Here is a 144179-nt window from a genome sequence, read left to right as displayed (position 1 = left end):
ATATTGCATTCCTCTTGTGCTACTGATCCTAGTGTAAAGTAGTGTTATGGAAAAGAAAATGCAGCTAGCATTACAATGCATGAATTACAAGGATCAAAAATACTTTTCAAAATCAATCATACATTATATTTTACAAGTAAGGCTGAATTTTCAGATGCCTCAAATATGTAAATTCAAGCTTGCTTGTTGTACACCTTATTTATGTTGCTTTAGAATTAGTATTCTGAAAGCATATACCATAAAGTAGTTACCATAGCAATAGGCCTGTATAAACAGAGCACCTAAGAGTTGTGCTTGAAACATGGATGTAGTCCTTTTGACATTACTTAATATTCATGCTTAAATGATTTGTTGGGCAGAGACCAAAATTAAAGTCCTTTAAAAATTTATCTCAGAATTTTGTTGAATGTAGCCTAGAAGGTAAAAACTGCTTTGGCCCCAGTGCCTAGAAAAAAAATTTAAACAAAGATATATATTATAAATATGAATTAGTGAAGTTAGAAAGTTTCATGAATTCAGATGCAAGGACTGCTATTCGGAGTAGAATTGTCATATTCATGTTTAGCGTAGTCCAGTCTGAAAATAACTAACATGTATGTTTTCACATAACTCTGATCTCATTATCTGTTTCTCATGTACTTTCTCTTACTATCTGTCCTTCAGAAAAAGAGTGAAAAACAAGAATGAAATGAGAAATGAGAAAAATGCGAATGAAAATAAGATGAGAATAATCTCCTTATTTTCTAGGTCTCCTATTTTGTATTAAAATCCTTGAGAATATATTTTTCTTACCATATCAAATCTCTCTACAGCAAATCCATTAGGCTCCACATTTCAGTGAAGATTTTCAGCACAGGATCGTGGGAGGAGTTAGCTCTGGCCAAGGACTTTGCTTCTGTATTTCTCAGATACCTGAAATGTTGTGAATGGTATTTCAGTTCAGGTAATTTATTTTAGTGAAAGATTGTGGCTTTCCTTTCATGGCAGAATACCATAAAAAATAAATTGTAACCAGATCCAGGTATTTTTGTAATTGGTCTTTTCTTTTCTTGTTTGGAATGAAATAAAGTTTCTTTATTTCTATGTTATATTGTTCAGGACTAGATCACTAAAAATAATTTGAATCTTGCTACTGTGATACTTGCAACTGACTCTGGTCTTTTTGTCCTTCAGAAGAAATTTGGAACTCTTCTGTACTTGATCCCAGTTATGGAAATACCTTTTCTTCCTACTGTGTTGTAAATAAGTGTTGACAAAAGATGTTGAAAAATATCTCTATGTCAGTCATTAATATTTGAAATATTGAAAATTATAATAAGAAATTTATTTTTGCTTTCTTTGTGGTCCTTTGAAATGTAAAGCACATCAAAGACATTTTCTTGCACTATTAGAGGTAACTTTTCACTTTGATTTTTCCAGTCAAAAATGGTTTCAGCGTATCCTGGATCTCTTGTGAACCAGTAGTAGTACAAAAAATATGGAATATTTAGCAATGTGTTGGGTTCAGATAGGAAGAAAAATATCTGCAGTTGTCTTCATGTGACTAGATTAGATAGCAGAGACCAAAACCCCCAATGACAACTGAGAACAGAATCAGTGCAACGAAATTAAGACCTATGAGAATCTGCTCACATACTTGGAGCTAACAAGCAAACTTGTCACCCACCAAACAGTGAGTAAGTAGAGGTTGTACCACTTCTGCAGGCCTTAGCCTTCACAAAGAAGCTAAACGTGTGGTTACTTTGAGTGGTAGATTCAGCAGAGCTCCTAGGTTGACCAAGCTAACTTGTCTCCCAAGATTCTTCTTGGTGAAAACAGAAAAATATGTTTCTCCAGAAAACCAGACCTCTTAGACCCTTCCTCTGAGTCCCTGTCAGGAGAAAACTCTAAACTTTCTTCAGTTCTCCATATACAAGTTCCTAACATCATCAGAGTTCCTCTCAAAATACAATCTTTTCATGTACTTCTGTTGCTCCTTTGTCAGGCTTGTCAGCCCACTGGGAACGTCCTGGAAATCCTAGGCCACCTCAGACAACACCAAATGCATTTAGTTTTGTGGGAAACTAAATAAACGCTTCTTTAATTTCACTGACAACAGGAAGTTTAGGAAGACACTCTGATCTACATAGATGTTACAGATACCTGCCCCAGGGCTCACTGGATTTAACTTCATTCAATTTCCTGATGCTCCTTCTGTACAAAGAGAAGATCTGAGCAATGTTTATAATGGAAACTGCAATCCAAAGTGTAAGTGTAGCATTTATTGAATTAAAATAGCCCAGGTACTGACGGAGTGAGGGCAAAGACACTTAAGAAGCACACCAGCCACTGAGAACGTGGAGTCTCAGCAAACTCAATCCATTATATTGATGCCATGACTGCTGTTTTCTTTCCTGTTAGTACCTATCCAAATAATCACCTTGGATATCTCTACCATGCTGAAGATTTCTTCTCCAGCTGCAGTAGAAATACATAACTAATAATGCTTTAACACAGGCATTTTACACCATCATAAATGATTAGAAGTAATCTATGAGACATCTCATTGATGTGCAGAATACTTTCCTGAGTTAGAATCTTGGTTAATAAGTAAATACTGATGTTGGTCAAACCAGTATCCATTCTGCATAGTGTGATCTCCAAATGCCATAGAATACTAGCATGGTAGAGGAAAGAAATGGAATTGGTTCTCATGAAGACAAAGAGGAATGAAGATCCTCTGAGGGTTTCTGAACTCCTGTACCAAAACCGCTACTACTTTAATCAGAAGAAGTTTTAATACTCATGTAAATGGAATGAACATTTCTTTCTGGCAGATAACTGAAAAACTCTTTGGTGGATAAATATAGGGATAATGCCATTACTGGAGTTTTCTACCCTGCAGAAAGGAAACATTTATCCCCTGTTAGTACTAGTCCTCCTAGAAATGTACAAATCAAAGCTGGTTTTCATTGATCAGATTTCTACATTTCCATCAATATTACTGTATTTTTCTTTTCTAGGCTGTGGCATTTTTATAAAGCTAATCAAATATCCAATATTACTAGGAGCCATTTAAAGTGAATGCCAGAACTACTAAGGAGTAATTTGAGAATTAGATCTATTTTTGTTAGTTGAAATGATCTTGACTTGCTCATATTGTATTGTACCTGATGCTTAGTAATATGATAGTACTGATACAAATAGCAAAATATCCGGTTTGAAGTTCTTAAATATCTGTTTAAAGTGGTGAGCCGTCCAAGCACATTAAAATTCCATTTTCCCCCATACAAGTGTTTGCTGCAGATGACCCCCACTGATCTTAAATATATTTCTGTATCTGTAACTGAATAGAGGTTTTCCGTACAGCATGTTCTAATGGTACTCTGGCCTTTAGCCAACAAGGCACTGAATAAGGCTATTTTTAAAATACAGAAACTGGGAACAGCTGCAGCAATCAAATTTGATAAAAACAGAGAGGAACTTTGCTTTTTTTTTTTTTTTAAATGGTTTGTCCAAGTTTAGACTCCTTTCATAGAACGGCTTTTGTTCTGTTGGATGAAGGGGGTATAAGAGTAACACAGTGAAATCCTTTTGAACAAATAACTTTTAAAAGAATACAGATTAAAATAATAGAGGGCTTTTTGGTGCAGCAGCATGTTCAATGCAATTGTACCTCAAACTATTAGAAGAATAAATCCATTAAAAAAGAATACATTTTATCTGCCAAGTTTTGCCATAAAAGGCTTATACATAATGCTCTCCCAAACTGGAAGATAAAATCTCTTGTTTCAAATTTTGAACATCTAAACATTGGTATTTAGCAGTAGTTTCTAGGTGGAAGTGATTTAATTTGACTACTCAGGGGTGGATTGGTTTTGGTTGTTGGGATCCTTTTTTTTTTTTTTTTCTTCTTTTACCATAAATCAAAATGTTCCTATGAAGAACTCTCCTATCCTTCCCCATGCTGAGCTGGAAAAAAAAAAAAGTTCACTTAAGGAAAAGTTTTACAAAGGCCTTCTGTGCATATAAATGTTTCATTAAATATTTAATTATAAGGCCTGATTCTTCCTTGTTTGTCCTCCCTTTTTGTGGGGGAAAACTTGTCTTTCTATGATTAGTGAGTGTCAGAAGATGACTATGTACCCAGAAAAAATCCATTACACAGTGGTAGACTGAATTGTATCTGTTACATGATTCCATCTGAGGATAGAGTCTCTCTGATAGACTGATGCAAGGCACAAGATACTGGCTGAAATTCAGGTTACACTGAAATCAGTAAGAGTTATGCCACTGAATTCAGAAGAGATAGGATTTTATTTATTGTATTCCTTTTAAGTGTCAAAGCTAGCACCTTTGCATTCTTACTCCAACAGAGCTATTTAGTGCATCATCAGTTGTGATGGTGGAGCAAAAATATACTGAATTTCTCACATAATATGAATGTATAACATATATGTGTATGTCCACAGAGGTATATAATGTGTGTGCACTTTTGTGTGTGTTTATGTATATAAAATATCTGTTTAACTTAATATCATCATATCTGAGTATCTCTTCAGGGTGAGAATTACAGCAGTGATATACTTTCCTTCAGGCTGAAAGGCAGGCTTAGCTTGTTGGGGCTTTTTTGTTTCAAAAACAGGAAAACAAAATATGAAGAAAAGAATAATGACTAGAGAATCAATACTGGCATGAAATAGATGTATGGATCCACCTGAAATTTTTAATGTTTACAAGCAAACTCAGCAATGCAAAATACTCAAAACTGAGTCAAATACTATAGATATAGGACTTGATGTATATCCTTGAAGTCAACATTAAGAGGGAAAACAGACTTTTGAAAACAGAAGGTTTAAATTCAGGATTTACTGATTTATTTCCTGTCTCTGCCACAAACTTCACATGTGATCTTGACCAGGTCAGTTCTGCAAACTCATATGCTTAACTTTATGTGGTAGAAATAATATTATTACTCTTGTGGATCTACACACAATATATACAGCTGAATATGAGAACAAATATTTTGCAGGACCTAAACATATATGTGTACAATTTTCACTTTGTAAAATAGACATAATAATATTATTTCCCCCCCCAATTCTTTGTCTGTTTTATTTGTCTATAAATTCTTGGGTAGGAGAACTGATTTTGTATATGTCTGTGAATCAGTAACAAAACAGAGCTTGACATCATCTGGACCATGTACAACACTGATATAAACAATTATAAATGTTGAGGCATATGTTACTTCAGGTAGCTTCTCTAAAGGAAAACATAACAAACCCCAGGATGTACATATTGCACATGATTTACTGACGCCATTAAACACGTTTTTAGTATTTTTTGCAACAGTAGTCCCTATCCTTGCATATGGAAGCAACCCCACATTCCTGCATAAGGGGTGACTGGAGATTTAATACATGCTGTGTTCTAAGAAGATACTGAAGCATTCATGAGGTGCAGAGCATTGAGCTTGGGAGTTTTTCAAGGATCCTTTGGCATCATCCCAGCTTTCAAATTCTTGTCCAATATTTTAGCAGGAACCAAAAAATTTCCAGCGTGATGATTACTAGGGTTTGATTACATTTATTAAGATATGGAGCCCCTTCTCTTTAAGACAAACTGCTGCCAGAGACAGATTTACCACTGACCAACAGTGTTTTTATGCAAATGTGCCTGAGTGAGTGCAGTAACCCCAAGTTATAATAGAGTCATTCAATCTCTTGCCAGGACAGCAATATTTATATATTGCAAAGATAAATTGGACATCAAAACCAGTTCCATTACAGGGAAAGTTCTCTATGTAAATCAGTATTTCTAATCACACCATGCTTCTTCCCACCCCCAGCCCCATTTTGCCTTCCTTGCTTTATCTTCATAGATGAATTCCAAATGTGTTTTTCTCCTGTGTGTTCACTTTGAATATTGAAGCATTCAGCTAATGCCAAACTAATGGATAATGTAAACTCCTCACTATGAAACTTTAAAGTCTCCAGGTGTGTTTCTTAACGCCTCAGGGAAGGGCTATACAAGGCTCATATTCACATACAGTGTTTTGTCTGCCACTTGTGCAAGTTTCTGTTTGAACTTCTCTTTCTCCTGATGCCTGATGGGAAGAAATGGGCAGTCAGCTCCCTGGTGACTTTATCTAACCATCAGGAATGAGTGCAAGGGGTCAGATGCCCCTCTGCATGCTAGTCACCGTCTGCTGACAGCAGTACTCCCCTGGGAGAGCTGGCTTTGTTTACTGACAGGGCTAATATGAGGAGACACGTGAAGTACTTTGGTTTGTGGAAAAGGGCAGGAGAGGCATGGTGCTGTGAAAACATTCCCACACACTCTAATGGCTCATTCACATAGAAAACAAGCGAGAGCCTTCAGCTCTTTCACAGAGCTCAAAGTAGAACAAACAGAGTGAGGAACCCCAAGGCACCAGTCAAAAAAACACTTTCCTAATAGACTAATACCGAGATGCTCTTGGTGATAGCTTACCTATCAGACTTCAGCTCTCATTTAGGTAACTAAATGACTTGGCTAGAATGAAAAACTGTTTGGTATCTGGCAGTTGATTTTATTCACTGTTAGGTGCAAAATTCTTCTTGAAAATCTAACCTTCAGTCTCCTAAACCCAAACTTTCTAAAATTAGTTATAGTAGGTGAAGTGTGAACTGGAGAATTTCATCAATACAATCACCAATTATTTCCCTTTAGAATGAAATTTGTAGGATGCAGAAGAAATGCAACATTCCTAAAAGGAGATATGTTTTTTTGCTTTACAGTTGTTAGAGACACATGAGTGTGTAACTTTAGAATATAATTTGAGGATTGAAAAGAGTGGCTTTCTCAATTAGATCTCAAACACAGTAGGGATACATGTCATGGAAAAGTCCACATTATAAGCTGTGTTAAGTGATGAATGATTATTAGTGAACAGCAGCATTCATTGATCTCCTCTAAAATTTATAAGATGTATAAACATCAACAAGAACAATGATTCTAGATCAATCCACAAGTTCGTGTAGCTCAGTATCTGACTTCTAACAACAACCTGTATTAGAAATAAGGCATAAAAAAGGAAACTTGCAGTGATTTTTCTCTTAAGATATCCTACTGAATATATATAATATTTGATTTAAGCAATGTCAAAGTCTAGTATGGCATGATGGCATAACAAAGTATTATGTAAAACAGGATTTCTTGCTTATCTAGAAGTGCTATGAAGTTCCTTGGTTCTTGCATTTTGCAAAATACTGAATTACAGTACAACACTTATGATTTTCTCATCTTTCCTCCATTCATCTCCTTACCTCCTAAAGGCTACTAGTCTAATTTATTTTCATACAGAAGTTGTTCCATAATTGTTACCATGTTTTTTGATCTGTTGTTTCCGGTTATTTTATCTCCTCCTCTTCACTGCTGAATGGACTATAACTACTCTATACCTTATGAATATACCAATTGTAATATTTGATGATCATAAATTGAGCATTGTGCTGATATTTTCATAGAACTAGCCCCACTAACTCCACAGTGTTAATTCCTACATGACAGTTTCAATTGTAGTTCATCGAAATAAACATATACAGACATATATACAGGAACCCACACACCATATTTATTTCCAAAAGTTATACATATGTATATAACAGTTCTACATATCTGTAGTTAGCTCTGTTTCCCCTCATGGGCATGAAGTTAAATATATTGAACTTTCTGCCTTCATACAGCTCTGTTACTCAGTACTGTAAAATTCTTAACTTTTTTTATAATTGGCTTTTGTCTTTCCATTGTTGAATCCTCAGTAATGCGCTACTTCTATTTCCAGATTATTTAGTGTTATATGTTGAGCAGTACAGAGGCCAGCACAGATCTTTTTGAGAAATCAGTTATAAACTTCCACCAGAATGAAGAACGACTTCCCTTTTCCTATCTTTTCATTTAATAGAAGATCAGATCTCCTTTAATAGAGCTTAGTCTCTTTCGGAGTCTTTGGTGAAGACCTTTAAGAACAAATGTCATTCATTCATTGATGTTTGACCCTTTATATTCAACCAGTGTACCTATGCCTATAGCCATGTAACATCATTGAAGAGTGGGACTAAAATAGACATACTCCCTTTTCCAGTTTTGTTCACTCTGAGTTCTTATCAAAGTCAATATATCTCAAGGATTTGTTTAAATGGATATACTACTGAAAAGCACGAGGTCAAATATATTAGCAAGGGCAGGGGTGTGAACTAAGGCGGTCAATAATTTCATGTTATATTTGCTTTAGCTTTTACTGCTTCTGAAGGAAAGTTATGTCTAATTTAAGCTCGATTCTAAAAATATTCATATTTTGCCTAAAATAACTCCACTTTGGGAATGTACCACTGCAAATGTGAAGTTTTTGAAAATGGTTCACTTTTTGTGGTAGATGAGAGTATTGTTCAGTTCCATCTTCCAATGTTTAATATACCACATTTTTTGAGAAGTGTGGTATAGATCAAAGAGCAGGATTTGGCCCTTAGTTACCTGCTGTTACTGGCACTAATCTCACAGCTATTGAAAAATGATGCATCAAATTTATATCGCTGCAAATGTCACTATTCTGAATCTTGCACATGTTGCCTGAGCTGTCAGAAATAAAAATCTGTTCTTAATTATTCTCCCATTTAAAAAATAATAATTTTCTAATAACCCAATGAATAGGAATTTGATGTTTTCTTTGGCTGGAAACATTTTAATGATTTAGTACATCTATAAAGTTCTGTGCACTTTTATAGTATAGTAGCTTTTGAAAATGAGTAGGACTTTCCCATTTAAAATCCCTGTGGCTATCAAGAAAAGCAGAATTTGTTCAAATCTCAGTTAAGTTTAAAAGTGAGTAAAGTAAAGAAAACATTTCAAGAAAAAAATATTTCAGTAGAAAGCCAGATATACAAATTTGGGTTATGTGTGTTACAGGGATGCAAAGTATAAAAATGTATAATTAGAATTGTGTATTTTAACCTTTTGTCTATCCTATTTTTCCCTTAATAGGAAAAATAGTGTTCGTTTTTTTCTTCACCAATTTTATATGGAACTGTGATGAGAAAATGAAAATAGCAGAGAATATTAAGGAAGTATAAGAACAAAAGTGAAGGCTTTGGATAGTACCAGATTTTCTAGTTGGAAGCAAAATAATCCAGACCATAAATCCTATTTGTTTTTAATACTTTTCCCCCCATCACAGTACTTTGTTCAGTTAGTTACCATCATTGAAAGCCCGAAGAAGTGAACAGAAAAGACTCTCATTGAAATTTTGGAATAGCCTCATAGATATGATTGTTACCCTGCAATTCTACCTTCATTAAAGGTGGAAGAATTTAAAATATACAGAGTAAAGTGCTCTCCTTCTTTTTTTTTTTTTTTCAGTGTGTTGATAGACTAACATTTTAGGTCCTTGCTGTGCTTGACAGAATAATGAACCTTTTGGAAACACGAACATTAACAGCAGATTCACAAAGCGCACATATTACACGGCTGAAAAAAGAAACATTTCTTTTTCTTGTCCATTTAGTCTTGGCAACATGTTTTTACACAGAAGCATATAAAACATTTCATAAAAAACACTATAGTTGATTCTGGATAATATTTCATTACCTTGTTTGATTGCCTCTCAAACCAGACTACTGTATTTCTGGTTAAGGTTCTGTTTGTACCTGAAACTCTAGAAAAAATTTGTCCTTGCTCTTTGAAGTCAAGCAAACTAATATTTATTTTGCCATATATATTTTTTATTTAAATAGTTTTTGAACTTTAATGCCAAAGTTCTATGTAGTCAAAAAACAGTGTGAAACAAAAATATATAATAGAGTGCAAAAAGCACTACAGAGTTCAGGAAGGCTATGCTCATAGTTACTGATAGAAGGTGTTTTTCTCCCTTTTTGCATGGCATCTGAGCGGTAATTAAGACAACAATCAAATGAAAAAAATAATAAGCAATCTCATAATAATAATGCATACACACAAAGGCTGAATTACAGCTGTACACATCATCTGGACTGTGCTTTATATAAGAAAATTCAAGAAGGTCTGGCATTTTCTTTAGAGATTTTAAGTATCTGTTGAAAGAATGAAGAGCACAAATTTCTGAACTGCAAGCATGTCATTCTGTGTGGCTCAGGTAAATCAAATGAAGGAACCTCTCCTATTTTCTCATATAATGAGATTATTTGTTCAGTATTTATGTATTAAAATAAACCATGGATAAAATTATTGTATTTTAGAATAATTTTGGTCAAGATATTTTTGAATGGTGTTACAGCAGGCCCAGTTGTGTCCATCTTTAAAGCTGCAATCACTTCTTAGAAATACTCATGTTTGCCTATTCTGTTCTCCGCATTTTTTATTATCAGTTTATCTTCTGACAGCTCTTGCTAGTCAAGATGATTGCTGTCAAAATGCTTTCTAGAAAAAATGTGGTTTTTTCAACTTTTTGCAGATCTGAGTGACCAGCTTATGGAAGTGGTTGGTCTGGAAGGAGCCATGGAGATGGGACAGATATACACCGGTCTGAAAAGTGCTGGAAGACGGCTTGCCCAGTGCTCATCTGTTGTCATCAGGTATTATTAAATCTGTCAGTATGTGTGAGCTGGTGATGGTGGACTATGCTAAATTCATTGTGTCTTATCATTTCTGAGCTAAAAGTGGCCAGAACATTCACAACAAGGACTGGAAAAGAGAGAAGTGGTTAATTCTTTCTCAGTGAAGAATTCTTCAGGATGAATTTTCCAAAATTTATTAAAATCATAAAGTCTAAAATTATAAGCCTCAAATGAGCATAAAACAGAAGAGTAATAATAAAAACTTTAAGAAAATAAGTAGAATTTTCCAAAGGACATTTTATTGAGACTCTCCTCAAGGACTGAGTGATGTTGACTTAAAAAGTACTCTCTCATATGGATGCAGGAGAGGAATAAGATCACAGGGCTATTCCAACCTTCTCTAGACACCAAGATGTGGATTCTTATAATCCCACATCAGCAGGACCACAACTGCAAAAGATTCAAGCCCTTCCAGAACCATAAAGTGAGAGTTCATTAAACATTCTTCCCTTCCTCTATTTATGGCCATAAATGACAGTGGATAAATCCATGAGCTGTTCATTGTTTTCATGTAACGTCCAAATCAGAATTTCCACTGACCAACATGAGGGATCAGTTGACTAACTTTTCCATTATTAAGTTTATCCACTCCATGTTATTTCTAATAGTCTTGAATGCAAACTATTATAATGCAGAAATTCAGAGAGGGAAAACTAAAACAAAACAAAACTAGGGAGAGAATATCTCTGTATCTTTATGTTAAAATCAGCACCCCTCTACTATCAGTTTGAATTTATAGCATGGTATAGACTGAATATAGTACAAGCCTCATTCCCTGTGTGTTCTAACTCAGAGACAGACACAACGTAAAAACATCTTTTATAGTTCTAATAAATGGTGATGATAGACCTAAAATTTATATGTTTCCTTTATAGTATTATAATATACAGAATGATATATAGTCTAAATTATAAAAAACAGTAGAAATTTCTCCGTCTTTACAGTTAATAAGGTTTATTACTGAAGTTCTTGTGTAATTCACTCTTTATTTCCCAAATTAGACTTTTCTCTCTCGAAAGAGTAGCGTCTTACTAGTAACATGTGTGAATGTTTGCTATATTTTTGCTTTGTGTGTTGAAAATCAGATTAAGCCTACTAAGTTAACTACATTACCTTTGTATGCACCTTGGGTCATACTAGAAATTACATAGCAGTTTAGGAGTAAATTCAGGATTATATCTGTACACCACCACATATATGTCTATTTAATAAATACATTTATCAATTTTGTCGAGTTTCTTTTTCTTATATTATGAAATTTGTCCCTTTAGAACCAGCAAGTCTCTGCCTATGCAGATAGATGGGGAACCTTGGATGCAAACTCCTTGCACGGTAACTGAAACTGATTTTATTACTCGTTCTTCTTTTTCAATGATAAAAGGAATTTTGTATTATTATTATTTAAAAGACAACCATTTTCATCAGCATTAACTCAATTTACTTAAAGAAAACCTTCACACACTGTTTTTATATACTTCAATAATCTCTGCATTTTCAATTTATCATTCTGGTTTTAACCACAGATTGGAATGGAATAAAAAGGCATTTGTATCAGAAGTTTGGAAAATACTTGAAGGGTGCAGTCTCAGCATCTTTTTATCTAATTTCATAATTTATTTATGATGATGCATCAGATTTAGAGTCTCTATTGCTGAGGAAATTTCAACGTCTGTTTTGATGCTAAAATGTATAAAGTAACTACTTATTCTTAAAAATTTAGAAATATTATCTATTGTATTTTTTAGAGTTCATATCAAGAAGGTTTTATTTAAATCTGAAATGTTAACTGTGCTGATTAAATTATACAATAGGACTATTATTTTTTAAGTCCTTACAGTTTAAAGGCAAAGTAAAGAAAATTAATTGGTTTCTTGTTTCAGTGCCCACACATACGAAGTGAGGGCAGGTAAGCACCCATCTGGATCAGTTGGGGTAAGATAGGATAGGATAAGAGCTTGCTCAGAGAATGTTCTTTGAGTAACTGTTTACAGACAACACAAGAAAAGTGGTATCTTTAAGAACTCTCCATTTTCATCTCTCTTCTGTAAATTATAGAGGCTAACCAAGCATTTGGAGAAGATGTTGAAGAAATCCAAGCTCTTTACTGTTGTTTGTAATCTTAATAACATGTTTTAATATACATTCCTACTAATTTTATTTCCCTAAAGAAGACATATTTTAAGTAGATCAATTGCTATAGGTTTATAGCTTGTCCATATGAGAAAACAGTAATGTGAAGAGGAAGAAATCCCACTACAGATGGGAGTAATTCTCCAGAAAAAGGATACTGGATCACTTTCATGAGCATTATGTCTGTAGTAGAATTAAAAGCTACACATAAGAGTAAAGGCAGCACCTTCAGTAAGATGTTAACAGGCATGCAGCTAATAATATATGGGTTAGAATGACAGAAGAGGGTCATGATAGTTCATATTTACCAGATACACTGTAGTGAACAGCTGAACAGCATGAAGAATGCCTGAACTCTCATTTTCCGTGGAAGTGCTCAGATTCTGCAATATTAGGAGAACCACAAGAACACATAGTGTGTGAAGGCAGAACAGTGGGGATTTTATTGCAGGAAACCTTTTAGAGTTAAGAGATATCATTATCTTTACCTCGTCAGTGATGGCTCAGTGCAGAGCAACAGTACTGAATCAAGCAGTTACATGTTCAAGAAAAAGACATGTAATTTTTCAGTTGCCAGATTTTAGAAGAGAACCTATGGAGGGATGCTGGCAATAACATGTGCTTTTTTTTGTCTTGATTGCTTGCTCTGTGCAAAATCCCTGCTATCTGATTGATAATGCTAGCAGAAGGTGCCTGTGTGACTGAGGACAACTGGAAAAAGAGATAGTTCTTTCATTTCAATTACTGACCCAAGGAAACAGTAAATTATTAGTGGTAATTACGGCTGTCCAGTTGAAGTACTGTTTTAAAGGGGACAGAAATGGCATATACTTTTCTGTGGAATTCATTCTTTTTGCTATACCATTGTTAAGAGTATATACTTTTCATTGTGTAGGAAAACCATGCTGTTAAATGTACTCAGTTCCTCTGAGAAGAAAATATATGAACTATTTGGCTATACCAATGCACCTCTATAAATTTAAATATAGAAATATTATGTTATATTGTTAATTTTTTGGGATTTTTTTTTCTCTGCTTAGGAGGTAAATTATTTATTGCAATTGCTCCTTGCATTACTGTCCATGTACCACACTCTGTTTTCTACATTTTCAAAAGGAAAAAACATGTATGGTCCAACCTCTTCCCTTATCCATAATTCTAACTACAGTACTTTTTCTCAAAGTTCTCTGCAAGATAGCTGGGAATTACTCTGGAGACAATGAGAAAGGTCGACATTAGCTTTCTCTCAATCAAAGCTTAAGATTTGATTTCTAAGCTTGTGCTTCACGAGGGCCTTTGTTTGGAAGCCAAAGTGTACTTGATCACATAAATACCAGGGTGATATCTGTGATGTGTAGTACAAAAAGAAACCCCATAAAATCAAAACAAGTCCTTACATGTAGCCAACTACATAGTCACTTATTTGAACCAGCTAGAGCTCAAAATTCAGGAAAAAAAAAAAAAAGGAGGCGAATACAAGAATAATGGGGTTTGTCTTCCTAGAGAAAAAACTGCAGTGTTCTCCCAAAATTTCTGAGGGAGAGAACTCTGCACCTTGTTCAGTTGCACCAATCATGTGCATCAGTGAGACACAGCAGCTGAGCCTCACTCATTTTTTTCTCTGATCATCTTATTAACTTCAGAGTCATCTAAGTTCAGTAGTTTTAGGGACTGACCTATTTTACAGAAATTAAGTGAGAAAGAAATTCATGCAATCAGCAGATATTGAATCAACCCTTGTCCAGGTTGCAAGTGCTTAAGCTCAGGAGTCCTTTTCTGGTTGGTTTCAGGTTTTGATATAAATGAGAGTATTTTACAAATGACTTTTCAAGAAATCAAGTTCAACTGATCAAAATTGTCCTCCTTTCCCATAATGCCTATTAAGGTAAACAAGTTTTGAATCAAATCCGTATTATGCATGGGATGCAGCCTGCACATGCAGGCTTGGAAATGTACTTGCTGTTGAGGGAATCAACAGTTTATCTTTACTGCTTCTCCATTCTGACTGGAAAAAAAGTTTCATACAAATAGCACGAGTTGCTGACAGCTGTCCCTTCTCATGCATACACAGACCGTGCTCCCCCAAAATGACAGTGTGAGCTCTAAGAAAATAATGTGGGATGTGATAGATAATGCAGTGATTCCCCAGAGCTGTGATCTGTGGGTTTTTATCTTCCTGTGATCAATTTCAGTACTAAAGAAATTGTTGTATGCTTCTTTTAACATCTTTTATGATCTTCTATTGCTCATGCACCTAGCACCTCATCTACATGAGAACAAGAAGGCATCCTTGTAGATTCTGCACATACTTAAAAATGTGAATGCCTTCATCTAAAAATTTGTCATCCAATATTATTCAGTATGTTGAACACATGCATACTGCAGTGTCTAACAAAGTCACTCTGCTCTGGTATAATAAGACGCAGCATCTGAGCATCAAATTGTATTATTTTCACTGAGTTTTTTTATAGAGGAGTCTTTGGGAGAAGGAAAGATGATAATGCTAATGTTATGTTAAACATCTCCTCTGATTAGCTGAAGAAGAAATTCTATCAGAGCTCTCCCAGACAAATATAGACACATGAAAGATATCTATGGTTTTACCTGATCTCCAAATAGGTCATTAATAGTAATGAAACTTCAAAGACTCTCAAGTTAATTCAATAAACTTCAGGCTTTTGCCATCAGGCTTTTTTTAAGAAAAGTAATCTTTCAATTTAGCTACATAAATTATTAGCATTGTTTTGAAAAAATCCATAAGAATGTTCCATCTTAATTTGAAATAACTGTGATTTCAGTTCTTTCATCTATTCCTAACTTGCTTGGCATAGTATCTGAAAGAGTGTCAAGCTGCTAGAAACACAAGACTAAAAGTAGAAGATGGAAATATCTATAGAAGATGCGAGAATGTTGCCTAAATTAAGAAATGAAAATGAAAATCCATAGTCAGAAGTCACCTAATGGATTGCCAAAAATATAGTTTCATAGACACGTCTGAAACACATAATATTTTTAGAATTGTTTACTGACAGAAGAATTTGTAGTAAGTCATCTAAGAATGAAACCCAGAATTATTATTTCAAAATATTATCATTTAAATGCACCTTAAAACTAAGTTTGGAATGAATGGATTCTCTCTGGTTTTTCCTTTAGTCCCTAGAGATGTGATGAACCAGAGCCCAGAGATCCTACTGTACCATAGTTAAATCCAGAAAGAAACAAGAACTAAAACCAAAATTAACTAAACCAAGCTTTTATTAATAATCACTATATACCAGAGCTCTGTGAGAAAACTAAAAGAAAGTCACAGATTTGCTTTTATGTAGACCCATTGGCTCCAGCACCCTATAAATCACATGAAGAAGCTGCAACTGTATTCTAGACTCTATCTGTAAAGTATCTTCTTTCCATGCCTCTGCCTGTATTAGTATTTTCTTATCAATTGTTTATAAAAAGAGTTTAAACTTCTGTGCCTGCTGCTTTAGAGCAAAGAGGAGCTGGGTCCTAGATATGGTGGCTGATTTCAGTAGCATGTTAGCCAATTACTACATAGTTAACCCATAAATGGAAGTCAGTCCCTAGAAAAGGGTTTTGGTGTTGCAGTAAAACGCTGTATTTTTCTCCCCTTTGAGCAGCATTTGTGCATACATTTCTGCTTCAATTTTTTGAAGGCCAAATTGAATTTTTGAGTTTCTAACATCTTATTTTGCACCTGGGCATTATTTTTTCTGGTCACAGGTACACTGCACTTTAATTAGTTTTGTTTACCTATGCATATTTTTTTCTTAATTTCACGACAGTCGTTTTTTGTAATTGACAAAGCAATTTACTGCATGTGTGCTTTCTGCACCCCAGACAAACATTAGAACATCTAATGCACCTTTCTTTCCAGTTCAGATTGTTAAGAAAAGAATTAGTTGTGACTAATTGCCAATTAATTTGCAGTGGTTTTAGGGAGGAGGGGTGAAAAACAATTGCACCTACTAATTAAATTTTAAAATATTCCAAAGTGTCATCTCTAGGTATCTGTGGAATACATAATTTCCATTTTAGTTCTGCACTGGATCTGTAACAACCCTGAGCTGACAGCTCTATTAATTTAAAACCTCAGTGATACCTATTAGTACAAAACATGAAAAAAATGCCATTAATCATTTATTTTAATTTTGCAGCTCTGTCATTTTCTCAGTATGTTTAAAAATTATGATGACACCATAATGTTTTCCAATCTACCTGTATGAAGGGGAAACGGATCACACTACTTAGGAGAGAGACTAGAGTATATTATTAGAGCTTAATTAATGCCAAACTGATTAGATTTGATTGCACTTTGCACAATAATATTGTTTAGAAATTTATTTATGATGTGTTGCATAACGCTATATTTAAAACAACTAGTCTAGATCTGAGAGATTTTGTCCAAAATGTCACATAATGCAAGTCACAGGGTAATATTGTTCAGCACTGCCTACATTCTGTGGGTCTTATTCACATTGTGATGCTGCATACAACTCTTGAAGGAAGATAAAACTATTTGATACTTCTGTGATATAGAGGTGTTGCATCCCTCCATTTCCTGTATGGAGAGCAGCATTTAGGCATCTTTTTATGGGAAAACCCTCATAACCTCAAAACAACCAACATTTAAACCCTTCAGATAACATGGAAAAAAGTGGCCATAAGCTAAAAGATCCAACTGGATAAGTTTTAATTCTGACAGTTTTTTCCCCTCTGTCCTTAAAATACAGTAATATGTTCCTTAACATTAATTGAAATATTATAACTGATTATCTCTGTTTCCAGCTTTCTACTGTCAGTTAGGACAGTACTTTACTTCCTGTATTTATAGCACAATGTTCTCTGAAATAGTAAATATTTAGAAATTCTGTGAAGTCAGGAGCATGAAGGTAACCAGCACATATTGTTGAAAAAAGAACATGAAAGCAAAACTGACTGACCTAAAAAATATTGTTATCACACTAAAATTATTGATGCTCACTGCATTTCATTAAGTGGATGCATTGTATTAATGTGGCTTCAAGGCATATTTTGAAACTCTGACCTGCTCCTGAAACAAATAGATGCCTGGTTTATGCATTTATAAATATCTTTAGTATCAAAATTTCAGGCTTCTCCTTTATTAGAAAATTTTCTATTGAGAAAAAAAAGGAGAAATTATCACCTTTCTTTTGAGAATTATGCTTTTTTAATTAGATCTGATGTTCCTTCCCATGAATACGTCATTGGACACACTTTGTAATATTGGAAAGGTGATTTCAAAATTAGAAATGCAAAATTTTTCTGCTAAACATATTTACTAAGTATACCATGGGCCAAAATTTTGGCTTCAATTAATGCATGAGAGGTTTGTCATTGGCTTCAACAGTTTGAGTTTAGCCTAAAAAATTGTACATCAGGTTCCCAAGAAAAATCTATGATATCTTAGCAATTCATGTTGCTACTTACATACATGGAATTTTGTTATTTCCTGATTTTGCCTGTTTTTAAATATAAAATTGTAACAAATAACTTTTTTTTCTCTCCAGCAGCACTCCAGGCACTCCCCTTAATTTATGTTCAAAATGTCCTCCATGTTATATTCAAGGTATTATATATTGTCAATAAAATTGAGTAAGTGATCTCAAAAACTATTTTCAAGAATTCCATAGTAATTTGTATGAGTATGTTTGTCAGGATATCATCAGTTCCTAAAAATATATTAGGCTAGCTAGGATTTTTTGCTTTCTCCATTTTTGTCTGAGCAATTTCTCGTTTGTGTGTGGGATTCACAGAGTAAATCTAGGAAAAATGAGAAATAATTTAAAAAATCATACTTAAAGCTTTTATAACTGCGTTTCTACTAAAAAAGACCTGAAGTTGCTTGCTGAATGAAAGAGAAACTGAATGGTAAAAGTTAGTCTTTAGACTCTCCATGTGCACGCACACAGAATCTATATACAGCTGTAAGCAGGAACTTTTAGCTTAACAAAGTCTACATTTCTCATACGTAAAGCTTTCTCTCTCTCTCTCTTTTTTGTCCTTTCATAGAGCACTTTCAATGTTCAGTCCTACATTGACCTACAACATTATTTCTCTGTTTGAGATCCTCAGTGCTTCCTCCTACCTCAAAGTGTGTACCGTCGCTTGTCACCCAAACTCAAAGCTCCAGCTCTGGCAGTGCTGCCAGTATAACAGCAGCAGAAGTGAGAGTCCAGGGCAGACATGCAGTGTCTGAGAGTCTTAAGAAAGACAAAATTAGCCTGCTTCAGGCAAAATAGTGCAATGTTTTGTAAACATACTGATCTCTTTTTAACAGCCAAAGATAAGACTTTTTAAATTTTTTTTCTTTTTACAGTAGGAAAGTAAGGAATTGATGGTTATCATTGTTAACCAATGCAATAGTAACAGACACTACCATGCAGAAGTAAAAAAAATATACTTTCAGTTAACACATTATTTTTTTGTTTTCAGAATGTAAAATATATTTTGTGCCAATTTAGCAGTTAAAAATATGTCTTGGAGAAATGCATATAGGACTCATCCCCATGCACGTGAGTGGTTAATCATGTTCAGGCATCTTAGCTGATCTCAGCTGATAGGAAGCAACATACTGAAGAGGTCATGGTCTCTGAAACAGATGGCTCAAGCCAAAAAAGAACATTACAAATGATAAACATTTACTGAATATGTAATTGGATTCATCCTAAGCAGCACTGAACAGCCCCAACCCAACATTCAATCTGGATGGGGTCTCAGGATTACCTCAGATCTTCATACAAAAGCCATCTTTTGAGCTATCCTCTTTTATTAATTTTAAAATGGAATTACTATGACTTATCTCTGAAGCTCTGAGGGCATTCCTACTGCCACATCATGGCCAAATCTTGCAATAAGCTAAACCCTTATGACTCAAAAAATTCACTCCCACCAGCTGCAGCTTACTTCGTGTATTGATCCTCAGGATCAGGTTGATGTCATCACTGTTCTGAGCCCCAAAATATGTCTTATGAAGCATGTGAAAGTTACAAAAATTCTTGAGGCAATTTTCCAGTACCAGATCATCAGCTGGTACTATGTGACATCAATGGAATAGTGCCCATTTACCCCAACTACAGATTTGGCTCCCAAAGTGGTGCCTGAAGCAGAATTTCTTGTGAGAAAATATGTTGGTGCCAGTCTTTGAAAGCAAGAGTTATTATCCATATGAAATTGTTCTAGGTTGCCAAAAAAAACCCCATATGCTAAATTTGATACTAATGAACAGTGTTGACAAAAAGAGGTCACGCGTAAAATTTGAGACTGATGAACTAAGGTGGCATGGAAATGAGCATTTGGAGAGTAAAGCAAAGGCTCTAATAGAGTTAAACCAAGCCACTCACTCTATTGAGATTTTATGTTTCTGTCTCCTTATACTGAAAAGTAAATTTCCACCCCAAGAAATGTCCTGATCTATATTTTAATGAGCCTTTCCACGTGACATACATTTTTTGTTTCATTACTATTAGTGAATGACAAGTGAAGGATATTCATTTTAACTTGAAAATGTCAGGTATGTACTTTAAGAGATATATTTTTCCAGTTTTTAATGAGGTGGTGTTTCTTTTTGAAAGAAATACCCATCTCTGATGTGGGTACTATGGAGGTGACAACTGATATTTAATAAGTGATGGTTCTTGTATTAGTCGTAGTTCACTAAAGAAAATGTCTCGGATTGCTTTTGAAAAACTCTTAACGTCACTAGCCCAAAGGCAAGATGTGACCTTTTTATTACATAATGAGAATCATTTATTATCTTACAATGTATCTTAAAGTCACAGACAAAATGCCACTTTGATAATTGCTTTCAATTAGCTTTGAGCATAGCATACATTCATAAAATGTCTTCTCTAATTTAGACTTGAATTAGAGAAAATTGCAGACATAATCTACTTCAGGGTTGTCTCATTTAAGGTGATTCGTAGTTTTATATCAAAGAAATCAAAACGGGTGGCTTTAGAGCAGTATTACAAAGTGTTTTAAATAGTCTTTTCAATATTTGAGTCCATTCTATTAACAATTAATTAACAATTTAGAATGCTAGTTCATCTTTTTTGACCTTTTTTGTGTATTAACTTTGTACTTTCATTCATAATGGTTATTTTGAAATTAAGCAGTTTCCTGTGGTAAAAGAGTACACACTGATGAGATATATAAATAAAGCATATGAAGACATGGCTTATATCTTAATAATAGACAACAGCTTGGTCTTCCAGCATATGTGTTCTTTTCAACTTTTAAATTCTTCCTCAACACCAAGCAATAAACTCCACACTCAAAAAGTAAAATTACATATTGGCATGGATTTTATTGCATACAATTTTTAGTGTGCATTGTGTGTGTAACTTAAATTATTTGTGGAAACAATGATTACACATAGATTGGTTTACTGCATATGTAACATCTTTCATAAAGAAACACAGGTATTTTCCTTTTATCTTAGGTAAAATGGAGAAGGTTTGGAAGTCACGTGTAAAGATAATTCAGGCATCTCAGATACTTGGCATTTAAGTAGCCCAAGGGATAATTCTCGGTTTTTTCTTTCTCCCCCCAGATAAAAATTACTCACAAGAACCAAGCCCCCATGTTGATGGGACCTCCTCCAAAAACTGGTCTTTTCTCTTCGATCATCAAAAGAACAAGGAACCACAGCAAGGAATAAGCCTATGTAGTTTAGTTTTCAGAAAAACAATTAGCTTTGTTGGGCTTTGGAATATTTATGCTGGAAATCTTTCGAGAATTTTAGAATATCTTCTACTTGCAAAATCTTGGATTTTGGTTTAACTGTTTCTGTAACTGAGCTAATGTAAAGCTATGCTACTAGAAAAAATGTTGTCACAGTTTTGTAGGCATTTTGCATGATGAAAGCAGATGTTTACATAAAGTGATGCATATTTTTTGTTGCATGCATTACCATTTACTAATCTATGGGCTAATTCTGCCATGGAATATGGGAAAAGAATGTCATGGGCAATTTGATTTTCTCTCTTTTCCATTTCAACTTTTTCTACTACAGTGATCACATGCCATAGGTTCCATAGTATCTTTTGAATCAAAGATCTTCACATCAGTAGCTAATTTGACTTGTTTCAGAGTAAAGTTTACTACAGGTCTCATTAACCTGTATTTTTAGTTTACCATTTCTTTCTACCCTGAGAATATTTTTATTCAACTGAGTATTGAAATCTTGGATCTTATTCTGATAACTCCTATGTATATGAGTAACTGTACCTGCTGAAAAGAACTAACAATATGTACAGTATTCAAATTATCATTATTACTCTTGTGTAAATTTTTTGTTAAGATTGGAAGCCAATGCAAGTTTTAGCAAAAATTATAATGCTAAGGAAATCATACTGAGTGAAGATAATAATACTTGTAAAACTAGCCATCAGTATTGTTTGTTGAAACACTAGAATTATTTTCATGAACAATACATCTCTGTAATATGTCACACTTTAAATCATTCTGCATATTGACCAATAGCATAGTGCAAATGCACACAAATAACCAAAGCTCATGCCTAATTAAAGTGCATTTCCCACCAAAGATTTAGTGAAGGATGCTTCAGAGAAATGGGTTAATGCATAATTAATCAAACTCACTGGAGTAGACTCACTTCTGCAAATTTACAGTTCTTTTGATTACATTGACAATGTCCAGACAAATGTTGGGGTAGGAAAAAACATTAAATTAATCGCAAGTAAATACTCACTTTTCATTTGTTTCATAAGTTAATAGACATAGTCACATACTCTAAATATTGAGACATCAACATGAACTCTAAGTATCAGAAAATTAAATTTATATCCAATTTTTTGCAATAATTCTTTATAAATTTATGCCATCCATAATTTACTCATCACCTAATTTAATCTCTTAAGGAAAAAATAAACTGCTATCTATTCCCCATTTGTAGTCTGCTGTCTGGAATCAAAACATTTCTTGTCATAAATTCTGGGGAGGCAGTTCTCAGGTTTTAACTTTCTTAGCCCTTTTAGAGACTTCCTAACAGCTTAGAAATCATAGTACAGGGATTTGTCTGAGGTTTGCACAGCACTGTCTAACGTTGAAGGGAAGTCCAAGAATGGCAACTTTTTTCAGTCCTGCATATAAACAGTCTCAATCAAAACTTTTTATGAAGTCTTAACATTGTTTTCTGTTCAGAGTGAGCTGCTTCTCAGCTCTGCATGTCTTAAGTTTTCCGAGATTTCCTCAAAAAACAAGGAAAAAACAAAACTTTGCTTGAAATGCATGATTTTCCATTTTTATCCAGACATAAAAATGTTAATGGTTTATTAAATCTATTTTTCTATTGATTCATTCATCCATTTGAAAAGTAATACTTCATCATGCTGTAGTGCACGGTACTGTGCATGTATTTAAATAAAGTTGCTATCATTTGTTCCTCAGTATAAGAATTCAACAGAGTCGTACTTAAAATAATAGACACTGAAATAAAAGTCAATATATAGTTGGTAAGGATTATGTCTTTGAAATATAAAGTCTGTGTTCTGTAAACGTTAGGAGGTAAATACCAATTACTGTTATGTTCAGCATTAGGTAGAAAAATATGAAGGTGATTATTTGCTAAAATTAAGATCTTGTAATTCACCCTTCTTAGGTCCAGTGGTGTTGACAATTTCAGTCACTATAGGAGTAAACTCGTATTTTTCCTGTGCATTGCAAACACACACACACACACAAAGAGAAGCATTTGATGCACTTAACTATGAACGTACATAAGTACAGAGCAAAAGTTATTTGCAGGAAGAAGGAATTTGCTGACATAATGTTACATAAAGTGTACATTGGTTTTATGAAATTATGGTTACAGGTGATAAATATTTTCACATGACATAGGTTTTTCTACCAATGCTCTCAACTTTTTGTGGCAAAAATGTGTTTAACAATAATATATAATGTACTCTCTATAATTATCTCATGAACATTGTAACTCTGAAAACAAATAAAATTATACATAAGATATTATTTAATAATGTGTCCAATTTTAAATGTGCCAGTCTGTGATAGCAAGTTGCTCACAACACACTTTTTCATGTAAAGAGGGATAGATGAGTTCATGTAATCACAATTACATACCATTCTGATTAAACATATAAAAGGTAAATCAGATATGTTGTTCAGTACATATCAAATTCTCACTCCTTGTTTTATGTTCTGTCGTCGGTAGTATAACTGTTAATAGTTATGTCACTGACTGAAAGATAATTAGAGCCAACAAACCCAAAAAAAATCGTACCGGAGAATTATTAAAATTTGGTACGAGTCTAACTTCCATAACTACCACAACTCTTTTAGAATCTGGTGTATTTTGTATTATACTTTTCTTTTACCAACTAAAGATGAAAGAGAACTTCAGAGCAGGATCTTTTTTTTTTTTTTTTCACTTCAATATGCACAGAGCTAACATCATGAAATTATTCATTGGTATAAGAAATGAAGCAAAGAATGTATGCATATATCTTCATGCAGCTGAAATAGAAGCATTGTTCTTACATGGACTGAAGAGCAGTATCTGTAAACCTTCTACTTTTTGCACTGAAGCGTTCTTTAAAGCTTCATTAATGATATTTGCAATGTAAATGGCAATTACAAATATGTAGGAATTAAATGTGACACTTCATCTCCCTGCTAGAGCATGTCAATTGGGCTGTGTGCTTAGGAAAGAACATGACATGTCAGGAAAAAACTTTAGCTTCTGAAATTGGTCAGTCAGTCTCTCTCACTTCACATGAGTTCCTGTTAAAAAGAGGTGGAAACAGTATTTCTTGCAGAGGCAAACAGAGAATTATTGTTTCCAATACTTGTAAGATGTTTGTATACACATCATCAAGATTACTTAAAGCTAGGGGGTGAGACCTCATGATTTAGGCTTATTGGTGGGCCTAATAATATGTGTATGTGCATGCTAGATCAGGTAATGTGCTGATAAGCTCAGGACTTTGAAGAGCTAGAAAGCCCTTAGTTTCTGAAACAGAAGTAGACCTCCTATTGCTCACTCTTATCAACTTTGTAGTGTTGCATGTACATCACAACAATGATTAGCTAATATCCAAAATCATTTAAGGCAAATAAAGTTACAGACTATACCATATTTCAGAATGTGAGAAGTAAAATAGTCAATTATGGTAGGAAAGGAAGAAAAGACCTTTTTTATTTTTTTTAATCTATAAGTTAATATTTATTTGATGAGATTACATGTGTTCAGTGACTACTAGTGATTTAGGGTACTAGTGATATTCTGTGAGTTACTGCCTTCAACCCCAAATGGCTTTTGGGGCATCTAATTCTGAAGTGTACCATAGCAAGACCAAGACCTTCTGGGAAGCAGACATTTCAGGGAAGCGTTGCCCCTCATCTCTCTGGAGGAGTGACTAGGGAGAATGGCTACAAAACTGGGGAAAAAAAATTAGGAAGAATTATCTTTAGACAAGGAAGCATGAGAAGAGCAGAGATCTCTGCAAAGGAATGACAAAATATGCTCAAAGTAAGATATGGTGGGGTGGATCGCTCCAAGGCAGTTCACAAAAATGGTCCTGTGGGACCTGGGAGGCCAGATGAAGGCACTCAGGACTAATGAGCAGTGATGAGCTAGGGAAGAGGGCAAATTAGATTTATCTAGAGACCCCTTCCATTTAAGACTGAAGGAGATAAGTAGTGCTTCTTTGTTTTGTGGGGAGAACGACTGAGATAAGTTGGACACAACTGAGCCCTTCACTTGAAGTGAGAAGGACTTGCAAGAAAAAGAGGGCTGAAGGACAGTCAAAGCAAGGTAAAGGACTTGTCAGAGCTTTATTTATTTATGCGAACTTACATACTCTTAAAAAAAAAAAAAAAAAAAAAAAAAAAAAAAAAAAAAAAAAAAAAAAAAAAAAAAAAAAAAAAAAAAAAAAAAAAAAAAAGGAAAAAAAAAAAGGAGACAATAAAGCCTGAAAAGAAAAAAAATTTAGAAAACTGAGGTGGGCCAGAGAAGCACTGATCAATCTTTTATGCAAGAGTGGTGAAGAATGTGTCAGCCTCTTGTCAGCTAATTGCTGTTTGTCTGCAGCTCCATCAGAAAGCATTCTGCTATTTCTCCTCTGTCCATAAGGAAGGAAACTTCTTGTGGTCCTGGTGAGGTGAGTAAAAGCCTTATTGTAGCACTGGCTGGAAAATGAATAAAACATGGGCAATATCTGGAAGTTGTTAATGAGATACAAAGTAATAGGTTAAAATCTGTGGCACATAAGGCTCTGAGGGGGTGCTGTGCAGCAATATGTGATGTGAAAATTGTCCTCTGGTCTGTCAGGGTTTACTGGTGTCTGCCCAACCTGGGTTTGTGCCATGGGGAGCCTGCTGGGTCTTGTTCCCCATTTTTGCTCAGACTATGGATTTTCAGTTGATTTTGAAATAAAGAGGTTTGACCTTTCTGTTCTGAGCTGTGTGTGCATGGAGCCTTCCCTTATCCATTAAGGTTCTCTTAATTTTACAAATACCTCTGAAGAAAAGAAACTTCTCTATGACTATTGACTTCTATTATGTGAAACTGCCTGACAGCCTGAAACTATAAATAGGCAACGATACGTTCTAGCCTCTAGAATCTGGGTATGGTGATATTTCAGAGGCTGCTTTCTTTCCTTTCTGATTCATGATTCAAAGAGACTCCATGAGAAGCACCTCAGGGCTCTCTTTAAATATGACTCATACAAAAAGTGATAATCATCAGGCTTTGTTATTTATAGAAAGGTGGTAGCTGTGTTGATGGTAAAGCAGCAGCTTCATAGTGAGGTACCCAAATTCTAATAAACATGAAAAATCATTTGCTGGGTCTAACTGAGTGAGAAGGAAAGATTTTGGAGTTTTCAGGTCAATTTGTATTCTAATGTTGATAATGACTGAAAATACTTGCCTGCTGATTACCCTATTTGAAATAAACTTGTTTGATTGGTTGTGTTTTACCTAGGGTCAAATTCACATGCTGTGAAGGAACGCAGCAATTCGCATTAAGTAGGTTTTTTTTCGGACAGGAAAGTGAACATTTCTTACTCTTTTGGTGAAAATCATATTTATGGGCCAACTTGTGCCTGCCAATAAGAAAATACAAACTGTCCATCTTCAAGGCTGTCAGTCCGTTTTCATTAAGTATACAAAAAATAACTGAAACAAACAAACCACATAATAATAATTCTTTTTAAAACTATTTGTGTCTGCAGAAGGAGAGTGGTGATTTGTATGTCCCTCACTGAGACAAAGGAACTTTGCAACATGAGCTTCAGCACTATAATTTCTGCCCAGTCGTGAGGTTGACTGTTGCAGAGGGTGTGGTGTAGGGTTTAGAGTCTGATGATTTGTTGTTTAGTTGGGGGTTTTTAGTGAGTTCTAAACATCTTTTTTTATCCTAGAATGATAAGAACTAGAACTTTGATTCAGATAGATATAAAATATGTTTATGGTATACACATAAGTCAGCAAGCAAACGCAGGAAGATCTATTCCATCTAAGCTGTACTTTACTTCCATATGCTTCAATTCAGTCTTATTACTAAAGGAAAATAATAAGAACTTGTAATTTAGGTATCTTGGGAGAATTTTGGGGGAAATAGGTGTCCTGTGGTTTTTCTCCTTGGTAGTATGACCTTGGAATGACAATATATACATATAAATTAAGGAACTTCAACCTCATTTACATCAATCACTGTTTTCTGTGGCTATATTATGAAAAGTGATTTTTTTTTTTTTTGAACCAGCTAAATCTCTCTTTTAATGATCAATATAATTAATTTACAAGAAGTTTGAAATAAGTGGTCTAGCTGACTGATCTACAAACTCAAGGCTTGGATTGAGATGCAAATTCAGGCCTTTATACTCTGTCAGTAATACTAGTCAAAAATTCCTTAGCCTCTGTTCTATCAAAATATACAAAATTGTGGGGAGGAACTTGCTTTCCTTAATCAATTTTTTCAAATTAGATTCAACTGGATTCTCGTTTAAGATCAAAATCAGACTGATTTTTTTAAATGCCAAAATATTTTGTGCTTGAACGTTAAAAGAAAAAGTAAAGTTTTAATTTGTTTCATTCATTAATTCTGTTTCATTAATGTAGTGATTAACATTGTGGAATAACTGACTTCTCACTTTAAAAAGCAAAAAATGAAAAAGAAAGATGCATTATTCATTCAATATGAACATAATTCAATATGAACATAATTCTTATTTCCTTTAGAAAAATTTTTAAATTCTTGAATTTGTTCAAGATCCTGAAATGGAACTTTCAACTTTTGTGCTGTTACAGTTGACACAAGACTAAAAGCTTGCACATCAAATTCTAGTATTTAGGTAAAATCTCTGCATTTTTATTATTTCAACAGGTGCACAACTATGAGTTATCTTCAAGAGTTGACTTTGATTCATAGTTCCTCCTTTTTCAGATTATTTTGTTAGTACAAGTCCACTTTGTCACTGAACAAAAAGAGAAGTAACAGAAAAATGTTTAAAAAATTTATTTCATATAGCCTAAAAGTTTACTAAATATCTTGATAGTTCTCTCAAAAAACAGCAGTGGACTCTGATTTTCACTAAAAATAGAGTGGGCAGATAGTTAAAGAATGGAAATTCCGTTTTTAAGTTATTCTGATTATTATAAAATAAGCAAATAACGAGAATATTTTAGACTCGGGATTGTAAAATAAGTTATTGACAAGGCAGATATAATGCTTGTGTTTCTTCTAACTTACACTGTAACTCAAAAATAAGCATCTGATTACATTGATAAGGCATTTGTGCATCACTGTAAATTTCAAATGTGTCTTTAATGTGTCTAATATGTCTCTCAATCTTTTGGGTAAATTATCAGCTAATACTGTGTGATAACTAATCTGTGAACACTTGTCATCTCACCATTACCCAAAATATGTATACTATCTGAAGGCTTCCTATCCTCTTTGTGATCATTGTATATTTATCACTAAGTATCGTTAGAATGTCTCACTCCGATTGATAGTACACTAAAATCCTTGCTGTGACAATCATCAGTCTTATTTTTATGATCTTGAGACAAGAGGTGAGTGGACTCACATCAGGTTAATGGGCCTTTAAGAAAATGTTACGTTTTTTTGGTGCAAGATAAGGTTCCCTTCTTCTGCTGGGAATCCTGTCACTTTATAAGATATAACAGCTTTCTCTGCCAAAGAGTTGAGATATTAGTCTGTGTGAAATGATCTATAGTTTTTCCTTGGCTTGCCTGCTGAATCTTGGACAAAAAAATAGATATGGCAGATGCCAATTGTTCCCTTTTGATACGTGTGTAGAAATATGTGCTACCACAAGAGCTTGTAAAAGCATTCAAATACAACCAGAACAGTTATGCTGACAACTAAGAACAGAGCTGAATTCCTGGAGTCAGACTCACATAGGCATAATCTGAAGGGTTCAGAAAAGGGTTAAACTTTCTTTACTTGTTTCTAGGGTGACTTCTGTCTAAAAATGTAAAAGTAGGTATTAAATGCGTCTGTAACTTGCCACTGCTAACACTCCTATGTCTGTGCAATATTTGTGCTATTTTCTTATCTGAGATATACTGCGAATGGTAATTTTTAACTATTTCTACTACGTACTTCCTCCACAAAACACAGTGCAAATAGCCTAACATATAAAAACAGATTTTAATAAGGGCAATAAAAAAAATGTTTTAGGGAACCCAAGATACCTTGTGGTTCAACATCACAGGACAGAAAAGGTATTTGCAAGAAAAAAGTTGCGTAGTGCCAATCTGTCTCTTCTCAGTAAAAGTTTGAAAGAGAGGACTTCCGGACAAATTACAATGTCATTTATTGTTTTAATCAAACTTGTTCATAAATAAATTTGGAGAGTTGCTATGATATGAGCCTCATCAGAATATGCAGCCGCAACTGCATAAGGGAGAACTGAGAATATTTTGGTAGATCTGGTTTCCCTTACGTTCAGAACTTCTCCTGTAAATTTTCCTTGATTAGAAGCAGGCTGCTTACAAGGTACAGAAACACAGAAGCAGTCACTATTTGTTTAACTACTTGGTTACTTTAAGGTGTTAAAACATTTTTTCCCTTTTTTGTAATCACAGCTCTGCAATGACTACTGTGAATATTTTTTGGCAAGAATAATCAGTATTTAAGATGACTTGTATAGGAGATGGCAGCATACAATATAGATAATTTGCATGTCATGCTATTTCTGCTACAGTAATGGAGATCCCCTTGAGAGCATTTAAAGTCCTAACGTAGAATGTGATACTAAGTCATAGCTTTGGAGATTATGATTAAAATGTAATCTCCTTGTTTGAGACAGTTTAAAGTGAATGATGTGGATGTGAAATCCCAACTCCTACTGAAATCATTGGTTTGCCATTGCAGCCACAGAGCCTGGGTTTTATCTCTGGTGTCTTGTGGTAGGGCTTAGAACATCTTTCCTGCCCCAGTTAAAATGTCTCCAGAGAAGTTCAGGTAAGAGATTGAGACATTTAGTGCATTCACACCTCTGTAAAAACCTATTGAATGGTTGCAACTGCAAAGTTTCCCCACACTACTATCCTGGAAACCAGGTCACTAGGTGTCTTCCCTTCAACAGAGTACTCAGGTTTTCCTCCTTCTCACTGTTCTATGTCCTTAGCAGGTCTGTATTTCTGTCTTCAAAAACATTGGCTTCAACATTTTTTTCATCTATGCAGTTCTATTAGTTGGTGGTTAGGTATTAGGCTTAGAAATGGAAATTTGAAATATCTCAGGTCAAGGAAGAAATCAAAGACTCCAGTTTTCTGGCAAGCACTGTAAGTGCTATAACCAGTGTTATAAGTGAGCCCTGCTCAGTCAAGGACTCCACCCTCTGAATCTCAAAGGCATGAGAATTTTCAAACCCTGACTATAAGAAGTTTACACAACACATATATTTTGCATTTTTCAATTCACGTGTAAATTTTATGGATTCTGTGTGGAACTGTGCTTCTTTAACTATTCAGGGCCCTAAAAATCTATCATTAGTATCTGAATCACCCTGCTGGGGTAATGTAACACCAAACTTGAGTATGAATAAACAGTTGCTTTGAACCTAGATTTTAGGACTTTAACAGACTATTGACTTTGTAACAAATGCTGTGCTGTTGCCTTAAGAGGCCCTGACACAGTACTGCAAAACCATGTCTATGTACAGCATAACACAACCCACTCCTAATTATTTCTGCCTAAAGCAGCTACTGCTGTTGGATTTCTTGTCTTTTATGCTTAAAACAGCAGTGACGCAGTAATGAGTCAGGCCTTTGCCAGTGCTTAAATATCCAGTGCTAAGTGCTATATAAAAACATTTAAATTTTTTTCTAAAGCTGGTATGTGTGTAAATCTTGATTAGGATGTCAAAGGTATAAGGTATGCCAGTGATGTACAAAGTGTACATCTTCAGTCTCCTGTGTTCACATATAGTTTTTTGTTCACATTTTTGTCTACTATCTGTAATAGTACACATCTGACTGCTGTTTTATTATTTTTGGTACCCATTGCACACCTTCAAGCTTGTACTGTCCTAATGTATGAAGCCAGTCTCATAGCTCATTTTGTTTCAGTGTTTTTAGATTGCTAATCAACAGTTAGCATACAGCACATATTAAAACACAAAACCAAAACAGATTTTGTGGCACTTTTTCTTCATAACTTAAAAAAAAAAAAACAAAACCAAAAAAACAAAAAACAAACAAACAAACAAAAAAAAAACTACGAGTCTCATTCCTTAGAAAAATGTTGCATGTAGAATAACAAAAATATTTCAAGTTAACTCATAGTGTCATTCAGATATTCCCATGCATGCCATTTAGGCTGGACTGCTATGTAGCAATTCTCGGACTTCTGGCTCATCACTGTTGTATCTTTACCTTCAGTCATAAAATAATAACTTAATGCTCCTCAATCTCTGAAGTTTTTCTTTGTTTTCGCATCACTTTGTTTTTCATCTGCTAGTTTGCTGCCTTTGCTTTGTTCGTACACTTCTAATTAAAGTACTTGTTATATTTATCTCAGTCACAACCCTTGTAAATTTTCTTTGTTATTCAGATCTCTTCAGAGTTCACCTCAAAAGGATTCCTGGTCTGTTAGTTCCCAATCTTATCTTCTCTCAGAAACCATTCTTAAAATGTTTTTTCCTCTGACACCCTGCCCCCACCCCCCTTCCCTTCCAGTTATCTTAGGCACAGGTTCTTTGTCTTTACTTGAGGCCTTTAGTGGCTTATGTCTACCTTAACAAAAGGTATTTTTATATCTATGCCTAAAATCATTTTGAGAGCTCTCATTGTGTAAAATCTGTTTGATACAAAGGCAAATGCTTATTTGTGTGATCTGTATCCAGTCAAACCATGACAACATTCAGTAGTTTTAGATTTTAAAGCAAATATTTGGGGGCCTTAGCATATTTTATATCTGACTAATATTCCTCTTGAAATGTCTACAAAGCTACTCCATTATCTTCTTTCATATCCTTCTTTCAGCTGTTTACAAAAAGACAGTGTTGTAGCTATCAACACAGAAATCAGACCCTGTTTTCTTTCATATGCCCTCATAACTGTATTTAACAGTTTTTAAATTACAAGTTTTCTTTTAGGGATGAGGGGAGGGGAACTCTATGTTCTGTGGTGTTAGAGCATCTAGCACAATAGGAGTTCTGATCTACAACTACATCATTTAAATGTTAAGCCAACAGAGATGTATCTATGTAATTTTATGTTGGCAGATGGATTTATAGCCCACTGATGATTACATAGCATGTCCCATCTGTACATGATCTGCAGGGAACATGAACCTAGCTAGACTATTTACTCTGTCACAGTTTTAGCTTACTGTTCTGAAACTTTTTTCATTCACTTCCTCTTCTACTGGTCAAAACAACAACTGTGAGATATGGAGATTTCACTTCTTACTGTATTCTCCCCACTGGTAGAAGAAACTGTAAGACCTTTGTCCCACAGGGGCTCTGTGGATGTGCTTCTTTAAAATCCCCCTGCCTGCAAAAAAAGGAAGAAAAAAGGGTTTGGGGGGAGTGGGTGGGTGGACCCATACATGCAGTCCCAGATCCAGCAACCTTGGAGGCATCCTTCCTTTCTATCCTCTGTACCTCAGGGAAGCTGGCCTTGTGAAATTCTTTTAACAATTAATTGATTTCCCAGTGACCTGATCCAGGATCAGAAAGAAAGATGTAAAAAATCTACAAGGTGCTACAGCAGAGAAGGATCACACACTCCTCTTTATCAATGTGCTTTATTTGCTTTATCCACTATCTACCTTCTGTGACTTGTTTGGTTTTCATTCCTCCAGTGAGAAGCTGCGTTGCTAAAGCTCATTCCATAACTTCAGTGGAGGAAGTTCAAGAATAAAGAAGTGTATGTAATAAAAATGAAGAGAAATAACAAAATGTGGAGTTTGTCATAACTTCAGTAAGCTACTTCAGTTTTGTTGCCCCCATCTGTTATTTCCCATTGGTGTTTGTCAGTTCAAGGATAAAAGAGAGAAAGTAAGATTACTTAGAGTCAGGGGAAATTAATGTGTTATTTGCAACAGAGCTGAAGTGGAGTGCATTCTATAGAAGGTAGCTTTAATTAAAACCTCTGTTTCAGAAATAAAAGAAATAGGTTGAAGTCCACATGAAACAAAGGAGGGGGAAAAAATTGCATTGTCTTGCATTTTTCTGCTTTAGAGGCTGCCTGCAAGCTGAAGGCACTCTGTGTGCCATGCTGTGCCTAGTCTGTCATGGGCTCTGCAGCCAGGTGAAAGGAACACTGGCTGGCTATGGCCTCCTAAATTGGAACCCTTATAATAGACTGGATTTCTGCAACTTTCTCAATCTACTTTATGAAGGAAGCACTATCTTATATCTACATAATACTGGTGACCCCACCCTTCTTTCCAATGTGCTCTGCTGGCCTGACACATTTTAATAAAATTCAGGAAGTGTATTTAAGAGTAGTTTACAGGTTGTTCTTTAAGTTTTCTGACTTCTCAGGAAAATCATTTCAGTGCGTTTTGCACCACTGTATGTAGGTGCAGTCCTTGCTTCCTTAAGTTTTCCTGTATAGTTAATTCTTCTCCTAGACCTTATTACCTTCTTAACATAGGAACTAAAATTTCAGAGAACTTACTGCACATTATTTCTTTACTATATATATGTTGTTTGGCAAGGAAATGGATATATTTCACTTTCCACTCATTTACTGAGCAGGTAGTATGCACAGAGAAAGCTAAGAACTAAAAGAATTAAATACTTCCTTCAAGATTCCTGAGATATTGTTTTTATTTGCTACAGTCTGTTTCCTGAATGAAAGTATAGAGGAAATATCTCTGTTGCTGTCTTAGTCCACAGCAGTCAGCTAAATTGTTCTAGATCTTACATGAGATTAGAATCTAAGCTGGAAGGCTAGTTAAAATAAGATCAGGATAAGGAATTGTTCTGAAAAGCATTTCAGGTTGCATATAACCATCTGGTTTAAGTCTACAGCCATCAGTGGGTTTTGCAGAGGTGAGAGTAAATTCCGGATTGTGCTATCTGTACTGGCAGTGGTGTTCTTACTGCTTTCAGTGGTCTATCCTTTCAGCAGCAGAATGAATTGCAAAGTCTGGCTCTCATCCCCAAGGGAGCCTACCTGTTTTAGAAGAGATCTTTTGTTCAGCAAACCTGTCTTTAAGAGGCAAAACTTTTTCAACTCCATAAAGAATTATTCATCAGTTATGTCAGAAGTCCTCTAGTAAAGTGAAATGGTGTTCAATGCATGACTTGCATTTTTTAAAATAAATAGCTAGCTCTTGCAAAAAGGTTTTCATCCTGTAGGTTGGAGAAAAGAAATGCAAATGAAACTTGTAGTATTAGGGGTTTTTAAATAAATTCAAGCAACTTTTTTTCTTAATTTTTTTATTGACATAAAATTATAAAATTGATTGCCTTTTACAGAAGAAAATGAACTTTTGGGACATCTCTCAAATTCTCATTGAGAAATTGCTTAGCTCTTACTCAGTTCATGTTGGGTGATGTGATCTCACCACTACTATGTTTATAGCATTCAGTTTATTTTGAAGACGGACTTCTTGTTGATGTAAAAACTTATCTAAGTTTTGCTGGCAGAGGAGATTCAAAAATTTGACTGAAGATTTTGAAATTTGACTTACAGTTTTACAGTTATCAAGGCAACTCTTTACAATGAACAGAACAAGAAGCTATAGCCTGCAAAACCCACACGGCAAGACTGATTTTGTCAATTAAACACCTACTTCACCATAGGCAGCTAAGACTCGGGACCTAACCTGAGATGTGGGGCTTTGCTTGTTGTTTTACTCCCTGTGAGCGTTTGTTCACTTACTGCCATGCAGATAATGCATTGCATTTCACAGCACAGCAAGTTTAATCAGGACATGTCATCATCAATTTGTACCGATATGCACTGATGGACAGGGTTTTCCAGGAGCATGACTAGCTGTTTATCAAATGATCGTCAATTCTGGAGAAGAAACGGTGCAATCCCCATGTTGTTTTACAGCATCTGCTTTATCATCTGCTCACAGGAGCACCTTTTTTTTTTCCCTCTGTCCCTGGGTTTCCCTTTGTAGCTGTCACTTGTAGACAGCTTCATTTATTTCTGCTGATTTCTAATTCCTTTAGGAGAGATGTCTAAAAGATGTGCTTGATTTATTGAAGCATGTTGTGGAACTGAAATGGTTAATGATGGCAAGACAAGACTAAATACCACAATCTGCATTTGATTTCTGATGCTTTCCTGTTATTTACAAAGTATCTCTTTGAGTACCATAAATAATTTACAGTTCAAAGTGAATACTTCCAAGTGCTAAAAAGCCAAACTCACATTTATTTCAATTGCTAATGTTTTCATTTTATAGCACAAAGCATAAAACACTCCTCTCACTGCTGTATAGTTTAACAAAAGAGCTATTAGATTAGCACAGAAGCTCCAAAGGACTCTTATAACAGCAGGTTAAGGGGAAGTATCAATTGTTCAGTCTTGCAGTCCCTACTACAGTAAAATTCTAACTCCAAGCACAGGGAATTTTACCTGATAAAGGACACCAAGTTTAAGCTTTTAGCATTCAAAACTTATTATCTCACAAATGTTTTGTTTTATTGCTTGGAGGAGTTGAACAGTGCGAATAACTCTGAAAGCTGACCCTAGAGAATTATTTAATTTTATTTGGACATACTGTTACTTGTTCATAATAGGTAGAATCAGCACACATGACTTCCAAAATTAAATCATAATAGCAAACGCTTGAAGAAAAAAGGAGCCACAGAAATCAAAATGTTTGTCAGTGATACACAGATATGCACATCAACTTTAAACAATTCTTTCTGTTCTTGTTACTCTCATATAGTCTAAGCCAAGGTAGGGGAACCAGTAGAAGCACTGACTAGCTGAACATTTCTGCTATTTTACCTAAAACATGAAAGTCTTCGTTTTATAATGCCTAGTTGTTTTTGAAGCTGTGGAGCCCAAATGCTACTGGCAAAACAAAGGCAGAAGACAAAAAAAGAAAAGGGGGAAAAAAAACCAAAGCAACAGCCATTAATCTTGGGGCAAAAAGAAAAAACTCAGAATTAAAAAAGCCTATTCTTTAAAAAATTTAGCTTAATGTCTATATAGTAATTATCCCATCTCAAGATAATTAGATAATTGACCTCTTTGGAAGATTTGCTGAAGAAGATGGACTTCCACTTCTCATTTTCTGGTAAAAAGATAAATATAAGTTCTGTCCCATGTATGCAGACCAAACAAATCACTCTAAGGGACATCATAATTCATGTGAAATAAGAGATGAGCTATATCTGAAAATTATTTCCAGTGTTTGGAATCTTGTATAATTTTAATACTATAGCATCAAATATTGATCAAAAAAATCAAATATCTGCAGAACCTTTGTAAACAGAGGGAAGATGATAAGGATCTGTCTGTATTCAGTATATTCTAGCAAAATAGTCTTAGTGTTGCTTGCACTGATTGATGAAAACCTTGGTCAATCAGATGTATTAATTATCTGTCATTATTTATATACCAGCTTTTCCTTCTAAATTATCAACATTTATTTTGCCCACTAAAGCCAACATAAAGGATTGCTACATTCACAGTTAAAATTTGTCTCCAGTGTTTGATGTTGCCTAACAACTTCACACAGTAGCGTAAAGGGGGAAGAGGAAAACAATCAATGCCCACAAGGAATTTTAGTGAAATAGATACTAATTCATCAGATGAACATTTTGGCACTGGGGACAGGTTCTTAGCCGAGGTAAATAGGAGTAGCTGCCTCAGAGTCAGTGGAGTTGATTTATTACCAGCTGAAAGACCAGCACTAGACCGACAATGACCCAGCCCCTGTGAAAGGACGTGTGCTATTCTCGGTGAATACCAATGGGGTGGGCCTTTTGAACGGGCCTGAGTGGACGTTTTGTACCTCTATGTGATTTGGCAAGTAGTTTCGTTTTCTGAAGCCTGAAACGATTTGCAAATTTGGAGAAAATACAACCAGAGGAAGGGAAGGGGAAAGGAAAAAAAAAAGGAAAAAAAAAGCAAAAGCCAAGATTTTGGTAAATGAAATCATAAGGACAGGGTGTCTGTTCAACCCTTCTAACAAGTGAGATGGAGCTAAGGGCACTTTCATGGCAAATACAAGCCTCAAATCCTGTTTGCATTAAAGGACTTGTGCCTTGATCCTCCAGTTTCTAAGAGAGCTCTCTATCATGAGGCCCAGCATACTGAAGTGGAAGGTATCCTTTCCTCTAAAAACTACACTTTAAATATACTTTGGAGCAAGCCTAGGATGTGTTTATTGGGAAGGAACTAGTAGATAGACTGGCTGTTTCATGGGGAATAACTACCTCAGGGCAAGGACTTGGATTTCTCTCTGAATTGATGGGTTTCAATGAAGTTGCATGTGACAGCAGAAGAAATGAGGATTTTTTTTGTGGCAGGCTAAGAAGGTGCTTTGTATCAAGCCACCAACTTTAACTTCCAGGGCTCTCTGTTTCTTCCAGAATTGTCAAGGAAGAAGTGCAGGAGAGGAACAAACTGGTGGTAGCCCATTGGACACTTAGATTGCAAGTGCTCAGCCTTAGTTCAAGTACAATAGTGCCCAAAATAAGATCCTTAAGTAGTATATTTGATTTAGCTATTGATACATTTTAAGTTTTCTCAAGTGTATTTGATGCCATTGTCCCTCATAATACCCAAGTTTAATAATAGGAAGCACAGTGTGTGAAGTGGGCAAGTATTGCTTGTGAAACAGTTAGTTTCTTCAGCTTTTTAAATGAGTTGTTTGCCAGCATTTCAGAAAGAATTGCATACTATCGAATCTGGTCTTTGTTCCAGCTGGCAGCATTTAGCAAAAGAATAATGTTTTATGAAATATAAATATATAGCTATACATATATATGCATATTTATGAACTGAAAACTGCTACAAATGTAGTAGCTATAAGTTAAATGCAACAACTAATTAAGAGTTTCACTTTCAATAAATAGAACTATGGGCTTGGGCTTTAAATCTAGTTTTTCCTCTCTTTAAATTAATCTTTACAATGTAGGTATTGTCTTCATAAGTACGGAGGCAATGCATTTCTCTTAAAAAAAAAACATAAACAACAACCCTCGCCCTAAAACAACAACATCCAAAAAAAGCACCCAAAAAAAGCCAAAACAAAACAAAACAAATGCCCCGAAAAAGGAGAGGGAAAGTCTAAAGTGCCAGAAGTCCTTGAGCTATATATTCAAAATCTGAAATGTAGTTAGAACAGCAGGCAGCTTTAATGGCAATGCTAATTGGCCCCCGACCCCCCATCTCTGCTAACATTCAAATCCACTCTTTGTCCTGGATTTCATTTGGCAATTTCATCCCACTCAATATGAAGGCGTGTGAGAGAGAAAAATCAGTCTGCTAGCATACTATATTGGACCCAATTTCTTACTCATTTCATGGCACTTAGACTTCTTTTATCTGCAGGAATGCCAGCTGATAGAGCAAATGACAGATGAAGCACTCACTTGCAACAGTTTGGCTACAGAATTAGGGATACTTTTTTTCCCCATTGTGAAATACCCTTTGGTACTGGCAAAAAAATTCCCAAACTAACCCAACAACAAGGAAAAAAAAAAAAGAGCTTGAAAAATCAGCCACGTTTTCAAAGGCATCCAAATGAGTTGGCATTCAAATTTCATATTCTGTACCATCACACAAGAGCTCCACATATATTTTTCCTAGATACACAAAGTGCTGAAAGCCACCAGTCACCGACTTGTTGAAGAAAATGAATGGAGTGTCCTTAATTTCTGAGAGACTTGGGTTATTCTTGTTAACTGACAGGTTTTCTAGTTCACCAACATGTGGAATACTCCAGGAATTGTACTGCAACATAGGAAAGATGTATAATTTTTTTAAAGGTAGTAGCACAGTACTTCGATCTTTTCCTATCTTAAAATCTTTTAATTTTATTCAAAAGGTTTCCCATTTGACATTTTTAGGGCTTCTGATCTTCTGAAAAAGAAATTGCTTATTGCAAAGCTTTCATGGGAAGCTTCCATTTTCTTCTTTATTAGTAATTGCATTACTAATTAGTGTTTGGTCCTCGCCAATTTTTATGAAAAATTCTTGTACAAAATCACAAATTAGAATCAAAAAATAATTTCAGTAAATACCTCTCAGGATCATCGGGTCTTAGCCTCTTGCTTAAAATGGACCTGCAGGCCTAATGTCTCTGAGGTTAGACAAAGGACTTATCCAGTTGAGTTTTGAATATCTCCAAGGGTAAAGGTTTTACTGCAGTATCTGACCACCTTCTTGAGGAAGATGTCTTTGTAGTGTCTTGTCTAACTGTAAATTCCTGCTAATCACGTCCATTGCCCCTTCTCTGCTTCATGAGTTAAACTGATCAGTCTGCAGTTCCCTAGATCTGAAAACAGGTGTGACATCTGTCTGTCTCCAGTCCTCAGAGAGCTCCCACACCACCATTCACTCTCAATGAAACTTGCTGGCTCCCTTAGCAGCCTGTAAAGATCATTCAGTCTGATCCCATGGATTTGTATGTCAAATTTGCTTTGAGTCTTTCACACATATTAACACAATTAATACATGTCCCAGCATTGTTTCCCAGGATTTAGAGGTAGACCTGAATGAAGCCTTTGCAAGTTAGAACAAAGCAAAGTAGACATCATGTTCCTCCTTGTTTTCTTGTCTTCTGTCATTAACTTCTCTGCCCCATTCAGCAATGGATCTACATTTATCTTTCTGTTTCTTCCAAGATAACAATAAGTTCTTACTGGTTTTTGTTGGGGGGAAGGAGTTTGGGTTTTTGTTTTGTTTGTTTTGGTTTGGTTTTGGTTTTGTCTTTTGTTGTGTTTTGTCTGTTTTTGTTTGTTTGTTTTTGTTTTTTGGGGGGTTATATATATATATATATATATATATATATATTTTGCTTGACCTCAGTCAGGACCATTCTGATTGACCTTCAAAGACAGTCTCTTCAAAGTACAAGAATTGTCCATTCCAGTGTGCAAATTAGTCAAGCATAGGACCTGCAGTTATAAGCCTTCTTCGAGGTTTTTCAAGAAGGCTTTGTCCATTTTTATATCAAGTGGTCTGTGATCCATCCATTGCAGTCCTCCAGTCATGGTGTCATCTCCTGTCACATCAAACTGTAATCTTTGATTATATCTGTAACTTTTTTTTATCACTGAAATTTAGAGCACAAATTATTTATTTACCTGTCTGTTTGTAAGTTTCCATTTATCACCCTCTCAGAAAAATAGCTTACTCAGATTGGGACTTGCTTTAAACATTAAAATCCATGCATTTCATGTTTAGAATATTGCTATCTGGGATGCAGGTTATACTACAAGTGCCCTGAGTTTGTAGTAGAATTCACTCTAAATGTTCCTAATGTTGATAATTCTCCAGTGAATCTCTAGGTTTTTGCCAAAGGAACCTATACATAACTAATAAAAGACCGTGAAAGAATACATCATCTTATCTTGGAGAACCACAGGATGCACCAGATTCACCAGTGAACACAGGGACCATGACAATATAGAAACCAGGATATTACATTTTGGGTGCACTCTTGCAGCAGCCTAGCCTGTGCTATCTGAGTTTCCAGTCAATAAATTATGCTGTGCAGGTAAAGCTTTTGTGTTTTATAATGTATGGCTATATTATGTCTTGAAAAATAATATCCTGTCTTATGTCATGAAAACATAAGTTGTAAACACATTATTTTGATTTACTGAAATTTGTTCTTAATCTTCATGGTGAAAGAATAAAATTACTTGAGGTTAAGTTTCAAGAAACAAAATGAGACCAAAATGTTGGTTCTGCCTTGAAGTAATGAAAAGACTTTCATACACCCACACATAGCAGAATAAATGAAGTTTGAAGAAACTAACAAATGATGGCTTAAAAATCCCATGTTTACATTCCTCTTACCTATTTTGTTGCCCACAGATTTCACCTAGAAGTTGCTGAACATCTAGAAAAAAACTGAGTGATCTCGTGGTGTAGCTAAAAGTTAGAGTTACCCAATTACATTTCAAAGACCATCAGCGATCTAAGGGCAAGAGCCTGAGACTGCAAATCTTAATAAGATTCACTTGTGAGCCTCTAAATATACAGACCTTGTATATATGGTATATAATATATGGTATTTCCAGTAGTTTGAACTGAGGAAACAGTCCTGACATTGACAGCGTCCTTGTCACTTGACTGCACTGAGTGGAAAATTCTGCTTCTCTTTGATCAGACTTCCCTTCACTAGGATTCTCTTTTCTCCTTAATACTTCAAATAAAATCTTAAATATTTCCTCAGCTTGCCAAAATTAGTGCAGTCTGGTTGCTAGCTATGGAAATGGTGGCTTGGTAGATGATTTTAAAAGAAGGTTTTTGTATGTGAAGTAGTCCTTTAAATTCAATAGATTTATCTTAAAATTCAATATTTCTTCAGGTAATCGTGTTCTTCTTTTTAGATAAATTTCATGAGCCACATTTTTGTAAGTAATCAGAAGGTACTCAGCTACTACAGATAAAAATAGCAAAAATTCTTTCTTCCTCTTCTGTGGAGGAAATAGCTCAATTAGCTATTTTTACTTGCTTTCTTGTATGTATGACAAAGTAGTTACCATCCATGCAGAAGTTAGATCCATTCAAGACAGTGAGTCTAGTGACCTTTTTCCTAAAATGATACCTCTTTATCAATGTCTCAAACCAGTTTTTTATGTCTAGGACTTATGGATTGTGAATTGTTGCTCAGGGTAATTTTTTTCTCAGTTTTACAGATTTAAAGGACTCTCTGAGGGCTTTGTTTGGAAAGAAATTTTCTTGCATTTCAACTGAGAGAAAAAAACCCCAAACCTCTTTTAATTCTTATCTTCATCTCCGTGGGTTAGGTACTCACATAAACAGGAACATGTTAATCAGCTAAGCAAAGGAGTTAGCTTCTGTTAAGGGAGATCAAATGGGGTTCATAGACACAGATAGGAAAGATGGGTTCCATTCATCCAGTGTCAGTCAAATGAAGCTGGGACCCAGTATGTTTATATGTTGATAAACAACTATGGAGTGTGTGTGTGTGTAATTTAATCATGAGAGGAATTTAATGTTCTTTCCTCAGTGCTATGTCTTTGACATAGGTCTTTCATTTACTACCACTTTTTATGGCAGTGATGAGTTATTCCTGCCTATTTCTGACTTTGATCTGGAATGGATATTGGTTCAATCAGAAATACAGGCAATAGCCAGCAAATTTCTGAGTACATGATGAAGGGGTTCTTTTTTTAGTTTTCTGAAACTGAAGCAAAATTGAATAGTGAGAAAACTAGAAAAGAAGACCCTCAAAAGGTGCCCAAGGGACAGCAGAGAAAATTTCTGCCTTGTTTGTAAGCTTATATCATTAAGAAAATAAACAAGCAATCTACCAGAGCAATAAGGAAAAGATCAGAGAGAAAATTGATGCTTAGACTTTGTAAGGATAGGAAGAAACTACTTGACTATTCTTGGTCTTGTTTCTATAGCTGCTTGTCTGATCTACTGTCTGGAACTCTTTAATTCACAAACATCTGGCAATAAAATTTACAGATTACCTTTCATGTTTTCATCACTTTCAGTCTCCAAGACTTTGAGCACTCTGCTTCCTTGGTTTTAGAAGTTCATGGAATTGGATTTCACTTTTGTGTAACAATACAGATATTTAATCACTGCAAATGAGTTCCAGGTGTTATAATCTTCAGTACACAGGCTAAGAATACATTTCTGAAATACGTGCACTCAGTAATTTTGTTCCTATGTAAAAATGTTCATTTCATCTCTCACCCCCAATTGATTGGTGGTACCATTTTTTTTTTTATCATAAATATCTCTCTTTTTCATACAAAACTGTATTAGTTGATTACGGAACCAGAAAAATGAGTTATGCTTTGTGTTTCTTTAGAACATTATTTAATTTTTTTTATTAATATTTGGAGCCTTACAGTTTCAAAGGAGTTGAAATAATTTGAGAATATATATCAAGAAAATTACAAAGTGAATAAATAGCTGTTTTTTAAAAAGAAAAAAAAACTTCCTGAAGATTTTTTGGTAGTATGTGACCCAATATATGTATCTTTTAAAAGGTAAAAATCCTTTAAATAGAAGTATTACAATTTTGAAAACAGGGGGCGGATGGGGATATATGTTCTCTTCTTTTAATTGAGCCTTACACTACTGAATAAGAACATTCATCTTTAGAATTATCTGTTACTTATTTCATCCCTTTTGTTTTAGAGTCAGCTGCAGATTACTCTTTCACTCAAGAAAATTTTTAAGAACTGTGTTAATTAGCTTGTTTATTATATGACTCAATATTTTTTCTGCTCTGAATTTTAGCAGTTTTCTTTGGTCACTGGATGACCTTGTAGCGCAGTCCAGCTGCTGTCTCACCATTTTGTTCACTACATGCTCCACAAACAGGACATAGATCCTAAAACGAGCAGTGCTCTGAGGGAACTTATGTATTTCAAGCATAGGATAGATTGAGGATCTGTGGGATTTGATTCTCTTCAGTATAAGGTTAGATGGGGATTTGGGTTTTTTTTTTGGTTGGTTGGTTGGTTGGTTGGTTTGTTGGTTGGTTGGTTTGTTGGTTGGTTGGTTTGTTGGTTGGTTGGTTTGGAGTTGTTTTTAAATCTCCTGTCTAGATACAAACTGCAATTTCACCAGCATAAGGAGCATATTAGGTCATAGCAAATCAGACAAGGTGCAACCCACTTCCTACTCCCCGAGTCAGTGAGGAAGAAAAACATTACATCACCTCTTTGTAAAAGTAGGTTTCTCTCTGATTTACTTGGCTCACTAGTCAAGTCACTGAGAAGTGAAGCCAAAGTTACTCCTTTTTTTTTTTTTTACTTCTTTTGGTCCTTTCCCAGTTTTTTGTCACTGGAGTCACAAATTGAATGCTGCTGAGAGAGGGGAGCACTATTTCCCTGGATAACCTAGGAAAAACAGTGACGCAATCTCCCTCTCTGTAAAAAAAGCCAGTGGTCTTGTTGTCCCTTGAATCTGTAATTGGTCAATGGGAACCCGGGGAGGATAGGAAAAGTACCTGTGGAAACAAAGTACTTGGGGTTTGCTCTGGGATTCTGTTACCTCAGGAGAATAAACAAGGAGTACTTTGGTAGGAAGCACAATAAAAACAATACTCTGTTTACTGTTTGTTCTTTGAGATACGCATCCACTCCTGCTTTTTACTTTGAAGTGTATGCGTGTGTGTGTGGAGGGGGGGGGGTGGAGTGTTCTGGAGCAGGGGCAAGGACCATAAAGCCAGCTTTTCTCTCAGTGAATAATTAGAAGTTTGACTGGTAACATCACGATCTCAAGCGGAGGACAGGCACAGATGCTATGGGAGCAGCAGTCACTGCCACAGTCATAGTACGGCTGTGATAACAGACACAGGTACACTCAACCAGTTTTACTAACCTGCTTTCCTGGCATTCCAGAAGAATGGGCTTATCTGTTCAAATTACATTATATTATGAGTAACAAATAAATTTGTATTAAATTTCTCTTGGTTGGGTTTTTAATACGTCAATACTTCAGATATTTTGTTACTCAACCTAATCTAACATCTATTATTGAATTTTCAGTTCCCTAATCTGACTTCCATACTTTCTCAAACTTTTTCTTCAACATATATAGCACAAAAGAAAAACACATTTTCATTCATCTCTGTCTTATTTTAGAACACAGTGTACTTTTGATCTTGATTTGTTCCCTTTTTGGCTTAAGAAAATGAGAACGTTAAAAACAAAAGAGAACATTCTTTTTGGTTTGTTTGTTTGGTATGGGAGTTTCGTTGTTGATAAGGGTTTTTGTGTTTTTATTGATCTGCTTGTAAGTGGTATTTTTTGTTCTCATTAATTCATCATATTTTAATAGTATTTCTTTTCTATCATCTTCAGTGTATGCATTTAGTGCTTGTGAAAAGTGACAAACTGGACTGCCTTGTGAAAGTGAAGGTTTCTGACAGTCCATAAAGCAGATACCCATAAGCAACAACAGCAAATTTCATCCTCATTGTATTGTATGTCATTTAAGAATTAATCGTTGGAGTATTTCTAAGGTTTTATATCTTGCTTGTGGACATCAGATACACAAATGATGGCTGCTTTTACTGAGGCAAACTAATATACTTGTCTCATATTTATAACAAAATATTGCCTTTTAAAAGGAATTTGGATTTTGGGGGGTTATTTCATGCTAGCCAACATCTCTGAATTCACCTGGTTCAAATTCATTCAGCAGTTCAGGAAAAGATCATTAATTATGAGTTCTTTAAAAATTCCCTGTTGTGCTACTTCTAATAGTTTCCACCTTAACGTTCTTCTTATATTCCAAAAACTGTTTCTAGTTCTAATACGAATACTGTATTGGTGGCAGACAAGGTTTTTTTGGGGGGAGTTGTATTTTTTTTTTTTTTTTAAGTTTTACTAGAAAAAGAGAGAGAAATGTCTTTATGCGTTTATTGCACTTCAATATATGCACCCATATAGATAATAGTGCAACCTACTGGGTAAGATGAGGAAGCAGTAAGAAATTGTAAGAGAAGGCAGCCAGCAGCTTTAACCTGGAGTTAATGATGTTTAATAAATTGATGACAACACTAATAAAAGGATTTAAGTATTTTACCTTTAAATGAAATTAGAATTAAACACCAATTAGGCTTGTTTTAGAACCCTCATTTTTATTAATTTGCTTTGCAATCTATCTAAACCTCTCACATTTCTAAATTCTGCATTACATTGCAGTATTATGAATGATTTGTCTTCAAATAGGAAAATAATGGTGTTTATTAGCAACTGACTAGAGCTCTTCATAAAGATTCTTACTCCTTCAAACACTGTTATGATCACCATTTAAGTTTTAACTAAAAGCATACACCTTTGGTTGAAACAAATATGTGGAACTTATGCAGTTATATGTCTACTTTGAACGAAACTATTTGGAAAGGTTACATATCTTAATGATAATTTCTGATACCTTTTTTCAGAAATTTTTTAGTAGATTCTACTATAATAAAATTTATCCCTTTTTAGACCATTTATAACAACACACTGCATATTTAAACTTCTAAAGCAGCTTTGAACAATGTATGAATGCTCTTTTCCAATTCAACTGGTGCATCAAATGTTTATTTACTCAGAATGTACCTATTCATTAATCAGTAGAGACTTAGGGCCTACTTTACTACATTTGTCATTTTGCAGTGGCATCAACTGGTTTCCTCCTGCTTTCTACATCAATACAATAATGAGTCAAGTTTAACTTTTACCTCCCTTTCTTGCTGCTGCTGATAACTTTGGGTTTCTGTCTGATTATGTGGCACTTATTTTAGCTTGAGTCAAGTACATTTGATGTGCAAAATGATACAGTTCATTTCCACCTCTTATGTCTGTGAATCTGCTACTAGTGTTGGTTAGATACAGTGTATAAATAAGCTGAGGAAACTGTTCCTTAAAGCAGAGTATCACTTGCATTGTTTGTCTGTGTTGGAGAAGAGCTTGTGTTGCTAGCAACACAGGGAAAGGGAAAATATTTTTTGAAAAGGAAAATATGCTTTCCTGAGAATTCTCCTGCAATGCATTGAACTATATGTAGACTTCAATGAAAATTTCAGGCACAAGATTTCTAGTATGGTATTTCCAACAGTTATTTATGCTACAAAACCGTACTTATTAAAAATAAGTTTTTCTGATTATAAAAGTGCTGCATAATATGTCAGTCCTACTCCTACAGCACAAGAACACAATGGATCCAGAAAATTCATGTACGTAACTGTGTCTGCCTTAAAGTTTTTGACAGCATTTGGCAAAATTCATATTCCTAGAGCAGGCAGAGTAGGTATTGGCACTACTTCAGTTGGTCTTGGGTACAAAGAGACCACTAGTAGTTGAATACTAAGCATGTTAATATTTCCAGAGAATACATAAAAATGTAATAAAAATTAAGCTTTTAAACTAACAACAACAGCAAAACAACAACACACCAAAACCATGGAGAAGAAAAATTAAAATGATGCTGTCTTACTAGATGGAGAAGAGAATTAAAAAGCACCTCTTTTTCGCTCTTAGAAATTCTTCTAATTAATTGTCCTCAGTGACTGAGAACTGTCTCAGATCTAGGTCCTCTGTAATAAATTAGGAAAATTAGTTTTAAAGTAAATGAGTCAAGAAAAATGGGTACCTATTTCATGTAATTTGTATAACTGTTGCTACAGTTCAATTGCTGACCTAAACTAAATATCTCTGCAAGTATTCCAGTTTAGAATTCCATCCATTTCAGATGTCTAACAGTGCATCTAAATACTTAAACAAGACCCATATGAAGTTTATACTTTAAAGAGACTAACAACTATGTGTGTCTGTCTACAATACTTTTTTACATTGTCAAGATTTTTGTGAAGTTGGGCACTATTCAGCAGTGGGATGCCTGTACAGGACTGGAGGATGTGGCCAACAGAGCTTATCTAGTAGGAAAGAGAAAGAATGCCTTAAAAGCAAACTTTTAATTTACTTGCCATCAGACTATGATACATACTTCAATCTCATTTTGGTGACTCCCCAAATGTTTTGATTATTATCACCTAATGGTCAACATTTGATACCTCAAAACAGAGAGAAATTGCTCAAACCCCAGAATCATGTGCTATATGAAAATTCTATTTCAAAAAGGCCTTTTTTTTCCTTATCTTTTAAACCGTATTACTTGTGCCTGTACAGCTTATTTCATTACTTGTGTAAGATGTATTTTGTTGAGTTAGAAACTTAGCAACAAGCTAGCATGACAACTTTTTGCTTTTTTATTTTATGGTTTTTTTGTTCAAAGGTAAACATATTTGACTTGAACTTCTTTTTTCATTGTGATACGGAAGAGGAATCCAGGTACCTTTTTTGTTCATGTGGGTTTTGCAAAAGCAGAAGAGTCATTGTCTGTATTGTTATATTGTCTACATTTCATGACCTTTGAGCTTTCAACCTTCAGCCTGTTGCAAATCAAGTTTCTGCTAGTACAAGCATCTCCTGAAGCATCCACTTTGGTCACAGTCAACCTACACGATTTTCTTGAGGACGTTCACCCTGTGGTTTCACAGATTCTGAAACAGGAAGCAATTTAGCAAACTCTATTCACTGAAAGAGTCCAATGCCCTCTGCTTAGAAAAAGACAACTGACCTAACATGCATTACCATCCAAGTGGAAATAACTTCTTGGGTTTGTTGCTCAGTTACTTTTATTGCTTTTCTTACAGAGTTAAACATGTTCTCTTGTTTTCTGTTTGTGCTTTACATTTTTCACACTGCTCCTTTCAATAGATGTGTTATATGAACACAGATAAAATTTTTATTTATCATCTATACACAATTTACACTTAAATACAGACAGATCTGCCTAACGCAGTAGTTCTCTCATTCTCTGTGCATTGGGGGAAGGAGGTAAGGTAAATTAGGTGTGCAGTTCAATTACCAAGCTCAGGAGTCATAATCTTGAAGTTGCTATTTAAGCTATATGAATGATGACAGTATATTCAGCTTTGAAAATAAGAGCAGTTACTTTCAAAGTGATTTTTTTTTTCTTATTACTGATGTAGGAATGAATAAAGCTTGAGGTTCTTTCCAGAAACAAATATGTACATTTCCCCTAGATGCAGGAACAGAACTTATAGAGGTTCATAACTATTGTTTCATCACTATACTTTTTAGTGAATAAATACTGCTTATCAATAAAACCTCAGGCAGATGGTCAATAATGGTTAAATATTAGGAAAGGCTACAACAAATGTCTGCATAAATTTATAGGTTGTTGGTAAGACAACTCCGAAGAGTTGGTAAGAAAACTCTGAAGGCTTAAAAGAAGGGGTTTATGCATTCTGTAGAGATTAGAGCCAAGTCATTCAATGGAAAGCAGGTATCTTCGTATCACTTTGGGACACCTAAGAGTTATGTAGGATTTTAGTATCAGAAATGTTAAACAACAGTTAAGTCAGTAGCATTATCTTGTCCTAAAGTTCCTTGCTTAGTTCTAGATACATTTTACTTAGTCCCATTGAAAAGCAAAATAGATGTTTGTTTGCTAACCATCTATAATGAGTTATGCCTTGCACCAGAGGAAGTTTCTTTAAAAATTCTAAATGTTTTATACAGGGTAGCTTAGAGTTAGATATATGTGGCAAGCCATGCTTTAACAGACTGTGAACCTAGTAAATAAGAAAGTAAGGTGACAGCAGAAGTCACCCTCTGAGATGGTGTTAGACCACATAGAACCCCTTGTTTCTAATTCTGTGGTTTAAACTTAAAGCATTTTCTTCTCTATTTGTAGTGGACATACATTTTTTTATTTTTTATGACACCTAACAGGCAGACTGTCCGTTTCTTTGTAGAACTGAGTGCAAGTTAGACAATTCAAGAAAAAAAAACCCTAAACGTACATTTTTGAAAATCTAGGCACAAAAGAGAATTTCTAATTTGTTCTCCTGCTGTATAAGGTCACACTTGAGAGCTTTGTTATCACACTGGATTTTTCTCCTCCCTCCTTATGGGTTCACAGCCATTTGATCTGGCTGCTGAAAGTATTGCAGAATCCTTGTTTATCCTTTGTCTGCAATAGGTACCAAATGTAACATTGTCTAGAGCTGACTTATGTTTTTCCAGGAAACTTAGCAGCATAACAAATTTATCTCTGAAAGCCTTTCAGTCCATCTCTGAAATGTTTTCAGAAACTTCTCATTGTTCACCTGCTTTGACTTCCTTTGCGGCAAATTCTGGACAGCAGAATATGAATTAGTGTTTGTTTGTGCCTGAGTATCCTTCTTGACTGGTGCCCTTTATGGTTCCATCAGGAAAATGTGAATGACTTGTGTAAAATAGTATTTTCAAGTGAAGAAAGGTCCTGGAGGCTGCTTGTACGCCACCACCAAAATAAAACTTTGACTCAGAACCTGTAAAATGTGTAACTCAAATCCACATTGTAGATTTCTTTATGATTACTTTGTTCATTAAAAGCTATCTTTGAATGATCCTTGACTGATAGGCACCAGGATGCCTATGATACAAGATATCTTTCCAAGGAATAGTGTGTGGGGGGAGAAGCACATAATTACTTTTTTTTTTTTTTTTAGAAGGAAAGGAGTGTGTTAAATCTGAACATTCTCTGAACCTGCCTAATTAAAACATCCAAATATCATTTGGCCTTTAATTACTGATGTCTTCATAAATATGAAGAAATGGAGTCCTATTCATTACCATTCTCTGCTTGCATAATATTCAGAGGACTTTAAGGGTCTCTTGGCAGGGAAAAAGCCTAGAGAGAAAGGTAATTTGGAGAGAAGATAGCCATTGTGTTAGAAGGCAAGTATCTCTACCAATTGGAACGGACCATTTAAAAATATGGCTTTTATCCATTTTGCACATTATTATCAACCATTATCAACGAGGTTTTTCTGTACATCTTTTTTGCCTGTGTGAAACCAGATGGTTCAGTGAAATATATTCATGTTCATTTTCTTGAATAGGAGGGATTATTTTGCAAAGATATAACTAGAGGTATCTACCTAAAAAATTAGTGCTGGAAACATAGAAATGGCCATATTCCAGTATACATAATAGGTAGAGCAAAGCTGAAGCTGGAGCTGAACTAGGTAAGGGATGCAAAGAATAACAAGAAAGGCCTCAGGTATGTCAGTGAGAAAAGGAAGGTGAAAAAAGCATAGCCCCTCAATGAGAAAGACTGGCAAACTGGCAACAACAAATGAGAAGAAGTCTGAGATGTTCAGCAGCATTTTTACCTCAGTCTTGTGCGGCAACCTCTCTTTCCACATCTCTTGAGTGAATGGACTGCAAGATGGGGATGGTGGGAAGCAAAAAGAGGGACCTGGACAAACTTGAGAAGGGAGCCAAAGGTAACCTCATGGGGTTCAACAAGTCAAGTGCAAGGGGTAACCTCTGGTATCAGTACAGTCTGGGGGATGAATGGATGAAGAGTAGCCCTGCCAAGAAGGTCTTGGAGGTGCTGGAGGAGGAAAGGCTGGACATCAGCCAGCTGAACATGACCCAACTATATCCTGAGGTGCATCAAAAGGAATGTGGCCAGCAGGTCAAAGGCAGTGATTCTGCCCCCCTGACTGAAAGAGGGTAGGTTTAGATTAGATACTTGGAAGCAATTCTTTACTATGGGATTGGTAAGAGACTGGAACAGGTTGCTCAAAGGGTTATGGATACCCTGTCCACAACTGTCCCTGGAAGTGTTCAAGGCCAGTTGTGTGGAGCTTTGAGCAACGTGGTCTAGTGTAAGGTGTACCTTGGAACCAGATTATCTTTCAGGTTCCTTCCAAAACATTCTATGATTCTATTATAAAAATTATAAACTTGCTAGAAGTATCATTTTGGAGTCTGTCCACAGAATGATGATGTTTGCTTGATGAAGAGAAGTTCACAATTATTTGCAGTTGCAGATGTATCTTATGTGGGGTAGATAGGACTTTTATAGAAAATAGAGAACAAGAGGACATTTATCATTTATCTCTCTCCTTTTTTCTCTTCCCCTCCCCCCACTTTGTGTTCTTGAAAGGTAGCAATATATTACAGAATTTTCTGGTATAATGATGCTACTCTGAATCAATACATGAAACCTCATGTTGTACAAAGGATACTGAGCAATTTTATTTTATAATAGGTTGCAGAAAGTGACCACACTTTGCATTTCCTGCCTTTACAGTGGTTTTTGGCTTTCAAAGTCTCCATCAATATAAAGAAAGTAAGAGTCAAGTGAGATACAACATGTAGCGAAGAGACATGGAAACTAACGACAAGATAGGAAGCAGACAGATCTATACCAAAGTTCAGGTTACAGTCCTGCCTCTGTCTCCATGTATGTTGTCACACCACCCTCAAATGCTGAAGACTGCTGCACTGAAGAAGCTATCAGCATCTGAGAGACAGGTGCTCTGTCTGAAGAATAGTATATAGAAAAGATCAACATTGGGCTCTGCATTACCACATTGCATTTAATTAACTAGCAAAAGAGCCCAAAGTAAAATTAAATTAAAGGTCTCGCTTAAGCCAGGGAAGGTGAAAAGTTTCAGAGTTAATTTGCCCAGTAGTATTTCATCATTTCAAAGGTAATCTGTAGCTCTTACACAAAATCAGTTATGGCCAGCCTGGTCTTTGACACAGTAAAATTCTTGAATATGTCTGTGCCTTAAGCAGAATTTCTTATCTTTTGGAGAAAGTAAATTTACATCATTTGCAAAGAGCTTATACAACAACTCCGTGTTGGCTGAGATGAATTATGCACGGTGTTTTGGGATCAGCAAACAGACTCACTGTTTCTTTCTTTAATTGGATGGCCAAGATAACACTCGTGAAGTTCTTACTTTTCCTTTACATTTGGAAAATCTTAATAAGGATGTAGCTACTTTAGAGTGCAAAAGGAACTTTCCACTTACCTTCTGTCTTTTCTTCATTTAATTTATGTGTGTGCGTGTAATCCATATCACAATCTATTATTCAGAGTTTCTAGTACAGAAGCAAAAAAGCCCTCTTTCTGGAAGAAAATCAGCATTGGCTATCTGTTCATAACTGACAGAATACACTGGAAACACAGAGTGAGTTTTCATACTGAACTTCTCCATTTCTGTTTAGATAAGCTAGTAAAATAGCATATCTAAATATGCCAGATATTTACATTTTAAACATGAAAGATATCAAAATGTTGTTGATTTCCTTTCTTTTCAGTAGGCAAATGATGTATAGATTTTTTCCATTGACATCATAATGGTTGAGAAGTCAGAGGAAGTGTAGAAGATAGCCATATTTACAATATTACTGGAAGTATACAAATTTTGCAGTTGGCATCTTTAGTGGAAGTTTAAAAGTCACTTTCCAGAAGTGTAACATACATTTATTGACATGTATAGAATAAAAGTATAGACAGATTTGGTCCCATGTACTTTTAAATCGTATTTGCATGTCTTTGACAATTAGATTATAGAATGTATAAAAGGTGACAAAAATGTCTACAGTGCATACACACTGGCTTTCTTTAAAATGCTCACTTTTTAAAATATATATATTTTGTACCTGTTACAAAACTTTGTCTTAATAAATTCAGTTGCAGGAACAGTTCTGTGGACCTTAACTAGACTATTTCCATGAGTAAGGCTACTGACAATGCAAAGATAAATCCCAAGGAGAGTAACCATCAGTTGTCTGAACATCTACAAGATCAAGAAATGAAGTGATGAAAGAAAAAGTGTGTTTATTTTATTTTATATTTTAAGACACTAGCTCAGACTAAATTTAATATTGCATTTGACAGCTCTACAGTTGGAAAAATATCAGTAGAAAACAAATGTATTGAAAATTCTATTTTTGGTTAACAATTTTCATACAGATTTTGGATTCTTGGCATTTAAAGCAACTGCCATACAGAAAACCAAAAACCTCTGTAGAAGATGATAAAGGTGATGATGAAGGTAATGTTGGTAACAAAAAAAATTCCCTGGGATGTCTAATTACATGTATTGTTAAGGAGACTCTTCTAGTAAATATTAATTTATGAATTCAAGATGTAGTTTCTTCTAAATGGTTCACAAACGCAATAACCTTTTTGATTCCTTTACATTGTAACTAACCTCTTTGGCTCCTTTACATTATAATATCTCAAATATTGTCTTCTGGAAAAAGAGTTTAGAACATACTTTATTTTAAATCCCATATGTAACAAATGCTGATCTTCATGTGAATGTCGGTGGATATAAATACTTATATATGGAAAAAAAGCTACTGTTAGTTTGCATTTCTCTTCATGGAAGAACTTATGCCTAGACAACTTATGCCTAAAGACCTAGAGAAAGGTCTCCTTTCATTATTATTCTCAATACATATCTGCAGAATATTCATATATTAGTATGGGAATTAGTACTATTTTATATTTCTGTCTGCAGTATCTGCCCTCATGTTCTACCAGTTACCTTTAATGTGTGAGCTAGAGGATAAGTTGTGAGCAAAGATGAAAGAATTGAAGTAGTTTATTATAGGAAGCAGAAAATTCTAGGGAATGTTAGGGCTTCTATATGTAAAAAAGTTGATTCTAAAAGAGAGATAATAAGCTCTTTGTCTCTGGATAGGACAAGAAGTAATATAATTAGTCTGACTATCAAGAACAACAATCTTGCTGCAAGGGACAGTTAAGCACTGGAGTAGTTTGCCTACAGAGACTGTGGAGTCCGTTGCTGGAGGACTTTTAGAACTGGTTGGACAAATGTGTTAGGTGTGGTGTTTGTGCCACTTGTGACTTGGATTTGAGGATGGACTAGATGGCCGCCTGAGGTGTATTCCAGCTCTATTTTTCCATTTTTTTCTATACAGCTTCCAGGACAGACTACATGAAAATTTTTACCAAAAATCTATTAAAACAATTACAATTGCTTTACCCAGCAAACCATATCTTTTAAATATTTTCTGAGACGGCTTATGTTTATTGTGACCTGATAGATTCTATTAAATTGATCCTTGCCATTTATCATTCACCATATGATTCTCACATAAGTGTTTACATATTGATTCCTTTGTTACTTAAATCTGACCAGGTAAGAAAATACTGTAGTTATCTTCTTCTGTTCACAGAGCAATAAGAAAAGATAACTAACACCTGTAGCATGCCCCCTTCCATTCTTATCATGTTTTTATGTTGAGGAATCCATTCAGCGTTTTCAGTGGTCTAGTCAGTGCTGCTTTGCTGGCCTCAAGTCTCACGCTACCCAGGCCTTGTGGCATGCAGTTGGCATTAGATGACCTTGACAGGATTTACATAACCTCAACCACCTCTAAGAGGAAGTGTGTTCTTTTAGCTCCTCTTGAGGCCCTGACAGTATCACAAGTTTTACTCCTTCTTACAGGGACATGCCACACAGACATTTGCTCTCTCTGCTGTTAATACGAATGTCTTAAAACCAGAAATATCATATTGTAGAGTGACACTAAGTGTGCATACTCAGTGAAACAGTAAGAAGCTTCTTATTATGACTAGTTCATTTGAAGTGTTATGAATTACTGGAAGCATGTTTATGATATCAAAAAAGCTGGGGTAGTTTAATATTCAAAGCTAATGTTTATGCTCTCTTTGGCTTATGGGATTTTTTGGGGGGTGAGGTCACAAAACACCTTTAAGCACAATGTGAGACTTAAATAACCCTTTATGCCAAATTGCTAGTCTACTGCTAATGCAAAATATTCCCAGGAAATATAGTTTCTGTTCCAATTAAGTTTAAAACAAGCAGCTCCCCACCTTTATCTACACAATACTACACATTTAAAATTCACTTACGGAGGTAAGTTTTACTCTAATTATTTCACAATTTTTTATATGTGATGTTAGGTCAAATATTCCTTAGAAAAGATGTAGAGAAAGGGTGAAAAAAATGGAATGTATTGTGGTGAAACTCTTCTGAAGTTAACAGAAATATTTCCACCAACTTAATATAGATTTATGTGCAGATCTAAGGGACAGAGCAAATAAACAACTTGGTAACTTTAAGTGAATGTAAGTAAATTTGTTGCCAAAGTTGAAAATTACATATTCCTACTTCTCTTACCTTTTCTCTGGAGGAAATCAATAGAATAGGCATATTTTTTCTCTCTTCTCTGGAATTTAGGTATAGGTGAATGTGTTAAATTTAAAGGACAGAGAAGCTGAAGAGTGACTGTGCAACAAAGCTTAACCAGCATCCATCAGCTATGTTTTTCTGCCAAAGTACCACCATGCAACCAGTTCAGTAAACCCTCTTAAGACTAAAACAGATTACAGTGGTCTGAAGTGAGCAATCTTCCATGTATTTGAAGGCTGTTGTCGACTACATTGCACTGACTTACTTACACTACTTGTTGAGCACTGTAGTCTTTTATAGAATTGGATTCGATAGAGATGGAGATTATATTGTTTCCAAAAGCAATATTCCACATGTCTGTGTACCTCATAGCTACAATGAAGTTTTAGTCATCCTACAATGAACACTACTTTGGTATGCAATATCTATCTGTGGAAGTAGATATTTGCTTCATATCCCATTATTATGCAATTACTTTTAAGATGAAGAAGTGTTTTAATGCTGAAGGTGAGAGGAGTTACACCTTCTCAAGTATTACACAATGACCTTTTTTCAAAGTCCTCTTAAGATGTCACTAGAGAGTTGATGATGCTCATGCAAAACACTCAATTATTGATTTTTAAGCACTTTTAAGATTCTCAAGATGCAGTTTATATGCTTGTATAGTTTAGAAGATGTACCACAGCTCATGCTTTGAAAAAGATGCCAGATATTTATGGTTTTATGTCACACATGACCTCCCAAGGAAATACTCTTACAGTTGAAGTGCAGTCTAATCAAAAGAAAAAAGTGAAAAGCTATAGCAATAATTAAAAGCATCTAAAAACATCAGTCTTTAAAACCCAATAGCCATGACAACATGAAGCAAAAATGATACTTTTCTTTCTATTTAATTTCTTTCCTAAAGAATTTCTCAAAATCCTTCGACATGTAGCATACTGTGAAGTGGTTTTGTTGTTGTTATTGTTTTATTGGGCTGGAGGTTTTTTATGGTTTTATTTTCCTTGCATTAAGTAACTTTCTCAAGTAGGTCTTAGTGCTGCAGTTTAATGAGGTTTATATGTGGTCTATTGGAAAATCCACAGGAAGGCCATTTTTACATGCTTGAGAAAATGTGGATTAAATTCCCCAAACAGGGGACACAATCTCATTCACATACATTGATAATAAAGTTTTCTTCCAGATTGTTGACATCTGGATTGTAGACTAGATTTATATTTGTCTTTAGGCTTCTGACTACGTTAGTAATGCATAGCTCCTATTGATTTCAGTATGGGTTAGAAGCTACTTATCCATCTTTAGACAACTTCATATCTGTCAACATAGTTGTAACTCCCTGAGTAGAATTTTTTTCCTTTCAAAAACATAGGGATTAAATCAATTTGATATAGTTATAAGAATAAATGCTCTAAACCAAAAAATTATTTTTCATAAGTAAATACAGCTCTAAATAAATTTCTCAAATAATTTTAAAGTATTTCTTAACTTCATTTTGAGACTGAAAATTAGAGACTATAGGAAGATAAATTTATATTAATTTGTATTTTATTATAAAACTTTAAATATTCGTTATTTATATGCCAATGCCCGAGGTATAGTTATTAATGCTATTATCAATTTCTGTTTCTAGTATGCTTTCCAAAATATTTTAATAATTTTCTATTTCTTTGTTAACAAAGTCTCTAAAATAACTTTAAATAGATTTAGCTGTAATATTTGATGTTAGAACCACACAGACAGGAATGAGGTGAAATTTTTTACTCACCAATTTTACTTTTATGGTTAATGAGAATTTTAAAATTATGCCAACAGTTCTGCAGATCAATATAAAACACAATTCATGGATTAATTTCAATATGATGAGGATGATGATTATAAAATATGCTACTTCTGCTAGAAAATTTTCAAAGTCACAGTTGTCAGTTTTCATCAATTAACTATACTAATTCTTTACAAACATTTTCATGCATAATTATTTTTACATAGTTTCTTTTTGGCAGAGGATGTGTTGCACAATATATCCAGGTGAGCAGAGGATAGCTTAAGGACAGATAATCTGATTTTACTTGTCCAGACAGAACAGTCCATTTCAAGTCCATTTTCATTTCCATTTCCATATGTATAAAAATGAATCATCTTCAGAGAGTTCATGGGGAAAAAAACCCAGCCATACATGTGATTTCATGACTGAGAAATTTCCCTAGCAGGCTCTTTATCTGTCTTGTTTCTCTGTAGGCTCTGTGTTGCAGTCTCCTAAAAGCTATGTAGTTCAGAAAACGGATACTCTTGTGCTTTGGCATGACTGCTGGATATTGGGCGGGGAAACCTTCCAGATGGGAGATTAGTCCTTTGCCAGAAGTAAGTGATCATGCATAGTTGCCAAAAACTTCTGGGGTGCAGCATGGAGTAGTTGAGGTGCTCACTTTAAATAATATCACTTATTTCAAAAATCCCCACCTTTAAAAATGTAAAGCTTTTCATTTTCGAAGAAGAGAAATGAAAAGCACTCACTTCAATGAGAAGTTGCAGGAAGTTCCCCTTAAGACATTAGCAAAGTTCGGATGTCTTTGTGCAGATAAATAACAAACCATTTTGTCAGATAGCACTTTACAGCTGGTTGTGCTTTAAAAAATTGTTCAACTGCTTAAGGATATTACTTTAAAACATATATCTTACTGAAGCCTTTTCCCAGATTTTCCTATTTATTATTAAAAAAACAAACAAAAAAAACAAACAAACAAAAAGAGCCCCCCAAACCCAACATTCAGTTGCAAAGAACAGAGAATGAATGACAATAAGATGCTACCAAGGATTGATCTCTGCTCTTAGGGATGAACATGGTTGCAGAGTTTGAAGGTGGAGAGAGATATGCTATCTAGCACCCCAACTGTTGTCTTATTATGGGACAAGGAAAATGTTTAACTCTAAGTAGTATTGTAGGGACGGGTAACATCCTTATCAGCCTCCTGCTTTTATGTGATCTGTCCCCAGTAAATCCCTCTCTAATCTGTATTAGAGACTCAAGACTTACAGTTGAACCTGTGTGGTGTACAGAAATTAAGTACTGGCTCAAGTGAAGATTATAAATGAATGAAGTGGATGCTTCTTAAAATTCCCTATTATGCACTATTGCCATTTCACAGCAGAGAATAGATGGATTAAAAATGTGTGCTGATTACTATACAGCTGGGACTTTTTAACAAAACGGCTGCATACTTGTGGTATGCCAAAGAGCTAAACTATGTTCTAAGAAGCACTTAAACTGTGAATCCATGAGGACTCTTACTTGCAGGGATGAGGTCCCAGCTTCAGTTCCTCAGCATGCTGGGCAGTGTTCCTTGTGTGGGTGATGTTTCTGGGAAGCATGGAAAAGTTCTGGGAGTCTCTTTAGTTTGATACAGTCAAGAGGAATACAATGCACCCTGCTGCTTTTTGTCTTTGTTTCTTCACACACACTTGTTCTGTTCAACTATAGCAAAAGCAAAATACAGAATATTGCATAAAAACCTCACAAATACTTGAATTGCAATCTCTTTTCACTTTAAGGACTTCACTTACTTGAAATATAGCTTACCAAACCAAACTGAGACCAAGTGTAAACACATTCATTGCTACCACCCCAACAATAGTGTGTGCTGTGTGAATTGAGACCTAACAACAAAATTCGTTTTGGCTTAAAATGTGAGACTAAGTTTTTCCTGACATCTCCATCAACATTTTATAAAACTTTTTACTGAAATTCAGAAGTCTATATGAAAGTCTTAAACAAAATTTCCTACTCTAATTCTGTTATTTTGTCTATGCCCACTCCTTTTGTCTGTCTAGTATTGATGTGATGATTTTATTTTTTACTGCACATGCTGTATGTTTTGCTCATTTTTTGGGAAAAAAAATGGAATTCCTGTAAATGAGAGTTCTCAAGTGATATTCTACATCTCCGCTCCCCCTGTTCTTCCTCTTCCCTGTTTCAGTGAACATAAAGGCTGTAGATAAATGCAAAGATTTGCCTTCTCTCCTTTAGTACAAAACTAAATAATTGCATAAGAACAGTATATGCTTTCCTAGTCCCATATCAAGACCTCTAAACCCCACTAATGTTAGTTACACCAGACATTACCCAGGACAGTCCTTTAGTTATCATACTAGACAAAAAAGTCCTGAGGTCATTCTGCATAATTACCATCTCTATGGAAATTTTAGTCAAACAAGAAAACTAATATGAGTTGGCTAGAAAATCAGACTAGTATCAATAATTAAAATGAAAATAGGAACGTTTGTATAGAATTTGTGTTGATAAGGTAAATTTTGATTTAAAATTAGTGAAATGTGGCCTGGGTAACTCATAGAATTTGATCAAGGTTCTTTAGATTTTTTTTTTTTCCTTAAATTCTTAATTTCTTAAAAATCTCCTAAAATTAATTTCTAATATAAAAAAAATTAAAAAACAAACCAAAACCAAACCAAACCAAAAAAAACAAAGAAACAAACAAACAAAAAAAACCAAACCAACACCCCCCCCACCCCCCGAAAAAAACAAAAAAAGGAAACTGAGACCATGCTCCCAGGTCATGTCAAAAGTCACTCAGTTGACAACTAGGGGTTAACTGGTCAGCTCTTGCAGTTTTCCAGATCTCATCTTCAGGGCTGTTATATGTGGCTTATTTGAAATTTAACACTTATGATAGCTTTCTCTTTTACTATAAGGGTTACTATTCCACTGTTTTAAAAACCCCTGCTATTAATAACCAGCATATGACACTATCATCCTCAGTACAAGTAAGCAAGCAAGCTACCTTTTTTCTTCTTGTCATTCTGATACTTACTAATTTATCTTAAGAGTGATAAATAGGATGAATGTAGATTTGTATTCATGATGAGGTAAGTTATGTTTAGTGTTTTACCCTAAAGTGATGTGTAGTACTTTTGTAAGAGTTGCTTAATTGTACAGATAAGAAACGGCTTCTGGACGTTTCTGTATACTTATATTGCACCATTAAACATGCAGAACAGCAGATGATGTCCATATGGAAAGCACGAAAAAGATAAGAAATGCTATATTCAGACATAAAAAATAAATTGTATTTAGTGGTCTTGCAAAAGCACTACTACAGTTGGTGAGAATACTTTTCATGTTGACAGTCTTTGCTCAGAAGCCTAAGCCTAAACGCTCGTCAAGACTCAACTGCCCTCTTTGCCATATACATGTTCCCCTTGGAAAAGCTGAGAGATGTTTGTCAGACAATACTGGCAGCACAGATTTCTTTGCTATATTAAACCTAACATAAACTGCTACTTTTCAAATGCACAGTGTGGATACTTCCTTGAATTGCCATTCCAGCATTTTCCCTAAGTGCTCAGTTCCCTAAAAGATGATGTGTTTTCACTTGTTTGGGCATTTTTTTTAAGTACATGCCAGAAGTATTTGGTCTCTTAGTTCTGATCAGGGAGGGGCTTGTGCTTTCAGGAGAAAACCCTAAATCTAAGCTCTGATAACGGCTTTTCGAGTGAGTTTGCAAAATTTGATAGACTGCACAATATTTAGCTGACTGCATCACATGCAATAAAAGACCTATTGCTAGAAAGAGCCACAGAACAAATTAGAAATCTTTAGAAATTATAATAAATTATCTCTAATAGTCTTGACTTACTATGCTATTGCAGCAAAGCAGCATGGAAAGACTATTGAAGACCCTAAGCTAGTTTATGCAGTAATTACTTCTCTATCATCAGGTTCCTTCTGGAGAACCAAAAGCCACTAGGAAGCCACCATTAGTTGGAAAATGGTAAAATCACATTTCTTTTCTAAAGCTGTTGAAGGAATTTTACAAACACTGGCTCATGTTTTTTAATGACCTGAGCTCTAAAAAAAATCAGTGCAGACTACAGTGCTCTTTTCTATTAAAGAGGAAAGCTAAAACAATTAGAGAAACTCTAGTTCGATCATCCTTTGTTACTGTACTAGTTACTACTAGAAATTAGACCAGAACCCTCTTTCTTTTTAGTTACTGGTCATTCCATACTAAAATATGTGAATAATTAACTTTTCTTGGGGGAGTTACAAAAATTTGAAAGGTAATTTTTTTTTTTTTAACTAATTCATCAAAAATATCTATAAATTTAAAATCCATCCTTTAAGGTAATATGAAATACTTCTACCTACTATTTTGAAACATTTTAAAAAAGTGTCAAGGACAAAGTGATAAGAAGCCTAGTCTTTTTAAAAGTGTCAAATCAAAAATGTTTTGATTTGTTCAGACTTGGGTGGTGCATTTTTTTGCTCATTGTTGATTTCATTTGTTTGGGTTTTTTTAATGGAAGGAAATTGCAAATACTTGAAAAAACAAATAGGGATTCATTTTGGTATAGCTGAAACTGGAATTCTTGGCTGGAAAACAAAACAAAATAAAATAAAATAAAAAACACAAACAACAACAAAACAATAAAACCAAAACCAAATCAAACATCTAATAACTTTAACTGAGAAAAAGATAGCAAAATACTTCCGGTGAAACTAGAGAAACTTTATGTAGAAAGCACCAGAATGTCTTCTATGTGGAATATCCACTCTGTCACTTTAAAAAAATGGAGCTGCAGCCCAATCATCCATCCAACAGTTTCCATTGGTTTGCTTATTATACAATATGTGACAGTACATAGGAAATATACAACTCTGTGAGGGATGACAAAGATTTTTAAAGCCATGATTATAACTATTAGAATTTCACAGATTAATTACTGTTAGGGAAGAGAGAGGATCATATTTAGAGCCCATGGACTGAGTAGCTTTAATTGCCCCCAGTTCTCCAGAGTATACGATATGCAGTGATACAGAGAAAAAATTGCACTTATAAAAACCTGAGTAAAGCAACAATAGAAGAAAGTATATGTATGGGCCGAGGTCACAAATGCATTTCAGGTTTATGCTATAGAGTTGCCCCACACCCAACAGATAAAACAATTCAGGATTAGAGATGTCAAACAGTGCTGGTTAAACTATTAAAGCAAACAAGATAGTGGAATATTTCTCTATGTTTAACATCGTACTTAGATAATCTATTCAACTTTTTTCTGTAACTGGTAAAATCCAAGGCCAAGTAAATGGTCTGCAAGCGATTCTCAACAGCTTTTAACATGTTCTGATCATGGAGGTATCCACAGTAAGAAACCAAGCACTCCTCCTTGCCTTATCTATTATGGAAGCAAAAAGCTAAAGACGAGAATAGAACTGGAAAAAATAGCCAGCACTGGAAAAATAAAGCTTTGGGAAATTTGCAATGTTTATTAACTAAATACACACCTCAGAACTCCTCTGTCTGAACTTCCAAAGGCATTTTTTTTTATATTAAAAAAGGGAGAAAATAAAAGGCAGTCACTGATTTCTCACCTTGCCGTATCTCTTATTTCCTACATTTTTCTTATTTACTCTAGATGAGGAAATTAGACTTCATGTGCATAATCCTAATAAAGGAACAGTTAAAGGAGAATGCCTTGGCAAACCTCTAAGTATCTGGCTTCTATGCCGTGGTAAAAAACAGAAGGAGGAAGAAGAGGATTTATAGTCCCTTTTTTAAACTTGGGATGATCTTTTAGGATCCTGATATAGCCCTGTTAAGTAATAACTTTATTTTTAAATGACTTTTTGAACTTCAAATTTAAATCTCTGATTTCTTTGCAGATGTAAAGTTTCAGTTAAGTCTTGAAGTTGAGTTAGAAATCATAATTCAGAAAGCAAATCTAGGCCAAAGGGGCTATATGCATAGAATGATTATTCCAACAGAACAACAGATTCTTCCATGAACCTCTTTTGACTGTGAGAAGAAATGTGTTTTTAACCAGCCAGTGCAAGGGGCTTTATTTAAAAGTATAGACAAAATTTTCTATAGTCATGCCAATGAAAATGGGCACAAATACTTGGACATCTCAGGTGCCTAGGAGATAATCAAGTAGGCGAATAGAAAACATTTGATTTGTGTACGTGTAAAGGTTTCTGTAGTGGAATTTTCTTTAAAGAGGACACCAAGTTGGTGCTTAGTTAACAATACCTGGCTTAGGAAAAATTACTCTTTGTATGATGAAGGCATTTTTGACTTACTCAAAACCAGACTTTTGGCAGAGTATGGATTCATCTTGGTGTTGACTGAGGTAAGAGAAGGTGCTTTAATCAGAACAAATTACATAAGTCATGAGATCTAAACCACCTCATAGTGAATTTTAGTAACTGTTACTAATATTTTGCTATTGGTTTGTGGGATTGTGGGGAAAAAAAGGGAGAAATGAGTCCTTTTAATTATGGGTTTTATAAGCAGACCTTGGAAAGTTCAAAAATTGTTTTTACAGAATCAAGCAAGATAAATAAATCTCATGGTATGTATTGTAAGGTTGCTGACTGATATCTTTGAGGGAATAAAGGGAACAAAGTATTTTTATGTCTGCAGTGACAGGATCTATGGAATTTGTTCTCTTGAGCCTAAATAACAGACTGGTATCTCTTTTTTCCCCTTCATTTTTTTTTAAATTTTTTTAAATTTCAATGGTATGTTTGAAATAAAAATGCTCTTAAATGGTTCACCTGTTTTGAACATCCAGAATTTCCAAACATTTGCTTCCCTTTTTTTTAACGATGGTCTTCTTTTCCCTCTTTTATTCTGTGAAGATATATAGAGTACAAATCAGAAAATCTTAATTGTAGAAATATTTATTTTACTTCCTTATGGGAAACTTATGGGAAACATTGAATAATAAAAAACTGTTAATGCATTCCTGTATGAATACATGTGGGAAGATATTAAAGCAGGGAGAGAAGGGAGCGTTTTGCCCTGCTTTTGTAGAAAACATTTTTCTGACATTGGTTGACTTTAGGAGGTGACACCTTGTATTTTGGAAAACTACTTTCTAATTGCAATTTCTTTAATTTTTCAAGCCTTCAGCTTCAAGCCTTAGTTTACTACCTATTTGCTGGTGTCGATTCAATATTTAACTCTAGAATACAGATTTGTAAGTTATGGTCATCCATATTTTTACTGTATGGTTCAGCCAAAATATTTGACTATTTTATCATTTTACCAATGTAATTTGTTGATGGCATTTTAACTAATTTCACTTTATTTATATAACCATGTCATCCTTGTGGTCAAAAGTTTGAGCTCAGTTACATTATGCATGGCCCTAACATTTTACTCATTTCTTAAGCTTTTGAATATCCCAAAAACCTAACCAATATATGTCAAGTACAGCCTTTTTTACTATCCTAAGGGTACAACTGTGAATGGTATATTTAGCTTTTGAATAATTTTAGGTGTGTAGGTGCTTCTTTGTGTATATTACTTCTCCTTTGCATCTATGTCATCCAAGGAACAGGCACAGAAGACAGTATCTTTATCGTCATGGCGTGAAATTCCTTGGCAAAGGTATTTTCAACCTGTATCTTTTAGCTCTTAAAATTAATATTTTGACACCCTGTGAAGAGAACTTGACAGCAAAGGATGGCATTCGGCCCAGACAAAAAGGCAACAAAAATATTACATCAATTTGGAAAGCTGAAAGTCCTTCTTGGAAGGCTTGCTTTGATTTGTAGTCTAGTGTTAGCCCTCAAAAACTTGGTACATGTTTTCGCCATGACTTGCATTTACAAAATTAAATTTAGTAAACAGAGTTGATAAAAACAAATTGACATCAAAAGAAAGAAGTCAAGAAAGTTCTATAATTCAGGTATGTTTTCCTTTGAGTGGAGGGGAAAAAAATATCAGTCATTCAGGTGACTGTGCTTAGTAAATTTGAGCTTTCTTTGTAAGATGTGAATAGAAAACAGCTTTCTTCCTTAGGCTATCATCAAAAACTTAGTGATGATAATAGAAAAAATCAACAGTTTGCAACAGAAACATCCTGAATAAAGTACCAGATCGCAGAGATTGTAACCTTAGATATAAGAAGTCTTATATCTTTGTTTGTGGGTTTTTTTGAGGCAAATCTGAGGACTTTTATGTTGTTCTGAGCTTCTGCTCTTATTTCCACTGAATTCCAACTGAACAAGACTTTTTTTTTTTTTTAAATATAGCCTGGCCCTGTTCACAATGGGATTCCAACATCTCCTGTTACAATGTGATTTACCAAGAATTTTATTAATTTCCAGTTCAAACTGTACTGCAGGCCTCTGAAATTAAAAAGAAAAATAAACATAGCAATTAACACTGAAAGAGAGCTAAACTTAGCACTTGAAACTAAAATAACAATAAATAAAGATGAACCCAAACCAAAACTGGACAAATGAATGCCAGTCAAGCCTATTATGTTTAAAACCCAAATATGATTTCTGTATTTTAAATTCTAGGTTAAAAACGGTATAATGTAATTAGATAATCTAAATCCTATCAAACACAAACTGTACCTTTTATGTTGCTATTTTTTCTTAGAGATGTTTATTTCTCCTCCTTCCTTCTTTCTCAACCAAGATGTGATTTCGAAATACAAGCAAATAAATGTCAAATCCTTCTGCCTCTGTTCTGCCACTCTGTTTCTGAAATTCTGCCAAACTGAAAATTTCCATTCAGACTGACTGGCATTTGATGGAGTGTGTTTTTTTTGTGGGGCTTTTTATTATTATTATAGTTATTATTATTGTTTTATTTTAACATGCTTTTTTAAAAGTAGTGGAAACTTTGTGCAACCCTTGCTGTGCCTATGTATGACATTTTAAGAGCAGTTGCTTCTGTGGATTTTTTTCATAACAGTATGTTTTTTACTGTAGACACTCTGAAAACTTCTCACAAATAAATTTTCAGCTAATTTTAAGTTTTGGTCTATGGTATTTCCAAACTTATGTGTAAAGTGGGTACCACCTAATTTAATACTATGCGAACCTAAGAAATACAGAGACTAAATAAAAAATTACAGTAGTGGGTAAATAAGATCAGAAGAAGATTTGTTAAAATCTCTCCCCCCTTCTCCTCCTTTAAAACAAAATAGGAGATTGTACAGATTTTGTCTTCAAAATCTCTGCTCTACTACTCTGTTACACTCTTTTTCATGATAAAAATTACTATGTAGAATAATATGCACAAGGAAAAATATGAAACAGAATGGCTTATGAGGGTTTCCTTATGTAAAAAAGGTTTTTCACATTTACAGTAGAGTAATTTCTTCAGCCTGCTAAGAAATTACTCTAAGAAACACACTAAGAAACATGCTAGAAAGAAACATAAGACCATGAAATGTCACTATGCTACAAGAATCCTTCTTGCTCTTTGTGGACAGTATACACGCTGGTTGCTTATTAAGGTGGCAGACAGTTCTCAGAAGATGTATTATTTTAGTTACAGAACCAATCTTTTTAATATACAATAATGGAAAGTCACAACTTCTATGATTGTACAGACCTGAAAAGAATTCACAGCAATATATTTCAGCACAAGAGTTGAGCATCTTCCTTTAACCTGCAGTCATCTTGTCTTATTTGCTCCTCTGTGGTGAACCTGTAGCTGTAACAGCAGTAGCTAAAGATGGGACTAGACCATATTTGCCCCATTTGTCCCTTGTCACCTATATTAGGGCTTTAATTCCACCTCCTGTTTTCAGTTCAGGTTTTTTGTGTGTGTGGTTGGTTGAATGCAGAACATTTTAAAATAGTTATATTCCTCAAATCAGGCAAAAAAAAAATCTTTATGACAAAATAAAATCCTATAAGAACCACTAACTTAATGCCCTATTAAAACATGATACTTTCAAAAATGAAAATCCTAACATTCAAAGATTGTGTGTTCTTCCCTTCTCCCCTCTTTTTCAAATACTGAAAGCTAATGAATTGCAAAGTTTTGAATGATGGTAACCTTGTGCACTCTATGTGGAAGAAGCCTCTAACATTAGAAGTGAGTTTAGTGACCCAATATAGCTAGGTCAAAGAAGCAATGAAGTCCTTGAATATTACTGAAATCCTCCCAGCATGCAACATTTATCCTTCTTATTCATCCTTGGTATACTCACAAGAGCCTAAATTTCCTTTTTTGAAAAACAGGTATAAATATTCTTTCCTATCTTGTGAACAGATTTTGGAAGTTGAAAATGAAAGTTTTTAAGCCCATTAAACTCTCTGAATGAAAATATCACTTCCTGCTTCTAAATGTTCTGTGTTTTATAATTCTAAGGGTTCAAATGTTACTGTGTTGGTATATCCTTTGTGGCATTTATTACTTCTATGAAGACTTGCTCAGTTCATTTGGGGGGACTCTGGCCCTGTAGATCCTGAGCATTCTATTCCATCTGTACATATAATTTTAGTCTCCATTTTTAGTTGATTTCTTCCCAGCTGAAATTTCCATCCAATGAGGAATTTACTTGCCACGTGACTCAATATAGTTGTTTAGTCCTCAATTTAAATTTTGCAAACAGTAGCTTTTCCCAGTCACTTCCTACCTAACATTTTCTGGTATCTGAACTTCGCTTTCTCTTTTGCACTCTCTCCCCGTGTGTGCCATGGAATGCTACTAGGACTAGTACTTTGTCTATATTGCCATCTTCTACTGATTTCCATGCTCTGTTCAACCACTTTCATAGACATACCCTGTCTTTGGCTCTTTGCAGTATGGTTTAACCTAACTGTGATACTGTCTGCTCTAGGTAGCTGCCTAATAGTTGTAACAGCCATAAAAGCAGTAATGACAGCCTGCAGTGCCCCACGTTTTCTGCTTATGTTTTGCTTTTACGGGAAAAGTTCCCACTGAAAGCTCAGGAACCTCATACACTGTGTTCTTTCAAATGCTGTCTTAAAACCTCTGATTTAAAATGTCTCTGCTTGGCACAGATAGAAGCCATACCTAGCTATTTTCTATTTTGTTACTTCCGTCTCTCAAGGATACTAGTTTGGGGTGGAAGGAAGAATACTTTTTAATTTCTGTTTTGATAAAGAAACACCTATGCTCTCTAGGGCAGAGACCACCATCTTTATTCAGTATCTTAGGCACAACAAAGCCCTGTTGCAAGGCTGTCATTCTCAGCAACTAAAAATAAAGAACATATTAAATATGGCAAAACATAATGCATATGATCTCATCAGTCTCACAGAAGTTAACATTTTCTCCTATGTTAGCTACTCTATAACAAAATACATACTCCCTACTGCAAATGGACCCCAAAAAATTAATTTCTCACCTGAGCACAAATGGCAACACATACGTTCCACTCTCTTGATAACAAAGCTGCTTCCTAATTAACTGGAGACTGGGGCAGGGGTTTGTCTCTGAAACAGCATTTAGAACAATGTGCTCTTCAACTAATAGTTTATCTAAGTATTTTTATTTCTCCTTACTAGGTCTTTACTACTTAAAAAAAAACCCTAAGAAATAATATTCACTGTTATAATTTTTTCTTTGCATAAGTAATCTATATCTGCTTTTCAGTATCTTGTTATTTTATGTGTGTGAAGCTGGGCTTAGATTTTGTCCTCTTTCTTTGACCCTAGTGTTGTTTGTCTTGGAATACTTCGGTGTTTTTATGCAGACGTGGATTTAAGGATGGTAGGCAGGTGGTAGTGGATGGCTAGGTCTTAATGGTTATACGTGTTTATAACTTCACATGTGCATATATATGATGTAATAATAATATAGCTATTGCCTGCTTATAGTGTTTTCATTCTTGCTCTGTCAAAATTAATAAATTAACAATTGTAGAGAGGGGTCATATTTTTTACTAGCCCAGTTGATGCAGCTGCTAAAAAACAGAGTAGACAAGCTTAAGGCCTTTTGACTCCAGAAGTTTGAGGTTTTTGTCATTATAACCACTCGTTTAATAAATAGCATTGCTTTTTCCAACAGACCTCTTGCTGCTATGTTAATGTCTGTGCTCAAGCTTTGAGCATGTCCAATAGTGATCTTGAGTCAGAGTCTGTAATTCTGAAAGGGCACGTTGTGTCATCTCTGTGTCTTCTGGGTTTCAAGAGGGCTTAAATGACCACCAAAGCCATTTAATGTGTACTGAACAACTTCTAAACAACAGACTTTCCAGCAAACTTAGTAAACACAATCTTTAAGCATTTCTCTTCCTTTTCCTTTTTTCATGTTTGCCTTAGGCTATAAATGCACCAGGAGATTTGAGGCTTTCTACAACCTCTAAGAACTACAGTGGGCCAGAAATCTCACATAAAGTATGTGAAGGATTCTGAAGTGTTTGCACGATTCTCTCTTGGTATCCATACAGGAGGATGTGCAAATTAAAACCATCTGTGAGATTAGGGTTATGCACAAATTCTTTTACTGGCCTGATATTCAAGTAACTTCTAGGCTACTTCATTAACACTTAATCATGGCTGGCCATTTCATGTGATTGCAAGGAGTGCAAGCTGGAAATTTACTGACCCTGTAAGAACCTATTACAATTTACATTTACATGCTTTAACTTGGTTTGTTCTTCCAGTGACTCATATGTTGCTATATTAGGTCCTTAACTAGTATAATTTTTATTTTCATTTACTCAGTTGGTCAGGAAATGAGCATTGTTGTGATGGGATAATGATGATTTATACAAGTTAATCGAACTGTCATTTAACTTGTTCTCTGGTACTTTGTGGTAGTGGACCACTTACTCCTTTAGTTGTGATGGCATGCAGAGCTGAGCATTGCTCCTGATCACTCCTAGCTTTGTAGCAATTCACTCCTAGCTGATTCACTCCTGCTTTGTAGCAATTGTCATTGAAGTTAACACATATATGTAGCACGACTTTTGCCCTTCAAAGGTTCAGAAGGAAATAGCCTCTTTCAATCCAAGGAGTTAGGGGCGGCCGATATCTCTGCAATCAACAGTAACAGACTATTATTTTCAACAATACTTCTCAAGTCAAGCACTCAATGTCTCACTTTATAAGCACAAAAAAACCCCAGTGAGATGACAGGGTTTGCCTGTGTAGGAATTACTCGGAAGACTACTAGGAGAGTCAGAACAATACTGAGGTTACTTTGCTCCAAGAAATGGGCCAGTGCTCTAAGAGAGGTGCCAGGCCTTCTCCATTCTAGAGATTTTATAGTTTGAAGTCTTAGTTATAATGAAGGCTGAAAATACTAATAAACTAAACTTTTCACCTTTCATAGAATCATAGAATGATTTGGGTTGGAACAGGCCGTAAAGGCCTCTCAAATTAAACAATTTCTTCTTAATATCTAATTTAATTCATCTCTCTTTCAGTTTAAAACTGTTCCCATCTTGTCCTATCATGCCCTTGTTAAAAAATCCCTCTCCAGCTCTCTTATTAGGTACTGGAAGGTGCTATAAGGTGTCTCTGGAGCCTTCTCTTCTCCAGGCTGAATAACCCTTATTCTCTCAGGCTGTCTTCATAGGATAGGTTTTCCAGTCCTCTGATTAACTTAGTGTCCTTCTCCAACAGGCCCATGTCCTTTTTATGTTGTGAGCCCTAGAACTGGATATAGTACTCCAGGTGAGGCCTCCCAAGAGCTGAGCAGAGGTGGAGGATCTCCCTCAATCTGTCAATCACAACTCTTTTGGAACAGCCCGGGATATGGTTGGCACATCTTGCAATAGAAGGTTTGTTTGGGCTTTTGCTTTCTTGCACTGATTGTGAAATATCTTAATTTTAGTTTTCCTGTCTAGCATAACTTTCTAGTAGACAAATGTATGTACACTGAAAATTACCCTGCATAGCATTACCAGGTAAATGGACATTTAAATGGAGTTGCTTTCGGGGGCCTCTAGGTTTGTGCAATGCTGTATGCAATGTCCTATTAATTCATGCAGTCAAACTGGGATTACTTCTTTGTTTTCTTTCCTTCTTGCTTTGAAGATACTTGTTTACTTGTACTTTTAATTCCATATCGGATAGTTTAGCATATGGATATAATCACCATGTGTTTTCTTCCTACTGGTACTTTCCTTTTTCCTGATTTAATGTTTAGTCCTAGATGCTGCATTTGAAACACAGGCTTTAGAAAAAGCCACGCTGTTGGGCAAGTATCTGCCCTATCAATTTCTCTGTTTTTTTTTCTTTTTAATTTTGCTGTCATACACCACTTTGTTGTATGTCACTAGCATCATGATAAAATAAGAACTGTTAACTTGCTGAAAGACTCAGCATCAGGAGGTTAAAATGTGGTCAAGGGTTAATTTATCAGACAGAAATCTCATCAGGTTTTCATGGGTTTTCTGTAGTCAGCCACATGCATAGTTGTAACTTTATTGAGTCTGCCATGTTTTAAAAGTCGCTGCTCAACAGTCGTTTGGATGGAGGGCATCTCTATCAGGCCTGACAAAGTTTTCTGGGGAAATGCCTGGAAGAATGGATAAGCTAAACAATTTCAGAGAAACAAGTACGATTTTTTTTAATGTAATGTTGTTTTGAAATTTACCTAGCTATTATGCTTCAATTGTGACTATCCTTTTTCTGAAAGATTTTCTTTGGTATAAGCATAATTTTATGAAGGTGTTCAAAAGGTTTTTTGGCATAAATTATTTTTAAGTGTATTTCTCTCTTTTATTATCAAGTCAGTTCACAATCTTTATTTTTTATTCCTTTTTTCCATACTGAACTTAGATTTTATCATACTGGATTATAATGGTTTCTTTATTTGGAAACCTGGTTAAATTTTCTCACATTTTCTAGGAAAAACCAGTGTTTATCAAATCTTCTCTTTGCTCTGTCTGGATTTACTTCTGTGTTTTATGTTACAGCAATTATCTGTATCTCCACAATGTGTGAAATTGAGTAAGAAATATATATGTCATTGTCCTCTTTCAGAGAAGTGTGCAAAGTGTATAATGCCATTAAGAAACAGAAATATTATATAACTTTTAATAGATAGCGAAGCTTTACAGTACACTTGAACATGTCTGTTTTCAAAAGGAATCGAGTATCTTTCTTAAAAAGCAGTATCAGTAGAAAAGTTGATTTTTTAAAGCAAGTTTTTATAGTAAAATAAATTCAGCACATTTTCTTTTCAGAATATCCTCAATCTGGTAAAAAAACTGTGTCATCTTTTCAACTAAAAATTAAAATGATTCTGAGTTTAATTTTTCATTTTCTAAAAGGATTTTTTTAAATAAGAAGATATTAAAGAGTACTGATTTCTAAAAAGAGTAATTAAAACAGAAAGCTTTAAAAAAATGAACAAAGTAGCAAGAATTTTGAACAAACATGAAAAATTACAAAATAATTATATGGCCCCACTAGTTTGCATATAAGACAGTTATAACTGGTGATGATACAAGATTGCATTCAGCACACAGAACTACATCTACAGTGTCCTCCTCTTAATAGTTAATGAAGTTTTCCTGAGTACCACTCAGCAGAGTGGATGAACAAAGATGAGGATAAAGAGGGCTTCCAAATAGCTTTACTCTTCCTTTCCTCCCCAGCATAGGTGACGGGGAAGAGATGTGTGGCATGAAGAGGAACAGCAAGCAATAGAGTGTTTCTCCTGCCAGGACACATTTATTGCACAGCTTCTCTTGGAGCTACAGCCCAACCCGGACCTCCTTCAGCTCCGTAAAGTAGGATGCCAAACCCATGCACATGGACGGGGGGAGTGTGCTGGAAGGTGCCCACAGTGCTGTGCTAGATTTTGTGAGGTGCAGGTTGTGGTGTAGGGAAAGTGCAAGCTGGGATCCAACAGTGCAAATTTCACAGGTGACACCAGATATGTGATGGCTCTGAGGTAACTTGAGCTAACATTGGTTAAATCAGCTTATCTGACTGACACATCAACAATTTTTGCACTGTTGAAAGATAAGAATCACTGATTTTCCTTTAGAAGCATATGTGGTAAAGTCTAGTGCTTTGGGAGCTGTTTGAGGGGTGGCTAAGACATCCAGTGGGGTGGGATGGACAACTGGAGGGGTCACATGTGCAGCCACAGTGTTCCCACAAGCTCAGCAGCTGCTGTAGTCTGGACATGGGTATAAGAAAATTATGGTCTCATTAGAGAAGTTATGGATGCCCCATCCCCGGCAGTGTTCAAGGCCAGGTTGGATGGGGCTTTGAGCAATCTGATCTATTGAGAGATGCCTATGGCATGGGGGGTGTAACTAGATGATCTTTAAGGTCCCTTCCAACCCAAACCATTCTATGACTATCCAGCAAACATCATTTATACTGGAATATGTGGTAAAATTTAATTTTTCTATTTTATCACAAAAGTGGCTTACAGGAACAGCAACTCAGACATTTGGCCAAGAACACAATAAAATTATAGATTCATACAACATTTAGAATATCGTTACTCTCTTGTAATTCCAGGTGTGCTGGGGTGGCTGTTTAAAAACAGAAGGAAAAAGAACACAGAAAACAAGCTGCTGGTGGTGGACATTGTCCGTGAAAAGGCAATATAGCAAAGACTGAAGTATTGGGAACATGGTGCTTGCCTCTTCCTTGGCTGGACAGGACAAGTGTCAAGTGAGTATGAATAGTGAGATCAGAAAGGAGGAGAATTAAAACATTGCAGCAGAAAATAATATGCTCTAGAATATAGTGTAAAGAAACAACTGCAATTTAAAAAAAAAAAAATTATTACAGAGGAAGTGACTGACTATTGTTAAAACCACCAGAGGTGAATCATACAAAAGCAGGTTTCTTTAGTTGCCTTTATACCCTTAGCTATAAAGAGAGCCCTCAGAACGTGCTGAGGGTGAAGTAGGACTTAACTTGAGGCTCTACTTGTTAATTGATGAACTATATCAGATCATAGAAATCTGAAACTTCATATCTCACAGCAAGACAGCATCATGAATACCTAAATTTATCACCTGATTCCTGTGATACCTGGAATTCACTGCTCAAAGACAGGACAAATGTAGCTCTTATGAAACCACAAAATCTGTTTGGTGCATTTTGGCTGTTCAGAAAGGGGAGAGACTTTGGACACAACCAACAGCCACTCTGTCCAAAGAACAGAAATCCCAGTTTCTTAGAGAAGACTTCAGGAAGCCTGAGGTGGGTAGGACCTGGCATCACTGCACCAAAAAGTCCCCTAGGTCCCGTGCCTGGATGCTGCCACGTTCTGTCCACAAAACCTAGAAATTATGTCATCCTAGTGGAAATAAAAATTGCTTTCTAGGATTCAACTACTAGAAAAAAAAAACAACACAACAAAAAATCCCCCCCAAAAAACAACAACAACAACAACAACAAAACCAAACAGAAAACCAAACAAAAAACCCTCAGAACAAAACAAAAACCGCTAACCAAAAACCTCCAACAGAACAGCAAAGCCAGAGCAACCCCGAGCCCGGGGGTGCCACCGGGTCCGGGCAGAGCAGTGCCAAGTCCCTGTCTTCGAGCTCACCTCCTCCTCACCGCGGGGCGCCCGCGGCGCTCTGCGGGGCAGCTCTGCCATCGGAAAGAGCGCGCGTGTGCGTGGCGGGGTGTGCTTTGCCTTTACGGAGTCAGAGAGGCGAAACTTTTTTTCAAAATATGTTTTTGTGAATGGAGGGGGTTGCCTTGCCACGCAGGGGTGTGTAGGGGACACGGTGTGCCCGCGGCAGGATCCCAAGACACCGCCGGGCATCTGAGTGTGGACTTCCGAGCCCTTCCCCCGCCGCCGGCCGAGGGTCAGAGGGGAGCGCGGCCGCCGGCGCTGGCGGGGCCGGGCCGGGGGCGGCGGGGCCGGGGCCGGGGCCGGGGCCGGGGCGGGCGGGCGCGCGGCGATCCGGCGATCCGGCGGGGGGCGCGGGGAGCCAATGGGCGGCGGGGATCCGCCGGCGCGGCTCGGGGGCCCCTGGAGGAGGAGGAGAGGAAAAACCACGGGATTGAGCTCTGTCAGTGGCGCTCGCGGCTTCCAAGGGGGAAGTGCCGGGGAATAATTAATGTTTTTATTAAATTTGGAGGGAATTTTTTTTTTTTTTTTTTTTGCAGCCGATCGCCGCGCGTGGCCTTCAGGTGGGTTCTTCCCCCCGCAACTTTGCCCGCCCGCCCCGCAAGGATTGCGCGGCGGCCTCGGGCTGCGGGAGCGATCCTGGGGGAGAAGGTGGCTGGGTGCGTGGGGCGGGGGGGCGTGTGTGGGGTGTGTGGTGTGTGTGTCTGTGTGTGCCTGGCTGCGGCTGCCGGGCGCCGCCGCCGCGAGGTGCGCGGCGAGTCCCGCGTTCGCCATTACGAGTTGAGCACACGTTCGGCAGCGCCGGGGCTGCCGCTGGCGCGGATCGCCCGCGGCCACGGCGGGCAGTGTAAATAAACCCCTGCCCTCGCCCCGCTCGCCGCCGCCTCGCACTTCTTTTGCTCCGCGCCTTGCTGGCAGGAGCGCGTAACCCAGGTGAAGGCAGAGAAGGGAGGGTTGTTTTTATGAATGGGACTCTTTGAGGTTAATTAGCTATGCAAATGCAAGCAGTTCATTCATGCTGCTGCCTTTTTTTTTTTTTTTTTTTTTTTTTTTTTTTTTTTAAATCTAAAAGCCATCTTGTATTCCCCTCTAGGCTGATTGGAGTCCAGATCCCGAGGAAATCTCCAGATCAAATGCCCAGTAAATAAAACACTAAGACTCGTGGAAGAGCTGCAGAATGGATGGATTTTATGACCAGCAAGTGCCTTACATGGTCACCAATGTGAGTGATCAGTTCAAAGTTGGTGTTTATAAACTTGACTCCGACTTATTTCTGTGGGGGAGTTTTAGAGACACAGTCTCTGCTTTGTTACCGCTGTAGGGGCGATTCTTCATCTGAGAGCTTTGCCTGCAAGATGAGCCTATCTTCTTAGTTATTGCAATAAAGCATCGTGTTCTTTTAAAGACAGTTTTGAGATGATTAAAAAATAATGCACATGATTAGCGGATGAGAAGAGAGAGCAGCAGCAGCTGCATTCAAAGTTTCTGGCTGCGTTTGCCTGCAACGTTCAGAAGAATGAAGTTGAGGCAAACATTAACCTTTTTTTTTCTCTTTTTTTTTTTTCTTTCAGGACTTTGCAAACAATTTAATAAGTAACACAGGGAAACAAAGCAGCCTATTTTAACTTCATATCTGGGTCTTTTTGCACAGCTTATGCAGAAGGGATTTATGGGCTATTGTGTAGATTTGTATATTTTAGATGCTAAAAATACATGATTGGTACTGTGTTGCTGCTTGAGCACATTATATATGTATCTGTACAAATAGATGTCTACATAGATAAAAATGTTTTGCGTTTAGCCACAGGACTCTTTCGGAGGATCTTAGGTGCTCAGCAATATCTTTTGTTAGAAATTTAAGGCTGCAAGACAATCATATCCCTGTTTGAAAATGTAAAGAATTTATGCTAACTTTGAGTATACTTGATTAAATTAAAAAAACCTCACACCAAACCAACCAAAATCCAAACCCTAGATTTCTAAAGTAACTGATCTTTCCTGTTTATAGAATCCGCGTGGGAGAAACTGTAATGAGAGACCGACAAATGTCAGGAAAAGAAAATTCATTAACAGAGACCTGGCTCATGATTCAGAAGGTGAGGGCTTGTCATTCCCCCCCTTCCCTCCCCACTTCTCCCTTTCTTACAAACTCAGAGAAGCTTTTTGAGAGCTATTTATTTATTTATTTATTTTTAAGATAAATATATGTAGATCAGTCTAAATAAACTGGACAAGAAAACTGCCTTTACTACTGCAAAACAAACTGGCAAAGACAGTAAATTGATGAAGTTGATACTCTTTCCTTGACTTACCCTGTTAGGTTTTGTGCACATGTGGCACACAGGTGTTGTGCACTGAGGCCAAGACTTTGCAGCATCTGACACAAGTCATGGCACCTGGCTTTTTCACCATCAGGCCTCTTGAGATTTAAGGCTTTTTTATTCCTCCTGTCTTTTAACATCCTTTTTACTGATATGTCTTCACTGGTGTTAGCAGGAGTGAGAGAATGTGGATGTGGAGACTGTTGATTTTCATTCTAGCTTGCTGTAGAGCTAGTAGTTAGGCTTCTGGTGTCTGCTGGGCTGTTTCTGTTGTTGTGTAACACTGATAGGGTTAAAAATACAGGGAATTTCGGTTACTGAAGCCTAGAATTGAAAAAGTTTTGGAGGGCCAAAGATTTATAACTTAGTCCCATCAGTAGTCACTCATGTTTGTAGCTTGAGGACTATGGGCTAGTAATAGCTGTTAACAGTTCTTTAGGTTACCAGGTCTGTATACGTGCTATGCCTACACCCCTGTGAGTATATAAGACATACAGGAAGACATGTAGGGGCCTCTGACTTGTCCTTATATAAATCTTATCAGGTTCGGGACACATCAATACACTTTTCAAAATCCCTACTTGTCTGGAAAAGTAGATTAAAAAGAAAGCAACTTTCTGATTTTCAGTTAAGTCACTTCCCAGTGTGAATGTGCGGTATCAGTCCACAGGATAAATGAATAGCCTCTGTCTTTTAAGTGTATGTAAATAGTTATCTGTCAGCATTCATAAGAGAGGAAGTCTCTCTCAAAATACAGTAAATTAAAAATAAACCTTTGTTAGTTCAAATATCCTACTTACTCTTAGTAAACAGAATTTTTGTAACTGAGTTTCTGAGGTTTCCAAGTAAGCTGAATGCTGCTCTGGTTTACATCCATTATAAGCAACTCATTTCAGTAAATTGCGAAAGAAGATAAACTGCTGCAAAACTCAGTCTGTGAAGAAAGTGGTTTTAACTTTAAAGAAGTACAGTGAGTACAGCATAGAGGAAATAGTGGTGATTTTCCTGTCATACGAAGTAAAACATAAGGGGAAGTACAAAAGATTTCCCATTTCTATTTGCTCTTGCTGCATCTCAGGTCGTGGCTTCAGAATTTTTATATAATAGATATGACCCTACTATTAAAAATACTCAGTTATTGCTCAGGCAGAACTGCTGAAGTCTGAGTAAGCTTTATCTGGGGCAGATATTGCAGGAGGAGGCCTGAATTGTGTAAGGAGAAATAGCTCACCTGTAAGAAAGACTATGATTTTTAACTTTTCTATGTATTGCTGAATGAGTCTTTTATACTACAGAGCTTCGTTAAGGTTCTAGTTATTATTTCAAGATAATGCAGTACTGGCTTAATTACTGATAATGCAGTAAGGGCTTGTTTTTTTATTAATAGGTATAGAAAAATCATTAACCGATGCCCCAAAATACCTACTTTGTCTATACATTTGACTGCCAAAATAGGATTCATGTATATTGTTCTTAGGGAAAAATACGTTTTTGAACATAATTTAATCTTATGGAAAGATTAAAGGTATGAGTCTTTTATCTGTGTCTTTATCTTTCGCAGAACTCTTTCAAGATCTGAGCCAATTACAGGAGACATGGCTTGCTGAAGGTAAGGGAAAAAACTGCTTTTAAAAAGAGGAAAAACAACTCTGGAGGGGAAAAAAAAAGTCCTGAACTTGCTGTCTTAATGTTCAGCCCAATTAATTGAGCTCTAAAAGAGCCACCTCATGTGTCATGCATACATTAGAGCCTCTGATGAGTTTGTCTTTGGGGACTCTGGGGCTGCTCTACCCAGTGTCATCACAAATTACCAGGAGAAATTGCTTCCAGCTCACAATCACATCTGCTTTTGGCAAGAACTAATGCACCAAGACTTCAAGTTCTAAGCCTCTGTTCAGATTTTAATTGCAATTGATCAGGTTTATATTATTGTACCTCGAGAGACTACATACAGCCAGAACTGGGCTTGCTGTTTCCTTTTCAGCAGCACATATAATTATTTGGTGTTCTGGTGGAGTACTTTTCTGATGGCAGAAATTAGTTTCTCTGGGTTCATCGGGACGGGATGCTTCAAGATTTAAGTGCAAGTGTCTTCTTTCCACCTTGTTCACAACACAGAACGTTAGGTGTGTATGAAATACTTTAATAGTACCTTTTTCTTTATTTTCTCTTTATTTTTTTTTCCTAGAAACCTTTACCTATTTTGCATGTTATTTTTGTCTTCGTATTTGTAGTTGTGAGATTGTGTACTGAGAGATTAGAAAACTAACATTGGTCTGTTTTGCACATGCATGTTCTTTTAGGCATTTCAAATAATCTTGTACAGCACATTCTAATGAAGAGAGACTGTTTAAGAACAATAATGTATGAACCAGAATTTAAAGTAGTTGTTGAGAGATTCATTTAACTATAACAAAAATATGCTGCTGCATCAAGAGAACTTTAACAAGTTGCAAGGTAGCTTTGTGCTAGTTGAAGTCTGTTTGTTCTTTTCAACAGTATTTTCTGATTTTTTTTTCCTTTGATATGTACAATACTGTTTGTTTGAAACATAAAGATTTTTGTGCATTCCCTGTTCTTAACATTGCTGGTCGACATTTATATGTAAACTTCTGCATCTGAAATAGACATGAATTCGATGAAAGTTAAAAAAAAAATCTCTCTAAATTTATCCTGATTCAAATGAATGTGAGTATTCACATATGCTTAATTTTTATCATGCCCAGGACTATGCACAGCTGTTTATAGAAGAGATGTTCTGATTTTGTTGGTTATTTTTTTTGAAAGGAGGGATGTTGAGGTGAAATGTTTGCTGTTGGTTTTCATAGAAAGAGGGAAATATTGCTGATGACTGCTTGCCTACATACTGATTCTGTTTTAACATCTTTATATATAGTTAGTCAAGTTCTTTACCTATAAGTAAGTTGTGGGGTATGTTTATTTTGATGACATTTTTATTCTCATAGCATTATTTTTAGTATATGGTTATTCTGTATATAATCAGAAAGCCCTCCTTAAATTAATGGAACAGAGGATATATTTTTATGAATTAACATGATTCTTTCCTAATAATTGAAAACAGGATGTCCTGTACTAAGATAATTTTTGTAGTATAATGAACAGATACAACTGTAGCTGTCTCCCTGTGGTAATTTTCCTAAGGAACTCTGTATGTTGTATTATCTCATTCATTATAACAAGCTAGAATTATGTTAACATACTACTCAAAAGATACTATTTTTCTTTGGAGAGGATAACTTTGATTTTTTTCACTGGTATGGGTGGTTATGTGTCTGAAAAAATATATTCTTTGATCATCAGTTAGAAAAATACAGGCATATTCATAGTGCCTGTGCAGATAATAATGGAAATTTGAAAAATAATACAGAATTTAAAACTAATGATTTCTGTAGGTACATATATATTAATATAACTGCAATTTTTAGACACATTGCTTGTTTTAGATTAAAATGAATTGTTTGAGAGCTTTTTTACATCTTTGTCAGATGTATTTCACTGAATAAATTTAGATAGATTCTGAGGGAGAAAGGTGTCTAGTCCTGTGTCAGCTAGGTTGAGGAACCTTTTTAAAGGTAAATAAAATGATCTGGTAAATATTTAAAAAATGAAAAAAGTTGGTTTTTCACCTAGCAGAGGATAATGAAGCTAAATAATGTTCTTTGTCTACAGTATGTTACACCTACATATTACAGGTTTTCCAGTGTTCTAGAAATACTTAAAAAAAGTATTAAAAAAGCCAAGCCATGGTTTTAACTGTTTCATAAAACACAAACCTTTCACAGCTTTCCTAAAGGCTAAACTAAAACTGAAATAAAAAGTTGAGAACATCAAATATTGAGCTATTAACTTGATCCCAAAGTTTTAGTAAATAAACACCCAACCTAAACAACTTTTGGTAGTCTTTATAATTTACTAGTGTTTGAGGATATTGTAACTGTGCTCAAATGTCTACATGGATGAGCTTAGCCAGGAAACAGATTTTGAAATCAGACTTGTTTACCCATTGCTAGATGTGTCCATTTATGTTCTTCTGGACCTTCATAGGCTAGAAGTCTGCCAATTTGGCAGCATCAGTAATGTTTACATATTTCTTTTCATAAAGCTCTGGAGCCAGGGAAATGACCATGAAATTTTAAAACATCTTGACCCTTTTTAAGAAAAGCAGTGGCAGCTGACCAGGTTTCTCCCACGAGTTCAGATCCCCACTGGGGAGTAACCAGGTCAAAAATCTACTTATTAGTTAGGAGAAGAAAGTGAGTTGCATTTTTTGACACACAAAAATAATACTTGAGGATTTTTTTTTCGTTTGCTCTTCCTTAAGCTGTCCTTACTGCATCATACATTTTAACCTGGAGATTTTTACAGTTAGTGTCACCTGTGACAAGTCGGTGGTAAACAAATAAACAGAAAAGAAATGTATTCATTTCCTGTTGGAAATGGTGGGTGGTTCATATGTATTAAAGAATTAATCCAAATGCAAACAATTCAGTAACCTCTTTAATATTTTATTACTACATAATTAACAAGCTGAACACTACTCACAGAAAGCTTACAAATTATTCCAAAGCTTACAAAGTATTCCACTAGCTGCATACTAGATTTTTATGGAAATGAGTTTTGGTTCTTACTCTGTGTCACATTATATATGTTAGAAGAATATAAATTATTTTGATGTAAAACTTACTCTGAATAAGGTCCTCTCATGTCAGTTGCTATGCAAAGCAGAAGACTGTTTTCTGATGCCAGAAATGGAAAATGGGAAGCACTTATTAATTTTTTCAATGTTCAACCTTGAAATAGTTAAAATTTCCTACTGCTAACCAAGACAAATATTATTGAGGTTTCTTTTATATTTAAATAACTCAGTGGCAACGTTTTGTCATGATAGTACTGTAAAATGACTTTATTGATTCTATATATTTGGAATCAGGTTGGTTCTGACAGATAACAATTGTTCAGTGCCTTGAAAAAAATGGTTCAAATATTAATATAATGTTACCTTATCATGGTAGCTCTTACTTCTTACTGTGGAATAAAATGAAGAGATCAAATTCTTAGTGAGCGAGTATGTCCTTTCTACGGGGAAAGATTTGGTTTTGGGGAATAATAGATTACCAAAACCCAGATTTTTATTTAAAATTACTTAGATACTAATTTCTCCTACAGCTTGTTAAAAATACATAAAAGACATCCCAAGCAAAGACACTTAATATATATATACTAGATCTGCTTCCTAGAGCAATAGATAAGAAGCTTCTCAGATGGTAATGTACTGAAAAATTAAATATAATGTACTTTGGGCAATTCGAAAAAAAAATACAAAACCATTAAGTGAACAGAAAGTGGTTTGAAATAATAGCTACAGGTAACGGGTTCATGTCTCTACTGCGGCTCAGCTACGTTGAGTGGATGGCTTCTACAAGCTACTAGAATTCAGAAGCCAGTTTTTAGTATCTGAAAGTAAGTAATTTTTCTCAAAAAATTAATACGCAACTTTGGAATGAACTTTAGAAAAGAAATTTCTGCCCTCTGCTTTCCTAAACTGAAGGTCCCACCAGTGTCGCAGTGATGTCTAAGCAAGTGGTGACTTGTTTATTTCTTAAATGAGGAGATATGAAAGTAAGTAGCTTCCAGTTCTTAAAGGATTATTTTTAATAAAAATACTACATCTTCAAATAGTACTCTAGTTAGAGTGGCTTTGTTTAGTCCTGCTAACTAGGTTTTTTTCTGCCAAAAAGTTGTAAAATTTACCAAGTGTAAGGCAAATTCTATGTAGTCATTATCTACTTTTATCAATTTTTATAGTAGCACTAATAGTCAAAAAAATGATAATTCAATATCTCCTTGGCTGAAATCTACCTTATGGGGACAAACACTCTTAAAAGCAGTAAAAAGACTTTCAGTTTGTGGTACAGAGAATGTCTTCTTTCTTTTTTTTTTTTGATTCTAGTGATCTGACACATTTAGTTTTCTAATATTCATAACTTGTGATCTTAAATATCTCCACCAAAAAAAGGAGAAGAGTTAGATTAGGCAAAATGGGAGGGAAGCGGTTATTTTAAAAAAAACCAAACCAACAAAACCCCAAAGAAATAAATCCACCAAAAATCTACAAGTCTTAAAGTCTGTAAGAAGTAGTAGTCTGAAAGTAATAATAAACTTTTTCATGTTTTTCTCGTTTGCTGGAAAAGTAAATAACTTTTACTCAAAATAATAATTTTCAAAGGCGTAGTGGGGTTTGCTAACCATGAGGCGTGTAGCGAAATGTTAAATGTGAGTGCTCCTTTTAAGCTAACTTTTTTTCCTCATTTTCAGTATAGCAGAAAATGAGGAGCAGATTCTGCAAACCCATCTTCATATTCCTAGGGATTATTCACATAAGGAAGAATTTTGAGATCTGGAGCTAGTTTTCAACTGCATTTAAGTTTATTAGTCAGAGCATCTCACGTTATGTAAAAAGGATTTTGGGTTGTTTTGACAGCAAATCCAGTGCTTATGGGAAATAATATTTTTTACCATCTTGAAATTTGGCACTGTTTTTCTTTCTGAATGCTTCTTTGTTAGACACAGTTGTTCCCGTGGAAAAAGAACAACCACCAACTAACACACCCCACCCCCCCCAGCTCTTTCAGGAATTAGTTACAATTTAGCCAATCTTTCAGATATTTAGAAGTGACAATGAATCAAACAAAACTCAATAGACCCATTACTGTTGAGGCCTGAAGTCTTATTTTAGCTGAAGCCAAAATACTACTGTTCATATAGAATTTTCTGTCAATTTCAATTTCTTTTACCACTTTGAATAACTGATGGATATTTTAAAACTAATTGCTCTTAGCTCTAAAAGTGAAGCATGAGGTCAGAGCACACAGTACCGCAGGAAGTATTCTGCTACCCAAAATAAAGTTTTAAGTGAAGCATTTGCAGCTTCTTGTTTTTCTGGAACGTTTCCGTGTTTTTTTTTTTTTTTTTTTTTTAACAGAAACACCTTTTCCTGGAATGCAGCTCAGCTTTTAGAAGCAGTTTTTGACTGGGAGAAGGAAGAGTTAAATTTAAGCCCTTTAAAGTTTGCTTAACTTTTCATTTATAATGTTCCTCAGCAGGTCTGTGCTGCATCTTGAGACAAAGCAGTGAAATCAGTGTGTTTATGCCTAAAGTTCAAGTTTACTTTGCTGTAGCTTTCTGGAAGGGTGTGACATGAAAAGCTTGTGGTTGGGGCCACATGGTTCATGCTGGACTGTGTTTTTGTGAATGGAGGCAGAACTCCAGTTCTGACTGCTTGTCTTGAGGAATTGCTTCGGAGATCAGCTGTCTCATTCACTGGCAGAAAGAATGACTCATACATCTTCTGCCTTGTTTGGCTCCAGGTCATTGTTACAGTGGATAGAGCTGGTTTTAATTAAATATTAACTCCTTTTGTCCTGGATGCTTGTTAATGGGGACTTTTTGTTTACTTGCAATGAAAGCAAGCTAACAGGCCCTAGTTCTAAACTTTCGGGCCCCCGCCCCCCCAAATTGCTTTCCGTTTGCAAAATGAGCTGTAAGTTCAGCTTTTCAAAGATTGCTTAAAGCTCTAAAAACTACAAACAAGTATTAAGTGTTTTTGTGCTGTGAATGTTTGCATTTTGCAAACTGATTTTAACTTAGTAGGTAGTGAAACTGTAAAACCTAAACTGATAACATCTCAAGGTCATCATAAACATTTCTGTACACTTCCCAAATCCTCTTGAGACTTTATAGCTACAGTCAGAAGAAAAATAAAACTTTTGTTAATATTCTAGGCTGAGCTGGATAGTTTATGCTGCAGATGTCTGCTTCAGGAGTCTGAGACTTGATGGCTCTGAATGTGGAATGAACTAATGTAGCTGCTTCTGCTATTAGCAGTAAAAGCCACGTGCTTAATATCTTTCAAAACCTTTTATTAGTCTTTTGGAATACACTTGCCTTCTCAAACCTCCATAATTAAGTAGCTCAGGGAAATATTCTCATTCGGTTAGGTGATCATTTCAGATATCTTTTTCAATTTTCCTCTGAATGGCAAAGTAAAAAAAAAAGTTTTGGTGATTTATGTACTGTGTCTTGTGTAGGTTAACAGAAGACCAATGAAGATTTTATGGAAAGCTTGCTGAGTTGCAGTATTTGTGAATAAAAGAGGAAATGAATGGCATATATATATAAATGTGCAGACAGTTGCAACACTGCAAGTACATTTTCCTTTCAGACATTCATGTTGAAGGGTCTTTACCAGTCTATTTAATTTGCTACAAAGTCTGCCTGTAATTATTCAAACTCCAGGTACAAAAGCCCTCTTCTACTTGAGTAATGGGATGATGTATCCCAATGATTTGCCCTCTCACAGCAAGGTGCTGGTGGAAGGAATCTCTGTGGATGAGGATGATTGCTTGCATTTCAGCAGCATGATCATGTGCAAGTTTCAGTTCTGCTACTTTAAAAATAATACCAGATTAAATGAAGGAATAATTTAAGTTCTCATTTTCACTAGCAGGTCCTTTTAATTTCTCCCTATAACCTTTCTTAGGCTTGTTTCTAAGGTACTGATGCTACTAAAATTAGATTCCAGTAGAAAATACATGTTCCTAGGTTGAACATTTTGGATTGTTGTTACTTGTTTTGTTTATATTTGGCAGGGTTTTAAATACTTCTTAACTTGCTGTCTTCCTTTCTCTACAGAGGCTTTTAAGGCTATGTTAATACTGCATTTAAATTTTGACAGCACAGTCTCCACCTGTTTCTAGAGTACTGATAAAATGATGTGCTTTGATCTCTATTAAATGTGCCTTCATAAATTTTAGGGATCCATGAATGAAGTACATTTTTCTTGTTTACTCTATAAACAAGAGCAAATCAGGTGTAATGGCAGTAATATAGAGATTTCCATGATACATTTTGTTTTTTCCTTACTCTGTGGCTGGGGAAAACCAAAAAAGACCTTATTTACCAACATCTATACATAAAACTCTACAACAGATTTGTTCTGGATAAGTCAAATAAAGTGATAAAACCAGAACAAAGCATTGGTGAAAGTATCTGGTGCGCAGAGTACGCTCTATGCAAAGCTATATGATATTGGCTGTCCCAGTGCTGCAATCACTAAATGTAGCCTCTGTATTTAAACAGGAAGTGTTTTGTTTTTTTTTTTTTTTATTTTAGGGCTTTTTCATATATCCTAGATTCACAGATTAATACATATATATGTATATATAAACTGCAGGTGTGTGTTAAAAAAATTGGAGTTCTGCTAGCCTCCTTGCTGCATTTGAAAATGATAGCTGGCTGAAAAAAACTGCGTGGGATGTGTCTTCTGTAAACAAGAAGTTACTTGATACAGTTACTTTAAATCTGAATGTAATCACAGACCCTTGAAAAACAATTGGAAATATAAGAAATCCTTAAGAACTGATTGTTAAGTAGAAGACCTTGATTTCGTAATTGGATTCTTTTGTGACAGTCAAATGGTTGGCATCTTTGTAAGGAAAATGCCAAACATTTGCATGTAGTCAATTGCATGAAATGTCAGAAATTGCAGAGTGTTAATATTTGGGCTCCCTGAGTTCATTTTTGGTAAAAGTTCTGTAGTTTCTCTGGAAGAAAGAGAAATTAAATGCATCAAAAATATTGGGAATATTTCGGTTGGTAAAATAAGTGTTTTATACAGCTTAAAACTTTGAGGAGCCAAGATGTCCTCAGAGGCACTGATTTATCCTAAAAGGATGGTTTACTGTAATGTTATTTTTTTTCTTTAAAAACCTAAACAACGAAGCAACAGTAGTTATGCTTTTTTTTTTTTTTCACAGTAAGGCTAATTACACTTAGTGTATTTATCTGACTCACACTTCTTTTCAAATCTGTGTTTGCATATTTCCCAAGGTCATTTGTTCTTAAGAGGTATTTTCTCCAATTAAGACAGTAGGATTTTAAATTTATTTTAAAATCTAGAGCAAATAATTTTTCGGTGTAATGAGCCTGATTCTGAACTCTTTACCAGGGGAAAAAAATTCCAGTTAAGTCATTAGAAATATTTCCTGAGTAAGAAGTAGAGATCTGGTCCATGAAGGGTACTGTTGTGCACACTGAAAATAACTGTAATTATGATTGAATACATATTTTAAATTCAAGCAAATTATATTAAAACTGGTAGCAGTTGTACATATATGATGAGGAATATGCACTTTCTAAGTAGAAAGTGTTCTGAGGGGCATTAAAGTTACATTTTATCACTTAATGTATTTAATAATTTGATAGTCACAGTTTCGATAAATGATTATATAAGCAGCCTTTACCTCTCAAATCTCATTGGGTAACCGGATCATGGCAGATGTTAACTTTTAATGAAGATCACGTGAATTATTTGCTTGTCGTTAGACAAGAACTGTGTAAATTAAAGTATTTTTAAACAGATAATTTTATGCAGCTTTGCTGGTGATTCCTGTTAGTGTGTATGTTGAGGAAAAGATGACAAAGTTGAGACGATAAGCTGGATCTCTCTCGGGATGTACGTGGTAGCAGTCTTGCTCCAAGGATGCCATTTCTCAGTGTAATTTTCTGCAGTTATTTGAATGCATTCATCTGTAATATACATTTAGTGGTATTTCAGCTTAAATGGTTTAAATGAGTTTACAACACACTTTGAGAGGTGGTTAATGTCTTAGATATACAATGAAAAGGAGCTGTGGTACCACAGGAGCAAAATTATCCGTTAGCAGACCATGAAATGATTGTAGTTTATAGTTCAGGTTTTTGATGAAAGTTTCCTAAAAGCAAAGATGATCCTAAATAAGGTGAATGGATATTAGTCATGATTTTTGCTTAAAGTAAATCTTTTTTTTTTTTTTTTAATGTCTTAAACGTTATCATTGAACCAGGAAACCTATGGTCTAGTAAAATAGTTCTTTTTGAATATTTAAAACAATAACAGAAAATCTCTACTGTGTTGGCTGACTGCAAGCCAAAGGTGTAGTAGTTTGGGGTTAAAGAAGCATAAGTGTTAATCACTAGGGTTTGTTTTTATCTGGACTTCGTATTCAGATATTTTGAAATGGAGCATTGATGAGTTTTACCAGTGGCAGGGTAGACCCTGGTGCAGGGAATGAGGCACAGTAAGTCAGCCCATTCCCATGGCTCTGTGCCAGGGTTGCTCTGGACTCACACTGCACCACACAGCTTCACCCCAGGTTTATCAGATATTAAAATGATGCACTTGCCTGATTTTCATACTAAACAATTAAAAAAAAATCCTAGTTTTAAACTTGGCAGTGCTTTGAATTAAGCACAAGTCTTTATTTATGCTTCTTTTAATTCTTGTTTTTTTGTTTGTTTGTTTGTTTGTTTGTTTTTGTTTTTCTTTCTTCAGCTCAGGTACCTGACAATGACGAGCAGTTTGTGCCAGACTATCAGGCTGAAAGTTGTAAGTATAGTACAACTCATCACTTTCTTACAAATATGTATTTGTATGTTTATGTTGGGTCTTCATATTTGTTATTTATTGTGTAATCTGCAGTCATGTGATAGCTCCTTTTGCTGTTCGGTGACATCAGTGCGATGAGTAGATAAAGCAAGTGGCATTTTGATGGACAGCCAAAAGAAGTTGTTTGGGCTGAAGGCATAACCTTTAGCAGGGGTCCCTCTCCTATTATTCCCACCCTGAGCCGCAGGGAAACATGGAAAAACTCAAGTTGTGGAGGTGGAAGGAGTTTGTTCATGGAGTGAGCAGAGGAGCATTCTGAGCCGGTACAGATCAGATACTGTGGGACATAGGAGGCATCTCTGCTGAGCAGAAATCAGGCTGCTCAGCACGTTTTATGTATCAACAAATAAATACAGTTCTCCACATAATCAATCAAATAGAGCCACTGCTGAAGCATTTTTAAGTTGTCTTAGCATGTGGCATTTTGTTGCTCAGACAAAATTTTCCTTTGAATTAACGGGAGGAAACAAGAGCTATATTAAGCTGAATGCTTTGCTTTGTTTTCTACTCTACAAGAACCTAAACTTATTTTTATCCGCCTGTGCCCCTCAAGTCTTGCCTTCACCTGCTAAAATGCTACTATTCTGTTTAGCACTGGCTCCCCTTTGCTGTACCTCCTGTTCTGTGGTTTTGGGTGGTTGTAAGGACATAGCATGAGAAACATCTGACAAAGTCACAGACTTCTTGGAGCATCTTTATGCATTTTTATTCCTCATGGCAAGGCTTCTCTCCATCATCAGAAGTCTCTTCTAAACAGTGTCTGCTGACTGTAGCAGAGCGCACGGGAGCTTTTCCATTTTGCTAGATAACTTAAATAATTTATCCTATCGGAGTGAATTACTGCAGTTCACTAAACCAGATAGCTGTTAAATACAGCATTCATGTACTGAAACATTAAGATTAATATTAGAGAGATTAGGAAGAATTGCATTAAAGTAGTCTTTAACCCAAAAAACAAATTCAGTTTTCCTATAAATCTTTTAGATTATTTTTCCAGTTATTTAGGAATTGTTCTAAGAAGAATTTATTGAGAGTATTCGTAACAGCATTTTGGGTTTTTTCATCCCCGGGAATTGTTGCTATGCAGGATAGTATTCCCACACAGAAACAATTTATTTTTGTTTTCCTCTCAAAGTTCATGTATGTATACAAACCAACAATCATGGTCACTTTTAAACTTATAAAATTGCCCTTAGAAGAGGGTTTTTTCCTATCTCTGTCTTAAAAGACTTTAAAAAAAAATTACAATATGAAAACCAAAACAATTTATAAATTGAAAACTGGATACGTTATTTTACATAGGGAGCTGTGTCCAAATATAGTCATTCATGCATATATCCTTTGTGTAAGAGTACAAAGTTCAGTTGGGGCTTCTATTAACCCACAATTATCGTTACACAACAAGTCAATGATTCTTGGAAAATAATTGGTGAGCTGTGAAAGAAAAGCCCCATTGAAGCTGGTCACTGCTTCTGGTGATAAAGAAATACTCCTAATATGGTTATTTTATTAATGTTGTTGTATTTCAAAGTTCCTTAGCCACAGCTTACACAGTATTATCAAAGGAACATTTATTTCTTCGTTTCAGTTGGTTTCTTTATCTTAAGTAAAGGTCAGGAGAGCTTCCTGGTGAGCTACTCTGGCAAAGGTTATGGAGTTTCAGACATATACTTGAATATAATATGTGTAGCTGTGGGCTCTGCAGAACAGGAACGGAGATCAACATAACCATAGCCACGGGGAAATTATTGCTGCAGAAGTAGCACAATCATGACTGTTTTCTTTAGGATCCAAACCTGCCTTCAAACTCCATTATAATGACTTACTATATATAATCTATACCTCTGTACAGCACTCGCCCCGTTACTGGCAGCAGTCTGGTAGGAGCACCTGGCACTTTTTTTAAAAATTTATTTTTATTTTATACGTGGGAGAGGATGGACAAGCCTTCATGGATTTAGTGTTTAATGCATTTAATTGAGACAAAAATGGAGAAGGACAGAAGTGTAAACCAGTGAAGGGGGTCACAGCCACTTTAATTCAAAGGCAACTAAACTGTGGTTCACTGCAGAAATCTTATTTATGGAGCTGTATATAGGTAGGGGAGTGTGGTTGATGTGCAGAATATTCACTGCAGTGCTCCAGTGAAACAGTTACAATCTGCAGTCCAGGTGCAAAAATTAATGACATTTTATTTTGAGATTCATTGCTTGAGAAATGGGCTTTAAAGCTGAGGGAGATTTGTGGTGTTAAATTGAAACTTGTGACATTAAGAAGAGACTTAAGAAACTTTGGTAGCAGTGGCAGTACTGGAAAGCTATGGTTAAAACTTTCTTGCCTGGGAATGACCAGCTTTGTGATTTGAAGAGGTCAGCTCTCGGAGCAAGATGCGGAAGGTAGCGGACAAACTGATACTGCCAAGATCATATGCTGTGTCCTAGCACTGAGCAGGATTAAATGCCCCTTAAAGTGCTGTGGGTTTTGCATTTTTCTCTGTAATAATGATTTTAACTAGTGAAACTGCACTGGTATTAGTAACTAAGGGAAACATTTAGTTTAGATTAGATATACAGTCCACTTTATCCACTCAGGGATTTAACTTCAAAGCTAGCTTGGGTCCATGAATATTTCAATTATGAGTTGCTATTAAACTTCAATCCATTTTCAGAAAGCAAACATAATATGTGTATTTATAGTTAGGTGTAGGCTTTAGATATTGTGAGTGAGATCAACAGCTAGCATAACTTCATGTGGTATTATTGACGTTATTGGAATTACGCATGTTTCTATTAGCTTAGGATCTGGCATGTCAAGCTTCACCTTAATGCTTTAAGCTTCAGTTTACCTGTTTAAAGTAGAATTTATTTTGTTACTCTTTTATGTCTTCTGGAAAGGGGTCCTTCCTACCATAAGAATCTTAGAAATGTCTGCACTTTCAAACCTTTCTTTTTTGTCATCAAAGCCCCATCTTCTCTTACCTTTTTAATAAATGTTTTTTATCTTTGCATACCTATCACAAAGTATCTTCTTGTAGTTTTGCTTAGAGTGAGTAGACTAGAAAACAACTACCTTGTTCGGATAAACTTTGAAAAACAGAATGCAGGGGGTTTTTTTGTAATCTGCTTTCTGCGAGAACTCAACTTCTTGAGTTCTAAGGGAGAAAAATATCTATGAAAAAGATTTTTTTTTGTTGGTGTTTGAAGTTGCACTAGGAAAATATTAAATTGCATATTAGTGTAATTTTCTTACTTTTTCATTCCCATTCTCATACAAAATAAAGTCCACAAAAAGAGTGAGGCATTTACTTAAAAGTTCTATAGGCATTTACTTAAAAGTTCTGTGTTAGGCAGATTGGTTTTGCCTTATTCTGCTTCTGCAATTCAGCTCACCTGTTTCCTGCATAGTCAAGTGACTTCCTAATGACTCTTCTTTAAAACAATTACATGAAAAGTTGTGTAAAGAAAAGATGCAAAATCTGTTTCCCCTAAAAAGGTGAGTGCTTTTTTTTTTTTATCAGCATTCTGTATATGACTTTTTTCCAAATTCTTATCTAATTCATAAAACTTAATTAAGCTGTTTTTCTGTAGGTATGAAGTCAGTATTCACATGTGGAGAAGGGTGACCTGTGTTAACTTCCTCAGATAAGGTTTCCTATTGTTTCAAGTCCATTTTCATATACTGAGGAGGAGCCAGATCCTGAACTGGTTGTAATCAGTGGCGAGGCTTTCAGATACTGTAGAACAGCAAGGACTTTCCACTCCAGGAGTAAAAATGAATAAAGTGTTCAGTTTGCTTGAAGTCAATAGCTGTTGAGGTGAAGATTGCTTGCTCCCATTGTTTGGATGGTTTCTGTGACAGACACAAGAGGAAGTAGGTAGGATTTGCTGATGTTTAAAGGATGTAGTTGGCAAAGAAAACTTGGTATTGTCAACAATACCCTGAATTGTAATTCGACCTAGGTACAATTGGTTTTAAATGGGGATTACCCTGCACCAAACCGTTTTGCCTCGTGTCTTCATAGCGTAATCATATTTTGTTTTGTTTTTATAATATGTTTTTGGCCTAATCTATTTCTTTAGAGTTTTCCTTTTTTCTTTTTCTTCTTTTGCCCTGAAATGTCAGTTATATATTTAAAAATAATGAAAAACTCTAGATTTTGCCTTTTTATTTGTTACTAGATTTCTATTAATGAAGATTTGTCTTGTGCTTCACCTTCTTGATCAGTTTTCTTCTCTTTCATTTTGTTCCTGTATTGTTTTCCAGATCATCACAGCCTTAACACTGCCCGGGGTAAATGTTAGAGTTAGACCACAGCTGTTGACAATAAATCGGGAGGGCTGGCTGTAAAATCTATACTCCTCCACGTCTGATTAAGATAGGAAAAATACTTTTTTAGTAGTTATTTTGTCGCTCATCTTTCATGACCTTTATTCTTTCTTTTACCTCTTTTTTGTTCCTCCAGTTTTAGCGAAGGAGTGCTTTCAATGTAGATGCCAGGAGCCTTAAATTATTCAGGGATGTGCTTTTTAGATGCTCTGGCTTGCAATCTTTAAAAGCCTGTTAAAGAGAGATTCTTTACACAGCCTTCAGGTAGCTGTATTCTTCTGTCATTTTAAGTAATGGTGTAGGATATTCCAGATGCACTTTAAATGAGAAAAAGCTTTAATATTTACTTAAATGTTTGCAGCAAACAAAATAATGATTTTTCTTTTTTTTTTTTTTTTTTGCACTACCAGGTGAAAAATGCTGTTTGTTTTACTTTAATTCTTCCTCTTTCTTTCTGTGATTTAAATTTCAAAGGTGAATTTCAGACCTAGAAGAGCATTTCCTGTTTGCTTTAGTATAGCAAGAGCTGATGAGCAATTGATAGAGGTTAATGTTCACTTAATTTTACATATTTTGGAGGAAAAAGCCCACACAGTTAAAACTAAGTAGAAAACGCTAGTACACTATAAGTTCTGTCGGGCCTACTGAAGTCAAAAGGAGATCTATTTACTGGATTTGTTTTTGGTTTTGATGCAGAATGGTTTAATTTTGCAGCTTCCAGAGAAAATTTTAGTGGACTAAAAAATAATGACATTTTTTAATGTGATGATTCACTACATAGGCAGCTGGTAGTTATGTCTTGATAGTGCACAGTGTCCTAGGAATTGCAGTTGGTGGCATTTTGGTTGTGTGTGTGTGGCAAGTTGCACACACCAGTGTGTATTCAGGTTAGTTTTTTGGGGGCCTTTTTATGTTTGTTTTTTTGTTATGTTGTGTGTTTTTGTGGGTTTTGTTTGGTTGGTTGGTTGGTTTTGGTTTTGTTCTTTTTTTTTTAATTTCCCCTTTTTTTGAATCTCTGTGTCTGGAATCACCTTCTCTTTGAGTGTAGCTCTGCAAGTGTGGTGCTGCGGCAGGCAGTCCGACAAATATCCTACAAGGTGGTGTTACTTATTCTTGGTCCTGAGCTGTTCCTTGGTAGGGCTTTCTGCTGCAGCTGTGTTTTGTTTCTTGCCACTTGTCTTGAAACTACTTCCTTCCGTAGGTCAGATGTTGTCAAATACAGAGACATTTAGTTATTTATTTTAGTTCGTGCCCGACTGTGATGGATTCTTTCTTAAGGGCTGTGAGAGTCGGGTTTTTGTGGTTTGTTCCTACCTTTAGCTTTGCATGACCTTGGGCATGTTGCTTAACATCTTTGTTTCTGGTTTGAAGTAGGTACAGAAATGCATGTATCACTGTGCTGTGAGATACACAGCTTTCTTAATGATCACTTATCTAGAGATCTCAAAAGCATTTCACAAAGACAGTCCGATGCAATTGCTGTTGTAAGAGCTGGAGAGGTCAGGCTGAGGAGTCGATGCTGACCACCTTATCTCCCTTCCTAGTTGCCTTAGATAGCCTCACTTCTTTCATTGTGTCCCTGAGCACTTGTTTCCTTTGTTTAAAGCAGGACTGAAACTGTTACCAGCTGTTAACTTTTTTCTCTCTCTTTCTCTTTTTTTTTTTTTTTTCTAATTCACGTTCAAAAGAAATTAGGAATTGTTGTCTTTTAGAGAACTTTGTGGGCTCATTTTGTGGTTCATTGCTGGGCATTAGCCTGTGTTAATATGGATTTTTTCTCCTCCTTCTTCCTCTAGAGTATTTTTGGAAATATTTAAATCTGCTATAGTCTCGTCTTTTCCCATAATTGCAAGATTTAATTATTGAAAAAGTTTTACCAAGAGGCAGAGTGTCAGTTGTAATGCCTCTGACTTCTGTTTTAATAGTAGAGAATTCATAGGTTTTCTGTGATTTAAATAAGCAGTTTCTGTTTATTTGCTTTTCTGCTCATATTTCCAGCTTTGAAAGTGGAAGGACTTTAGGTTCTCCTTTGTCCTGGATTGTAATAGTGGTAGTGGCTCAGAGATTATGTAAATACTGGTGGTGGCAATAGCACTGTGAATCAAATTAGAAGACCCCATCAAGTACATAACTTCTGATTTTTAAAACTCTTAAAGTGTGGAAGCTTTCTTTCAGGGTGCCCAGCGTGCATGTGAGTTTTACTGCTAATGAAAAGGTATCTCTGGGCATCCACAGAGACAGTGGACACAGCAGACACTCTATGCAGACATCATTTAACTGCACAGGGCCGCTGTGAACCTGATGATCTCCAGCAATTTGGGTTATGGAGGAGCTCAGACAGCTGGGCAGGGCTCTCCTTGTTGTTTTTTTTCCCCCTGTCTACCCTATGGACTTCCATCAGTGTGTCACTGCTCAGCCAAACTGACTTAGTTTCCTTTCCTCAGAGCCCCATCCTCATTTGCTGCTTTATTGCAGATTAAAGGCTTGGGTTGCATGTGGAGGTTATCAGCTAATGAATAAACTTCAGTCATCCTGTCCTGTGATAAATCTGTCTCCTACATCAAAGATGCAGTATGTAGACCTTTTTTCTTTCAAATGGTAATTTCTTAAGGCTGTCAGATCACTTACTAAGGTCTGTTTATGTAAAAACAAAAACATTAAACATATTTTATTCAAACTGTTGAATTTTTAGTTTTGAAAAAGCCTTCGATTTCCTCTCTGAGGAAGCCTCCCCTCCGTCCTTCTGTGATGGTCCCATCTGTGGAAACACTGACGATCCTCACATTGTAACTTGTAGTCAGAGCAGTATTTTCTTAACACTACAGTTATTTTGCTTTTAAACAGGTAGTTGTTCGGTTAATTTCATCAAAGTATGTATATGTATTAGATCTTCTGTTCCAGCTGTATTAAAGTATGCAGAAACTTCTTTCAGCTATATTTTCGCACAGAAACCCAATAAGGCAGACTGAAGGGTGTTCGTGATTCTCTTCTGATATAAAACTGTTATTCTCCTAGAACTCCTTTCCATGCAGTGGTTTCGCAGAATGAGTTTTGTATTTCACTAGTAGTCTAAGTAATGATTTGAAAATCCATGAGCTCTGGAATAGTGTAAAATAAGGCAATCTGCAATTTGAGTCCATCCACTTCTATTTATTATATATGTTTCTTTAGTTGAAATGTTTTTACAGTCAGTATAATTTTTTTGTCTTCTGTTGCTGTCTCGGCAATTGAAGATAGAAATCAGGCTCTCCCATGGAGTGCCATGAAGTTTCAAGGGGCATAGCAGGTAAAAAAAAGAGTAGAGAGTGACAGTCCTCAAAACGTCATTTAAGCTTTGGGGAGGTGACACATTCCTGTCTAGTAGGACTAATATCGCTGTCCTCTGTAAGCTTAGAGGAAAAATAGCCCTTGTTTCAGGTCCTTCTGGTTAGGTCATGCATTTCAGTACTAGGAAGTAATTACAGTGAAGCCATTTATAATCCAATAAATATGCACAAGTGATTGTTAATTTTTTAAAATTTTAGAATTCATCGGTGTTTTTTTCTAGGAATGATCTAAACCTAGTTTAAATTGGTAAATGGAAAACTGATTACTTTTTCAGGTCATGTGCTCGTCTCTTCCCTAAGAAGGATTCTTTTTTTTTCCTTTCACTTATTCTTCATTTCTCCTTGTCTTCAGTATATTACTCTTACCTGTTCCTGGATTATAGTTTGACCTTGGTGAGGTAACTAGAGAAGTGAACTGTCTTGGAAAAGAATATATTCTTACGTATCTATTTGTTCTATAAGCTGAGGATTATGCATGTTAGAAAAGAGTGAATCATTAGCAGCTTTATTTCTGGTTGTCTTTTTTTCCTGTGGCTGTTTATGAACTTATTCAGCAAATGTGGTTGCCAGTGAGTTAATGTAGTGAAATATTTTTTAGCAGTGACATTTACTGCAGAGTCCTGCAGTCACTGAATAGGAAGGTTACTGACTGGCCAGGTTTTTGTCTTTAAATTTATATATTATGAGTTATCATTAAGGACATTTGAAAAATTGTGTGAGCAAAAACAATTCCCAGTCTTGCTAATTTGATCCTCCTTGCTCAAATGTTGTTTCCTTTCTGCTTCTAATGTATACCTAAAAAAGATAAACAGTTTAATTCTTTTTTAATAATCTGTCTTCATGTTGAAACCGAATGCAGTGTTTCCTTATTAACCATCTGTTAATAAAATTTCTCATGACCAAAGCATTAAGGGAAGTGGAGACAACAGGGACTTTTTAAAGTGTCAGTATTCAGCAAAGACAAAGAGTTTCAAGCATTTGGGTTTCAAGAATTTGGGAACTGGTTTAATACAAGTCTATATAGACAGTGTATACTCAGTGTGTATATATACATTTTCTGTATATATATACACCCATATATATATGCATATAGAAAATATACCCACCATGTAGTTGTCAGTCTTACTGATTGTATGCACATGTAAAATAATCATAAAACTTCAGGAACACTTGGCTTCACAAAAAATGTGCTGTACAGCATGTGTATTGGTAATGCACATTCAGTGCCAAGTCTCATATCCAGTAGGAATGCTTAAAGTAGCAGCAGAAGCCTTAAATATCCGTGTTGAGAACCAGCACCTGCTTGCAGGTGGTCAAAATTCCAGCGGCTCCCGAAAGAGCACTTTGCTAAGAGTCTTTGAAAATAGGCCTACTTAATTAAGTCCTGACTTTATGTTCCAAGACTAACCACTTCTGACAATAGCTTCTTTGTTTCCCTGTTGAATCAGTGATAAAAGTTGTGAGCTGAATTTTACTGTTGACTTATTTCAATGGCCCACACCTTTTCCAGTGGAGACTGCAGTTTTTGCAGTGGTTTTTGGTAGTGAACTAAAGATTTAGATTTCAGCCTTGCTTTAAGGATCTGTAAACTAGGTCTGTCAGAGTTTCCTTACTGGTGAGCATTTGTGAAAATTGAACATTGAAGCATGAAGGACACATGTATGGTGACAGTCTCTCTCTTTGCAAGACGTAAACAAACATCCCATTAGCTACCCTGAGTTAGTTTATACTTGTTTTATGAATGTATACATATTTTTATTGTTAAAGGCAAAATAAAATTAAAAGTCATCTCAAAGTGCAATTTTGGTTCTTTTGCTTACTGTCATTGAGAGTTGCTAAAATAAAAACAAATTGTAAATCTTTTAAATTAGTTGTTTTAATTCATGCTAGAGAGCGCTCAGTGTGTAGTACATTTCATTATTTATTAGTTTCTATGCTTTTGCGTATTCTTGAGTAGAGAACTGACAAGCATGATTATCCTTAAGGATAATTTTTTATTATGGTGCTCTTTTATTATGAGTATATTCCTATTTTTATAGGGATGCAAACTGAGCTTTTGAGACTGAGCTACTACAAACTAGAATCTACCTTCTGATATCAGTCATTTGGGTTATGGCAGAACCAATGATTAAATCCAGTTTCATTCACATTTTGTCCAGCTGCAAGTATAAGATCAGTAACCTTCTCGTCCATAGCTGACTGTTAGCTCTTTGTGTGAATACATCAGAAAATAACAACAAAATGATAATAATTAGATTGATGTAACTTGAAACTTTTCCGTAAGAGGGGAAATGGAGCAGAATCAGTTCCTGTTTGTTTTATGCTGTGGGCATGTTCCCTAAACATCAAGTTGACCATACCTTTAAAACAATAAATAGAAGAAATACAAAATGGCTTATTTTAAAGTTTATTTTTAGTTCTAGCAAAAATACTTATAATTTCCAAGGTTTTCTTCATAATTCCGTTTTTACAAAACCTGTTAAAATCCAGACCCCAAACACTCAAACTGCAGATTTACCTGAAATGGAAAGCGTGTGTGTGTGTGGGATATTATTGGATATTTTAGTAATGGAAGTTACATAGTGCTTAGCCATTACCTCTTAGAATTCAAATTAAATTTTGGAAATTGCTGCAAATGGAAATCCTGTCCTCAGAAAAGCACACAGACCCTGATTTAGTGGCCAGCTCTTCACTTTGCATTTAACTTTATTGATAATTCCCAGGTAGGAATACAATTTAAGTTTTCTCCGAGGCTTGATCTTACATTAAGACCTTTCTCTATAGCAGGAGCTCTAAAGGTGGATTGCCTCTCCTTGCACCCTGGCTGGGAGCCTTTGGAGCCAGATACATGATCAGTAACAGTAGAAACAAATACCTCTGATCTCCTCTCAGGATTTTAACACGAAAAGCTAATGCAGGTGAAGAGCAGCCCTGTTTCTTTGTGGGGCCCTGGAGTTTGCAGATCCAGTACAGAGGGATTAAAAATGCTTTAGATACTTTTTTTTTCTTCCCTCCCTGTAATCATCTTCAGCTATCCACGTGTTTTAGTTCAGTTGCTACAGAACTCAGCTGGTTTAATTTTATTAGGTTACCGCTTCCTGCTCCAGAGAGCACTAAGCCACTGTTTATTTTGGGGGCAGGGGGAGAGGGAGAGCTCTTCGTCCTGCCTCACCTACTCCCGTCAGACATCAAAGTGAGCCAGTTTTCTCCTCCTGGCTTGATCCTCCCTCTCTCCCTCCCACCAGTGTTCTGCAAATTTCCTTGTATTCTTCTCAGAGTTATCCAGTGTCCCTGGTATTTGTCAGCAGGTTCACTTTTGCCCTGGAGATACTTGCTGGGCGGCAGAGACCCCCTGGAAGCACTTTCCACTCGACTGCCTGCAGCTGTGAGTCTCCTCCAGCTGGACAGGTAACTGTCTGGAAAGGAAGGAGAACACTGCAGGAAGGGGACATAAATAGGAATAAAACAGTGCCTGTGACAGCATTTCTGTGAGATTGCGGCTTTTGGAGGCTAAGAAACCATCAGTAACTGCAGCTCCTGCTGTATGAAAATACCTTCTAGACAATTGTTAACTGGAAAGTGTAAATCTTTTAGGGATGAAGAGGGATCAACTAACCAAAATAGTGCCCAAATGTTTTTTTGATTGGGGGTACCACAGTAGAGGCAGTGTTCTAATTCCATATGGCAGTTCAGCCAGTTAACCCTGTCAATTTAGGCCAAAGGACCTATAGTGTCCTAACTAGGCGTTTACTAGCAACCTGTAGAAAAGTTTGCCTTGGAATTGCTCTATCTTTGGGTTTAGTTAATAGGTTATCTTTTATTGGCATTTACTGAAAGTTACTCCCCCCACTCCCCAGTCAGATGGCTTACCCTTTGGTGTGGGCTTTTTAATTTTTGCTATACTGAATACACTTGTAGACTCCAATTTTCAACTGGCATGGTCTTTTAAAATGAGAAGCCAAGTGGCTACAAATATCTGAATTATCACAGTGGTGCCTTCAGCACTTCCCAGTGTCAGAAAGCTGCAGGTGTACCCTCAGTAACTTTAATGAGCATGTCAGAAATTGCAACTGCACAGACAAGCAAATGAAGGATATCTTGCACTAAAAAGAGGGATTTATAGCAGTGAACCAATTATTAAGCTGTATGAGTGCAATCTCTAATATTGTGCTTCCTCTTCCACACTGACTGGGAACCCCTCCACCTCTCAGGGAGGCTGCATCTGTTGTGGCAGGGAAGTCTTGGGTTAGCTGCCCAGAAATAGCTATGCTGGCAAAATCTTTTAGTGTCTTAGCACACAAGCTTTAGAAAAACACATTTTAGTTAGAGAGTGGCATTTATTTTCTTTTATAAAGAAGCATTTAAAAGAATTTCTTTGCTGAACAGGAGCAGGAACATCATGTTTAGTAGTCAAATAAGCTGTCCTTTAGAGAAATGGCATATACCTGTACAAATGCCCTCATAGAAACCTGCTTTATGGATTGTGATGCGACTTTGATGTGAACTCTTCTCTGTTTTCTACTTCAACCTTATTTTGGCCTCAGCTGCTATTCTCAAAGGCTTTATGTTAATGCCAGACCATAGTAAAGACAGGGAAAAATTATGGTCAGTATATAGAATTAACGTAATATAGAGATGAAGAGGTGATTCAATTAATTTAAAATTGATTTTCATTAATCCTTTTTTCTTGTCTTTTAGTCATTAATCTGTAATGCTTAAAAAAAAAAAAAAAAAGGAAAGAAAAAAAACTTCTCTTGCTCCAAAGCAAATAATTTTTACTAACGATGCTTGTTAAGGTGGGTGCATTACTGTAGATCTTCAGGTCCAGAATTTTCCAATATCAACTGTAGGAAAATGTCCTGTTATTTTCCATCTTGAAACTCTATGGTAGTAAACAATAATAAATTCCAGCTTTTTGCTGCAGTTCATTTTCACCTGCTTGCTACTTTTTCCTAATTCAAATTCAGCATCAATTTTTTTTAATTCTCATAACATGTCATCTGAGCACAGTCCATGTAGACTTTGAGTACAAAATCCCACAATTTTGGGCTGCTTTATTCTTTACCCTCCGCCTCCTATCCCTCCCCACCCACTGAGGATTGTAAAGACTATACTATTATGTAGCATTTGTGTGATGAAGTATTCAAGTAGACCTTTAATTGACATGCACAGAATTGTATGCTTTAGTTTGGAAGAGAAAATAAGCAATTTGCTTCATTTTGCAGCATGAGTTCTAACTGTTATTAAAGTGCATTTGTAGTTGCATATTTTCCAGTAAAGGTGACAGATTACTTCAAAGCTGGTATTTTCTTTTTGTTAAACAAGGTTCTCAAATAGATCCATCTTGCCCACGTATTCTATTCTTGCCAGTTGGCTTTGAAAGCTGGTGCTTGGGCTCATCGTTCAGAACTAGCTTCCAAAAAATGAGGTCCCATGCTGTTTCTATCTATTGAGCTGGTAGGGGCTGGAAAGATCTGATCTGAAGCCAAGGCAAAGACTGAATTGATGGAATCATATATAGCAGGTTTGCCAAGTACTGCCCAGTCATGAAGTTCCGCTTTCTGGGAAAGAGCACTGACACAAGGAGTGGCAGAGAATCTTGAGATTTCCTTCTCTGGACTTAAGAGTCAGGCCGTTAGAAAGAACCAGCTTTTTATTGCATGCTTTTTCACACATTTATGTGTTGTTTCTTTCTTCTGCATGCTCCCTTTCTTCTGCATTTTCTTCCCAGTTATACATACTCAGTGGAAGAGGAAAAAGCTTTCTGCCCTTTGCTACTGTATTACACATATTTCAACCAATGCAATGTATCGTTACAGAGGCATGCTTGGACATTCAGTATGCTTGCTTTCATTTGACTCTGTGTGCACAGACACACATTTCCAAACACACACATGCAGACTGTTTCAGGTGGATGGTCACCACTTGGTGAGTCTGGATAGAGACCAGTTGTCCATAAGGCTGAAGTCTGCGTCTTAAAGGAGTTCTAGTTTTCTAGATGCAACCATAAAATGGAGAATACTATCAAGATCATGCACTTCTTTGTAATGCTGAGATTCTCCCCTTTCCCTTCCCTGCTCCCCCTTCCCTTTCTAGCAGCTTTCATTTGTAAGGTAGTGAAAGCTCAGGTCTCTTGTCTATGTTCAGTTTTTATATGAACTGCCAGGATAGTCTCTGAAATCACAGTGATGATACATATCTGTGTGTCAGATACCCAGTTTGTCACCAGCTTCTTTCCGATATCTGGCAGAGAGCAGGACCTAAATGAAATCCAGTTGACTGGAGCTCAGCTAAGATCTGATAGAGTTGACTTTGATAGATCAAATGGTTGAAAAACTTGGTGGAGTCTATGTAGATGTAATCTGTCCGACCACTTTTAAATCAGTCCGAAGTCTTCAAGTGTTGCTCATTTTTGCAGCTGTTGTAGTGGTCAGAAACAGAAGGGTTTTTTGCTATTACCTAGACTAGATTGCCTAGGGTGAAAACAATTGCAGATCTTGTCTATGCCTGCAGCATCCATGCTTCTGTCTTCAGCTGTTGCAGTCGTCCTTATGTGTAGGGTTGTAATTCAAAATCATTGGGAACAGTTTAGCTGAAAAGACTTGGTGACCAGCTTTACTGTCTTCCCATCCTGCTATCTCTCTTCATTTGTTACTTCTCCAACTTGATGTTTTTATTTCAGTTTTTGTTAGTAAACTAGGCTGCATGCCACATTTAGCTGCAGCAGCAATAACCTTCAGAGTATGAACGAATGATTAGTTGTGTTGCGTACCTGCTTCTGCTAATTTCTACTAAACATCCCAAAGTTACCAGTAAAATTTCTCATTGTAATATGTAGTGGAATGAAATGGAAAGAGCACGCTGCTTTGGCATCTAGATGTCTTTAATCAGATGCCCGTTAAACGGTTGTTGAAATTCAGAGTGCAGCTGCCTACAAAGGTCTAAAGCTCAAATCATAATGATCTGGAAATAAATAATTAATAAATGCAGAAGGCTATTGTTTCATAAATTAAATGCACATTTGTGAAACCTCTTCAGAAAATGCATGTAAAGCCTGGCATTTCCACCTAGAGGGTTATCTAGAAAGTATTTAGTGTTATATCTCATGGCATCAGATATGCAAATACCTATACTGAATGTATGGTTCAAACGTTAAGTAACTCATGCAAAACCAGAGCATTTAAGGCCTCATATGGGCCCACAATGTTGTGTTTGGATTTTTTAAAAATGTCTACTGATAAGAGCACCTGGGGCATTGCTATCACCAAAGAGGTAAACTAGCATTTTACACTCCTTGACAAACCATTCAATAATTTGTTCCTTTGAAAGTGGATTTTTTTTTTATTATTAATGACTACCTGTTGTACTTACAGCATAAATAATTTGTTTGAATCATCAGGTGAGTGCTGTTAACTTATAGCGAGTGAGGAAAATTGCAAAAACACGAATTAGGGTCCCTGTCCTTAAGTGTATTTCAGTTTGCATTTTGATAGCAGTTTAGAAATGTTATCTCCTGCTTTGTCACAGACATAATTCACATCTTTCTTCAGGCACTGTAAACAAGAGAAATGGTTTAATGGCTCCATAAAAGGCACTCTGTGCTGATAGCTGAGATTAGACCCTTTAGTAATGGATTTTTGTGTGTTGGGGGAAGGGGAGGGCTTGGCAGAGGTAAATGTACTGGAAAAGAATCTTGGAGAGACTCTGATGTATCTGAAGTGCCTGCTGCACTTGAGTGTGTATGGATAAAGTGTGACAGTGTTGGCTTTATCAGTACAGGGGCCTTCTCTTCTTGCTTTTGAAATTTTACGAAGTACTATCTTGGGTCACCTCAGTCAGTCTAGCACCTGGAGTTGTATTAATATTAGCTTAAGTATTTTTATATCTCCTATCTTTTCATCTTGCTGTTGAGAAAACCAAATCCCCTATATTCAAATGTATTCAAAATCTCTCAAAACTTACATTGTATATTGACATGACAATTGATCATAGGAATGAGTTTATTTGCAATATTAGGTTTAGAGGGTGATTTGAGAGCATAAATGTGAAAAGCAGTTCAGAAACATCATGTTTAGGCTATGACTTACTGTGACTTCCCAGTTACATCCTTTTCACTGCAGATACATTCATAAATGTAGTATTACTTAGGAGACATCAGAGTTCACTAGCACAAGCAAGGTGTGGTATAAAATCAACTACTGTCAATTGATTTTATACCATATAGGAAATGCTCTTGACCTGCAAGTGTTGATAATAAGACATCTTTGTCTCTTTGGTCAGTGGAATCAAGATTGTCTGCCATTAGCCAATGTCATTGAATTACCAGTAATATTTCATGGCTTTTAAAAATACGTTTAAATGCATTCTTCAGAAAATAAAATCAGATTTTATTTTGTGTTCTGGTCAGGAATCTGAACTTTGAAATTTATTAAATAACTTTTTGTTGGAAGGAGAAGTTACTTGCAGTTTCTTGTAAAGTATTAATTTCTATTTTATTCTTCATTTGAGTCTTAAACTGGATGTTGTTGTGAACAAAATGTTTTGAGATTACGCTGCTGACAGATAGCAATGGAGAACAACACTGCTAAAGGAAGGGTAGCAGGTTTCACACTGTGTTTTTGCACATTCTATATAAGTTTACTTCATGATGAAATCATTGCTTTGTATAAAATATAGGTCTGTACAACAGCACATTATGTATAATATTCAAGCCCTTTTACTATGCAGATACAGATATATTCATACACAGAAAATATGCATGCAGTAATATATTATACCTTCATGAATTTGCTACAGCTGGTAGCATTCCTTCTGCGTGCCTTATATCTGTGTGTTGGCTTCGGAGGAGCTCCAGATAAAGTCTGTGGGTAGAGTCCTTTCTGATACTGATAAGCCTGACTTTCCCCAGTAGCCAAGATGAGGTGTTGAAGCCATTCATCTAAATACACGTTGTAAGATTGTTTGCCTTTCAAGTTTGGAGGTGGTTATCTGTAAGTAATCAGTCGGGATGAAATCTTGGCCTTTGGTCACTTCTTAGTAAGATCATTAGTAAGGCAGAGTGCCCGTTACTTTAATAGGGTTGAGACTCAGTTCTGAGGCTAAGTAAAATGAATTTGCCATCACGAAGGAAGAAATGATGAGGAGCTGGTTGTTTAAAATGTCATTTTGTTAATTTGAATGTGTTGGTAGCTTGGTATGCTGCACTAAAATTAGATCGTATAAATAAGCAACACTGCTCTCCTTAAAAGAAAGTGGGTTGAAAACATAATATAAAATCTAGTTTAGCAAAACATTGCTTTAAAATCTGTTTTAATAAATGAACTGTAGAATGAGTGTCACACTAAAATGAGAAGTGACAGGTGGAGGATTTCAGTGATGATACAAGAACTGCTTTGAACATTTGAAATTTTATTGTTGTAATAAGTCTGTCATCTTCATCCACACTTAAGATTATTTGAAGGGGCGAGTAGCCTTCAAGAAAGACCCCCAAAAATGCAGTAAGTATTTTTATCAGGCTGTCTTTCTTCCTTTTTGCCACTAAAAGTGTACACTTAAGGAGTTACAGATAAAGCTTAGCGTGGTGACTGTGTCAGGGGACTGCCCGAGGAGGGCTTTAAATTTTACAGCTACATTATCTTTCTGGCCTGGCCGTAGTTAAGATAAAGATCTAATATAAAATCACTTTGGACTGTAATGCTTTCCCTAAACGAAATGAAGGTGTTAACCTACTTGATTTGATACACTTTACCCTCGCTTATAAAGCTGGGAGAAAGGTGAGGTAAACTCTAATTAAAACTACAGCGCAGATGCCTTCTAGCACTGTGCCCTGTACCTTGCTAGGACTGTACAGTAAGCAAAATAAAACGTACCTCGCAGTGGAGGCAGCAGGCTGGAGCCGTGTTCAGTGAAAGTAATTTAATTAGTGTTGATCATGACTCCAGATGATGGTGATTTGATAAGGAATAATTTAGTACTTAACAGCCTTTTACATGCACCAACTCCATGTGGGAAGGTAAAGCAAATTGCACAAAATGAATGTGCTGCTTTCACTTGTGCCTGTGCCAGTGAGCTGGAAAACTGCCTGTTAGCAGACGTTCAGGCTCTCAGCGCTGTGATGAAATACCCAGCCAGTTCTCCGCACAAGGCTGTGGTGTGGGAGTCTCTGTACTCCCGTTATTTAAAAATAAATAAGGGAAGTAATTTTTCATAACAGATTAACTCTGAGGAAGTAGCAAAGTAAAAATAAAAAAATAATAAAAAAATAGAGAAGCATGTGGCCTTTGTGCAAATATGTGATACTGGCCTTAAAAAAGAGTCTTGTTGCATTTGTGTTTTAATTTTCAAGTCAAAGAGATTGCCTACCTTTGCATCAGAGCCACTGTCCCGGAGTTGTGGAGCCCACCATACACATTAAATGTGTGGTGTATGTTATTTGACCAAGACATGCAGAGGAGAGTCAGCAGTAAAAGTTCGCTAGCAACGTCCTGAAACAAACTACTGGATGTCAACCTGCTTTGTGATTATGGTGGAAAGCTGACTGGGTTTTGTCATATTTTGCCATTTTTTCAGGAAGTTCGTGTGGTCTTTTTTTCAGTGCAAATTCAGTTTTATTCAGGAAGAATTCTTTTCTTGTCATGTTCACCACTTCTCATCTCTGTTTCTTAAGTTACTGTGCTGTGAGTATGCATTTGCGTACTCGTTTTACTATCTGCTTCTCCTTTCTAATCTTTCCACATAATTCACTACTATCCACTGAATATAATAGCTGGATAGGAGTTTTAGAGAGAATTCTTGTGAGTTTTATGAAAATATGTGTCAAAATAACAGTGTTATGTTGCAGATCTCTCAGCTGAAAGGCAGTAGTAAAAGCTGTCATATAATAGGATATGAGAGAGTCTGTTTGGGAAAGCGTTCTGTGAACATTGCCCAACCATGAGAAAACCCGTGACAAGAGTCTGGAATCCAGACTTTACAATGCTGGAATTTATTGGTTCTGATGCTCACTTCTTACACAGTGTTTCATTTATCTCCCAACCAGACACAGGCATGTGTGAGCAGGTGCATTAGTATCAGAAAATATACAGTCTGTAACAAACTGACTTTCCTAAGTTCAGGTGCAAGAGAAAGGGGCAAGATGCTACTTGACAGTATATAATAATGGCCTGATTTTGTGCTGAGATTCTCTGTCAGGAACTGCTGAGATTCTCTGTCAGGAACTGCTGCATGGACCTGGATTTTCATCGAGATGCAAGTGTCTTTGTCAGTCTAGAATGTGATGTTCAAACTATGGTGCATTGGTGACAACATCAAAAATCAGTGACAAAATCAATCTCTGAATTCTAGGCATTTCAGAAATCTCAAAAATTTATTTTCAACCTCATTTTATTTAAAACTTAACAGGTATGTTTTCAAGCTCTTACGTATCTGTCCTTTGTCCTCCTAGCCACTTAGGTTTGTCAGTGTCAGGTGAACTTTGAATTTTCTTCTGCTTTAATTTTGGTTAAGGTTGGATACGAGAGGAGAGTTGTCTGACTTAAACTAATTTGCTGGTTAACCTTCTCTTTACCTTTGTCCTTTTTTTTTAATACAGACCAACTTGTGCTTCTAATTAATGCTGAATTTCTGTCACATCCCCTCTGGGGTTTTTTTAGCTTTTAAAAAGTATGATTAATTTTTTTTCAGTTTGAGTTTCCAACACATCTAGTATTGACTTTGGTGAAGCCAAGATTTTGTCTTGGGTATTTCTAAGAAAAATTACTGAAGCAATTTCTTCTGAAATTTTTTTCAGACATTACTTATAATTAAAGGTGCATGTAATCATCCACTTTCAAGAGTTTCACTGCAAATTTTCAAGCATTTTGTGAGACAAAAAAGATTCCTTATCATATACTTGAGACTGTTATATGAGAAATTTATTTTGTAGTCACTTGTGTGGTATTTTTTAAAGTGAACTACAATTGCATTTATAGCTAAAAGCTACCTCACTGATAATACTTAGAAACATTTGGTGCCTGGGAAGTATTTTGCCTCTGACAACATTTACAGTAGTTAAGCCAAATATAAGTGGGCTGTTATTTTCCTGCTAATGAGATGGGATGCTGGCCATCATTCTATTAAATGGTAAAAGTGAAAATAACCAATGCAAAGGATCTCTGATGTCTGTTTTTCAGTTGACACCCAAAGAAATATTTTAAATGTTTATTTCCTATATTGTTTTTAGTATTAAAATGGTTTAATTAATTATGTATTTAATTAGCAGTGTCTAGCTTATTTGAGAGAGCTAATTGTTAATATTGTACTTGGGTTTTAATTACATTTTCTTTCTCTTTCTAGTGGCTTTTCATGGTCTCCCTGTGAAAATCAAGAAGGAACCCCATAGCCCATGTTCGGAACTTGGCTCCGCTTGCAGTCAAGAGCAGCCATTCAAGTTCAGTTATGGGGAAAAGTGCCTGTACAATGTCAGGTAAAGCAATCAGGAGGATATTTGCAGTGAGAACTGCTGATTTGAATGAGGAATGAGTAAAGAGTAATAAAACCATAGTAGAGATCTTATAAAACTTACCTCTTCAGCAGATAACAGACTGATGAGATAATGCATTTAGCTGATGAACACTGATGGATTTGTTTACAGTTGTATCAGACACTTACATAATCATTTTAAAGCAGTGTTTTTCATCAAAATGTATATTCTCCATTCCTTCTCCATGGGAGACAGCCAGAGTTTAAAAACCCAGGGTGCAAGCGTGAAATAGAAGGGAAGGAGTGTCTTGTTTTCTGCAAGTTGTAGTGAAAGTACTTTCAAAATGCATTAGGCATATTAGGCTAGAGAGATTTGTGTAACAGGAGAGAGACTGGTGGATCTGAGCAACGCATTAGGTTTTTGACAAGTTTTGCACATGTTGTATGTGTATATTCGTGGGTGCTTACAATTTAAAACAGTATTTCATTAGGCTCTGCATCTTTGGTATTTATTCAAAAGCAAGTTGTCTTATTTGATAGGCATAGATATTAAAAGCTTTTTTTATATGTAGGTAGTGGTGGGGCTTGTTACCTCTTCATTCTTTATTGACTTTCTTTTGGTTGCATTTTCATGTAATTCCTTCCTGTAGTGTCAGCAGTGAAGGATTTCTTATTGACGTACTACCAAAACTGTTAGCACTTTAAGCTTTCACATTTAACTTTTTGGATATGAAGAGGGGGAAAAAAGAGAAAAAGACTCATGCCTTTGTTTTTCTAGGTCAGATCCCTTCCCTCTAGCTGTATTGTTTTACTGTCTCACTTGGTGTTTTGCACGAGCTTTAAAAAAAAAGTCTTGGCACGTGGTGCCAGCTCTTTGTGCTCTAGTCCAGGTGCCTCAGCTTTTTGTATACCTCCTGTTAGAATGTCACTGTAAGACTGAATCTTTTAAAAATACATTTCTTTGCCCCAGAGAAGAAAATGCTGTGCTGAAACACTTGTCTCTAGCATGATTTGTTGTGTGCTCTTCTCAATGTAAAGTAGAGAATTCCTCTGCCTCATACTGGTTAATAAGTTAATTATAATGAAAAGCTTGTAAATGTTACACTTGGGAGGATTTTTTTCTAGATGTAGATGCTATGTTGTTTTTGGGGTTTTTTTCCTCTGAAGAGATAACCTGACTAGCTTTTCCCTTGCCTTACTAATAGTGCCTATGATCAGAAACCACAAGTGGGAATGAGGCCCTCCAACCCACCGACGCCATCCAGCACTCCTGTGTCACCGCTGCACCATGCGTCCCCAAACTCAGCTCAGACTCCTAAACCTGACCGGGTTTTCCCTACCCATCTCCCTCCATCCCAGTCCATTCAAGACAACAGCTTCCCTATGGACCACAGGTAAAACACGAAACATGTGAGGGACCCATGCAGGCGTTTCGGTTGTGGCTACAAGTCTCTTATATAGGGTAGTACTGGCTTCCTGCCTGCAGCTATTCCCTTTGGGGGACCGAGGTGAAAAACAGCAAGGTTTACAGTGTCAGGAACGTGTGTTTTGTGAAAGGCTGGCACCCGGCTTGCTGAAATACCGTAGGAGTTCATATAGGCAGTGACAGAATTTTAATGACCTGCAGCTTCTGTCTTGTGAGGGTGATTACAGCATGCTGGATAATCTCATCTAGGCTCCATTTCCCACAGAAGGTTGGACCAGATGTTCTTTCAATGTCTCTTCCAACCTGGGCTGTTCCATGGTTCTTTGATTAACTAGAGACTAGAAAGTCCTAGGTGAGGTGATGAAGTCAATAGCTAGCATGTTCCTGGCTATAAATATCTGGCCTCTTGCTAAGCAGTTCACCTATCTAAGAGATAAGTGGCCATGTTACAGTGTTGCTGCTTCAGAATATTCTTTGGAAGGGTGGATCAATTTTCCAAACCCTTTTGTAGTGTGGCATTTCAAACAGCTAAGATGCCAATATAAACTGTACTTAAATAACATTAGTCTGAGTAAAAACCACAAGACCTACAGACTAGAATTAAAGCTTAAAATGTCCTTAAGTTACCCTGTTTTGTTTTGATGTGTTAGAAATCCCCAGACAACTGTCTTTCTTAGCTTAGTTTTGCAACATATATGCTCAGTGGATTCTGAAATGCTTGCAAGAGCCAAAGTTGATTCAGATTCGAAGTACAGGAAGCTCAAGAATGATTAGGTCTTCATTTTTTTGTGTGACAGTGAGAAGCTTTCAGAGAAAGTCACAGGTTACTTTTTCTTTTTTTCCTTTTTTCAAAAAAGTGTGTCTTGCTTATAATAAGTGATAACAGGACTGTTTTTTTAGTCCAAGCCCTTGTTTTTGGTATTCTGTTTATCCTGATCTTTATTGCATGATCCTGGTTTTGTCTGCTCTTCTGTGTGACTGCTCTTGAACGTTTAAAATTCCAGTGGTGTGTAAAGATACATACATATATGGTCAGAAACTCAACTTACCTCTTAAACCTTATCAAATTAAGAAAGACTTGAAAAGAAAATCAGTTGTTGTGAGTGTGATTTGCATACTTCTGCTCTAATAAGGGCTGTTACCTCCAGAGATTTGTGCAGATCACATCTGAAGGAGGTTGCAAAGGTTAATATAGCTTTGAATACCACCCAAGGTTCTCTACAATCTCTTCTGGAGGTGAAGAAACACTGAATAGACCCCTTCAGCTGCCATAGTCACCACTTTCTATTCAGTTGTGGCCTATGGTCTAAACACACAGGCCCCCAGTGAAGCCAGGCAGCAGTTTTGATTACAGGATGATGGATAAATGTGTTTCTGTATATACACCAAAATCAAGCTGTCAGGAGACTGAAATCTCCAGAAGCTAAATAGGTTATGTGGAGAGAGCAGTTTTCAGATGACAAAAACCTGTTTTAAAGCAACTTGTAAAGAGGGTACTGAACCTGTATGTCAGTCCTAGCTTCAGTATTTTTAGGGATTTGTATACATCTTTAGTGTAGTTTCTGTACGCATAACTTTCCCTTCACAAGCTTTTTAAGCTCTTTACATGATTTCTGCTTTCCCCCACCCCACCCCTGTCTTTGATATTCATGTTCTTTAGGGCATTTTGCACAAGTGCTTCTCTTCTGTAATAGAACATCACATGTTCTCGAGAAGTCCAAAATTGCTAACTCAAGCAAAAAAAAAAAAAAAAAAACTCATTTTTTCTCCTTTTTTTAAAGATGCAATTGCAATGGAAGATATTTTTCTCCATTTTCTTATTTATTTTGAATCTTGTGTTCGAAGCAGACATGTACTTAATATTTTCATGAAATTCAAATCTTCCTGATTTACAGGGTGATGTACTGCTACAATGAGTGTATTTAGAAAATGTAATTTAAACAAATGACTTAACTATGTGAATTCATATGTGAATCTATAACTCAGGGCACATTTCCTTGGAACATGTATTGGTGGCATAAGATAGCATTAGTATCTAGTCCATACAGCCCATACATCTTCATACAGGGCATGAGTGTATGAATGATAAGTGGTCCTAACAAGTACCAACAGGAAACAAATCCACTTGTATAAACAAATGGCTTGATTCCATACAAAGCTTCCAGTACAACAAGTATTATTAACTTCCTCTGAGGCTTTGTGAGTGAGCCTGTTTCTTATTTTATCTTCAAGTTGCAATTTTCTGATTCACTCCTTGACAGTTCTTAATGATAATTTCTGCTTCTTTTTTTGGCTAATGAAAAAAGGAAAAGAGGGAAATGAATGCAGTGCCAGTCAGCCTAACTGTTTCATAATACATTTGAGTTTCTAAGTTTATTTTCTGCAGGTGTAGGTGGAATTGCAAAACCCGATGTAACAGCACAGTACTCTTTCTACTGCAAAAATTCTAGTATTTACAGCAACATTAAGAAAACAAATTTTGTCTCCACTACTACATTGTAATAATTTCTGTCTCCATAGTTTCCACGGTATTTGTAATTAAGCTACGAGAGCAAACATTTGTCGGACCAAGTACAGCAGTATTATGACAGATGTTAGTAGAGTTTAAATTGTTTCAGAAACATGTACTACCTTTAAGTTGACAACCAAAGATTGTATTGCTTATGCAATCAAACCCCTGCATTGTTTCTCACTCACTGAATTTTTTCTAAAAGTCTGGTTTTGCTTGCATGAACCAAAGTTGGTTCAAATTCAAAGTCCAGAAAACTCAGGAATGATAAGGTCTTCATTTTTTTCAGCATGACACTGAGAAGCTTCCAGAGAAAGGCACAGGTTGCTTTTTTGGTTTTTTTTTTTTAAGTGTATCTTCTTTATAACAAGTGATAACAGGAGTAGTAAGCAGTTTGTTGCAAGAATGTTGCTCTGCTGTTGGTTAGTGCAGACACACTATTACTACGGTGGTTACTACTGTGGTAATCGTCAGGAGAGAACAGGAAGACTTCATGCAGTTTATCAGGGCACGATGAGAAAATTCTTCTGTGTACTTCTGAACCTGCAGACATCCAGGCCTTTTAGGTCAGGTAGGTGGGATTTAGGGAAGAAACAATAAGCACAGGTTCTTTAGTAGCACTGCATGTGAGTGAAGTTAGTTTAAAACTGAATTATCTGAGTTTATGCCTACTGAAGAGCATTTGGGAGTAGTGAATGGCAGTGTGGCTTGTATGGATTACTACTTTCATGTAGAAATGACTAAGGGAAAAAGTTAAGGCAGGAGGGTGATTCTTAGCAAAAATTTGCACCCTCTCCTCTTACTGGGGTGGTGACATTCCCTTCCCATTACAGCTGAAGTGCAGTGCCAACCTTGCCAGGTAGGTCTCTCGTGGCGCTATCCTGAGAGGACAGAACAGTGGACTTTTACCCTGGAATGTTTCCAAATGTTAGAGCAGACAATACTCTATTCCAAATGTGTTTATTGTGGTCAGGAGTGGTTTTTGTGTAACAGTAAAATGGATAAGAATAAATTAGAGTACAAGCAATATATTGGTAACACTTGTGAAAGAGCAGAGAACTCTACCTACGCCTCCTTTGTGTTACTGTGGTAGAATGTCAGTCTTTGTACTGTTTTGAAGCTGGTGCATATCCTGTTTGTTTCTTCTGCTGAGAGAAGATAATGAAAGCAAAGAGGATGTGGTGGGCACAGGTCTTAAAGCTGGTATTAATAGGTGGGATTCTTGTTTCTTTGCTTGTTCCTGTTCTGCCATGCGAGTGATCCTGATGGGAGCACTTGGCATGATCATAAGCAAAAAGTTTGTTACTGAGAAAGTGATGCAGCCACTAATAATGACCATTTGGGAGATGAAATGTAGCTCAAGTCCTTTACATGACCTCTCTAACTTGTGTCCTAGATTTCGCCGCCAGCTCTCTGAACCTTGCAATTCTTTCCCACCTTTGCCTCCAATGCCAAGGGAAGGACGTCCAATATATCAGCGCCAGATGTCTGAACCAAACATCCCTTTCCCGCCTCAAGGTTTTAAGCAGGAGTACCACGATCCAGTTTATGAACACAACGCTATGGTTGGCAGTGCAGCCAGTCAAAATTTCCCCCCTCCTCTGATGATTAAACAGGAACCTAGGGATTTTGCATATGATTCAGGTAGGTGAGACTCTCCTTTAGTTCTGCATAGTAAAGGAATAAATGAGTCCAAGCCAGTGCTATTGATGTTTTGGTTGTATGAATTGAAACTTGCTCTTTTGGTGCTTAAGTCTCGTAAATTATGCCTGAGATACCTTAAAAAGTAGTGAGATTACTATGTAGTACCATGTGACTTGTGCCACCATTGCTTGCTCTTTAAAGGATTTCGTTTTCTAGAACTCTATGTCCAGAAAGTGCACAGGTAAAGAAGCTGGAGAAGAAAGTCAAGGGTACCAAACTGAGCTTTGTTAAGAGGGAAGTTGTTCTGTACTGTCTTGTCTCTGACCCCTGAATTTGTGTGCTGCATTTTACGAGCTCTTTCATTTGTATGCCAGAAATAGAGGACTCTTTCTCCTCTTGCTTGCTTTACTTTAAATCAGGAGTAACTCCACTGAAGTGGGGTTTATACAGCTATAAAACCAATGAGGGAGAAGAATCGGCCAAATTGGTGTCAGCTTCTCAGTTTGTGCATACTGCTGTGTTTTGTGGAGGTACATAATCTGTGATGCCAGGTTGCTGATGTAGAGAATACACTGTTGCTATTAATAATGTTTATTATGATAGTGCTTATAGGGCAAGTGGAATGGAGCCTTATTGCTCTACGGACAGTACAAAACAGAGGAAGGTGGTGGCAGAGCCTGCTCTGAATAACTTCTGATCAAAATAGAAAAGATAAGAAATAGAAAGGATAGAAAAATAAATCAAGGGAATAACACTGTAAATGTTTGACATGATTTAAACATAATATTTATATTATACTTGGGAAAAGAGAGAGAATTAGGGATGCAAAAAATGAGTTTATTATTGAGTACCAAGTAACAAGGAGAAGAAAGCTGCAAAGAAAGAAGCTACAAAACTAGTATGGAGAAATTAAAACACATGGAAGTGGGCTAAGTGGGGTAAACAGTTGATTGGTATGGAGCCAAGACAATGCAATCAAAACATGTTTTTCAGTTTTAGTGTGATTTCTGCAGCTCCTCTTCAGTTTCTGCCTCTGTCCTGCTTCATGTATGCCACACTGTTGAAAAGGAGGGATTTCAGCGTGTCCCAGCCATGTTTCTGGAGGAGGATAGATTGCTTTTATACACATGTATGCTGAGTTGTGCAGTGGGAATGGGTGGCCCTGTCTGACTTTAGTCTGACTCCCTCTTGTTTGGGTGCTGCTGTACACCCAGCGCTCTCTTGCTGTTTCAGCCTCTGGCAAGATGCTTTTGGAGTTTATTTCCCAAAGGCTACATGGCAGCCGAGTGGAAGTCTCCTTTGAAATTTTAGCTCATGACAAACTATCTTGCAATTTGAGACAGTGTAGAATGTTTTTTGTTGTCTTTTCTGTAACTAAGTTAACACTATTTAGTGGGGTATTTTGTGTTGTCATTAATGGAAAGTGCTTGTTATTGTTATAGAGTTGATCTATTACTTTAAATCTGGGTTGGCTGCTAGCATTCGTCTTTCTCTGGAATATTCTTTATAAAAAAAAAAAATCAGTAAATTTAATTCTAAAAGGAAGATGTACAAACTTTTATCCAGTCCTGTCATGCGTATTTTTTTGTGCCAGCAAGAACAATATTCCACTTTATAGTAATGATGTCCAAGCAAAATTGTTGTTTCTTCTGTAGATGAATGATTAGTTTTTAAAAATGTAATAGCTGTGTAACAAGTGGTCATGAAAAATTAATGTGTTGGCATCAGGAAGTACTTTCATTGGCCTCAGAATCACTGCATTTAAGTTGACACATCTGTACACTCCATAAATTGCAGTCAACAACTGTGGTCTGTTGATATTTTGTCTTGTTACCATCTGTTCTCTAGAAACCATCATTTTCCATCCTTGCTAAGAGTACATTAAATAACCCCTTAGGAAACATAAAGTGTTTGACACTGAATCATTGATTTCATTTTTCACCTATGGATGTTCAGGGAAGGAGGAATGCCTTGGTGAAAAGTCTTTTTTTGCACGGTATTTTATTGCAGCTCAGATAAAAATATAGAAACATATTTAAAAAGTTCATTGTAATGCACCAAGATGTTCCTTTTGGGATGTTTTTGATAGAGCCTCATAAAAGTTTGTTGCTTTTGTGCACTATTCTTTTATACTTTGAGGGAAGCTGGTGAATGAAAACTCTATTAAAACATGACATTAATTATGACATGGGAAATGGCAGATCAATTAGTTGTAATTGTAATTGCAGGTATGTAATTTCTACAGCAGAATGTTTGAGATAATGGATAAAGAAAAATGTCAACAGTAGAGTCTCTTCCTTATCTATCCACACTTTTAGAAGTCACAGTGCATCATATATGTTCAATCAGACATTTTCTGCCACAGTTGTTTGTTTGTTTTTTTTTCATGGCTGACAGTCAGATATATTTAGTACTTGGTAGTATATCTAGCAACTTTAAGCATGAAGATGCAGCCAAGGACGTGTAGAGCTTTGAGATTTTGCATCATTAATGAATATACTCTGAAAAGCTTCCCAAGATCTTTGTTTACAAGGCCTAATAGTGGGCATTCCTGTACAGTTAGCACTTCTGGAATTCGGTAATGTATTCAGGTACTTAAACAAAAAGACCAAATTTTATATACTTCATCTATTCTGGGCTTTATTCTTAAGCAGAATCTTCACAGGCTTGATCCTTCCTACATCGTGTAGTGTGTTTGCAAATATACTAAGATACGACTCTAGCTATGTGTGTATCAATTAATACTAAAGTTTTAAAATGACAAATAATTAAATTTAAATCTCTTTTTTTTTTTCCCCTCCCACTTGAAATAGTTATATTGGTTGGGAAAATTTTGTGACCATGTCTTTGGAAACGGAAATTTGTCATACAACGGTGCTAGAGATGAGTAGGGGTGGAATTATGGCTTGCATATGCTTCTTACTGATAGCCAGGAATTTCTCTGTTGAAATCTAGATAGATTCAGTATTTCCTGAGCAGACTAGAGGCATTAGCAGAGCCATTCTCACAGTTTCATTTTACAGTAGCCTCACAATTAATAAGCTTGAGTGGACCTTAGAAAATTTGTATTCTCTCCCTGTCACAAAAATTTCATCCAAGATACTAGTCACATCACTTGAAGAATGAACTCTACAGACAAAATTTTTAGCCTCCATGTCTTGCTTTCTGAGTAGCTCATCCCTTTATTCTTTAAGCCTCACAAGCAATAAATACCTTGTGTTGGCATGTGAGAATGGATTCGAAACTGCCCCTCTGTTAAGAGAGACGAGTGTAGGCAGAGAGACACATCAGATATATATACCTGTTTATTTTGGGTATGCAGTTAGACCTGGATAATTTTTAAAGAACATTATGTGCTACATGTGTTCAAAGCATAGCTGCTAGGGACTTTCTTTGTATTTCTAGATGAAGAAGTATGGGAACATCAGATTAGGATCTCAGTGTAGGCACTATAAAAATAGGAAGTGCATAATACCAAAAATCTGGCAGAAACAATGTGGCTACTTTGGAAAACCTTGATGGGGGTTGAATGGGCTTTGTTGGGACCTAAAATTGACCGTTTAGCTGTATTATCTTTTCCTTTCTTGAGATCTTCTGCCTCATTAAGTACACAACTTCCAGCCCCTGTAACAAATGAAGCAGGGGCTCCACCTGCAAAGCTGTTTACAGCATGGCTCTCCCTTCCCCAAACAGTTTTGACCTGTGCACTCAAGAGAACAGTGCCAAAGCAAAAGTCTGTATCACAGTTCATTTGCAGCAAAGGAGTTGTATCAGGTTTGTGCACGAAGTTTTTAATTATGACACCTCTGAAGTTTGCTCTTATAGAGAATATTGTTAGCATTCTAATGACCGGAAACAGAATAAAATGCACAAGTCCTTTCAAATACGTGATGTGGGTGTTTTTTGAAAGTGAGTCAATGCGTATTTATGTGGGGAAAGGTCCCTGGTAGCACATTCTTTTCAAGGCATCAGCTGAAATATTCTTAAATTTAGGAGTTTGGAGAATAGCATAAGGGAAAGTGTAGAATTGAAATTTCAAGGGGAAAAAAGAATTATTTCTTTAGAGTATATTTTTCTACAGATTGCTTTTTTTTTTCCATTTCTTTTTAATATAACAATTGGATATTCTATTATACTTTTTAAGGCAAAGTTTAGACATTTGGAGATGTTGGTATGAAGAGAAAAAGGAAATCTTAACTGTCAGTCAGAGTCAGTGCAGGTTTGCTTTTTCCAGGATATTCTCTAGTGCATTGACCAGTGCAGCATTTAAAATGACACAACTCGTGGTGCTTCTACTACTCTCTTTGATTATACTGGTTAATTTTTGTACAGTGCTCTGAAAATGTAAAGTGTTGTGTGAGTGCAAAGTATTATTACTGCAATTTTTCCCCTGGGAGTTTATTTCACAGACAAATACACTGCACAATGAAGACATATTTCTTGATCATAAGCCTAAATTTTTCTCTTTGGTCGGTTCCATTCCCTTGCTCATAGCTACACCTCTTTGTAAACAATTTCTTGGTATTAACGTACCACTTCTAGATCCCTGTAGATGGTTTGCATGGATGCTCCTTGAGATCTTGGATCTTGCTTGTAAATCCTCCAGCTGCATAATTGTTTCCTCAAATTCTCTCTAGGTTTCCTCTCCCTCTCCTTTTGTTGTTGTGTCAGGCTGCAAAAATTTACAGTATTTTTGAACACAGTTTTATAAAATGCTCTGTGAAACAGAATTTAGTCCATCGTTTTCCTGAATATGGTGCTTCAGTATACACATCACAAAACTGCATCTCCTTATGGCCTTAAAAAAATTCTTTTACACAGAGGTACAATTGTTCTGAATGAAAGTCTGGTTGGCATAAAGGCAGTAAGGGAGAAGGGATGGGATCTTGCTCTTCAGTGTAAGAACTCTCCCTTCCTCATTTTTGGATTTGCAGTTTTCCCTGTGGTTTAAAATATTTCATGCTTGTGTTTTAGGAGCTTGTCTTTGCTGTGCTGCTTCAGTGAATGACTATGGATTTTGTTCAGTAGTTAAGCTGCACTGCACTTTGTACTTGCTCTTAAAACATAAATCTGCTGCTGGATGGTATGATTGTAGACAATAAGACCATCTGAGGGGAAAACCTGGAAAACCTGAACTTCAGAAGATTGCTATAAAAGGCAGAATTTTAACTTTTACTTGCTTCCAATCTAGCTGATTTCACTAATTCTGTCCAAAATAAATCTGTAGTTAAAATAGAATTCATTCATAATGTTATCTTTGTGGACAAAGGAAAACCTGAATACCAAGTTAATGGGAGTATACAGGCAGGAGACCATACATGTATTTTTGCTTTCAAAGCAGACAATATGATCTGAAAAATTGTTCTGCAGTCCCTGTTTTTCAAAGAAATGGATAAATATCCTGTAAATCTACAGTTACAGTAAGTGGCACTGGCTAATGATTTGATTTGAGGATTGAGAGCGCAGTCTGGATTTACTCTTTGTACATTAACGCAGGTCAAATGGACACAGGCTGCATTTTAAATCAGTAATGGAAGGCTGAAGCCTGCCTTAAACCAATCACATCAGCCTTGTCCAAGACCGATTGATCCCGAGAGACTGAGCCCTGTGAGCATAGCTTTTATATGAATGGACTCTCTGCAGCCTGAAGTTTCATTCATAAAATGGATGCTGAAGGAAAAAAAAAAAAAAAACCAACCCACACACGCCAAACCCTGGAATGTCCATTTATGTGAAGCTGAAGGGTGTAGTGTTCCCTCAGCTGCTGCCTTTGCCAGTTGCCTTAAAGTAATGATTAATGCTGCTTGGCCCTGCCTGCCTGCAACCTGACACCATTTATGGCCTTGGTGTGTTTCTAATGTATAGTGAATGAGAAGGCTACATTCTCAAATCAGAAACATAAACAGGAACTGGTTGGTCTGAATTCCATTCAAATATGTCACTTCAGCCGTGCAGTGTTTGTCCAACTTCGATTTTACAGGCAGGGATGGGGTGGGGGAGAAAAAGCAACACAGACATTTTTGCAGTAAGATTACCAACAAAAGGAGCAAGGGAGAAAGAAAATACCGCTGTCTTTTGTTGAATTCAAAGGGGAGTGATGTTTAAGATATATTTTACAGTTACTGGGGTTAATAAAAGCAAATACATGATTTTAAAGTATGCTCAAAAGATCAGCTCCATGTGGAATTTCAATTCAGGGCTGAATGTATGAGCCTTTGTTTTCCTGTTCTGCTGTATAAAAAGTTACACATCGCCTAGACAGGCTGTTGACATCTGGTCTCACAAAATGCATTAGATGTTGTCATAGATCTAAAAACCAAAGTTGTGGAAAGGACGCTGTTTGCTTAAGGTTTTTTTTCTGTATATTTGTAATAATTCCACTTAGGCATGAGCTGGTAGGGCCAAATCTAATTCTCTGGTAGGTTTTTGTCAAGTGAGGTGTAAGAAATTAAAGAAATTTAGTTAGCTATTTTTTCAAAGGAAATGTTTGTGTATATCTAAGAGCGCACATACTTGTAGATTTTTTTTTTTCCCTGATTGCTGGTGCAAAGGCTGGTGACAGAGAAAATGATGAATAAAACCTTCCATCCTGAATGCTTTTAAATTGGATCATCATAATTTGGGAAAAGATTGCTTAATTTTTAGATTGATTTTTAGAGTAGATGTTGTCTGTTTTCACCCCTGTAACTTCAGTGCACCTACATTTTTCATGCTTAACCTGCTACTAAAAAAAAATGCAGACTTTTGTATTGCCAGGACTTTAGCAATTCATAGGACTTGTCATTACGTAGCTTCTGAAGGGATAGTGCTTTTAAAGGTGGTTGAACTAAAACTTGATCCACCAGCATTTGAGTGGTGGAAGACGCTTAAGCAGTTCCTGTATAAGGACATTATAATTAGTTCCAGTGTTTCCACCTGAATGCCTGATTTTGGGAAGACTTATGAGTTTTAATCTAAATATGTTCTGCAGGTGTAAAAAATTCTAGGTTTCATGATCTCAAACAATCATTTGGTACTTCTCCCTGCAAAACACAGATCATACATTTGTCTTAGTGATGCCTGGTGCTGCCTTAACCACTTGTTGCACTCTAGTTTGAAGAATTGCCTTTCTTGCCTAACAAATTCCTGTTTTCTGGTGATTTCAGTATTACTCTTCACCCTTGAGCTGGTCAGAGCTTCTCAGTGGGAAACAGCTGCTTTCTACCAGAAGGCTAAATGTGTTTCAGTGGTGAATGAAGCACTCCTTTGTAAACAGTTTGTCAGTGCTCTTAAAAATCCATGAACAGAAAAGTTATTTGCAGTGTGATTGTGATGTTTCGAGTTTGATGCCAAAAGTATGATGTGTTCTAGCTTGAATATTTTATTTTTAAAAGGCTACTTTTTTTTCTGCGCTTAGTAAAAATCTGTCCCACTGCATCAAACACTAGAGAAGTGCTTGTATTGCTCTAGTAAGCACTTTGTGAAGCTCTGTGAGGCACCAAAGGGATGACTGGTGTGTTTGCAGTGTGTAGCACAGGATCACGTTGACATGTGTGAGTGACACCTGGGAGCCAGGTTTGTCCCACCTGCCTGAGGGGCTTGTGTGTACCCTTCTGTACCCAACTGCACAAAGGGAAAGAATCTGTATATGCGGCATTTCTTGTCTGTGGGAACACAGACACATGTAAATCTATCTGTATAGATATACAAACTCCAAATTGCTGAAATAGGAGCCAAAAGTCACTCTAGAAGAGGAATTAAGGAGGTCAGGGTGTGAGTTAAATTGTAGGACTGCCAGTGGAGTCACTTGAGAGTTTTGGGAAGCAGCTCCCTTGAGAAGTTTCTTTTGGGAACCACTTTTAATATTATTTATTTGTTAATAATGTGTAAATAGGAAAAGTAGGCAGGAAAATGGTAAGAAGGTTCCCATTTTAGTGTCATCACTTTGTTTTAAGCCTGTAGGGAAGTAGGCATGTTTGGTGAATTTGACTGACTTGTTAGCAAGCTCCCTGAATAAGGCAGCTGCTCGTCAGTACGCTGTAGTGTTCACCTGAGCTGCCACATGGAGACTGAGACCAGGAAGCTGGTTTACTTCTTACCCTGTTTCAGGTGGCACACACCTTCTGACTCTCTCTCTCCACATCTCTCCCTCTGCACATGCATGTATGTAATGCAATACCTCTGTATCACACTCTGCACATGGGTAGTGCCTTGGGCCTCCAGATCTTCAGGTAATGTTGATAAAGTGAACTAAAAAGTAATTCAAAATTAGTGTGTTACATAACAACCTGTCCTTCAGTAAGTAAGGCTGTCTAAGGTCAGAAACAGGAAAGACTGAAGAATAAATCCTGGTTCAGGTTTCAGTTCCTGCTTTAATCTGCTTCATTCAGAAGACGGTCACTTCACCCTGTAGAAGCCAGTTGTCACTTCATCCCTTTGCTTGCAAAAGCTCCCTGTTCCCTGTGTCTAGTCTGATTAAGACACAGGCTGAAATTCTGTTTTGTTTCTGTGCTGGGTGAGATAGTGGGTCGGAAGTCTGGTCCTTATCTCTGAAAAACAATCAGAAAAGACAATTTAAGGATTTCTTACCTGCTTTGAGTTATACAGGACTGAGAAACCTAGCCCTTCCTCTTCCTCTCTTCTTTTTTTTTTCCTATTCTATTATCATTCTGACATGATAATTAATATGAAATACTACCTTACCAAGGGACCATTCAAGTGTCTTACTTGATAATGAGACTTAGAACCTGTGACTGCTGAGTTCAATAGCAGATTTTTCTTGTCCTGACAAAGTCTGTTTGGGCTTTTTCTGCTTGGATGTATTTTGATGAAGGCACAGCAGAGCTTATTTCCAGTATTTTTCCTCTGTGAGAGTCCCAGATGAGAAGGTATTTCTGCAATGACTAGTTTACATGTAATGTTAAAACAGCACGTATTAGGGAAAAAATGGTTTCATGGTATATTCATTGTTTTAACATGACTGCTACATTTCTGTTAATAAGAGGAGCACTGAAAAATGACCTCTAAGTACTCCAAATTAATAGTTACAGATAAGCAATTTTTTAACATATTTTTAGTTAGTTTTGGGGCATTTTTAAAAGGGATCATTGAGCTGATGTAACCTTACAATAGGAATTACTTCATTAACAGTTTAAAATGAGCTCATTGTTTGTCCTAAACCCAGGCACATTTTTTCTTCAAACACTAAAAATTGATAACAGGTCATAAATCAGTCACCTCAAACACTTGGATCTTGCCCTGGGAGTATTTTATGTCTGCTCCTGTCTTATTTGTTGTCTTGAAACAATGGTTTAAGGAGAAGAAAACATATAATTGCTCTGTAATTTCTGCACTAAAATGTTTTCTTTTGAAGTAGCTCCGCTTAGCCTGTAAAAATACTTCTGGGTCTTAGTCAAGCATTTAGTACAATTTAAAACTGCAATACTAAATTTCATTGGTTGGACTTTTTATTAGATAAGGTAGAAATGAAAGCAGCAGGCAATTTAATTAGCAGTAATTTTTCTGGGCAAGTCATTACTTTGATGAACTTCAGAGCAATGTTTATGGCTCCTAATTAACCATGTTAGTCATTTGATTGAATAATCACTTTGGAAATGTTTCTACAATTTGATTAGAGTCTGACCCACTCTGATAGTCATAAATTAACTGATAGCACTTTAGGATAACAAGACTCTAGTTACTTTACGAGAAATAAACTCTTCCTTGCTGTATTTTTCGGTCCTCTGTGGGCTGTTTAAGCACAGGCTAACCAGAAGATTAAGTAATGTTGGTACAAACAATGCTTGCCTTAAAGAGACTCCAGATGTTAATTATACTTGACTTAGGAGCTTGGGGGATGAAACCCTGAATTGGCTAAGAAGACAACTTCTTGAATGCGTGCATAATTCTTTATTCTGCATACTCTGCTGTACCGCTTTGCAAGAGTGGAGTTCATGAGTCAAAAAGAGCTTTGCTGCCAATACTAGAGAATTTTTACCTAAAATAGAAAATAGCATCTGTTTCAGTTCTACAACTTCCTCTTTTTTTACGTAGATTTTTCCATTCTCCTTAAAATTCAATCTTCTTGGAAACATGAATGATTCCTTGCAGGTGAACCACTGCTTGTAGCCTTGACTTCTAGTCTGTAAAACTATACTTGACTCGGGTGATCATTGAGTCACTGATTCCTGTGGTTGCTCAGAATAGCTGCCTGAGACACTGGAGATTGTCGAAGCCTGAGGAGGCAGGCACTGAGTGTTTCATTGAGAGGAGGTAATGAGGAGTTTGGCACAGATGTGGAAGAGGGACCATGGGCTATTAGAGGAAACTTATTATTACTGCCCTGTGTTTCACTTGTTTTGTGAAGTCAGTGTAAAACCTCATTTTCTTATCCTGCCAGATCTTTGATACTCATCACTAGTCAGTGAACAGTGAAATTTGGAATCGCAGGCTGAAAGAGTCTGTAAGCAGCATTGGAAAAATAATGTCTGCTCTTTTGACCTCTGTTTGCATCTCTTAAAGAGTTACAAGTTACTGGTAACAGATTGCATAGCTTAGGGTAGGAGTTTATCACAAGATCAAATAGACTTTGTTAAGCAAGACTATTGATATCCAAGAAGTGGGTTAAACCTGGTCTAGAAGGGCAGACATTTATGGTGTATTTCTGTTTGCAAGTCCCTGTGCACAGGATGTGGCTACTTGGGGACTCAGTGCAAGACGTGGAAGAAAAAGAAAGGCATTTACAGAACACGATTTTCATTAGTTCTGTTTGATTTTTCTCATTCTTCTTGCAGATTTGAGTAGAGGTGTAGAATAGCACATAAATATCGGTATTACTTAGAATATGCGCAGTAATTTTTTGGGGCAAGCTGTCATTTTTGTTTAAGGATGTGGAAGTGGAGAGTGACATAGGTACATCTAAATTTGTAGATAGAATGCTTAGCAAACACAGAAAATTTCATTAACTCTTCAAATGCTTAACTGGATTCTAAAAAGCAATATCCTGCTCTAAATTCACTCTGACATGCCTTGAGTTAATGCAGAGTTTATAAGTTTCCAGTGTGATTGGCAGTCTTTTCAGTGTAGTTGATTAAAAATGTTGAGTTGAATTAGTTACGAAGATAGATATACAAGCACAGGGTTTAAAATATTTGTGGTCTGTGGTGTGGATTTTTTGATCTGTGAATGGTCTAAAGTGAAATTGCCATGGGAGTCAGCTTTTAGCAAAGTTTATTACAAAAGGGTTTGAGTTCAAGTGCCTATGTTAGATAGGATCTAGGATCCTCACATCGTGATTTTCCCTTTCTCCATGCCTTGTGTGTGCTGTTCTGAAATGCTGACTGTTTGTTGATACGTTCCTTCTTGCTGTAACTTGCATCCTTTTTTTGTTGCTCTTCTGCCTGCAGCCTGTCTCATTGATAAATGCGCACTTTTAATTCCAAACAGTCTTTTGACTTGCATTGTCGTCTTCTCCTTTCAGAAGTGCCTAGCTGCCATTCCATTTACATGAGGCAAGAAGGCTTCCTGGCTCACTCAAATAGAACAGAAGTTAAGTTTTCTATTATGTATCACTTTTGTATGGGAGAAATGTAAAAAATTAAAAAGCCTGGGGATTTGGGGTTCACTGTTTTAATTCTGCTTCTGGGAAGACTCACATCATCTTTCGTTCCCTTTCCAGTCTTGAGTTTCTGATGCACTGCTTTTTTTTGTAGCCTCTTTTAGTGCCACGAGTTGATCAGGACAGAAGCAATTATATTATGAACTTACTCTGCTTTTTAAGGCCTCTAGCAGTTGAAAGGAAGAGACGCTTAAAAGTTTCCGTTTCAACCATTCTGCTCAAGTGATATTTTCCAGGCTATTGGTCTGACAGGCTCAGTTTAACTGTCTTAAGTAATACATTTTATGCTTTAAATTCAGTGAAAGTTTTTTGCTTTTTCTTTTGTTATTATTTTTGCAATATTTTATTGCATCTTAGATTCAAAATGAGATTAGTACCAAACCTCCCAGTGATTTCAGTAGGGCAGAGCTTAGGTAATTGTCAAAATTAATAATTCTGAGTACAAGCACTTTATATGTTTTAAAACTAAGAAGGCCAACAGAAGTAAGACCACTGAAAGAGAAGTTATAACCTCCACTATCCTGTTTTTGTGTATCTGTCCTGTCACTATATTATTTTTTGCTTTTGTTTAATTTGTTTTTCTTCCAAGAGGCAAATTTCACAAACTTGAGGAATCTGATTTTGAGATGGATGAGAATCCAGATAGATATGTGACTCAGAGTCTCCTAGTAAGACTTTATTCACTAGTGAAAAGACCCAACTGGAAAGATAACATCTGGCTAAAAGCCCAGCTGCTTCTGGGGTGGAATAAAGGCAGAAAAAAAAGGAATAGAAGGTATTGTCAAATGAGAAAGGTGAAACAGGAGATGGAAATTTCAAACAGTCTTGGTATTTGAAATTATATAAAGTGTAGAAGCTTGATAAGGGAGTTGAAAGACATCAGGGAAAAATCCACACACTGAAGGGCTAACGGCAACAGGTTTTGAGCTTTGATCGTTGCATGGATAGGGGAAAACCAATCTTAGCCATGTTATGCACTCATAAGAGGTTGGTGGTGGCAAAATTGTTATGAATGACAGAGAAAATCAGTGATGTTTGCTAAATATTTGTTTTCTATATTTGGAAATCAATCAACATGATTTTATGGAATAAAGGTCATGTCAAATCTGATTCTATTCCTTGCTGAGATTAAAAGTTTGATTGATAAAGATGCCTGTAACATATAGTTAGACTTTCTATGGCATTCAGTTTGCCTCTGCATTACATTGTGATTAAGAAGTTAGCACAAAGCAGTATCAATAAAGTACACATTAAATACATTAGGACCTGGCCAACTGACAGATCTAAAAGGGGCTGTCACTGAGCAATCATATCTGAATGGATTGTTTCTATTATAGTTCTGTAGGAATTGATATCAGGAGTGTTGCTATTCAACATTTTCAGTAAAGATACGGAACAAAGTTAATAGATAACTTTATGGCACAAAGATAGAGTGGTAAATAACAGGCAGGACAAGGCAGTCACATAAAGCATTTTGAATTGTTTGGTAATCTGGGCACATTAAACAAAATGGTTTTTTAATGTGCAATTGTTGATCAGGCCTGTGGAACCGGGAAACAGTATATTAGAAAAAATGATTTTGAGCTGGGCCTCCCCCTCCTGAGCTTCACAGTGGGAGACCAGTCCAACTAAACACTGCAATCTTATGACAAAAAAACCTTCTGTAATACTTACACAGTCAAAAGGAGGGTCAGAGGGTGGCAGAAGAGGAGGAGATGTTTTGTCTCACTAAGTAGCACTGGTGAGGCCACTACTGGTGTGCAGCACAATTCTAGTTAAGGAAAGCATTAACATACTAAGGAATAGTAGGAGTGTGTGCAGAAGAGCGTGCTAGAAAGACTGCTGGGTTACAGAGAGTGTCTTTTAATGAAAAAAAAATTGTACAGAATTACCCTAATTGGAAGAAACATCAAGGGCAGTGTGTGGTGGTGACTTCTGTGAGTGCGAGGAAGAAATGCCAAGTAATACTTCTTTAGTCTCTCAGGGAGAAGACCCGCAGGAACTAATGGTTAAAAGTCAAAGCCATGCTAGTTCAAAGAGGAAATGAGACAAACATTTTAGAACAAATCATAGAGAAAAATGGGTGCTTTTTCATTTTTGCAGGTAGAGATTAACAGTCTTTTGGGAATACACACATTAATTAAACACCCCTGTACTGAGGCCAAAATATTGTGATTGGGCAGTGTGTAAAGGATGTGGGATATTAATCTGATTCCTGTATGACTTAGTGTTCCCTCTGGCATGATCTCTCCTTTCTCCATGTGTCTTTTATATAAACATCTTTCTCTTTTTAACTTACAGGCTGTATGTATGAAAAGGGACCTAGGCAGTTTTATGATGACACTTGCGTTGTTCCAGAGAAGTTTGACGGTATGTATGACACATCTCTCTTTTTCTTGTGTAGGGAGATGAAAACGAAAGAGATGAGGGACTTTTCTCTGTTGCTGATCAAAAAAGCCCAGTAACGTTCCAATTTAGGATTCCTTAACACACCGTTTGCGGTGTGCCCAACCAAAGCTGACCTTTGTATCTTGAAACCAAAGTCTCCTCTTCAATAGGATGTCATTCAACTTTTGCCAGCAAAAGATGCTGCATCCAGAGTTGTGGCAGAGAAGCTCAGTTCCTGTACTGTTAAAAAAGTAATAGGAGGATTTCCATTCCACTGATGATCACATAGTGCTTGTTTGAGATTTAATGAAAGCTGTCCTTATAATTTACAAAACAGCAGAGAAAGCAGCAAGTTTGGTTTAATTGAGGATTAAACCTCTTATCTGGCTGTCGGTGAAGGGATGAATAGTGAGGAGTGAGTGTATAGGGCATTTTTAGGTTTGTGTCAATGTATTTGTGCTAGGTTAAATGCACTAGTGGTTTATTTTTCAGTGGGATTGATAACAAATCAATGCTCTTTTCACAACGCTACCAATTACAACATCTTTTTTTAAAGAGTAGTTCTGACATCAATTAAAACGAATTGGTCCAAATTATCTTCAGTTACTCTGACATAAAATCAGTTTCCTGGAGTAACTCAGTTGATTTCAGATTTATTTCATTATAAACAAAGTAGATGGACACTGTATTTCTTGCCAGTCGCTCCGTTAGTCTGCAACTTTGGGAAATAATTTGGAGACCAGTTATTTAAATTTGCTAGGCTGGCTTTATGTTACTGTATGTATGCTGCTGTAGTGTTGTTGGTATAGCTTTTGTGTTACTGTGTTTATTTCTCTTATTAGTGCTTTATTTATTTTAACAGGAAACATCAGATACTTCCTGATAAACTTGTGAACAACTCTGACCATAGCTAAAAGTAGAGCTGGAGAATTGGCATTTTTTTCCTGCTTTATTTTGTTTGTTTTCCCCTGAGAATCACTTATGGATTACAAAATTATTGTGTGTCTAGCAGCATTTGTTGTGTTTGCTGAAGACTTGGAGACTCTGAAATGAAAGTAACCCAAATAATTGGATATTCTTCAGAGTATCACATGTATTTTGGGGTTAGTAAGAAATAGATAATTTTAAACAATATTAAACCTAACTGAAAATTGCTTAAGCCAGTATTGCATTGTCACTGCATCAATACATTCACTGAAAGGATGATTTACTGAAAGTCTGCTTTATACCCCGGCTTTGTAATATAAACTGGAGTTTTGTTTTCTTTTTTTTTTTTTCTTTTTTTAAAGTACATCGATTGAGGGGCTCTTTTTTGTCCCCAGAAATGATTGTGGGTCTGATCTGTTTTGAGGATCAGTGATAAATTCATATTTACATTTATGAGAATGGGGAACAGACCCTGTACTACAAGAAGTTAAAACTTTTCAGGAGTAGCATTTATCTATATCTTCCTTGAAAATCCTTTTGGTTTATTTGGGGTTTGTACAGGGAGGGGAAAGAAAATGAAAAAGAAATACGAATAAAGTAAAAGAAATAAATGTTGGGAAATATTTGTGTGCTTGCAAAACAAGCAGTCTGCTGCTAGCTTCTCTGACTATTCAGCGAGAGAACACCTTGTACTCTCTAGAAGACTGATGTCATGATGCAAATATGGGTGTTTATACTTATAGTGTGATGACTTTTGAGGAAAAAAATAGCAGATGTGTCATCATATTCTGGCCAGTAAAGCAAAAGTTAGATGAGCTCAGGACTAGTCTTGATGTTTCAGAAGTAGATTCTCAGCTGCTTTGTTTGAAATCAAAGATTGGCACAGGCAAGGAATCTGATCCTCTGTAATACTGCACTTGCTATTTGTGCATTGCTCAGCTATCATTAAAAGAAAAAAAGTGTCCTTGAAAAAGAAGGCCTTTCAGGACTGGAACCTGAACCTCACATAAACCAAAAAGCCTTGTGTTGATTTATTTGTTTTCCACAGCTATTGACTCAGTTTTCTTTCCTTATTACAAAAGGAAGTGCTCCATTTTTAATATTATTATTATTATTCTACCTTTCACTTCATGGAGCCATTCTGTAATGGCCATCAGAGCATCCTAATGTTGTGGTTGAATGTAAATTCCTGGCTTTCTATATTAAATGGGTCACACTGTTTGTTAGAGGGTATTGCTGTTCTTGTACTTGAAATGAGGAGTTTTACCAGTATATCAAGGGTTGCAGTCATTGTGTGGAGAAAAAAAGTCTGCTTCAGTATCAAACCTTTCAGCTGTTGTTTTTTTCATGAGTGCTTTGGTATGAATATGATTTAAAAACAAACTATGAATATGATAAAAAACAAAGACCATAGAGATGTAGCAGGATTTTTTTTCATTGGCAGTTTGTGGAACAGCTAGTAGAATGTTATTGTTGTTTTTCAAAAGGTTCCTCTAGACTTAAAATTTTAGAAAAATAATTTACTGCTTTTCAGGAGAATACTAATCTAATATGTAGATATGAGGAAAAATAGAATGTGCTTGTATGCAAGTTCAGTATGCCACAGAGGAACTCGCATATCTGCCGGATTTCCATGCCTATACATAAAGCACATGCTGTTTAAGTCCAAGTCAAATACCTCATCACAATTTCCTTAGAAGCATTTGCATGCACAAGAAGTTTCACTCAGTAGGGTTTTGCAGCTTCATGAAGCATATATTACATTATCAAAACTGGGGCCTGTGCAAGGTATAGTGCACAAACACAGTTCTTCACATATCAGAGTTGCTTCAAAAGTAGTTTATGCTCTTCCAGGCAGAGGATATTACAAAGTGGTTTGCAAGCGAGATTTGCATGTATCAAAAGTACATGGGAAGGGACTTCGTGAGACTTCCATAAATCATGAATGAATTTATGTGCTTTTGGATATATTCATGTTATTGTAAGTCACCAGCAAAAGGGAATGTTGCATTTGTGGGTGGCTGTTTCTTCCCTCTGTTTTATTAACCCTAATGACTGTTTTGCCACTTTGTCTGACAAAGTGTGTGATGATGCCTTTTGCACAGTGCTTACCTGATATTGTTGTTCTGTGCAGGTGATGTCAAACAGGAACCGGGCATGTACCGTGAAGGGCCCACATACCAACGGCGAGGCTCACTTCAGCTGTGGCAGTTCTTGGTAGCTCTTCTTGATGACCCATCAAACTCTCACTTCATAGCATGGACTGGTCGAGGCATGGAATTCAAGCTGATTGAGCCAGAGGAGGTGGGTTAGGCATACAGCATACCCTCACATCCACTACCCCATCCAGCAAACTGAACTGTGTTCTTTTGGACTTAGGCCTTCAGTATTTTGCTTCAGTAGCACTTTACAAGGGCGACAGATGTGGTTAAGCATAGACTTGACTCCTTGTCCCACAAAACAATAAAAGTATTGCAGTGCTAGAGTTAAAAATTCTTCACATTAATTGTGGAGCCCACACTTTTCAGAACCACTTTATGGATAGAGCTGTGTTTCAAAACCCTTTGAAAGCTTTTCCCTTAGTAGTCTTTCAACACCAAATATTCTTCATTATGAAGATGTGGGAACTTGGAGCTTTTAGGTTGTAGAATGAAGTACCCCAAGTCTGACTGATGGCAAAGGAGAAGGTTAAAATTTTTAGTCAGTAATATCCCATCAAATTGCAGAAATTTCCCTCTGTTTAGGGTTTTCTTCAAAATCTTCCTGCTTACGTGTATCTTTAGATTCTTTAGTGCATGCTTAGATCATAGGCTTGCAAACACTCATGTACATGCATGGCATTCCTGAACCATGAAGGACTCATGGGACAGAAAAAATTACTTGCGTTCATGAACATGTGCTGAAGTATGACTTACTTCACTTGTGTCATAAAAAGGAAAAAATTGAATGTTTTATTACATAAAAAGTTTCGGACTAGGTAACATTACATAACCTATCCTGTGTTCTAAACAGTCATGGAAACTTGTATGTGAATTTTACTGTAAAATTGATGTGGAGGATTTAATTAGGGTTGTCAAAAAGCAGTATCACTCTGCTTTACTTTTTTGCCCCTTGAAGAGGGTTTGGTAATAGAGGAGACCACAGGAAATTTTCTGACAGGATGCTCTCTGAGTGAGAGCTGAGTAGGAATGTTTGGGGGTGTATGGCTGGTTCTGCATTCCACCAGCTATTTCTGCTGTTTGCCATCCATCTGCTGGTATAAGCAATCTGAAAGCTTTCTTGTATTTTAGTTAAATTGTCTGCTAACAGCTCTATGGGGATGATAGAGTAGTTGGGGATAGATGTCCCCTGACAGGACTGATGTCCCTTTCCTTCCTGACATGGTCTGGCTGTGGAGCAGGTTGCTGCATCGACCCCTATGCTGGCTCTAGTTTGTCTGAGCAACCCCACACTAGTGATAGGGCAGATCCTGGCATTGTACGTCTGAGGATTTGACCTCAGATTAGTCTTAGTCAATTCGATATTGAAATTTGCAGGTCTGCAGCCTTAGCAGGCTACATGGATTGCTCAGTTGTGTGACCTGTCCCAGCAGAGCGAAATCTTTGGAAAGGCTTTGGTTTTGGTGAATAACATATCTAATTTTTCCCCCATTCTCTGTATTTTTTACCCTCTTAGTTTTGTCTTGTCTTTAAGATATGTCCAATTTTTTTCAAGACTGAAGAGTTTTATCGAGAAATGGTTTCCAGCAGATGGTACAAAAACTTTATAGATTTTATTAGCTAAGGAAAGGAAAGTAGCAAAACAAAGTCCTAAGGTTTCCTTATTGTGTAATTCCCCGAAGAACTGGATATTCTAATTTAAGTTAAATAGATCATCTGCTTGTCTGTCTATGTAGAAGTTGCTTTGTTTTTGAGCAGCACTACATCCGAGATCTGGAGGAGGCAGGATACTTGAAAGTTGCCTCACTCCTGGTAGTCTTAGGGATTACAAAGGAGCCTAAGTTGTTTTCATATGAATGTCATGAATCTCTCAATTAAAATAAGAATAGCCTATAGGAAGTTGCACAGTTCTGTTGGTTGCCAAGTGTAAATTGAAGGGAAATCAAAGAGCTTGTTGGTTCTGCTGTGGCAGGTTAGGATGTAAATGTCATGACCTTTCCATCTCATTCCTTGCTGGAAGTTTGTTCCCTTGTAGAAAGAGTGACAACAAAAATGAATATGTATCAGCTCCTGGAGTGCCATAGCTCATTCAGAAAGTGTGTGTGAACTGTGGAGGCTGACACTTGGGTGTAGGTCCATTTATGCTGCCTTGTCACAGGGACAGCAACCTTCAGCAGGAAGGTGGGGTGGAAGGGTAGAAGCCTGAATCCCTTCCACAGAGCAACACAAGGTAAATGCTATGCAGTTCAGGGACAAGAAGAGTTGCTTACCAAGACTACTTCTGGAGCTGCCTGCCTGTTTAGGAGTGTCAAAATACCACAAAAAAAAGTGGAGCGTATTCGTAACCATTACTTTGTTTTAGTTATCTATTTATTTTGCAAGCTTGTTATGTTGGGGACATTCAGGACTGATTAATGCAGAGAAAAACTTGGAAGAAATAGACAAAGAATCATGTGGGCATGTGTTAAAAAGATGAATAGGTGAATCAAGGTTACGCATCTGGGTCAGATTTATAGCTGGAATAAATTGACATGATTAGAGGTGTGTTTCAATACAGCTAAAACACAGCTGAAGTTAGCAGAGCCATGATAATTTAAATAAGCCTGAAAAGCTGCACCACTGAAAGGAAATAGTACTTTCAAAAAAAATTTTAGAGATTATATGGAGATCAAAACCATGGGATTTGCTATTGTTTAGTCCCCTTCAGTTCTCACTGGTGTGTGTTGCCTATGGCTTGCATCAAAAAGTTCCAGGGAAAGTTTTGTAGAGCAGTCTGCAGAGAAACTGCTTGGCTACTCTGTCCTTTTTCCTGAGCTATATGCATATGCACCTCTTGAACATTTTTATAAAATGTGCTTTAGAGAGTTCATCAGTTCTGACTGGTTTTTTCCCTCTGGTGACATGCTAGTCATTTTTACAGACAGTAATTGAAATGTCATCGACAGCTGATTATAATTTCAGGTGAGGAATAAGAACTTAAGCTCTTTAAACAAAAACTGTCTTTGTCCAGAACTATCTTTAGCAATAAAACAGGAAGCGTAAAGGCAAGTAGGATTCATAAGTCAGAGCAGAAGGCATTTAGTTCTTTATTGAATGATTTCCTAAGTTACTTGTAATTCACTTTTTTTGTTATTTTTAAGGGAAATTATTCAACTGCGACTATGAAATTTCTGTTCCATTCTTCATATGACCGTATAGTTCTTCCAAATGATTACTCTGCCTGCTCAGATAATTCTTTTTTTTTTGATGAAGCGATGTTTAAGACTGGGAGTTGGCTTTTGACTTGTATCTCCTAATAATCTCAACATTGCTGTCATTCCAAGTACAGTTTGTATTAGTTCATGAACTAAGCATTCATGTGCATGAATGTGTGTTTAATATAACTTAGTTTTATGACAGCAAGGAAAAGACAGGAATAGTACAATTATCCGTAGTATCAAACTAAAATAAGTTTTCATCTTTTGTGAAAATTTTCTGGTGAAACTTGGTAAATATTTTTTGTCTGTCTTTGGCTTTATTTTTTCATTGGTTTTCTCTGTTAAAGAGCAAAGAAAAAAACCCTAACCCTGCACCATGTTTGCAAATAAGTAAGCTGGTTTCAAGTTTAATGGTGATGTGTCTCTGGTTGAAAATCATAGTACTACATGAGAAATTCAGATCGTGGCAACCTTTTTTCTTATTTGTTGCACCTGCAGGGTTCTCCGTCCTGCATCCCCAAATAAAGTGTCTGATGATAAGATCTGCTTCTTAAATGCATTTAACAAATCAATGCTAATCCATTTTTGTGGCAGGTGGCACGTCGCTGGGGGATTCAGAAAAATAGGCCAGCTATGAACTATGATAAACTCAGCCGATCGCTTCGCTATTATTATGAAAAGGGAATCATGCAAAAGGTGAGTAGCTAATTTTGTATTACATTTCACCAGAGTCTTGCATGTTAATCCGTAAGTCAGTTAATAAGGAGCACTTGTTGGGTTATGAAGTTTTTTTCATCTGTTTAGGCAAACACTAAGCTTTTTGACCTACGAGGTCCAGCATATGCATTAATGTATTTTTTTCGTTGTAAAAAGTGTCTGTGGTTTTAGTTCTCGCAATGCATGTCACGATTATAGGGAAAGAGGTAACATTCAAAAATATCCAAAAGAGCTTCCTGGCAGCTGGGAAAGGCAAATAGTAGAGTACAGTATGATTAATTATTTGCAGATCTAAATTAGCTGCCCAGTGCTTGAGTACTTCAGTAAGTGTAAGATGGGGAGAAAACTTACACCTATTAACATACTAAATTAATATTTTTACCAATAGTGTTGTAATAATACTGGTTTTGATTGAAATAGAATATTTTAATAGACTGAGTTTGGAAAAATATTTAACAATAATTTTTATGTTACAGTCTGGTCTTGCTGACAGTATTCAATCCATTCTTTTACTGTGGCTTGCTATTTTACATGTATATTTTTGTCTTGCTATGTAGTACTATGTAGATTGACTTAGAAATCAATAGGAGAGACCTGTCTGCTTTATCTACAAAGTTGGCAGGTGTGATCAAAGATCATAATGAACACCTTGTGCTGTAGTATTTATTCCATGTCTTTTCACATTAGTTTTGTGACCTGTGATGATTAACATGTTTAAACCTACCATTTGCCAATTCCATGAATGGAAACAATGCTGTCAGCTCAAGTTACTCTGGGCAGCTTTTCCAGCAGGTTTTTTGAAGTCTTTCAAGTTCTTTTGCTTAGATTATGGGATTGTTGTAGTGCACTCCTGTTTCACTATCTGGGAGTCAACCTGGACAACAATCTGGGCTAGTATTGGCATATGGTTCTTCAGTAGCACAGCACCTTATTCATTTTTGTGTGTCATGTAACTATACATTGAATCTTTGTAAAGTGGACTGGAAACTGGGTCCGATTGGAGAGATGCAGAAATGCTTGGGTCTGCTGGCTGGTGATTCAGGCAGAGGAATTCCTTGTGGCAGCTCAGCTGCTTAGGCAAGTGCACTGCCAGCACAGTTCAAAGGCAGCAGAGAGGCAAGAAAAAGTAGCAGAGTGAAGCAAATTGAAAAGGTGAGGTTCGAAATAGCAGAAGGCTGATAATGCTGCCCCAACCCACACATCCATTTAATTTGGAAAGTTTACAAGTACTTCTGATAGGTAGCTTGCTACCTCTTAAGCTACTACTTTATTAGCTAGAAGAATATATTTAACACACAAATTGAAAGCTAGCTTGTGTGCTTATTTTTCTGACATAGCGGTGTTTGAGGCTTGTCCTGGAATCGATCTATCTGACCAGTTCATGTAAGTTAGAAACTAATGGGGATTGCAGATTCATAGCAGGTTTCTTTACTGCAGAGTTTGTATACATGCTTTCCCTCCTTTGTTATAAATTGAACAATGATAGCAGGTTATGCAAAAGCCTAATTTCTGAATGCAGGCAACAGTTTGTCAAAGTTGATGTAAAAAATTCTACTATCTGCAGATACAGCCTCCATCAAATTCTATTTGTAGAATAAATAAGCTGAAAAATTAAGGAGGTACTTCAAACTATTTTGCACCCATAAGAAGAGAGTTGTTGAGTTTGTGACACTTTTTCCATCTTTGTTCACTCACTTCAGTGCCATGGTAGCTGGAGTTGCAAGAAGCAGACAATATGATCTTTATTTTTAAGTAATTTAAATAATTGTGAGCATACAACATGGTTCATATTTTTAAGCACAGTTTTTAAAATAAGGTGCCTTAGAAGACACTGTATTTACTTCTGTTTGTTGTTTGGGTTTTTTAATAAGACAACAAATCAGTGTTGTTTTTATTGTTCTCTAGCTTTTAAAAAATTGAAACACAGACATTTGGTGCTATTTCTGATTAAAGGAAAACTTCAGGTTCTTTGGACAAATTGCCCCTCCATAAGCAAATCTAAATGTCCCAGCTTTGCATGAGCAATTGCTAAGTACATATTAGCCTACGTATTTGCTTACGCTGTGCCTGTGCAATCAGCATCCACCATAACTAGAGTGCTTTTGTACGTAAATATGAATCAATCTGTGTAAAGTGAAATCCAGATCTCTGTCGTGCAATGTGATTCTTTTTTTCCATTTCGCACACAGAGTGTGTAATTTTATTTTGCCACTGTAGTGACAATTTGTTTACATTTTCCAATAAGAACAGTTCCATTTGTGGTTAAGTATAGGAAATGATCGCAAACAAATGTTTAGTGTAGAATACTTAGTCCATCTTCCAACAGGATGTCGCATGTGGCAAAATCCAGATCATTCCACACAGTCTGTTTTGGCAGGTCCCTCTTGTCTTTGCTAGGTCATTGCCTAAACAGTTCTGCTGTCACTTTGTTAACTGTGTAACAAAGGTGAGTTCTTCACAAGTCTGTTGAACTTGGAGTTGCAAAACACGAGCCCTTACGCTGCACCTTTTTTTTCCCCTTCTGTTGTCTTAAGGTGGCTGGAGAAAGATATGTCTACAAGTTTGTTTGTGACCCTGAAGCGCTTTTCTCCATGGCTTTTCCGGACAACCAGCGCCCCTTACTGAAGACTGACATGGAGCGCCACATCAATGAGGAGGACACTGTACCACTGTCCCACTTTGATGAGAGCATGGTCTACATGCAGGATGGTGGCTGCTGCAACACCCACCCCTACAACGAAGGCTATGTCTATTAACAGCAGTGACAGTGAAGGGGATGCTTTCCCCCTCCCTTAAGCTTCTCCTCTTTCACAAGACCCAGAGGAAAGCTGAATCGACTTCAGTTTGTTTTTTAAATAGTACACTAAAAGGGGCTTTTCCTGTTGCATTACTCCTATGGTCTGCCATGGACAGCGCACTTTATTTCAAAGGGGTGGGTTGGAACCTGAACGTTATTCTGTGTAAAAGGAGGAAAAGAGTGGGTTTGCTTTTACTTACGTTTGGGAAGGGAACGTACAGGTTTTAAGTACAAAAAAAGCTATATCATGTCTGTTTTGTTTCATATCAGCATAAGATATTGTACATTTTCTCTGGGTATCCATAGTACAGTTAATTCTCATTGTGCAAAATAACCACTTTATGATGATATCAGCACAGCATGCCTAGGGCATTTGTTTCTTGCCATTCTTAATTGTCTTTCTGCAGTAATAAAAGAGAAGCAAAGCATATACTACAGCATTTAATTTAGAAGCTTCCAGTGGCAGATCTTGTACCTTGCCTCTGAGAATAACCAGATATCTGGAAAGTTTTTCCTTTTTTTTTTTTTGGAGGGGGGGGTGGGTATGGCCTCAAAATAAAATCCTAGTTAGTGATAGAGTGGCCATAAGTACAGTCACCAAGCAGCAAAATCCCTGACTACAGACTGCAAGCTGCATGCTGTATCTGGTGCCACATTGCTATACATGTATGGCCCATCCTATGGCTCAGATTTTTCAAGATCCATTTGAGGGTAGTAATTACATGTGGTAGGCTTTCTGATGATCATGTCAGCATTAAATACAGGTTCATGATCAGGAGGGAGAAAACATTTTGTATCCTTCCATTTCCTTTGGTACATAAATAAGTTATTTAATCAATAGGAATTAACTGTACTAAGTCACATATCTAATTATGCTGTTTAGACACAGCAAGCACTCCTTGAGAAAAATATCCAATACACTAAATAGGTACTTTAGTAATTTTTAGACATGGTACCCATTAATATGCATTTAAACCTTTTACTGCTGTGTTATGTTGATAACATATATAAATACTAGATAATGCTAATGCTTCTGCTGCTGTCTTTTTCTGTAATATTCTCTTTGATGCTGAATTTACTATGACCATTTATAAGCAATGCTGTAACTACAGGTAGCATTTCAGGACAAAATAGATGACTTGAACCATTTATTGCTTAGAAAATAGCTTATGCCATAGCTGTGCTATAAGCAGCTTTTATGCGCATCCACAAATGACTAGTAAGCTTCAGCTTGCTAAGGAAAGCTCTGCAGAACCTTTTGTAATTTTTGGTGGAACGGAGACGAACTGTCAAATACCATGAAGTTGCTGTATGACGTTGTAGTGCTGGCACTGGTGTTACCAATCAGCTTGTTTGGACACTAAATGTAAATGTGATTGGATATGCTCGGAAGACAATTTAAATTTTGAGGGGTTTTTTGTTGTTTTGTTATTTTTTTCAAATTGTTTTATTTTTTTGAGAGGGGTAATCTTGAACACAAGCCACACCTGCTATTCTGTATGTAAAAGAAACAAAAAAAAAAATCCCTGACGGAATCCCAAAAGTTTTAAATATTTATGAGCACCTTTTTTTAAATACAATAATTTGTAGTTTGAAGGGAGGGCGAGGGGGTAAGATCTGCATTTCTTTTTTTGCCCAGTGAAATTTAAATAGGTGTTACATGAAGTACCTCATTTTCCTATATTGTCAAAAAGTGAGAGAAAAATGAATACATAACCATAAAAAAACAAGAATAATGGATGGATTTCAAAGACAATCCTGAGTGGTGGGTTAATCTTCTATCCTTTGTCAGTTAAGACACTACCTAAGTTATGAATATTTTAATATGCAGTTAATCAAAAGTAAAGAAGCAGTGGTCACTAGAAACCACAGGTGCATAAAAAACATTTGGGCAGGTATTTAATTTACTCAGCTCCATAAGACAACATATTTTATGAGAGTGTATATATGCCTTAATATGTCACCTAATTCTGTCGTAAGTCTCAATGGCACTTAAATACTTGGTGATCAACCCAGAAAAAGAAGTCTAAAATTGCAGAACTAGCAAAAAGCAAGAGGAAAAGGTTGGGTAATATTGTTTAAAAAAATATGGTTTCCATTGAAATAAGGTTCAAATGAAACATGCTTTGATGAAAAGTCCTTGGATTGGTTTTGCTTCTTTAATGTCAGCATGGAGCGCCTCTTGCCTGTGGCAGGATGGGGGTATTTGGGAAAGGGGTTGGACAAAAAAAGGAAAAAAAAAGTTTTAAAAAATGCATCAAATGTGTAATATTTAAGAAGAAATATATATATATATCTGTATATGGTAGTGACTCACTGAACAAAACAAGCAGTCAGACCAACATTACATAATTTCTGAGCAGAAGATAAAAAAGTGTTTCACTGAATTGATTAACCCTTTTTAAAATGTACCTAAGAGGTTTATTTAAAGTCTATTTTTATTCCACTTTTTTGTTTGTTTGGGGTTGAGTTTTGGGGGTTTTTTGTTTGTTTTGTTTGTTTGGGGTTTTCAGGTAGAATAATAAATCTGGCAGCTGACTTCTGCAAGATTGTTGTGTATTGGATTCCTAAACATTTGGACTGGAGAGGCCCCTGCAGTAAGGTTTTCTTTTGGAAGGGGAGAGGAGGGTCCATTTCCCAGTGCCTACAATGGCTTCCTGCAAAGTGTAATACAAAAAAACTATGCAAAAAAAGTGCTTTTTTTCAAGCTGCGCCACAAGTGAAGGAAAATGAAGGTGTTACCTCTTTAGTAGGAGCTGTGAGTGTTTGCTTTTGTATCTTCTTGCTGGCCAGAGCAGCTGGGCAGCTCAGAGTAATGCTACTGCGAAGCAAAGTCGGGAGGCATCACTGAAAGACCCATGCGCTGTGATACAGCTGAAGGGACTCAGGTTTCATCTGCCATGACAGTTCACTTGCATCAGTGGCTGAACAGAGGTGAAATTAGATAAGGACTTGGCAGATCCCCTCAGAATCCATTTGAGAGAGTTAAGATTACAGGTGTAGGACAATGTACAAATTTTGCTTCAGGGATACGATGTCCATGACAAAGAGTCTAAGCCTTTTCTCTCCAAGGTTACACCAGTCTAACTTCCTCACACACCAGCTACATTATAAACCTTAATATTACATTCACTGAAAGTGCAAATTTCATATTCTTACCAGAGTAAATCTGCTTACTTTACTTACAGTGGGCTGCTGTAAGGGAGAAACTAGGAGAAACTGGGATACAAGATCATAAACAATTGTTTTCTCCAGAAATTCCCTGCAAAGAGCCCTTCGCTCGGAATCTTTTAGTCTTTGGGCTTCTCTGCTACCTGGGACTATTCCCCAGGGATTAGTGCCTAGAGTTTTATTGCCCTTGACAGCTGAGTGGTTTGGCCTTCAAGTCCATCTTCACAGGACAGTATCGTCTAGTAAATATTTTTGCCTTCTTTGTGGTTTTTTTTTGTTTGGTTGGTTTTTAATAGCAGGAAATAGTCAATGTGTACAAAAGGTATTATGAGGAAACCTTTGAATTGTTAATGGCTGCATTTTCTCCTCTGAAGAGCATTAGCTTCACTTCATGTACTGTAGGTAATAGCACCCATAAACAGCCCTATTCAGTGCTCACATTAATAGTACTGAGGACTTTCCTAAATAGTCTCCTTCAAAGATGTTTTGGGAGTATTAATTAATATGGTATCTTAAACTCTAAGAATCATCACTCTGAAATACCTTACTTGAATCTAGTAGTAAGAGCCTAGGAAATTAATTTCTCAGTTCTCTTTGGTTGTTATTTTAGGGGTTTTCTGTTGTGGGGGCTTTTGGTGTTTTTTTGGTGGTTTTCACTTTTTGGTTTCTTTTTGGATTGGTTGGGGTTTTTTGTTGTTGTTGCTGTAGTTGGTTTGGTTTGGTTCTAAATCAGGAATGGAAAGGAGGTAGCAACTGGGAGCAGGCACCTGTATCTCAGGAACTCTGGTTCAAAGTCCACTGCATCTTGCTAAGATACCAGGCTGAGAACTGGAGCATCTGCAGTACAGAACTGAGCCCTGCCCTCCTTGTACCCTTGAACAGGGAACTACAGTGCATTGTCTTTTGTTATTTCTGCTACAAGAGCAGTAATCTCTGGCAGAACAGCAGGATGGAAAGCTAGGGGCAGTAGCGTTAAAAAACTACAAGATTGCCCAGATCTGTCTGTCTGATGCTTAAGATACAGAAATTCATCAGCAAAGTGCTGTTCCTTACCGCCCAGTTTTCATGATTGTATAGGTAGGTAAAGTTAATTTCATTTTTTGCTTCAGGAAGTTGAAATATTGGTTTCCCTCTTGAACACCAATTTAATTTCTGTGGGAAAGAAATATCTGTGCCGTCTTCTTATGTAATAGTCTGAAAATGTCTGTGAAGTGTTGTGTTGACATTTTCCCCAAGAACTTTTTTTGTGTGAAAATGACACCAAAAAATCACAAAAAGAAAGGGTAAATAAACTTCAAGAAGTTATCCATACATCAGATGCTCCAAAACTATAGCCTTTCTTACCCTAGAAAAATATCATGTCTTTAATACTGCTGTATTATCCTTATTGCATAGTTTCATTGGGCCGCAAAAATACTCAACATACCCTTAAGTTCTGGTTATTTTTAAATGAGCTTGCTGCTGTTAGTAGAGGTTACAGGGAGGAACCTCTGAGGAAGAGTCACAATCAGATATTTGGATCTGGTAAGCCAAAATTCTGTCTTTGCTCTTGCAAAGCTCTATGGTCACTTATGGCCCTGTCCATGCTTTTTAGTTGCATGGTAGAGAGGTAATTGCAACCACTGGTTGGATTTAGTGGGGGGGTTTTGTTGGTTTTTTTGGTTGGTTGGTTGGTTGGTTTTTTGGTTTGGTTTGGGGTTTTTTGTGTTTTGGGAGTTTTTCTGTTTGTTTAGTTTGTTTTTTTGTTTGTTTTGTTTGGGGTTTTTTGGTAGTTTCTGAGTAATTACAATATGCTTTGTTTTAGAAGGAATGTCTGTATGTATCTCTTTCCACACTCCAGGTAACCAGGTAGATACTTGGTGTCCAAAATAGCATTTTTGCTGTGTAATTCACAGTAGAGGCTGTAGTAGCTCCTCACTGTTGCCCTAAAAAGGAATGAGTTGAGAGTTCACAGTTTTCTTTCACCCTCCCTTCAGTGATAGGACCCAGCTGATCTATCTGGATAGGTTAAGCCAATTCTTCTCTCACCTGTGGTATTTTAGTGAACAGTCTGATTGCTAGTACAGTGGCACTTCACAGAAGGTCAGGTATAGAGTGTTGAGGGTTTTAAATGCACTGCAAAGGGCTCTCTATGGTGGCTCTCAGTCAAAACCAAGCATAGGCAGTGCCGTATGGCTACATGACCTAAATAGAAGCAAAAGGGGATGTTTTTGCAGAAGCTCCAGCTCCTCAGATCTTGAAATGTTTGCTGAAATATGCAGTTAAGGCCACTGCCTGGCCAGCTAGGATGAGTCTACCTTGGAAGATCTGTCAATGAGCTCTGTGTACATGTAGAAAGCCAGAGAGAGCACGATCCCAGCATGGCTGAATGAGGCAGCATAGAGATAGGATAAGTCTGTCAGGGCAATCTGGTTCTACCAACTAGCTAATCCAGAGCTGATTAGTACAGGAAGAAGGAG

At 36.3% G+C, this 144179-nt stretch overlaps 2 protein-coding genes across 12 annotated transcripts in view; both read left to right on the top strand.

Annotated features, from left to right (window-relative positions):
* Positions 1-23773, top strand: part of DGKB (diacylglycerol kinase beta) — a 383794-nt gene extending 360021 nt beyond the window's left edge. For all 6 annotated transcript variants that reach the window (XM_027877896.1, XM_027877901.1, XM_027877899.1 and 3 more), the window contains 3 exons: positions 10448-10568; positions 11882-11942; positions 21331-23773. In XM_027877896.1, coding sequence (XP_027733697.1) covers positions 10448-10568; positions 11882-11942; positions 21331-21438 — 290 coding nt within the window. In that variant the 3' untranslated portion in view covers positions 21439-23773. The remainder of the gene's footprint in view (positions 1-10447; positions 10569-11881; positions 11943-21330) is intronic.
* Positions 23774-75611: 51838 nt separating this feature from the next.
* On the top strand, positions 75612-141096 carry ETV1 (ETS variant 1). 6 transcript variants are annotated; one of them, XM_027877889.1, is made up of 13 exons: positions 75612-75814; positions 76345-76473; positions 77260-77347; positions 79134-79181; positions 88965-89018; positions 109064-109193; positions 110395-110583; positions 114521-114768; positions 126227-126295; positions 128666-128734; positions 131814-131983; positions 135630-135731; positions 138287-141096. In XM_027877889.1, the coding sequence occupies exons 2-13, from the start codon at positions 76429-76431 to the stop codon at positions 138506-138508; spliced, it is 1434 nt and encodes a 477-aa protein (XP_027733690.1). In that variant the 5' UTR covers positions 75612-75814; positions 76345-76428; the 3' UTR covers positions 138509-141096. The 6 variants fall into 6 exon arrangements, with proteins under 6 accessions (XP_027733690.1, XP_027733692.1, XP_027733691.1 ...); XM_027877890.1 differs by lacking the exon at positions 75612-75814 and adding an exon at positions 76081-76184; XM_027877891.1 differs by lacking the exon at positions 126227-126295.
* Positions 141097-144179: the final 3083 nt, after the last annotated feature.

Source organism: Empidonax traillii, unplaced genomic scaffold (genome assembly GCF_003031625.1).
Source record: "Empidonax traillii isolate 1590-97213 ecotype Southwest subspecies unplaced genomic scaffold, ASM303162v1 scaffold35:size4298261, whole genome shotgun sequence".
NCBI lineage: Eukaryota > Metazoa > Chordata > Aves > Passeriformes > Tyrannidae > Empidonax > Empidonax traillii.
This window is presented reverse-complemented; position numbering and strand designations above follow the sequence as displayed.

What these genes read in the sequence shown, in the direction of transcription:
- ETV1 (XM_027877889.1), top strand. Translation starts at nt 76,429, where the DNA reads ATGGATGGATTTTATGACCAGCAAGTGCCTTACATGGTCACCAAT. An exon ending in AAGTGCCTGTACAATGTCAG is followed by an intron (nt 109,194 to 110,394) that starts GTAAAGCAATCA and finishes CCTTACTAATAG; the next exon opens with TGCCTATGATCAGAAACCAC. An exon ending in AAAAGGGAATCATGCAAAAG is followed by an intron (nt 135,732 to 138,286) that starts GTGAGTAGCTAA and finishes TGTTGTCTTAAG; the next exon opens with GTGGCTGGAGAAAGATATGT.